Raw genomic sequence first — 144,179 nt, forward strand, 5'->3', positions numbered from 1 at the left:
GGCTAAATGCGTGTGAATAATTAATTGGCTGAATAACAGTCACAATCGAATGGGTGAAAGAGTACATGACGGACAATGTATGATTGGCTAAACTGTTGACCGACAGACTGAGTCAATGAATAGGTGAATGAAAGAGTGAGTGACGGAGTGAGTGAATTAAAGGATTGTCTGACTTCCTGATTGTATGTATGTGGATTAGTTGACTGACTGAATAATGGTGCTTCAAAACAACAAAACAATTGAAGGACTGCAATAAATGAGAACCTGACTGAATGAAGGAAGGACATTTGAAGGAGAGAGGCTCTCACTGGAACTGTTTACCTTGAGGTTGTCATGCCTTCATCCCAGCACAGCGGCTTCAGCCCAGTCCTGTGCAGCCCCCTCCCTCAGCATTCCTGGGTACCTGAGTCCCACTGGGCAATGACCAAGAGCCCTCCATGTTGCCTGGCCTAGGTCCCTTTTTTCTCATTTCATTTTGTGGGTGGAAACTGACCCAGGTTTGGGCATATTCTTGCCCTTAGGATTTTTTTTAACAAGTCTTGACTTCTTGGGATTGTCCCATGATATCTAAGAACACTGGGTCAGACTTGAATCTCAGGTCATTCCACTCCTGGGCACATTGGAAAGGATCTGGAATGCAAATCTTGGCTGGGGTCCTTCCCAGCCTCTGGTGGAAGACATTGAGACCTTCGATTCTAAGGACATTCTCTGTTGGGTGAGAGGTTCTACGGCACCAGGAGCTCTGTCTGGAGGCCCAGACCTCATCCATCTCAGTACCTGGGGTCTGATGATCTGTGCGTGTTTATTCTCAGGCCTTTGGGTGGTGGGATGATGAGGACCGGCATGCACTTGTATGACTTCCTGGCACACATCCACTGAGGAATGCCAATGTTTACCCGTTCGTTCTTTTACTGTCAACTCACTTGGTTTGGTCTTATTCCCCTAGCTTACCTGAAGCAGATTAATCCTTAAAAGAGTTTTTGTTTAAATAAACTCTTCCCTAGTGATCCATTCAGACTCAGCATCTGGGGACACAGCCTCCCACCCCTTCTCTCCTGCTGGCTTGAAGCTGCCTCCACAAAGAGAAAGATTTTGCTAAAGGAGGCTGTATGTATTATCAAGAGATTAGTTAATTGGGAGCTCACTGAATGCCTCTTGTTTATCAGTTTCAAGTCACACAGTGGATCTATTTATATTTGTTAAAGGAGCATTTTAGTAGGGTCTTTATTCTTGAAGGAAAGCTCGGAGGTAAGTTACCCCCGAATCTCAGAGTGAAAACCTGCCAAAATCTATGGCAAAGAGGCTGAAAATAGACGTAATGTTTATTCATTAGGAGCCTCTCTGAGCGTGTTATCAGCTGTTGGCATGGAATTGGAACATCACCTATGAATGCCAGGCTGGAGTGAGGGTGAGGCTGACATGACCATGGAGACAGGACTTGATGACTGTTGGAAAAATCATCCTACTTGATTTAAACCTAATAAACAAGAAATCCCAATTAGATGTCGACTTTCCCCTCAGGATTTGTAGAGCGGGTTTAACTTCTCCCAGGATCTTTGCAAGTGTGAATAGTCACTCTAATCCTGGGAATAGGACAGAGAATTAAACCAAGTTTATCCCTCTCTCTATCCAGCGTACCCTTCTGCTTCCCATTCTTGCAATTCCCACAAACTGCTGGATTGTAGCTTCACATCTATTTCACTTACCCTGTGCAGTGTCTGGCACATGACTAATTTTGATAAGTGATTGTTGATGATGTCAATAAATAAAAGAAAATGAAACCCAATTCAGCCTCCAAAGCTTGGATCAAATTCCCATCATCATTTAATTTTTCCTGACCCAACTTACAACATGGCACAAAAGAAGCATCAAGAGCCTTAGAGTCAGGTCAACTTAGTTTCATACTGCAGTTCCTTCACTAATTAGTTGTGTGTTTAACTTCTCTCAGCCTGTTTCTTCTTCCTTATTATCACTATAATCACCATCATCACAATAATGACTCCTGTTGAGAGTTTATCATGTCCCAGTTTTGCACATGGCATGGGTCATCTTTTCATCTTCACAAAAATATTACATAAGTTCTAGTATCTTCAATGTACAGACGAAGAAATTGAGGCACATGGAGAACGAGCAACGGTAGTAGCTATCTCTTTATAAAACTTACTGTTTGCCAGCCACTGCTCTTAGCATTTTTAAAGCCACTCAATCATAAAACGCCCAGTGTGGGCCAGTTTGTCTACAGATATCCTGAATTTAGCACTGAAATGTCTACATCCTGAGAAAACCCTCAGTCCTGGGCAAGTAGGACAGTTGGTTTGCTCTACTCAATTCTCATAACCAAATGTGAGAAAGGTATTATTCCTCCAACTTACAGATGAAGAAACTGAGGCACAAGAGGTTAAGTAACTTTCCCAAGTCCATACCTACAGCTAATAAATGGCACAACAAGGCCATCAGTCCCAGAGTTTAGCCACTGCACTCTGCTTTCTCCCAGGAAGAAAAAGGGAAATAATTTCTCTTTCATTAGATTGTTAGAGGCCATACATACTCTCTAACATGTAGTAAGGGTATAGTATATAGCTTACTTTTCTGCCCCTTCACTTCAAAACTCCTGCTTTATCTTCCTCTTTATTTTAAAGGGCCTCAAAGAATCACACTAGCTGGTCTTCACTTTCTAATTTTCCATTCACTTCCAACCTGTCCCAGTCTTACATCTGCCTCCATTACTTGTCTGAGAAAGAACTCCACGTGAAGGTCATCAAATGGCCCATGGATTCTTCTATCCATTGGTCTCTCCAAAGCCCCCATTCTACTTCCCTGAACTATAAGAGAAGGTCTGTGTGTTTGTTAAATTAAAGCAAAATAGAAATGAATTGAATTGGAATAAATCCCAAGGTGTTTTACAACCCTGACCTCTCCTTCTTTTTTTAAAAAAATTTTTTTCCTTGGTTCCCATGACTGAGTTTTCACATGTCTGAAAGCTCTCTGTCACACTTCATTGATCCCCTTTACCTTTCATCTTCTTAAATGTTGCTGTTCAGGGCCTTCCTCTGGCCTCCTTTGTTCTTGCTATGTAGTCTCTCACTAAGTTATTTCATTCATTTCCTGGACTTAACTGCCATATTTATAATGGTAAAGTTCCCATTCCTTTCTCCTGAATTTCAGACACATATGCAAATGCATTAGTAAGAATAGCATAGGTTATGTTGCAGTAATAAACCCCCAAATCTCAAAAATTTTATATGTCAAATACATATTTCTTGCTCATGATGCATGTCCAACACAAGTCAGTCAGAGACCCAGGCTGGTGGATGCTCTGCCACCTCCAAACACGTGTCCTCCTTAGTTCCTGTGGCAGCAAAATTGTGAGCTGGAGGGTTGTGCAATAACTCTCAAATACTTTGGCCTGGAAGGGGCACGGATCACTTCTGCCCCCAGTTCATTAGTAAAAACTGGTCACATGACCCTGCTTAGTTGCAAGGATGCTGGGAAATGTGAGAAAGCTCATGGACATACAGTGGGCAGTAAATGCCTCTGCCAGCTCAGCTGGCTCCTGGACATCCCACATAGCCTTTACCAAGGTAGTTCAGATTTAGCAGTTTTGCCCACAGAAGTCAATACCTTCTACCAAACTGTTCCATCTTCTGTATTTCTAATCTTTTCAAAGAAAAGGGTCAATCTCAGCACCGTATCTGGGGCTGTAACTTGCCTCTGCTCCCCTACTTTAGGCCACTTGTGAAACCTGACTTATTTTATCTCCTTGACTTTCCTCGTCCTTGACTTCTTTGAATCTAAGCCTACTTGCCTGTTCCTAACCCATTAGTCTAAATTTGCTTCTCAGCACCTCTTTTCTGGATCTCTGAAGTGTCTCTTATTACTCCAGCTGTTCACACTCCTTCTCTAATTCATCCTTCCTAAGGCTGCCAGAGTGGGCTTTGTTTGTTTTTCCTAGAGTGCTAATCCAAGCACACAATGTCCCTGCTTAAATACCTTTAATGTCTATAACCTTTTGAAACTCAACTGGTCCAAAACCTAACTTCTTCTCTTCTCCCTCAAATCTCCTCCCCAGAAAGTTCCCCCATCTCAGGTAAAGGAGCTCCATTCTTTTAGTTGCTCAGCCAAAATCCTTGACGTTATCTTTGGTTTTTCTCTTTTTCTCACATTGCACATCCTGTCAATTAGAAAATCCTATATGCTTTACTTATATAAGATATCCAGAATCCAATCAATTCTCACTAGCTCTCTCACTCTGGTCCAAGCCACCAACATATTTCACTTGGATCAATGCAAGAGACTTCTAATTAGTCCCTTGCTTCTATTTTTGCCCCTTTCCGTCTATCTCATACAGATCAGTAAGAGAGACCCTATCATAAATAAGTCTATCAATCACTTCAGTGCTCAAAACCCTCCCATGGCTCCAGATCTCATTCAGGGCAAAAGCCAAAGACATCAGGATCTCACAATCTGGATACCAAATGATCCCATCTTGGACAGAACTTCTCTTCCAGGACTCTCCCTTTGGATCACTCCATGTGGTCACACTGATCTCCTTTTTCTTCCTTGAATTCACCAAAGTCCTTTGCTTCCAGGCCTTTACTATTCTCTTGGCCTGGTGAATAACCCCATATCCTCAGGACTGCATCCCACCCTTCAGGTCTTTGGTCACATATCATCTTCTCTATAAAAGCCTTCCTTCAAGGCTGATGTAAAATTCATCCTCTCCCATTGGCCACTCCCTGCCTTGCACGTATCACCATCTATGCACATATCACCATCTATGCACATATCTATGCACGTATCACCATCTAATGCACATATCTATCTATGCACATATCACCATCTAACATACCACGTTGTTCTTCTTCTTTATCTTGTTTATCATCTCTCTCAGGAGAAGATAAACTACATAGAGACAGGACTTTGCGGTCTACCCCTTCACTGATAGATACTTAGTGCCTTGAAGACTGCCTGGGACATAATAGGTGTTCAATATATATATTTTAAATTGTCCTGAATGTAATGGCTAATATTCTTAGTACAGCCTTCACCTATTTGTGCAGTTTCTTTGCTGGCCATCCTACCTTCTTCTTCCTGGTTGTAACCCAACATTTCCAAATTACAATCTGGACAATGCCCATCCTGCCAGCATAGATACTTTTTAAAAATGTTTGGGAAATACTTCATATTCTTCACTCTCCCACCACCCCACCAAATTGGCTAAGATTCATAATACATAATGGCATAATGGAAAATTCAAGAAGTACTGCAAAATGTTTAATTTTGTTTCTAAGCTTACCTGTTAAATAAATCCTTTTAGATGATTTATAGTAGTATCCTGTGCAATTATAGTTCCAGTCTGTGGCTTTTCTGCTGTATTGGATCTTTTAGTTATCAGAATGTATCATATTATTTATTTTGTCTCATTGTGTTTTCTCATTCTTGAATTTTCAAACGCCTCTACGCTACACGCATTTGCACACACACCCATGCACACACTCACATGCATGCACATACACAAGCACACACACTCACTGTCCAGAGCAAACAACTACTTCCTTCTTCCTTTATCCAAGTGGTCACTTCCTCTGTGAAGCCCACTTTGATCCCCTACTCCTCTAAACGATATTTTTTCCTCTCGTGCCTGCACTGTGGCCTGGACAGTTGCTGATCAGAGCATCCCACTTAGTTAATTCCAGGTATGTAATCACTTGTCTGCCTTCCTGATTAGCTGTAGCTTCCCAAGGCATGTGCGGTATCATTTCACCCTTATAGGCATGGCATGCAACCTGCTACCTCCCACATAGAAGGCTGGCCTTCATCAATAGAAACAGCAACCTTATGGGTCTTCTGGAGTTAGGCCATAAGAATCCTTGAAAGCTTCTGCCTGGTTCTCTTGCATCTCTTGCTCTCAATACTTTCCCTTTCCAAATCCGTTCACATCCACCATCTGTGAGAAACCCAAGTCATGTAAGGAAGCCTTTTGTAGGTATTCTGATAAAGAATCCCAGCTGAACTCCCAGCTAACAGCCAGTAGTACCTGGCAGCCAGGAGATGAGCCATGTTGCGCGTCCAGACGTGTTGGGCCTTCAGATGGCTGCAGCCCCAGCCACTCTCTGCCTGTCACACATGGAGACCCCAAGTGAGAACCATTCAGTTGAGTCCAGTCAACCCGCAGAATCAAGAAAGATAAAATTGTTATATTAACCCATTAATTTTGGTAATAATTTATTAGACAGCAGTAGATAAATGGAATAGTTGTCCCATCCCACCTTGCCATGCAACATGTAAAAAGCTTGGTTTAAACATCCCCTTTGTGGGCAACCCTGCTTTTTCTAATGAAGTAACTTTGGAATGTGAAGCACATGCTTTCCTATTCAAAAAGTCTTGTAAGCTCTTAGATCTGCTAATTAGGAGTAATCCCCTTTAGTCCAATTACAATGTGGTCATGGTGTACCTCCTGCTAGAGTCTGCACTAAACCACCAGATCCCTCCTTTTTCTTTTTTTTCTTTTTCCCCCCCTTTTTTTTTTTTTTTTGAGATGCAATCTCACTCTGTTACCCAGTTTGAGTGCAGTGGTGTGATCATGACTCACTGCAACCTCCACCTCTGGGGCTCAAGCGATTCTCCTGCCTCTGCCTCCCAAGTAGCTGGGATTAGGGGCATGGGCCACCATGCCTGGCTAATTTTTGTATTTTTGGTAGAGACGGGGTTTTGCCATGTTGGCCAGGCTGGTCTCAGATTCCTGACCTCAAATGATCCACCCGCCTCAGCCTCCCAAAGTGCTGGGATTACAGGCCTGAGCCACCAAACCCAGGCGATCCCTCCTTTTTCTATCTGTGCAAATTTCATCCTATTTAAGAGCAGGATGTCTTTTTAGAAACCTTACTCTGTAAATACCATCTATTTCTGTTTGGTATTGAGAAGTGCTCCATGAGCCAGTACCTCAGTGTGGATAAGTTGTTGTGACATATTATCCTTTGGCTATCACCCACAAGATACAGTAATTGGCTTTTAACAACTCATTTTAAAACTTCTATATGGCACATTCTCACTTAGGTATCTCCCCAGTTGCTCCCACATTGTGCTCTCCTATTTGCAGAACTCTTTCATCCCATGATGGCAGCATTTCATTTTCATGGTGGCTTGGTTTGCCGTGGTTTCACAGTTCAATCCCCAGAGATCAGCCTTATTTTCTTAAATTATAAAGTATTGGTGAGACAGGGTGTGCTACTTACAGCCCTCCACTCAGGACCACCTACAGCAAAGCTGAGATTCGGGGTAGGAAGAGAATTTAGGACCTGGAGACCAGCTCTGGGGCTTCCTTGATGGATGACTCTGTTCAGCTGATGAGACCCTGCAGAACATTAACGCCCTCATCTGAAAATAGACATCCTGCCTCCTTATATCCTCAGGATTATCAAATGAGATAAAATGAATTAAGCTTCAGCAAGCTCACTAGATGACCTCTAAGTTACCGTTCGCTGAGGTTCTAGCACAGGGGTTCCTTCTTAATGAAAATTAGGAGGTAGAATTAGAAGTTAAACATCCTCAAATTCACCCTTGTGCTCTTTTGCCTACATCTTTCATCTTCACTAAGTTTGCAGCCCCTGGAGGGCAGGGACCTCTGATAAATGTCAAGCCTCCTCTCCTCCACAGTGCCCCAGGCCGTGCCATGCATTTAGAAAACCTGAAAGGGATAGAAACTTTTCAGGGAAATAGAGTAAGACACAGGACAACTGGTTACATTGGAAAGGAAATATTAGATATAAAAGAGTAACCTTAGTATAATTGGGTACTTTGGATTCACCATGTTCCGTGATTTGTCCCCTGTGTCCACCAGAGACAACCACCACTGGCTTGGGAATGCAATCATTAGGTTTAAAACACATTCTGAAAATGACCAATCATTAAAGAATGATTATTGATATGGCCATGAAAAATGCGTGACTCATATTTAATAGCAAAACTAACTCTGTTGCTTTTGCCCACTGGTCCTGTTGCTGCCCACTGGAGACATTCAGGTAAGCTCTCACTTTCCCAGATACCAGGCCTCAGGGCTTTCGAAGTCAGTGACCGTGTCTCCCCACCATTTCTCTCCAGTCCAAACACCCCCATTTCTTCATTTGATCCTCAGGTAGCTCTTTCTAGTCCTGTCACTATCCTGGACTCCCTTCCAGGTGGCAGTCATGTTTGTTTCTGTCAATCTAAGCACATCTTCTCTAGCAGCTTGTATCTAAGAAAAAAAATTGTGTTGCATAAATACATCCAGGGATTCTTGGTAGCCATGGCTTGCTCAGAACCATAGGACAGTTGTATCTGAGCCCGGTGAGATTTTCTTAGTGTTCCTAAACCCCAAGAGAGACACTGTGTTTCAGCTCTGATCTGACCCAAAGGTCCATATGAGACAGTCTACTTACAGCTAGACTGATCCCTGGCTTATACAGGGCTTGCACGAGCTCTGCAGAGACAAAGACCCAGATCTCTTGCTTACATTGTAGCACTGAATGAAAAATCAGAGGGAGGGAGGGCATGACTGGAGGGAAAAGAAAAGAAGGAAGGAAGAAAGAAGAAAGGAAGGAAGGAAAGAAAAAAGAAGGGAGGGAGGGAAAGATGGAGAAAGGGAGGAAAGAAATCCTGTTTTTTCTTGAGTGTCTTCCACATTTTAAAGGCTCACAGGATGATTCTGAAGATGAAAGATCATACGTCATGACAATATTCATTGCACAGGATTTTACTGAATTCCTACACTGTGCCAAGCACTGTGCTAGTCATCATGTACATCAACATTTTAGTCATCCATAGACATAAGCAAATGGAGCTCCCACCCTAGGATCCAATGTAGTACAGAAAATAGACAGGAAATAAAATTATGACAAAGGAAACTGCAACATACACTAGCAGCAATGAAGCAATTATATGATACCAAACTGTGCTGCTGTTGCTTTGCAGAGGACTTAATGGTCTTACCAGGAAATGAGTTTCCTCCATCCTCCCCACACTCAGTCAGCCATGGCCTCCCAGGTATTGACAGTGAAGCCAAGGACCAGTTTGTAGTTATTAGGAAATGTCGCAAAGCTCGTGGTACTTGCAGCCATATCAGGCATAGGTGATGAATACAAGATGACTATACATTCTGGTTTACCCAGGACAGACATGGTTTACACCTGCTTTCCCAGTGTAATTCTTAATAGTACACTCTGTCACTCTCAAATGTGTCCCAACATGGATGGTAAATTATATGATCACCCCAGTGATAAAACATAATCTCAATCCCAGCTTCCCTTCAGGGAGAAAACTTTCCCAAATTTTATACAGCCTAAATCACACTTTATATCCAACACTTTTCCTAATTTCCTGCTTGTTCTCACCCTTTCCATCATTATTGCAAACGACATCTCATCATCAACAATGGAGGTAGTTGCTGATAGTGATTAGAAGTCAGGAGTGTTTATTTTTTCATAGATTGTGTGCATAATTTCCCTTCTGTGGACACTTACCACCCTGTGATTTGGAGCCCCCAACACTTACCACCCTGTGATTTGGAACCCCAAAGTGTCGGGTGAGTGTGCACTATATTTTGAAGCACCAAGGTTCTGCTTAGATTCATTGTTGTCTTCTAGAGTGAGTTCTCGCCCAGATGAAAAAAAAATGCCACTATTAAAAATCCTCAGTGAGAAAATATGAGGAAACTCAGACTCTCTCAAGGACTCCAATCACAAAGGGAGTCAGCAAAACATCCTAAGACAAAGAAACATTCCAAATGAATAAGACAAAAAATCCTCAGACTATGTCAGAAAATGTCACCACGATAAAAAGGGGACAAAGGGGAATGCAAGGTAAATTGGTGAAGTGGGTTTGAGACACCCAATTTCCTAAAGAACAGCAGGATAGTATACAGGTTTTAATCATTATAAAGATATTATCCAAAGGGATAAAGAAGAAAAGGAATTGCAGCAGCAAAGCCAACTATTTCTTCCCCATGTATACCCATCTTGGATCATCCACTTCCCACAGTTCTGGGCCCCTGTTTGTGCGGGCAGTGGAAGCCACTCCTAACTGGTCATGCCTGGTTGGATCAAAGGTGGACAGATGACCCCAGACAAAGCAAGCCACCAACCACCGACTGGGTTGAGCTGATCATTCTCTTTTGTACATGCATTCTCTCTCACTCTCTCTCTCTTTCTCTCTCTTTTGCCATAATTTGAGCTATGTGATACATCCACAAAGTTAGGCAGTATTAGATGTTTGCATTGTAAGATCATGAGGAATCAGGGTGACAATTTCAACCTTCTGCTTCCTCAACCAAGAAAGTCAGAGACAAGACAATATGATGACCCCCAGTAATAGAAAGTTGCTTCTAGTTCCTTATGAAGCTTTCAGCCTGAGTGTGTGAGTTGAACATTTTTTAATTTGGGAGGGGGGGTTGTTATTTATTAGTTTCTGTTTCTTACAACCAAGAAATCTCTAACAAAAAGGGGAAGGCAGATCAAAGTAGGTTTGAAATGTCAAAAAGCTACAGTAAAGCTGCCCCATGCATTACTTTACCTCAATTCCATGGCATTTTTCCGTATTAAACTTCCCCAACAGACTCCAGAAAAGTACTGACTCCTCCTCCTAGGGAGAAGATAGGACATCAACCAGTGAAAGGGACCCTGTGTTGGCAAAATGGTCCTTCTTGCCAGTTCTTGAATCCAGGACCGCTTTTGAGGTCTGATCTCACTCAAGAAAGCATTCCGCTCCATGCAGTAGTGATGAAGGCGAGCAGGCGTGTGAAGATTGTAATTTTGGCCAGTGTGGGAGCAGACACAAAGACTGGGAACTGTAGGAAGCAGAAGACTTGTATGAAGCACACAGAAATGAGGAGCTAGATTCAAGCACTGTTTTGAAGACTTTTATGTTTGCTGGCCGAGAATCATTATCAGTTACTTATTGAGGAAGGCAGAGAGAGATCAGAACTCATTATCTGTCCCATATATAAAAAGAAGAAACTGTGTGTAGTTCTATTCCACAATGTAGGTTCAGTCTGTCTCCATACATTATTTATTTTCATAAATTCATGAGTTAAGAACCCCTCCAAGCTGTGACTGAGTGCAGGTATTGCTCTGTCTAGGTAGCTGGGTACAACCACTGTAGTCACTATTGTGGGACCTCCAGGGAGAAGGCTGAGCTCCTTACCATGGACAGCCTTGGTTGAGCTATTTATGTGGTTGACCATCCATAAGGGATGTAGAAACCAAACACGGAGTTCCTTTCCTTTTACTAAACCACAATGGCAAATGTGTAGATGGAAATTCAAAACTCAATCTGCCCTCCTTTTCCACAGAATACGTCAGACATACATGGCTATCTTGGTTTTTGTTGTCTTTTAAGCAAAATTACATTGAATGACTGATCAGGGTTTCTGGTTGGTTGTCTTGGTGTTGGCCTGCAAATCCCTTGTGGCAGGTGGCACACCACACGCATGAGAGCATGGGCTCTGGAGCCAGAACATCTGGGTTAAATCTAAGCTCTAGTGCTTACTAACCACCTTTCCTAGAGTTACTTGAGTTCTCTGGGCCTGTCCCCACATCTGTGAAATGGGACATTATAACTACTTCATGTAGGTTATCATGAGGGTTCAATAAGTTAAATATGCAAAGCTTTTAGAACAAGTCATAGCAAATCTGTCCAGATGTGGAATGCTGACCTCCATGATTTTCATAGAACGCAGAAGACCTCATATGCCCAAAGCATTTATGTGTCTGTGAGTTTTACCAAAGATCTAGGGACTTAGAGCAAATACAAGTGCAGTGTTACTGCAGAGCCCAGTGATCCTAGGAGTATTTTGTCCTGTTCACTGGCCTCCTGAGGGCCCCAGCTTCATTTCGTCTCAGGACTCTTTCTTTTTTCACCTTTTTATGTATAATACTGACACAAGGCTGAAGGGACCTGCCCCTGGCCAGGGGACATCTTTCTGTTTTCAGGGGGAAGCCATGGATATTTCTGTGATCCTGGGGAGACACAGGATGGACTCTCCTCTGTTCTTCCTCAGGATGATTGCCAGAAAAAATACAGGACTCCCAGTGTATTAGTCTGTTCTCACACTGCTAATAAAGGCATACTCAAGACTGGGTAATTTATAAAGGAAAGAGATTTAATGGACTCACAGTTCCACATGGTGGGGGAGGCCTCACAATCATGGTGGAAGGCTAATCAGGAGCAAAGTCACTTCTTACATGGCAGCAGGCAAGAGAGTGTGTGCAGGGGAATTGCCCTTTTATAAAACCATCAGATCTTGTGAGACTTATTCACTATCACCAGAACAGCACAGGAAAGACCCACCCCCATGATTCAATTACATCCCACTGGGTCTCTCCCACAATATGTGGGCATTATGGGAGCTACAATTCAAGATGAGATTTAGGTGAGGACACAGCCAAGCATATCACCCAGTTAATTTGAATTTCTTTACATTTTAGTATAAGCTTGTCCCAAATATTGCATGGGGCATACTTAAACTACATTTTTTTTTACTTCATTAAAATTAAAATTTAATGAATGCTCCTGTCTTTTTATTTGACAAATCTGGCAACCTTATCTCCCAGGTCCTTCTATTTTGCTCTTATCATGTCATTTGTTTATTGCCTCTTTATGTCTCTGTCTTCCCAGTCTCATGAGGGCAGTGATGGCATCTTTTCATTTTCACATTCTCAGCATCTATACAGTCTTTATCACTTAGTAGATTCTGAGTATGTGTTTGTCGGAGAAATTATACAAGAAGCATCATTTATTGTTCTCTGTTTCCCATTCCACCTCAGGTACACACACTCACAGACACATCAACAGCTTTCCAAGCACATGGGTTTTATTTCATTTGTTGAGCAACTGCACAGTGTTTCAATGTGAAGAACTCTCTGTACCTCCCCTCCGTGGTCTCATATCATCTCAGCATCTCAGCAAGGTCTTGAAATCGTGAAAGGTCAGAGCTCTCCAATCTGTAGTGATTTGGGTCACCATTTCCTTGAGACTTCCTTCGCCTCTTCTTTGATTAAAGCTGTGTTTGCCTCGTCTCCTGCTTTTTTAGCAATTACACTAATTAGGCTAATTTTTCTTTGTTCTTTCTTGCAATTTGCATAAATGGCAAATTTATATATAGTGTCCTTAATTCTTCTATAACTGCTCTGTAATTAACAGGATGCTCAGGCTAAATATAAATAATTGCAGAAGGAAAAACAGCCTTCTGCTAAAATACTGATAAATGCTGGGAGAAAAGAAAGGCAGAAGAAAGAAAACAATTTTAAGCCCTGTTCCAAACCCATTATGCCTGATTGGGACACAGTTGGAGGACACTAGCTAAAGGTCAGCCACTGCATAAGTATCTCCAAGTGCCCTGTCTCTGGAGCAATTTCAGGACAGAATTTGGGCCATTTGCTTGCAATTATAATAACATGCAATTTCTCATGGGTGTGGAGAAGTGTGGTATGGCAGTCAGTGGGGTTGGGTGTAATGCCTAGTTCTACTTCTTACCAGCTGGGTCACCTTGAGCTGAGGAATCACAAAGCCAAACACCTGAACTTCAGGTGCTTTCCTGTCACCACACAGTAGAACACTCAGTAGCCCTATTATCCCATTATTTCTCAGATGTGAAAATATACAGTGATGTAGATGTGCTTCAAAAACAGTACTAAATCAAGGCATTCTTCTACAAATGTGAATTAAAGTAACGACACATAGCTATAAATTAGTCCTTTGTTAATTCGTTTAGGGTAGTGATTACAAAGGTGGCCTTTGCCCCAAAGTATAAGAATCCTGGAAGAGAACTTAGGAAACACCATTCTGGACATGGGCTTTGGGAAATAATTTATGACTAAATTCTCAAAACGAATTGCAACAAAAACAAAAATTTGACAAGTGGGACCTCATTAAACTAATTAAACAAGAGTTTAATATTCTAATATTCAGAATCTACAAGGTACTTAAACAATTGAACAAGCAAAAACCAAATAATTCCATTTAAAAAAATGGGCAAAAGGCATGAACAGACAATTCTCAAAAGAAGACATACAAGCAGCCAACAAACATGAAAAAATGCTCATCACTAATCATCAGAGAAATGCAAATCAAAACCACAATAATGTTGTCAAGGCTGAAGAGAAAAGGGAATGCTTACACACTGTTGGTGGGAATGCAAATAAGTTCAGCCACTGTGGAAAGCAGTTTGGAGATTTCTCAAAGCAACTAAAATAGAACTACCATTCAACCCAGCAATCCCATCACTGGATATATATCCAAAAGAAAACAAATAATTCTACCAAAAAGACTTGCATATTCATTGCAGCACTATTCACAATAGCAAAGTCATGGAATCAGCCTAGGTGCTCATTAATAATGAATTGGATAAAGAACATGTGGTACATATACACCACAGAATACATACTATGCAGCCATAACAAAGGATGAAATCATGTCCTTTGCAGCAACATGATGCAGCTGGAGGTCATTATCCTAAATGAACTAATGCAGGAACAGAAAATCAAATACCACCTGTTCTTACTTACAAGTGGGAGCTAAACATCAGGTACTCATGGACATAAAAATGGCAACAATAGACACTAGGGACTACTGGAGTGGGGAGGGCAGGAGAGGAGCAAGAATGGAAAAACTAACTCTTGGGTATAATATGGTTTGGTTTTGAGTTCTCACTCAAATATCATGTCAAATTGGAGGAGGGGCCTGGCAGGAGGTGATTGGATCATGGGGGTGGATTTCCCCTTTGTCATTCTCATGGTAGTGAGTGAGTTCTCATGCCACGTGATGGTATAAAAGTGTGTGGAACTTCCTACTTTGCTCTCTCTCTCTTCTGCCACCATGTGAAAAAGGTCCTTGCTTCCTCTTTACCTTCCACCATTATTGTAAGTTTCCTGAGGCTTCCCAGTCATGTTTCCTGTTAAGCATGTGGAACTGTGAGTCAATTAAATCTCTTTTCTTCATAAATTACTCAGTATCAGGTAGTTTTTTCATAGCAGTGTGAAAATGGGCTAATACAGAAAATTGGTACTTCAAGTGGGGCACTGCTATAAAGACACCTGAAAACGTAGAAGTGAATTAGGAACTGGGTAGTGAGCAGAGGTTGGAATAGTTGGAAGGGCTCAGAAGAAGAGAGGAAGATGAGGGAAAGTTTGGAACTTCCTAGAGACTTTTTGGATGGTTTTGACCAAAATGCTGATGGTGACATGGACAATGAAGTTCAGGCTGAGGTGGTCTCATATGGAGATGAGGAACTTATTGGGAACTGGAGCAAAGGTCACTCTTGCTATGCTTTCACCAAGAGTCTGGCTGCATTGTGCCCCTGGTCAAGGGACCTGTGGAACTATGACATTGAGAGAGATAATTTAGGGTATCCAGCAGAAAAAAAAATTATAAGCAGCAAAGCATTCATGATGTGGCCTGGCTGCTCCCAACAGCATATAGTCATATGTGTTCACAAAGAGATGGTCTAAAATTGGAACTTATGTTTAAAAGGGAAGCAGAGCATAAAAGTGGAAAATTTGCAGCCTGACCACATAGCAGAAAAGAAAAATCCATTTTCAGGGAACAAATTCAAGCTGGCTGCAGAAGTTTACGTAAGTAAAGAGGAGCTGAATGTTAATAGCTGAGACAATGGGAAAAATGTCTCCAGGGTACGTGAGAGACCTTCGTGACAGCACTGGAGGTCTGTAAGGGAATAATGGTTTTGTTGGTGAGACCCAGGGCTCAGCTGCTCTGTGCAGCCACAGGACATGGAGATGCTCCACCTCCAGCTGTGGCTAAAGGGGGCCAAGGTACAGCTCAGGCCGTTGCTTCAGAGGGTGCAAGCCCCAAGCCTTACCAGTTTCCACATGATGTTGGGCCTGTGGGTGCACAGAAGGTAAGAGATAAAGTTTGGGAGCCTCTTCCTAAATTTCAGAGGATGTAGGAAAATGCCTGGATGTCCAGGCAGAAGTCTGCTGCAGAGGCAGAGCCCTTATGGAGAACCTCTACTAGGGCAGTGCAGAGGGGAAGTAGGGTTGGAGACCCCACAGAGTCCCCACTGGGACACTGCCTAGTGGAGCTGTGAAAAGAGGGCCACTGTCCTCCAGACCCAGAATGACAGATCCACTAACAGCTTGCACCATGCACCTGGAAAAGCTGCAGGCACTCAATACCAGCCTGTGAAAGCAGCCATGGGAGCTGTACCCTGCAGGAGGGCCACAGGGGTTGAGCTGCCCAAGGTCTTGGGAGCCCATCTCTTCTATTAGCATGCCCCGGATGTGAGACATGGAGTCAAAGGAGATTAGTTTGGAGCATTAAGGTTTAATGACTGCCCTGCTGAGTTTCAGACTTATATGGAGCCTGTAGACTCTTTGTTTTGGCTAATTTCTCCCATTTGGATTGGGAGCATTTACCCAAAGCTTATACCCTGTTTGTATCTTGGAACTAACTAACTTGCTTTTGATTTCACAGGCTCATAGGTAGAAGGAACTTACTTTGTCTCATATGAGACTTTGGATTGTGGACTTTTGAGTTAATGCTGAAATGAGTTCAGACTGGGGAACTGTTGAGAAGGAATAATTGTATTTTTCAGAGTGAAAAGGGCATGATATTTGGGAGTTGCCAGGGGTGGAATGATATAGTTTAGATTTGAGTGTCCCAAATATCATGTCAAATTGTAGGAGGGGCCTGGTGGAAGGTGGTTGAATATTGGGGGTGGATTTCCCCCTTGCTATTCTTGTGCTAATGAGTTCTCATGAGATATGATGGTTTAAAAGTATGTGGCACTTCCCCCTTCACTCTCTTCTTTCTGTCACCATGTGAGGAAGGTACTTGCTTCCCTTTTGCCTTCTGCCATGATTGTAAGTTTCCTGAGGCCTCCCAGTCATGCTTCCTGTTAAGCCTGTGGAACTGTGAGTCAATTAAACCTCTTTTCTTCAAAATTACACAGTCTTAGGTAGTTCTTTACAGTAGTGTGAAAACAGACTAATGTAAGTGCTATGCTCAGTACCTGGGTGAAGGAATCATTTATACCCCAAACCTCAGCATCATGCAATATATTCAGGTGACAAACCTGCATATATACTCCCTTAATCTAGAATAAAAGTTGAAAAAAAATGGTCTTCGGATCTTGGTCTTCATTCTACCTCCGGCTCTGTGACCTTGGGAAAATTGCTTAATATGTCAAAACTCAAGTTCCCTTTTCTGTAGAGTGGGACACAACAGCGTCATGAGGTTGTTTGTAAGACTAAAGAAATATCGTTAAAACACTTAGCCTGGTGCCTGACAACTAGGAAGTTCTCAACACAATTTAACTTTCATGCTTGTCAAGTCACATAGTTCAGTCATCACTGGTTTTAGGTGAACTGATCACATTGAGTTTCATATAAGTATATGGGATCCAGACCTAGAACCTTGGGTGGTTCAACCAACAAACTCCAGAAAGACCTGTCCAGGGAGAGACTCATATTTCCCCCAGTCTTGGAGTTGTGATCATAATCATTGTTAACAACAACATCTATGCTTCATTTGTTTTTATTCCCAGAAAAGTCTATGGAGAGTCAACTCTGTGCCAGGTACTGTCCCAAACACTGGGCACACAGAGATGAATGAGACCTGTAACCCTAGTACTTGGGGAGACCAAGGCAGGTGGATCACTTGAGGCCAGGATTTCAAAACCGGCCTGACTAACATGGCATTACCCAGGCTTGGTGATGCGTACCTGTAATCCTAGCTACTCAGGAGGCTGAGGCAGGGGAATCGCTTGAACCTGGGAGGTGGAGCTTGCAGTGAGCCGAGATCATGCCAATGCATTCCAGCCTGGGTGACAGAGCAAGACTCCATCTCAGGAAAAAAAAAAAAAAAAAAAAAAAAAAAAAAAAAAAAAAAGAAGGAGACCCTGTTCTCCAGGTGGGGAGACATACAGGTAAAGAGATAATTCCAAAGTGTGAGTCAGAGCAATGCTAGTTTCAGGTGCTCAGGGAAGGTGGGGCCTCTCCACATGGATCAGTGGCCTCCAAACAAGATTATGTTTGCATCATGCACAGGTGGTCCATTTCAGTGTGAGAAGATCGCTTACGGTTTCTGTTCTCCCATTTTTTTTTATATGTGCCATTTAAAACTTATGTTTTGGTGTATATTTTATATTATGCATTATATAGTGCATTACACAGGAGTGCATGTTCACAAAATTTTTACTAAGAAAGGAGTGATATCAAAGGATACAAAGAAGGATTGGCAAAGGGAAGATCAAAGAAAGGGGAGTTAAATGAGGAAGGTTTATCTGAAGAGAAACTTGGAAGCTGTAAGCTCCATGAAGGCAGGGACTATTTCTCTCTTGTTCTTTCAAGTCCCCAGGGTGTAGAAGGATGTCTGGTGCATAGGAAACACTCAGTATCTACTTAATGAGTGACCAAGATGTGATGAAAGTGCAGGAGGGGAGATGAGAAGCCTCCTGAAATGTTCATGTGTTACGGGCTGAATGTGTCCCCCCAAAATTCCTGTGTTAAAGCCTTAACCCCCAGTGTGATAGTATTTGGAGATGGGACCTTTGGGTGGTAATTAGGTTTACATAGGGTCATGAAGGTGGGCCCCCATGATAGGATTAGTGTCTTTATAAGAAGAGGAAGGGACATCTCTCTCTCTCCCCCAAGTCTTGAAACAAGGATAGGCCACGTGGGCATGTTACAGTAAGACAGCCATCTGTAAGCCAGGAAGAGAGGCCTCACTAGTGCCCAACCATGCTGGCACCCTGATCTTATACTTCCTTCCTCCAAAACTGGAGAAATAAATACCTACTGTTTAAGCCACCCAGTCTATGGTATTTTGCTGTGGCAGCATGGGCTAACTAAAACACCACAGTTACATGACCTTGAAGTGTCTGTGAACTGAGTGAATTCTTAGATGAGGGAAGGAGGAGGCATGTTTCAGAATCAGGGAAGGGCAGGGGCTAAAGTACATAGGCTAGAGATAGCTATGTGCTTGGGGGACCACAGCAGCTTGCCATTAAGTGGGAGTTGCCTGTAAGGCTGAAGGACAGACAAGAAGACAGAGTCATGTGCTGCAGGATGCCTAGGCAGGGTGAGGAGCTTGGGCTTCACACTGAGGAAAATGAAGTCACTACAAGGCACACACAGGGAAGAGCATGTGTGCCTTTTGGCTGGCCACTGTCTAGCAGAAGTGAAGAAGGGAACACATTCACACTAGCAAACGGCTTTTGGACCCAGAATCTCACTGAAACTAGTTTAATTTCCTCAAATTGTATCATTGGTGGTGGGCTGAGACATCTAATTTTTGTCCAACATGCAGGAAGGTAACTGTTGGGGGTCCCCAAGACCACACCCAGGTTTAATGATTCCGTAGGAGAACTCAATCACAGGACTTAGCATGTAGTCCGACTCAGAGCTATGGTTTATTACAATTAAAGGAGGTAGAGCAGAATAAGAAAAGTGAGAAGGTGGAGGGGTGAAGTCCAGAGGAATCCAGGAGCAAGCTTCCAAAGCTCCTCTTCCAGTGGAGTCACACAGAACATGCACAATACCTCCAGCAATGAATGTGACAACATGTGCCAAGTGTCTACTATAATATATTATATAACTATAGAATATAATAATATTATAATACCAGGGAAGCTTGTTAGAAGCTCAATGTCCAAGGTCTTTAATGAGGGCTGATCATGTAAGATACCTACATGTGCCAAATTCCAGTCTCCCAGAAAGTAAGCAGATGTTCAGCATAAACCACAATTCTTGGACTAATAGTTAAGGCACTGTGAGTCAACCTCATCAGTTAGGAAAGAGTGGGAACATTCCCAATTTCCAGCTTCCCAGATACAAGCCAAGAACCACTTTGACAGCAGGGCTTTTTACGGATGAGCAGTTTCAGGCCTGCTGTGTTAACTCTTCTCTGTAGAGTGGCCTTGAACGTTATTATAAAGATGTACCCACCCACATGAGAAGATACAAAATGGAATGTATAAAAATTGGGTGACTAGAACCACTCTGACTTGAATTAGAATCCCAAACTGGTTTTCATCAAGAAACTCAAACTTTCAAAAAGCCATATAATAATGTTCCGCTCCTTAGTGAAATAAGGTACCACTAATGTCACAGTGTATTTATGAGAGTTAAAAGGGATGATGTATTAAAATGTCGGGTGCCATCAGTGCTGGTTTGTTTTAGCTTCCTGCCCAGCATGGTGTTCAGCACAGGAAAGGCTTCCAATAAACTTATGGATTGACGAGGTCTCTTTAAGTAGATGGTCAGCAGGGTGTCTTTTAAAAGACCAGAATCAAAGCTGGCATTGGTCAGCAAAAATTGGTGTCCATGAATAGACATTTCCAAGGATTCTTGAGTGTCTCCGAGATACTTCCATATTTTTCTTGTCTGATAGAATTCAAAGACCCATTCTTTCAACATTACATCACTGGGGAAGTACTCAATTATTTTTATTTAAAAATTTGAAGAGTTTTAAAATTTTGGTCGGGAGAAATATTTTCAATAATTTTGGGGATAGGCGAACTCTTTTTTACTAAATTATTTTGTGAGAAATATTTAATGGTGTCAATGGAGATGTGCCTTTTGTACCAAATGTAGCTCATTGCTGGCCCCACAAAGGCAATCTTTGCTAGTTTCTCCAATCTTGGGTGATTGACACTTTAGCATGATGCAAGGGAAAGAACACAGATTTTGTCTGAATTCCAGAACTGCTTCAACTCCTTGTCATCCTTCAGACCAGCTAGTTAAACTTTGTCTGAGTCTGTTTCTTCTATAAATGAGAATAAAAATAATTCCAAAATAGTTTTGTTACGTAGGTAAGGTAGAATGATGCAAAGTTTCTACATAGTAAGTGGTCACTAAATATTATTTCTCTCACTGCAGGTAAACGTTTGATTGTTTAGGATCTAAACTTAAGTAGTAGTTTTACCACCAAACCAGCTACTCGGGAGGCTGAGGCAGGAGAATTACTTGAACCTGGGAGGCAGAGGTTGCGGTGAGCCGAGATAGCGCCATTGCACTCCAGCCTGGGAAACAAGAGTGAAATTCTGTCTCAAAAAAAAAAAAAATGAACTTTTATACATGGTTCAAAATAATAATCACTACTTTTTCATTGGAGAAGATGAGGTACTCACACTGTGTTAGAAAGATTTGCTGAGGGACAACACCCAGATCTCAGCTGCTTACAGCAAATATTGATTTCTGGATCGTATCACATGCTGGAAGTTGTGGTTGGACCGTGGCTGCTGAGGTTCTGATGGGCTCTGCTCCACAAGTCTTGTTCCTGGATCCCGGCTGAAGGAGAAGCCCCTATGTGGGACACACCCATCCCTGAGACTGAGCAGAAGAGCAAGACCAAGAAATTACATGAAAAGCTCCTGCTCAGAAGTGGCAAAGTCCCTTCTGCATATATCCTGTTGATCAAAGCCCAACAGTAACAGAGCAGGAAGCACACTTGTCCCATGTGAAAGGGGAAAGTATTTGTGAACATTAATATGACCTTCTACACATCCATATTCTCCCATGCCTCTGCTCTCTATAAACGATGTTTGTACACTTCTTTTAAATGAATGATGCTTGACCATTTTTCTTGTCTGAACTTGGAGTAGCATTTCTCAAAGTATTCAGTGGGCATCATTAGTGTTTTCCAAGCTCATTGGATCATAAGCTACTCTCTCTCTTTTTTCCTGTGCATGTGATCATTATTTGGAACATGCTTTAGGAAACACTAGTTTAGAGAACATACATTAGGTTTTAAAAGAATTTGTGAGGTTCTGCATCATTAGATAAGTACCAGAGACAAATGGCTGGGGTCAAGGGCGGATTCACAAGGCCAGAGATGAACATGAGGAATTCTTTCGGAGCACAACCTGATATGATGGGCCCTGGAGCAGCAACTGTAGAGAAGGGAGGTGGGAAAAGGTAAAACCTGAATAGTAGAGAGAGCAGGTCAGCTATCAACTCCATGCCTGGCTCAAAGTATGCAGTCAACACACACACTTGTTGAATGACTGAATAAATGAATAAAGCCCAGGGAGGCTCAACTGGATAGGGCAGGCTTGGCAGTGCCAAATGCCAGTTGGAGAACAGGATCGGGGGACTGAGTTAGTTACAAGGGTGCTGTGGACCCTTTATACATCTCCTCAGCCTCACTTTCTCCTCCAGCCGTGGTTTCAGCCAGCTTCACGCAGGTGTGAGCTGGCAATATCTCACCAGGGAATCTGTCACGTGTCTCCTGCTTCTTCTCCTGGACTTCTCTAACCACATGTTGGAACCTTGGGCACTTATGCATATACAACCCAGAACTGAGAGAGAGTTAACACCCATGGAGTAATTTTGACCAATGGGGAATGGGAGCTGATGAATAAATGTCTTACCCATTGACCTCCCCTAGCTACTTCTAAGATACTTTCTATAGGTTTCTTGGGTGCTTTATGATGGAGCAACCAGTTACTGTTTGTGTCCATATTGCTAATGCATCTGATTTTGACTTTACATAGTATATTACATAATATAATGATATTATAATACCAGTGAAGCTTGTTAGAGGCTCAGTGTCCAAGGTCTTTAACGGGGGCTGATCATGTAAGATACCTACATGTGCCAAATTCCAGTCTCCCAGAAAGTAAGCAGATGTTCAGCATAAACCACAATGCTTGCACAAATAGTTGAGGCACTGTGAGTCAACCTCATCAGTTAGGAAAGAGTGGGAACATTCCCAATTTCCAGCTTCCCAGATATCAGCCAAGGGCCACTTTGACAGCAGGGCTTTTTACGGATGAGCAGTTTTGGGCCTGCTGTGTTAACTCTTCTCTGTAGAGTGGCCTTGAGCATTATTATAAAGATGTACCCACCCACATGAGAAGATACAAAATGGAATGTACAAATGGGGTGACTAGAGCCACTCTGACTTGAATTAGAATCCCAAATTGGTTTTCATCAAGTAACTCAAACTCTCCAAAAGCCATATAATAGTGTTCAGCTCCTTAGTGAAATGGGGTAGCTCTATGCCACAGTGTATTTATGAGAGTTAAAAGGGATGATGTATTAAAGTGGCTGGTGGCTGGCTGAGACATTCAATTGTCTGAGATGCAGGAAGGTAACTTGAACACAGCATTGTAGGGACTCTGCCTTCTCCCTGTTCCTCTGTCTTTAGCACAGTGGGGCAAGAGCAGTGTGGAAACAAGCTTCAGGAATTATAAGGACACAGAAAAGCAGGCTGCCCAGCGTGGGCTGTGAGGGTGGGGTGAGGGAAGACTTCTTGCAGAATGTGATATCTAAGTCCAGTCTTCTTTCAGAGAGAAGCTGTCTTTCTCAATACTGAAAATCTTGTGGAGCCTGAAGGTGAGAATCCCTTTCCCCCATCTCCTCTCTGCGGGAGAGGAGCTGATTGGACCCCCAGTTGCAATTCCTCGCTTCTCCTGCTGTTTTGAAAGGTTCCGATAAGAGGGAAAATATCCTCTCTGGGGAGCCCTTGCCCTTTCATGATTTGCCAAACACCTCTTCAGCAAGGTAGCCAAGAGCCTGCCGCAGCCAACTGAGATTCAAAGAGAAAGCAGATCTAAATGAAGGGTTGGAGTGAAAAGACTGTGTTTATTGTTGCTCCCTGGCGTCCTAGGCGATCTTCACCAGAGGAATTTCAGCAACAGGCTCACTGCCTGCAGGCAGTCAGAGAATGAAGGGCTTCTCAGGAGCAGCAGATATATCTGTTTAAATGGGAGAAAGGCCCCAGTGGTGAATTGGGAGCTGTTTGGTGCGCTGCGGGGCTACTGCCCTGAGTATTTCTTTGGTGCTTATCTCTTAGTAATGTTAGTTATGACTAAGTATGAAGCCCGTGATTTTAAAAATAAGGGAGCTTAGGAAATGAGGAAAGACCAAAACTATAGTCTAAGCCCTTCATTTATAGTTGGAATCTGAGGTCAGAGCAGGGAAATGACCAGCCCCAGGTCACAGAGTGCATGAGCAACAAAACAGAGCCCAGTTACCCATTTCCAGCCTCCAAGGCAAAGGATGGTCACTAAGCTTTTAAGCTCTGGCCTGATTTATTTCCTCCAGATGTCTCCAGACATTCTTCCAGGCTCCAATATATGCAAGTGTAGACATCCCAATGACCAGTGTTGGACAAATTATTGCTGTAAATCAATTAAATTTCACATTCACTTACTGCATGCCAGTCATAAACTTGGGTTTGTGCTACGTCCTGGATAATGAAAGGTGTGAAGTCGAAAGCAGCATCGAAACAAAACACACTCCTCTCAAATTGGTCCTGCCCTCAAGATCTCACAACTTGGTAGGAGACATAGACTTGCAAATAATCAACTATCACACACTGTGAACAACCCAAAGGTTAATATTTCAGTACAGTTATGCAGCAGAACAGAAAGCCATGAGGGTCTCCATGGTCATCCATCATTGTGCCAGATTGAATAGTATTCCACAAAAATTCCTGTGCACCCAGAACCCCAGGAGATGGCCTTAGTTGGCAAATGGGTCTTGGCAGATGTAATTAGTTAAGATGAGGTGGTATTGGATTAGGACAGGCCCTAATGCAATGACTGGTGTCCTAATGAGAAGACCTTGTGAAGACATGAACACAGGGACATCATGTGAAGACAGGCAACAATCAGAGGGATGCATCTCCCAGGAACACCAAGAACTGCTGAAAGTCACCAGAAGTCAGGAGTGGGCCATGGACTGTATTTTTTCCCAGGGCCTTCAGAGGTGCCTGACCCCGCTAACACTTTGATTGTGGACTTCTGGCCTCCAGGACTGTAAGAGAACACACTTCTGTTGTTTTAAGACACCCAGTTTGTGGCGTTTTGTTGTGGCAACTCTAGGAACCTAAGACACTCATCAAGTTAAGGGGCTTGGTTTTATGCTGCAGGGGATGGCAGGTGCTGTTTTAAATATAAGTCTGCCTCATATTTCTATGCTTTTCTGCCCTTTTCTCTACCACTCGAGCTCTACGGCATCATGGTTACCCGCTCCCCAGCATACCTACACCAAGAACTTTCTGGGCACAGCTCCCACCTATGCAGAAAATTGGCCAGGCCCCATCCGCAATCTAGATGAGTGTGCTGCCTGGACACTCTTCCCAGCCCTCCTGCCATCCATAGCTCACTCAGCCATCCTCTGACAGGAGAACTCACATATTGAGCAACTGTATCTCACTGAACTCAGTCTATCTATCAACAAGTCTGTGAAATATGGTCACTTTAATCATCCCTTCCTATAGATGAGGATGTGCCAGTTTCCACATTCCCTCTACCACACCTCAGGAATCTCCTCTTAGTTTCTTTGGCTGATATCTGATAATCCCATCAATGAATTCATTCCAGATTTGAAAGGCTGGCTATGCCTTAATATTTATTTGTCCCAGATATTTACCTTTCAACAGGGAAACCTAGAAAAGTAACACCTTATTCCAGTGGTTCCCAGCCCTGATTCTCATCCTTGGCTATGTATTGGCATTGACTCTGTTACAAGATTAGGAAAAGAAAATAGGTTCCACTCCAGAGACTCTGGCTCAGTGGGTCTGTGTGGGCTCTATCAGCTGAACTTTTTAAAAGTGCCATCCGTAGAATTCAGCATAGACTTCACAGCCACTCATTGGCTCCTGCCCTCTCTCAAAGACAAAGCTGCTTAGAAATGTGCCAGAACTGGAGAACAGACAATTAAATCTGTGTAAATTCCTTGGCTCCTACCAAGAAGACTTATGTAAATGCCTCCTTTCTTGGCCTGTAAATCCTTCTGGTTTTTTTTTTTTTTTTTTTCAGTATGACCATCTTTCTTTCTACAAAATTACTCAAAATCCACCTCTTTAATTGGTTCTCTGCAGAATCCTTGAATCCTTGTTGTTAAGACTTCATCTCCATTCATCAGCCTATATTGAACATCAGCTAGGTGTAGTTTGATGATTTACAACACATTTACCAGGTGCAACAAGCTTGCACAGATTTTAGTTCCTAGAACCCTCATAACAACTCTCAAAGGTGGTATTACTACTCCCATCCTTGTGAGGTCCAGAAAACCTCATTCTGAGTTAGCAAAACTCTTTTTATTAGTCTGTTTTTACACTGCTATGGAAAACTGCCCAAGGCTGGGTAATTTATAAAGAAAAGAGATTTAATTGACTCATAGTTCTGCATGGCTGGGGAGGCCTCAGGAAACTTACAATCATGGTGGAAGGGCAAGCAGGCATGTCTTACACAGCAGCAGGTGAGAGAGAGAGTGAAGAAAGTGAAGGGGGAAGAGCCCCTGAGAAACCATCAGGTCTCATGAGAACTCACTCACTATCACAAGAACAGCATGGGGGAAACCGCCCCCATGATTCAGTTACCTCCCACCAGGTCCCTCCCTTGACATGTGGGGATTACAATTTGAGATGAGATTTGGGTAGGGACACAAAGCCAAACCATATTTCTCCTATAGTCAGTAATGGGGAGAAGGCAGGTTAGAATCCAGTCTCTCCACAAATCCAATACTCTGTCCATGAACCACAGGAAAGAATTGTCCAAATGCAAGTATAAAAGTAAGACCTCTGTCATGTACTTCAGGAAAAATGTACATCTTGGGGTATTTATTTACTGAATAAACTTTTCCTGGCTGTCCACATGTAGTAGGTCCACTCTTCAATTAAGGATACCTAATGGATGCCCATTGTATTCTGTTCTCATGCTGCTCATAAAGACATACTTGAGACTGGGTAATTTATAAAGAAAAGAGGTTTAATTGACTCAGTTTCACATGGCTGGGGAAACCTCACAATCATGGCAGAAGGTGAATGAGGAGCAAAGTCACATCTTCCATGGTGGAAGGCAAGAGAGAGCATGTGCAGGGGAACTCTCATTTATAAAACCATTAAATCTTGTGAAACTTATTCACTACCGTGAAAACAATATGGGGGAAAGAGCCCCCATGATTCAATTATCTCCAGCTGGCCCCACCCTTGACACGTGTGGATTTTTACAATTCAAGGTGAGATTTGGGTGGGGACACAGACAAATCATATCACTCATTAAGTGCCCAGCACTATTCCAGGTGCTGAAAACAATAAAAGTCAGATAAGACTTATCCACTGCACTTAAGGGGTTAGCAGTCTATTGGGTGACACAGACCGGCAACATAGTAGCAGGACAGTGCATTGGTGCAGCCATAGAGACAGGCACGCATTATTATGGGAGCAAAGAGGAACCTGCTCCAGGAGCCAAGAGAGGCTTCCAGACAAAGTGGCCACTGAGAGTGTTTCCAAAAAATGACTAGGAACTAACTGACAGATAGTGATGGAAGAATAATTTATACAGAAGAAACGACATGGACGAAGGCTTGGAGTCAAGAAGTAGGGCTGCATGTTTGAGTGGGTGTGTTTGTGTGTATATGTGTACAAGCATATGTGGGTATGAACATGTGTGTGTACATGTGAGACAGCAACAAGGAGCTCCCTGTGGCCTGAGGGTTAAGTGTGAGGCAAGGAGAAGGAGACAGGGTTCAGTAGATAGAGTCTTGTTGCCTTTTTCCAACCTCTCATTATGTTGTTTGGACTTCATCCAGGTTGTCATGGGGAGATATAGCAAATAGGAGAAATGGGCATTTTATTATATTATTTCTCTTTTAGGAAATTTCCAATATTCAGTACATTATAGAATGTATTTGTTACTGAGCAATGGGCACGCTGTCTGACGATATGCATAGAAGTGAATACTATGGCACCAGCTTTTGAGAAAAGAAAGGCTTGATTGCAAGCAGACTGGCAAAGAGGCAGGAGGCAGCACTCAAATCTGTCTTCTGGAGCTGGAGTCTGGGGGCAGATTTTATAGGCAGAGAGTAACAATGAGTGATAGGAAAATGCAATGAGGTGTGATCTGATTGGGTCATGCAGAGGTAGTGCTAGGTCCTTGGCTTTTAAGTTAGTACTGCAACAAAGCAGAGTACCCCTCACTTCTTGACTTGGTCTCTGATCCTTGATCCAAGTACTTAGGCTCTGCACGTGGTTGACTTTGTCATTGTGGCTGACTTGGTGGGGGTCGGGGAGCGCACTGGCTTCCTCTGGACATGCTCAGGTCACTGACTTGCAACCTGGGGATCCATTGCAACTGAAAAACAACTCACCATTTTGTTACCGACAAATTGAACTGGTTCTGCAGTTACATATTGATGTGGCAAACAGTCATATACTCACCACCCAGAATTAACATAGGTTAATATTTTGTCCTCTTTAGCTTAGAACTTTTTTAAAATGTGAAACATCAAAGATAGGGTTGAGGTTCCTTCTTAAGACTTCTAATTCCACTCCTGCTCCTTGGGGACAGATACTGCTATCAATGTGCAATTAAGGATGAAATTTCCTGGGCTCACTTTGAACATTGCACTCCATGTGCACATTTCCACCTAGATCGCCTTATGAGTTTTTGAGACTTACTTAAATGGTAATATTCTGTATGTTGCATTTTGTCACCAAGTATTTTTCAAATGACATCATGTTTTCCGTATCTGTCAATACTGATACCTGTAACCCTAGTTTCCTCTTTTTAACTAGTAAGTAGTATTTCATAAGCATAAATAGAACACAGCTTAAATATTCTTTTATTGGTAAAAATTTTGGTTGTAATTTTTGTTACAAAGTTTACAATAGGTATTTGAACATGTGTCCCTGTGGTTATGTGTAAGAGTTTCTTTGTGGTATACTTCTAGGTATAGAGGCTTGGCAACTAGTTACGTGGATTTTCAACTTTACTACATATTGCAAAATACTTATACCAGTTTACCACTTATTGCAAAGGATTATACCAATATATATTCTCACCTACTGTAAAATGAAATGGTATCTCATTGTGGGATTTATTTGTATTTTCTATAGAACTGGTGACTTTGAGCATCTTTTCAGGTTTTTCTTTTTAATATTTATTGGCCATTGTATCTATTTTTCAAAGACTTGCCTATCCTTTCTTTTTTTTTCTCTTAGTTATTTTTTTCTTTGTGATTTGTAAATTACTCATTTATTCTGTACATTAACCTTTTGTCCATTACATTTGTTAAATTTTCTCTTTTGGTATGTCTCTTAACTTTTTTTTTTTTCTTTTCCTGAGACGGAGCCTTTCTCTGTCACCCAGGCTGGAGTGCAGTGGTATGATCTCAGCTCACTGCAACTTCCGTCTCCTCAATTCAAGTGATTCTCCTTCCTCAGCCTCCCACGTAGCTGGGACTACAGGCACATGCCACCATGGCCGGGTAATTTTTGTATTTTTAGTAGAGGCAGGGTTTTCCCATGTTGGCCAGGCTGGTCTCGAGCTCCTGACCTCAGGTGATCAGCCCGTCTTGGCCTCCCAAAATGCTAGGATTACAGGCGTGAGCCACTGTGCCCGGCTTTAACTTCTGTTTATGGTGTTTTTGTTGATCAAAAATTTTTACCTGTGATACAAATATCTTCACTGGTATTTTCTATAAACTGTGCTTTTTTGGCTCATTAAAGAAATCCTACCCAGTCCAGATATCACAATATTTTTAAATTATTTTTGCAAGTTATAAGCTTTGCTTTAAACTTGCTTGTGTGTAAGAAGGGATGTAATAATGTGAGGTAGTGATCTAATTTTATTAATTTACATATAGTTACTCAATTGCTCAACACCATTAATTGCATAATCCTTTCTTGCCCACTGATTAGTAATTTCACTTTATTTTTCAAGTTGATATATATGGGTGGATTTCTTTTTAGGATCTCCTTTCTCTTTCATTGATGTATATGGCAAATTGTTTGGAAAAATGGTCAGAACTTAATGTGAAAACAGTGGTAATGGTGGGTTAACAGCATTTGTCACATGATTTTACTCTTTAATCCATCAGTGTGGTAATCTGATTAATGCATTTTTCTAATACTGAAGCATTCTTCCATTGTGTGTGTGTGTGTGTGTGTATATGTGTATGTGAATGTGTGTTTAAATACCTTGCTGGAATGCGTTGGTTAATATTAGGATATTTACGTCTTTGTTCAAATGATAGTGCCAATATATTTTCCTACTATTATCCTCATTTATTTGGTATTGTTTACACTAGCCTCATAACTTAGATCTTACAATACCCACAGCAATGGTCTGAGTTTCAACCAGGCGTTTAGATTCTAGATCTGAGTAGGTCACACCTGGCACCAGGATACACAGAAGGATGTAGGCACCCCTTTTTGGTGATAGTCCTTGTAGCAGCTCACACAGCAGTCTATTGTCTAATCTCAGATCACACAAATGACAGCTCAGGTGCAAGGGAAAAAGCCCACACAAGTGGATTTCAGAGCCATCAGGTCTTAAATCCCCCACCTAAAATAAGATCCAGTATAGCTGAAACAGCTCCATGAACACAGTCTCTAGATCCCCCCAAGGGATGTGCCCAATTACCAAGTGGCTGCACACACAGGAAGGTCAAAGTTCTAGCTTCCCACCAGGTATGTATGGTCTGTCCACAATCCTCCTAGGAATGATACAACTTACCTATCACAGAGCTTTCTAATTTTTTCCTAACCATACATTATGTTGCCTGGAACAGGGCTGACATTCCACCTTTATCAGTTACCCAGGATTAGTACTCAGCCAAATTTGTCCATAGGGAAAGAGAGTTTTTTCTGGCTTTTGACCCTTACCCACAGCTAGTGTACCTTTTTCTAGTTTCTAGAAAAGCTTGCATAAGATAGGAATTGTCTATTCCAAGAAGGTTTGGTAAAATTGGCCTGTGAAATTATCTTATGCTGTTGCTTTTCGGGGGTGAGCGGATTGTTGACTACCAACTTAATTTACTGAATGGTCAATTCAGCCTTTCTGTTTTTGTTGAGTCAATTTTATTAATTTTAATTTTTCTGAAAATATGAATTTCCTTCAAGTTATCAAAATGATTGTCATAATACTATTTGCAGCATTGTTTAATGATTGTTAAATTTTTTCCTGAAGCTTCAGTTATATTTTCTTTGTTGTTCTTAGTATTGTTTGACTCATCTCTTTTTTCTTGAGCAATGTTATCAGAGAGCTGTTTTATCAGTGAACTACCTTTTTAAAAATAAACATCTTTATGATGTCCTTATTTTCTATTTAACTGCTTTTTGATTTTATCTTTAAGTTTCATTCAGTTAATTCTATTTTTTCCTAGCTTTTGAGTTAAATATGTAACTTTTTATGGTTTAATTTTTTTCCAATATATACATTTAAGAAAATGTATTTCTCTCTGGGTATTTTTTAAGTTGTATTACTCAAGTTTTAATGCATAATGCCTTTATCATCATTCACTTCTAAATTACCATTATGCTTTCTACTTTAACTCATGAATTATTAATAGTGCTTTTTCAATTTCTAAACATATGTTTTATTTGTTTCTTTGCATGACTTCACTCGAGTAAGGTGTTACCAGCCTATTCTCTTTTATAGCAATAAAATAAAAGGTGTCCAGAAAAGAAATTATGGTGGAGGCCACAGATACGTTGGGTTTATCTTACAGAACAAAAAGAAATAACCTTATTTCATAGATCAAGCATACAACTGCATAGAACAATATTTACTAAGTTTATTCTACTTTTTTATGGGTATGTTATCATTCAGCCAAGGTTTAGTTACTACACAAAATATGTGAGGAATACAGTTGGTTCTGAGGATGCACTTTATTGGAGAAACAAAACAAATATGTGAACAACTCTGTGATGGGGCCAGCAGAGAGTCTTTGGAATAGAAAAGGAATGCCCAGCCCAGAGACGAGTGGGAAATGAGGAGGGTCCACAGAGGCTTCTGGGAGAGGATGGCTGGGCTGCACCTTGATGAGGAAGCAGGAGTCTACCCAGAGAGCGGAAAATGGTTCTCCAGGCATGAGGATTAGCTGGGACAAATGTGTGGAGGAGGACAGAGTAGGTGGACTTGGCCATGACACAATACTGGCTTGAGTTCTGAGTCATTTCTTAGTGTTCGGGAATCACACCAGGAAAACAAGAGGATTAGAGGATTTGAATTAGGGTAGGCTCTTCCAGTGGTGGTTTGTATGTTGTGTTTCACTTCTATCCGTAATCCTTCAGCCTCTCTGAGGAGGCACACTGCTCCCTTGCTGGTGGGCCCAGGTGGGCCTTCCTTACCATCCTCCAAGGAATAACAAGAGCTGGTCAGTCTCAAAGCAGCTAAAATTGTTCAGCTGCCTCACATCTCCACAGGTGGAGAACAGAAACCATAGTGTACAGTGATCGGGCTCTCACCATGTGCCAGGCACTGTGCTTGGTGCCCTACATGTGTTATCGCATTAATTTTGGAGCAAGCGGGGGGCAAGTCCTGCTATCATGCTTCATATTGCAGATGAGGAGATTGAGGGTTCAGGCTGTTAAATATTTGCCCAAGGCAACTGCCATGAGCTGAATCATCCATAGGAAATAATTTCCCAATTTGGGGTGAGAATTGTCCCCCCGGAATCATATGTTGAAGCCCTATTACTTCATATGTTGATGGTTTCTGGAGGTGAGGCCTCTGGGAGATTAATAGGCTTAGATGAAGTGGTAAGGGCGGGGCCCTCATGATTGGATTAGGGTCCTTATGAGAAGAGAAAGTAGAGGGCTTGCTTCCCCTCTCTCACTTTGTGAGGACATAGTAAGAAGGCAGCCGTCTGTCTGCATGCCAGAAAGAGAGCCCTCACTGGGGAAATGAATTGGCTGGCAGCTTGATCTTAACCTTCAGGACTGTGAGAAATACATCTCTGTTGTTTCAGTCACACAGTCTAGGTGTTTTGTTGTGGCAGCCCAAGCTGACTAATACATTTTTACAGCTATTAGGTTGGTGCAAAAGTAGTTGCAGTCGTTGCCATTGAAAGCAATGGTAAAATCCGTGATTATTTTTGCACTAACCTAATAGAAAGTAGCTGAGATAGGATTCAGTCTCTTCAGGCTCAATGCAAGAGCCCACGTCTCCCTCTTTGTCTCACTGGAAAATAAGAGCATGGGCTCAATCTGTGGGCCTCGCACAGGTAATAATGCAGACTCATGAACAATTCTGAACATTGCCCAAAGCTCTGCAGCAGGTGCATGTATACAGCATGGTCTCACAGGTGAGCAAAAGCAACAGCCAGCTCACTATGCAATTTGTCAGGTAGGACACTCTCAGTTAACAGTAACAGAACAGCCAAATAAACACGACTTAAACAATAGTGTTTTATGTGCTTTTTTTTCAACAATAAGCTTCCCAGAAGCAGGTGGTCCCAGTACTGACTCAGCCAGTACTGACTGAGCGTCTTGACAATGTCATCAAGGACTCAAGTATTCTCCTGTCTTGGAGCTGTCTTTCCTGGTGTATAAATCATATTGCCATACATGGTCCCAAGATAGCAATGGCAAAAGCAAAAGGGAGGCACAAGTGCTTTGGCTTTTTTTGTGTGTGTGTGTTTTTTTTAATCTATTTTTATCATGGAGTGAGGAGGAATATTTTCTAGAAGTCTCCTCCAAACACGGGAAACTTCTCTTTATGTCTCATTGGCTCAAACAGATTCACATAGGCAAGGTGGAGAGTAAGGGACCAGTATCTTCATTCTCGTCATTGGAAGAAGGGGGGTCTGCTAGGGACAAAGAAGAGGGAGGAGAATTGTTGTTGGCAACCCACAGCGTCTGCCACAGAAGCTCAATTTAATAGACTGTTTTATTGCTGTTTGCTGCTTTCCACTTATTGTCTGTTGATTTATACACATCTATGATTAATTTAGGAAGCGAAAAAATTGCTTATTACTCTTTAAGAAAGAAAATTTGTTCGACGGAAACACTCTCAAAGCTGAGAGTCAATCATTTATTCGAAATACAAAAAAACATTTACTGAGAACCTACTTTATGCCACGCTAGGTACTGTAGACAGAGAGGTTAAAATAATTTTTCATATAGATAATAATAATAATAATGGGTTCCTTTGTGGTAGAAGAATTACAACAACCTCTTACTTTATTAGCTCTCTTCACCTCTAGGGATGACAGATCAGTACTTATCCTAAACCATTGCACTCTCCCCGTTCTGCCTCAGACAAGACATGAGCTGGAAAGACTGAAATGTGGAGCAATGCATGCACGCAGGATTTATCTCCAGGGAATTTATGAGCCAAAGCAGACAAACACCATGAGGTTGTAATTCTAGGAAACATCACATTTGCTGGTTTATTTCACAGCAAGTCCCAAATTTCATAGGTCATAACATCCTAGGTTTTCCACTGGAGGATCTGCATAATTTTAAGACTTCTTATCGTCCCAGAGTTTACATTCCATGCAGGAAGCAGAATCCCACACCTGTGATTCCCTGACAACAGTCCAGGTCCCTGGTGTCATGAGTGATTCAAGCAGAGGGAGTGGTTACTGGAGGAGCAAGCTGGCCTTGCAAGGCCTAGGAAGGGTGTGGGCAGAGCAGGGGTTCAGGCCCTTTCACCTGAGAGCTGGCTGCAAACAAGGCTTAGAGAGGAGAATGAACAACAGCAACAACAGTAATAATAAAAACTGCTCTGTAAGAGCACTCAGTATGAGTTCCACGCTAAATTATTTAACCCTTACTTCAACCTTGTAAGGCAACTAAGGTACAGAAAGATTTAGAAACTTACTAGAAAGCAAGGGAAATGGGTTGTAAGCCAACATTTACCTGCCTCCAGAACTTTAACCAACACATTGGGATAACATGAGTGCACCTGTTGTCCCGGAATGGACTGTTCACATACATGTGGTGGAAGTTAGGCCAGGAAAAGAATTTGGGTCAGATTGTCATTTATTTGAGGGATGGCCATGAACTTCTTGAGAGTAGTGTTCAATTGAACTTCTTGAGAGTTGTGTTTCATTCTTGAGAGTAGTGTTCATGAACTTCTTGAGAGTTGTGTTTCATTCAATGTTTACTCCTAATGCCTGGTAAATAACATGTGACTGATGGGTGTTTATTAATGAATGAATGGATGGAAAGATGTATACGATTTAGATCAATGGAAAGTCGAAATATGGAGTTTGGACTTGAAACTTTGGTTAGTGGGGAGTCAGGAAAGTTTCCTGAGGAGGAGACAGGAGAATAGCACTGTTTCAGGATTGAGTTGGCAGTAATGTGTAAAATTTTCATTCCCAGGTCCTATAAGGCACAGCTGATTTGATTGCATTCCACATGGGGAGTCCTGGGTCATCCCAGCCAGCTCTGCCTAGGTTGGTGATCTCGGCCTGCAGGTCCAAAGAGGTAGAGGAGTCTGGAATAGGCAATAGGGAAAGCTGGGAGCCAAGAAGTATAGCCAAATTCATCCTCCTCTGATATCTTTCCTGCCTGCTATGCATGAGTCCACCCAGACCCCCCTGATGGCATTGACTTGGGGATGCTTTCCTGGTCCCAACTCCCATTTGCCACCTGGGTCTCCCATTTGCCACTTGGCTCCCCCATTTGCCACCACTCCTATGCATTTCCTGCCTGCCATGCATGGGTCTACCCAGGCCCCTCTGATGGCATTGCCTTGGGGACACTCTCTTGTCCCGACTCCCATTTGCCACCTGGGTCTAATGGCGTCACTGTAAATTCCCTTCAGATCTAGCTTTTGCTCCCCTGCCTGTTCATTGGGCTTAGCCCTTTAAACTCCTCACTATTCCTCACACAGTCTTAGTCTCTTCTTCGCAAAGGCTGTCTTTGTTTTGTTTGAAGCATTTCCAGAGTTCTGAAATGTGTGCCTGGCTGTCAGAAACAGTGGTAGGACTCTTAATGTCTTGGTGCTTTAAAATGGATATGGATGTCTCATTTGCTTGCTTTTTTATATTACCTTTGAAGTCTTGAAAGACAGGTACCCTCTTCTCACATTTTATTCAGATTGCCATTAGTATAAAATACAACTTAATTGACCCAAATTAGGACGCACTTGTGGAATGGAAACATACATACACACACACACACACACACACACACTGGCTTTAATTTATCATTTAGTCCTGATTCTGCAGTTGAGGGCAAAGGAGCATGACTTTTGAAAGTGCCAAGGTGTATGTAATTTTTGAAGGCAATGTGCAAATTAAAAATAAGTTGCCAGCCTTCATGAGTTTTTGCATGTTCAGACACTGTTGATTGTGGGCAGTCAGGTGTACTCGGTGTTTCAGTGAGGCATGGAAGATGGATGGAAGAGAAAACATGGGGTTGTTAGCAAGGCCACTGTTTGAGGAGCTAAGAGAATTCTCACTTTCTTAAATTGGTAAAGTTACTGACAACATTTTGCTTCCAGAAAAGGAAGATGAGGAAGCTAACATTTCTTGAGCAGGTACAATGACAAACTAATTTGCCTGCAAATTCCAAGTTCCAGGGAATCTGTCCTATTCACTCTTTTCCTCTCAGAGCCTCCACACATGTGAAGGCCCCCTTCACAGGGAGCTGGAAGTCATCCTTCTGTGTAGCATCAGCCCACTGGCCAGTACCAGAATAGGGTTGCAGGGGCAAAGACAAGCCAGTGTCCTAGAAAGAAGCAGACATCAAAAGCAACTAAGCCATGTTGATCCTCGTGATCACCCCACCTTATACCCCATCCACCATCCAGATGTACCTGGGCTTGCCTGAGAGATTTCAGTGGGCCAGGGCCTGCGCAGGGGCAGCTGCTCAGAATCTGACTAAAGGCTGGGCTTTGTTCGGCTAATCGAGGTACAGGGTATGTAAATGGTTGAGATATGGAGTAGGGGCAAGGGTTTCAGACAATAGGGTGAGGAGAGAGAGGATAGCTGCTTTAGGGAAGGGAAATTTGAGGGAAAAAATGCTTAAGGGAGAAATTCAGAAATTTGGGCATTGATGTATGTGATTTATTTCTATTCTTTGTAACCTTAAATAGCCTTCAGGAAGAATATTTTTGAAGAACTCTACCTCTCTTTTCCAGGTTTTAGGAGTTGATGTATGATGTGGCAGAGAGGGGGTAGTTTTGAGGATGTGTATGTGTGTGTTTGGGAGTGTGTCAGTTTGTGTTTTGATGCTTATGTATTGAGAACAGACTTAAGTATACACTGGGGCAACCCAAGAGGTTTTAGCTAATCCAGGTTACAGCATTTTACAGACCTCAGAGTCCTTTAAAATGGCACAGGATGAAGGTGGTCAATGGAAAGCCATAACTTCCTCATCCTACTGTACCCAATTCTGAGGACTCTCTTCCTAAACACCTTCTTCGAAGAGAATCCCAGGGCAACAATGAAAGTTCCTAACAGGAGGGTATGAGGGTGCTGATAACAAGGTGACCATGGTGAGCATTTTTTCATGTGTTTTTTGGCTGCATAAATGTCTTCTTTTGAGAAGTGTCTGTTCATGTCCTTTGCCCACTTTTTGATGGGGTTGTTTGTTTTTTTCTTGTAAATTTGTTGGAGTTCATTGTAGATTCTGGATATTAGCCCTTTGTCAGATGAGTAGGTTGCGAAAATTTTCTCCCATTTTGTAGGTTGCCTGTTCACTCTGATGGTAGTTTCTTTTGCTGTGCAGAAGCTCTTGAGTTTAATTAGATCCCATTTGTCAATTTTGGCTTTTGTTGCCATTGCTTTTGGTGTTTTAGACATGAAGTCCTTGCCCGTGCCTATGTCCTGAATGGTAATGCCTAGGTTTTCTTCTAGGGTTTTTATGGTTTTAGGTCTAACATTTAAGTCTTTAATCCATCTTGAATTGATTTTTGTATAAGGTGTAAGGAAGGGATCCAGTTTCAGCTTTCTACATATGGCTAGCCAGTTTTCCCAGCACCATTTATTAAATAGGGAATCCTTTCCCCATTTCTTGTTTTTGTCAGGTTTGTCAAAGATCAGATACTTGTAGATATGTGGCCATCAGAGAAATGCAAATCAAAACCACAATGAGATACCATCTCACACCAGTTAGAATGGCAATCATTAAAAAGTCAGGAAACAACAGGTGCTGGAGAGGATGTGGAGAAATAGGAACACTTTTACACTGTTGGTGGGACTGTAAACTAGTTCAACCCTTGTGGAAGTCAGTGTGGCGATTCCTCAGGGATCTAGAACTAGAAATTCCATTCGACCCAGCCATCCCATTACTGGGTATATACCCAAAGGACTATAAATCATGCTGCTATAAAGACACATGCACACGTATGTTTATTGCCGCATTATTCACAATAGCAAAGACTTGGAACCAACCCAAATGTCCAACAATGATAGACTGGATTAAGAAAATGTGGCACATATACACCATGGAATACTATGCAGCCATAAAAAATGATGAGTTCACGTCCTTTGTAGGGACATGGATGAAATTGGAAATCATCATTCTCAGTAAACTATCGCAAGAACAAAAAACCAAACACCGCATATTCTCACTCATAGGTGGGAATTGAACAATGAGAACACATGGACACAGGAAGGGGAACATCACACTCGGGACTGTTGTGGGGTAGGGGGAGGGGGGAGGGATAGCATTGGGAGATATACCTAATGCTAGATGACGAGTTGGTGGGTGCAGCGCACCAGCATGGCACATGTATACATATGTAACTTACCTGCACATTGCGCACATGTACCATAAAACCTAAAGTATAATAATAATAATAATAATAATAATAATAAAAGAAAAGAAAATAAAAAAAAAAAACAAAAAAAAAACAAGGTGACCATAAAGATTCTGACAAATATCTCTCACACAACTTTAAAAAATGGGGACCAGGACACTCACTAAATAGAGAAAATGCAAGGGATGTTTCGCACATTCTAAGTGAATGATAAGGGATATTGTACAACTAATATCCATTCACCATTTCTTATTCCTAAGTAATTTTTGTTCCCTGGAGCTTGAAAGAGATGCTTGACAAGGTTTTATAAAATGCAGGTTGAAAAAGCACAGCTTGCAGAGTGATTAAAATGCATCCTTATTGTGTTCTCCTGCCATCTATTTAATATGTATTCAACCTTCTCCTGTCCCTGGATGAAAATAAGGCAAGCCCATGACTTGTCTGGTGACTCAGGTAACTGGCGGTTCTACAGTCATTTTAAGTCTCCACCACTGCCTTGATTCAGTAATTGAGTGCTCAAAGATATTAGCCCTATATCTCAACCAGATTTGATAGTGAGTCTTCCTCCTTTCCCCACATCAGGTGTCTTTAGGCTAAAAGCCTGTGGAGGGAATGGTGGAGACCTGGGGATTGGCTTCTCCATTTCTCAGTTTTTCCTTGAGGATTGGAGGAGAGGGAGAAGAGGTAAGAGAACAGGACAAGTCCCTTGCACATACCACCATCATCTGCAACCCTAGCACCCGAGGACCTGGTGGAGGCCTGGGCATTCTTGAGCGCTTCATGAATCCTACCACTGGGACTCCCCTGACGTTCCCCCAACCCAGATGGAAGCAACCTGACTTGGGTGGATGCTTCACCTCCTCCCTCAGATTCTAGGAATCCAGGTTGTTCATGATAGATCCCACCCCTACTTGGGGCAGTCCTATTAATTGGAATGTCCCCATCCTGGCTTTCTCTCAACCCATCTCAGTCCCATACTGACTCATGGAAAACATTCCCATGTTCCTTGTTCCAAAAAACAATGGATCCCCATGCAGCAGGTGCCCTGGGTTTTACCCCCAAAATGGCACATCAGCCCTCCTCCACCCACTGCATTTCCTGGTTAGCAGTTAGATCTCAATTGCAGGGAACACATTCCAAAGGTCTTGGGGTGACCCCATGGAAGACTCACCACACTTGAGGTGACACCCGTAAATACAATTGCATCTCTGAGGAAATCTCCTCAGCAATTTTCCTTCTTTCATTCCCTTAACACTCTTTAAAACCACAAGAAGTGCTGGGTACGATGCCTCACACCTGTAATCCCAGCACTTTGGGAGGCCAAGGTGGGCAGATCACTTGAGGTCAAGAGTTTGAGACCAGCCTGGCCAACATGGTGAAATCCCGTCTCTACCAAAAATACAAAAATTAGCTGGGTGTGGTGGTGCATGCCTGTAATCCCAGCTACTTGGGATGCTGAGGCAGGAGAATCGCTTGAACCCGGGAGATGAAGGTTGCAGTGAGTCCAGGTCGCATCACTGCACTCCAGCCTGGGCGACAGAGCGAGACTATGTCTCAAAAAAAAAAAAAGGAAAAGAAAAGAAAAAACCACAATGAGGAAGAGGAGCCTACTGCTTGGGCAGGTCCTCTGACATTTCCTTCATAAATTCCATATGTGGAGACCTGGATTTGAATCTCTCATCTGTTACCTCCTGGTGCTTATCATGAGGCTTACCATGAGCCTTCAGTTTCAACATTCTGTTACAAATTTGATTCAAGATTATTCGTGTGCCAAGAGAAACTTTAATTTTTTCTCCCTTTGGTTTCCCATCCAAATGTTCTGTGCCTTTGTGGTTTTATGACTCAGACTGTAAGACACACTAAGTCACAAGATGGAATGACTCACACCTGGTCTGTACTCTCTCTAAAGCTCTAAAAACAGGATGGCTATATTGAACTAAGTCTGAGAATTCTAGAATTCTAGGTAAAGAAGATTTAGAATGGAGAGAGGTTTTTTATACTGAGAATTAAAGGAAGAGACCTCTGCATTATTCTGGGAATATGGTAGCTATAACCGGGTAAAAGTACCTGAAAAATGAAGGTGAGATATGCTAACATCTATTTGGGCATCTACTATATCCTAAGGTGAATTGCTGTGTGCCTTATATACTTAATTATCATTGAATTATTAATATTATCACTGAATCTTTAAAACAAACATGGCTGTCCCCTAGCTAACCTTCATTAAACACCCCCATCCCCAGCCTTATTGCTGAGGATATTTTAAAGAATTAAGGTTAAGCTGTCAATGTTTGACTTACTTCCTGTGCTTCCTCTTCATCAACCCTCTCCTGATGACGCAGATCTGGGCACCAGAAGAATGGAAGAGCTGTTGGGGTAATGTGGATGTAAGCAATCTAGGAAGAATCCCCTTTCAAATCACAGCATCAGCTCAGCCTGGATGATGGTAGAGACCATTAATTATGTCCCTCCTACCTTTTCCAAATAAAGCATATTTTAAGTTAGTCAAGTGAACAATCTGGAAGTCAAGTTTCTTTTAACATATTTAATTCTGGCAGCTCTATTGAGTGCCTGCAGTGCTGGACAGGAGCTGAGTGTCAGGAGGGATTACAGATAGGAGTCCTGTATCTGTAGTCCTGCCCTCCAGGCATTCATTTGAAGGGGAGCAGACAGTGTTCACGTGGGTCCCTCAGATCCAAGTATGACAAAGGCCCTTGTGAGGGTAGGTACTAGAGCAACATGAGCCCAGAGGAGGAAGCTGCTGAGGAGAGATTGGAAGGGAGATTCACCAAGGGGAGCTTGCAGTTGGAGAAGAGGTTGGGATTCAGAATCAAGGATTGTACATGAGGGTTTGTGTTTGAGGGTTCTGGGCTCACTTTCCAATTATTCCTGAACTAGCCAATGGCACAAAAGGGAAAGCCAGAGAGTTGCTACCCCTGAAACAAATTCCCTTGTGTCTTGGGGACTTGGGCATTAAATAGCCTGGCACAACGGAGAGGGTATGGAATGTTTAAACACCTTGATCTTAGCTTCTACTCTGTTGCCAATCTGTCTTGTGATGTCACACAAACACATTTTTTACTCTAAGCCTTCATTGTCCCTTGAGCTCTCAGCAACATGCAAGGCAGGCAAGTCAGGATTTATCCTCCTCATCTTGTGCAGAAAACAAAACTCAGTGTCAGGGAAGTGAGGAAGGAATGCTCTGATCTGAACTTTACAGTTGCCCTGCAAGGTGAGCTATCACCCTCAGCCTCATTTCACAGATAAAGCAACATACTAGAAAGACTAAGTTATTTTCCCCAAACTTGTGCAGCTGGCTTAGGCGAAAGCAGGTGTTTCCAGCCATGCTGGCCTGCCTCCAGACAGTGTGTTCTTCCACTTCTGCTCACACATTTGGGGCACAAAACCTGGGGTGTGATTTTCAGAAAACGTGAAACATCACCTGTTCTAGAATGAAGATGTTTCATGCTTTAAAAAATCTGTAAGGCATTCTGCCTCCTGTAGCTAATCTCCAGCTCTGAGGCTATGTCATGAGTGGAGTATCATGGAAAAGACCATCAAACTTTGTGTTGCCATGCCTTTGAGAAACCATTTTTTCCCTTTCTAAAGCAAATTAAATATGCCATCAGTGAAGCCTAATTTAATAACCCTTTGAAAATGAAGCTCTGGCCCTCATTAAAGTGAAAGCCACTCATTACCTTGTCTGTCATCATCTGGGGAAGTGTCCCATGACCTACCATACCCTGATTCACCCTAAAGCCTACAATCAAAGCCATCTTGTGCTATTATTCTTCCAAACTCTTTCTTCTTCAAATACTATTACATTTATAAAATCTTGAGTAAAATGACTTTGATCTAGTATCCCAATATAGAAAAACATCATTAATTTAGGTGTCATTAATTCATACAATGTGGAAATCTGGGCTTTGAGTGAACTGCATTTGCTTTTCTACTTTGTAGTTTTCTAAAAGCCTAATGCTTGCAGTTACATGAACTCATTTCATGTCTATCAAGTTCTCCTGGCACTTATTCCCAACTTTCCTTCAAATTGGTCCCTCTTATCTCCCTCTTTATTGTTTCCTCAATAGTCCTGGCCACAATTGTGGTCCAGTTGCCCCAGACTCTAATTTTTCCAGGCCCAAATCAAGTCTACACAGAACAGTTGGGTGATTTGCAGAAAGACCACATTTGCTCCTCACACATCTCTGGGAACCTCCACTCTCTGCTGTCTACAAGTTAAAGTCTAATCCATCTCCTTTTCCAGGTTTTCAAGACCCTTTATGTCTCATACATGCTCCTTTTCTCTAGACCCCTCCCTCTTCACTATTACCCTTACTTGAACTCCACTCAAAACATATTCACCATCATACTTTCCTAAGAAGATGACTTACTTTTTCTCATCCTGCATATCTGCTCATGTTGTTCCTTTTGACTAAAATTTTTCTCCTCTCCCACCTCTGGGAGACTGCTATGCGTGTTCTGGCTGGCCTGTGTTCATATTCAGGGCAAACTCAGAACTAAACCATAAAATCCTCTAGGAAGATTTGCCTGACCTCTTAGTCCTGAAGAGGAATGGTTCCTTTGTGTTCTCATAGTCTCTCATACTTCCCTGTTGTTGACCAATCACCCTGAACTATTTGCTGCTTATTAATTTGTCTATATCCCTTATGCGACCATAAACCTACAAGATTGGAATTACCCAGGTATCCTCAGAAAAATATCTGGTGCATGCAGATTCTCAGTCAACATTACATGAATAAACAAACAAACAATTGAAGATAGGCATATTGATGATGAACACTGCATGTAAGGAAACCACAGCTCAGTTTTAGTGATTTTAGTGATTTAACCCAACCGATTTATATTTTTCCTTCACACCATGCTTGATCCATCTCTGTGTCTCCAACTGCACCAGAATAGTGCCTTGGGCACACTAGGTGCTCAGTCAGTGTGTTTGGATGAATAATAGTGCGGGTCATGCTGGCTCTGGCTATGACCAGGTGGTTTTCTAGGGGCTGGAACCCAGTGTGGCCAGGAAGCCAGCAGAGGGAGAGCTCAGTAGTCCCAGTGATCTAAAAATGAGTCCCACTGCGTCTGTTTTTGTCCTCTCCTCTGTAGTCACCTCGAGAAGGATCGGGAGGAAGTAAAAACAGCTGGGTGATCCCATTAACAACCAATAATCTGGGAATGCTGCTGAATTCGTTTGAAACTGAACTAGCAGTAACTCCCTATGGGTCCATTAACCTGCAGCCGAAATTAGATTATGTAGAAATAACATTAAATAAAGAGCCACAGTGCTCAGTTAATTGAGAGGCAAACTTGTAAATTGTAAGATCATTTTCTTTGAAAGGCAGACTATTCTATCACCTCAAGACCCTTGGGGGCACTCAAGTGTCCAGTTTGGTGTTCATTTTAGAGAAAACGCATTTTCTGTAGAGGCACTTTAGAAATCTATTTGTTGTAGAAACAGTCTGAAATGAAAATAAATTACAAGCTTTGGAGTGAAACCGAGGTGAGGTAGATTTAAATCTTAGCTCTGTTACATACTAGCTCTGTGACCTTAGAGAAGTGACTTAATTTCTCTGAGCCCCAACGGTCTTGCCTCTTAAGTGGGGGCAATGGTGGTAATAATATGTATCTCCAAGTCTCGTGAGGGAGGCAGGCACATCTAAACATCATTGCAATACGAGGAAGGAACACATTGAGGGATGGTGTTACGGAAGCAACAAGGAGAACCTCACCTGACCAAGAGAACCAAGAATGGTGCCTCAAAGAGATGCCGCTGAACTGAATTCTAGAGCATGAGCAGGTGCAACTGGATTAAGGGTGGGCCACTAGTACTTGCCTTGGAGACCATCTAGGTTTTGATCACTAAGAATACAAGGAGATGGAGGTCAATTTACTAATCAGAACTCCTCAAGGGTGGGGAGTTTACCCCATGTGACTGAAGAAAGAGCTTTAATAATGTGCTCACAGTGAGGGACAAGCATGAATAACTATGGCTGGTTTCCAGACTGCCTTGACTTAGTTTTGCACACATTTGAGTCCAGAAGAGACTCACTAGGTCTCGGCATAATGAAACCAGGGCCTCTTGGTCATTGAATGCCCCTCAGAGCTCTCAGTCTCTCTAAACAAACACTGTACACATTTTTAAATAACACTTCGAAAAAGAGCAGCCGCAGTCCTTTGGCCGGGTGCGGTGGCTCACTCCTGTAATCCCAGCACTTTGGGAGGCCGAGGCTGGCGAATCACCTGAGGTCAGGAGTTCGATACCAGCTGGCCAACATGGTGAAACACTGTCTCTACTAAAAATACAAAACTTAGCCAGGTGTGGTGGTGGGTGCCTGTAATCCCAGCTACTTGGGAGGCTGAGGCTGGATAATTGCTTGAACCCAGGAGGCGGAGGCTGCAGTGAGCCAAGATCATGCCATCACACTCCAGCCTAGGAGACAAGATCAAAACTCCATCTCAAAAAAGAAAAAAAAAAAGAAGAGGAAATGAACCAAACTACTGGTCTGAAGGTTGCCCAGCTCCATGAGAAACAAAAGTTGCAGCTCTCTGAGCTCAGGCCTCTGGAACTGCGATCACTTCCATCCCCACTTCAGGACAGCAACTGGCTCAAGACAGCTGCCTGTCCTTACTGGTGGTCACTTCTACAGCCAAGTGCTCCCAGCCTCTTCAGTCATAGGACTTGATTTGGAAACCCATCACCACCCTGCCTGCCCTGCTCTGGCTGTCAGGTTGTCAGGGCTTCTCTCTCCTCTCCGGCATAGCCCAGAACAGAGTACAGCAGACCAACAGGGGAGACTGGCCCAGAAGAGCATGGGGTATCCCATGTTTCCAATGGGATGCTATGCCCCTCTTCATGGTGCCTAACTTTGTAGTTCCTCCAGGACTTCACTCACACTCTGAGTACATAGAGGATCAGAAGGGGAAGTGGCATGTTTTAGTGGAAAAGACAGGCTGTGGCTCAGAAAACTGATTTAACCTTGGGTAAGGCACTTGACCATTCTTGGCCTCAGCCTCATAATTTTACTTACCTGTAAAATAAGAGTTGTCGTGGGAATTAAATGACAGAGGGTGTGAAAAAGCTTGGCACCTTACCTAATGCATCAGATCAGCTCAAGAAATGGTAGGCTTCTTTCTGTCTTCTCCTTCCTTTCCTGTCTCCCTTCCTCCCACTCCTTCCTCTCCTCCTCCAGCCATGTCTCCCTCCCTCCCTCCCTTCCTTCTCTCCCCTCCAAGCCTCCATATTTATTTCCTTCCTACTAAAATTTTCTTCCACATTCCCTCTCATCCAGTCCTCAATGAAGCCTGAGGACAGCTATCAGTGGTCACTCTCTTGGGCTTGAAATGGAACAGATCTTCTTGTTCCATCTCTTTCTGATAGCGCCAGTTCCTGCTGAGGACAGAACATTGTCTTCTTTTCTCCCTGCCTCAGGCAGATGGCAGGGAGTGTTGTGTGTTCCCACAAAGGAGCGTGCTGTCCCCGCTCCCAAGTCTCTCAGCGAGCCCTGTCATGGAAGGCATCCAGGAGAATGTGGAACTCCACACCCGCTTTCTCAGAACACAGGAGCATCCATGACCCTCAGAATCACAGCATTGAGAGGTGCCACAGGAAGGGCCCTATGTTTGAATGGTCTGTGCACTAGGGACCGAGACCCTGAGGACAAGCCTGTGATTGGTGAGAAGTCCTGCACATTGCACACTGTGCTTCAGCTGATGGGGGCAGCAGGACTGATTGTCATTGTCCCTACTTTACAGACTAGAAAACTGAAGCTCAGATGGGCTTAGCAATTTTCCCCAAATTACACAGTAGTTAGGAGGTAGACAAAATTTGCATGGCTGGTCTTGGGAATCCAAGTTCAGTGTTCTTTCATTATGATGTTTTGTCTCTGTATATTTAAAAAAAAAACATGAATTTTCAACTGAATGTAGGTAAATAACCCAGGAATTTAATTATATTTTTTCCTTCTGGTTCTGGCTTTGGCTTAGCTTCTACCTGAGAATCAACCTCTCCCTACAACAACTGTTTCTTCTTTTCTGACATTCTACATTCTTTTTTGTTTTTGTTTTTGCGAGACTGGGTATCACCCTGTCACCCAGGCTGGAGTGCAATGGCTCACTGCAACCTCTGCCTCCTGGGCTCAAGTGATCCTCCCACCTCAGTCTCCCAAGTAGCTGGGACTACAGGCATGCACCACCATGTCTGCCTAATTTATTTTTGGTAGAGATGGGGTTTCACTATGTTGCCCAGGCTGATCTTAAACTCCTGGGATGAAGCAATCCTCCTGCCTCAGCCTTCCAAAGTGCTGAGTTTATAGGTACAAGCCATCATGCCTGGTCACATTCTACATCTCTGTTGGGGGCTGCACTACGGACCCATTATTCATGCAAAACCTGGCAATCATCCTGAACTCTTACTACCCCTAACCCGCACCCCACCCTCCGCCGGTCACAATGCTCTCCTTGCCATGTACAATCAATGCCAGGACCCGTACCTTTGACTTAACAAATACCTCTTGCATCTGCCCCTCCTCCCTGTACCAACTGTGCCCCCATCCACTGCTCTGCCCCAGGCTCTTCCTGACCGAGCAAAGTGCAATGACCTCGAACAGTTTGCCTTTTTTAAGGTGTTTTCTGTAAATCTATGCTCCATGCATTGGTGGGAAGATCTTTCCACACCACAATGGGTACGTTCAATGGCCTCTCAGTTCCTCAAAGAAGCAACTGTTTATGAAAAAATATTTCTGAGCCAGGCATGGTGCCACAGTTTTTGCACGCAATAGCTCTAAATCACAAAGTAACTCTAGAAAGGAAGCTTTGTTATCCCACTTTCACAGCTGGAAAGTAACAGAGCTAGACCTCCAACACAGATCTGTCTGACTGCACAACAGTGCTCTCTTCATACCCCACACAGCCTCCCAGATAAAATCTTGTTTCCTTGATATCAATTGCAGCCCCAGTCTCCTGCCTCCAGACACCCCTCATGCCCTGCTCTCCAGACACATCCCCCTTCCTGAAGTTCACTCATCTCCCGACATGGTTTTGTGTTCCATGGCTCCATTTGTGTTCTTCCCTCTGCCTAGGATGCCTTCCTCTGTCCAACTGTCCCCCCAAGCACCACTCAGTCGCAAGACTAAGGTTAGAACCCAGGATTATCTCACTCCGATCTTTTCTCCTTTCCACTGCAGAGCCCTGTCTCCCACATGGACAATTTTCACTTCATTCTAGGTTACGATGCTGTAATTGGCATGGACCAGGGTGGAGAAATGCCGCCAGGGAATGCTTCAGTTGGTAGTTAATATAAAGGGATAGGTCTCTGTTGGCTTCTTGTGGAAAATTATTTCAAGAGTTGATTTTTAAATGTAAGGGAAACAGGACTTTATTCCCTGGTCAGACTAATTACTGCACTCCTGAGTGATGCTGATGAGATGGCTTCAGAAAAACAACAGTTCTCCCACTGAGCCATAGGTCAAGGGGTTCTGGGTGTTTTCACAGAAGGTTATTGCTTTCAAGGGGGTTATCGATGGGCTGGAGTGTGAGGTTTCTTGAGGAATAAAACTGTCACAATTAATCTGTTTAGAACTTCTATGTGGGGAGGGGGTGTTATTCCTCAGCAGTGAATGACTCAATGAAAAACAGAATATTTGTGGTACATGTACTCCATGCTGTCAGGCTTGTCAATACCAAGTTTGAAGACATAAAATAAAATAAACAGAAAAAAATAAGGCTTTTTTTTTTTTTAAGTGATTAAGGATGAAAGTCCTGGCTGCTGACCTAGGCCTCTGTGAATTTAGAACCCAAGATGATCCCAGCTGTGTGATGGGGCAGGACCCTTAGTGTGGGAGCTGGGCTCTGTCCCTCACATGTGGGTAGATTATGAGACCCATATGGAGTCAGGGGACCTGAAGCTGGGTAGGGTCTGCAGCTGAGCTACTGGGGACTTTCTGGTGTCTGTTAGCCTCCCTAGGACCCACATTCAGTTTCTGTAAAATGAGGGGATTTGAGCCAATTCACTGTCTTCCTAATAACCACTGTTTTCCTGTAATCACACACCACTGTTCTCTTAAAGCTTTTCTTTCCAGTTAATTTAAATCAACCCTGTTTTAAGACTTTGCCATTTATGAAAGAATAATATCCATAAAATCATGGCTTTGATTTGCTAATTAACATGTTTTCTAATTAACACTGTATCAGTCAGAAGATCCTTGGTTGAAAGCAATTGAAAATCTTCCAGCCATCTTAAGCAGAGTGAGATCTTATTGGAGACATTCTTGGGGCTCAGGTAACTTTAGGAGGCTAGAAGATAAGGCTTGAAGACCAGTAGGGATTGAAGTTGGCCTGGTTAACCAGACAGCAGAACCACTGCATGAAACTGGGATGACTGGTCTCTGCGAAGCACCACTGCCACACCACTGTCACCACAATGAATGTGGCTATCAGACACCCATGTCACCATGTCATCTATCTGCGCAGAATTCAAAATCATGGGGACAGTGTCTGGTTGGCCAAGCTCAAGTCACACTTGCACCCTGCCTACTTTGGGACAGGTGTGAGGAGGATGAAAATCTGGTCCCTTTGACTTCCACAGGTGGCCAAGTTCCTCAGGAGGATACAAAATGGGAGATTCCCCAATAGAGAGAACAAGGTGCTAATGGAGGACAAATTGAACGGTGGCTAGTAAAAACTTGAAAATAAAGAAAAAACTCCCCAAAACAAAAAATAGGTATTTATTGCACTCATTAAAATAAATACATAATTATGAAAATAAAAAGTTTATTTGTGTACCATAACATCATAAACTCATGTATCAACCCCATGTACCACTCTGTAGGAAGCACTGGCCTCTCTAAGGATCTCTAAGGATCCTGCAGCTTTGGCCTTTATTGTACACTAGTGAATACTTCCATTTTGGAAAGTATAGACTCATTTGTCTCTTTCTGTAAAACACTGACCTTGGCTTTTTTTGTTTGATTTGCATGGTAGCTATTCTTTACCTGATGCTTCAGAACCTGTATAGAGCCATTTTTTTACTGTTTTAGGTTGACTGTCCACTTCCACTTTATTTTTGATGCGTTCAGAATATCATGCACCCACACATCTTCGCATTTTACTAGGATAAGTAGCAAGCAGTTGAAAAAAAGAAGAACCTGAACCTTTCAAATGACCTTGATATCCTGCCATCATTTGATCACAGTGTAGCTTTCTGGAATTCTGCAGGCCATGTGAGGGAGTGTATGTTCCCAATGTTCAAGATGTAATTTTACACAAGAATTCTAGAGACAACATGTTCTGCATAGGGCATCAGAAACATCCAAATAAGTCAGAGTTCATTCCACTCTTCCTAAACATGTATTTGGCACTTCCTATTAAACTACCCTAAAGCTCATCAAATAAATGTTTGTTAGTTTTGGGAGAAATCTTAGCAATAATCCTGTTCATTTGTATTGATAATGCAAGTGAGACTTCCAAGATAAGGGTACACTGGGCCTAGAATATTTTGGAATTTCTTCTGAAACCCATTATGGAACTTCAGTTGAAATAACAAGTTACTTTTTTCCTCTCTAACGGATCCCATTTCTCCTGTCAGGGAAGACCGTTCCACAGTTACCTGATACTTTATGCAGAAATCAGATTACTTTATGAAATAGGATTCTTTCTAGAGATGGAATTCTGGCTCCACAGAAATTAAATACATCTAAATGCATAGTTCCTTATCCATAAATGATAAGTAATCCCCATGCTTGTGTATAAGCGTAGCATGCACACATACACATGGTGAAGGGAGAAAATAAATGGCTCCAAATATTTGGATGTTTTGTTACAGAAGTTAATATTAAAGGCAAAAATCCAAAGTTTGGTTGGGAAGAAAAAGATTAGCAGCTGATCTGCTAACTATCCTTTTTAAGCTGGAAAATTTCAAGGAGAGATTATGAAGAAGAATGAGAAGGAGAGTAGGAAGCAGGAGGAGGAGGAAGAAGAAGAAAAAAGGAGAGAAAGAAAGAGAAAGAAAAAAGAAAGAGAAAGAAGAAAAGAAAGAAAGAGAAAGGGAAAAAAGAGAAAAAGAAAGGAAGAAAAGAAAAAGGAGGAAGCAAAGGAGGAGGAGGAATAAGAAAAGAAAGAAGAGAAGGAGGAAGAAGAGGAGAAGGAGAAATAAGGGGAAAAAAGGAGTTATCCTGGTCAAATGTGGAAAGATTCTATTCAAATTTCTGATGGTTTTTACTGATTGAATGATAATAAGAGAGTCCTTATCAATAGAATTATTTCACCAGGATATACTTGATCAATTGGCATGGTAAACAAACCTGAAAAGTATAGATTTCTGGGGCATGGCCTGCTAGAAAGTGTCAGTTTTGGGTATTTAATTATCAGAGTATAAAATGGATTTATTTAATGCTTAAAAGTTCCCTTTGGGTCAGTGATGAACGGTATGCATCACTTAGAAGCCCCATGTGTTATACATCAGGGCACATTCTGATGTGATGCAAAAGGGCCCAAGATGCAGCACTGGTGGTCTCAGACTTCTCATGCTTCATCTGCATGTTGCATAGAAGCAGAATAGCTTTTTTGTATTATTAGTAAAGTTTGATACTGAATAAGATCTCTAATTCTTATGAGTCTGATTTGGTAATTCAACCCTTTGTGCAATCCTTTTTTTTTTTTGAGACCGAATTTCACTCTTGTTGCCCAGGCTGGAGTGCAACGGTGTGATCTCGGCTCACTGCAACATCTGCCTCCCAGGTTCAAGCAATTCTCCTACCTCAGCCTCCCGAGTAGCTGGGATTACAGGTGCTCGCTACCATGCCCAGCTAATTTTGTATTTTTAGTAGAGGTGGAGTTTCACCATGTTGGTCAGGCTGGTCTCGAACTCCTGACCTCAGGTGATCCACCCACCTCGGCCTCCCAAAGTGCTGGGATTACAGGTGTGAGCCACTGCGCCCAGTCTCTGTGCAATCTTAATAGCAAATGTGGTAGAAGGCAAACATGGTCACAAACTCTTGCCCTTCCTTGATTTCTTTGTCCCTTTTCCCCCACCATATCTCCTCTTCTACCTCTGGGCTCAGCCATGTGACTTGCCTATGATGTTAGCCATTGTGACACAAGAGAGAACTGAAAAGCACTGGGCAATAGTGATTATTTTCTCTTGCTGCTGTTGGAACCCTGTGACATGTTAATGAAGCTGGACTAGCTGGTTGGAGGATGAGAGACCATATGGACAAGAGACAAGTACCTTAACTGAGGCCCCTCTAGACCACTAGCCCTGACAGCTGGTGGAGTCCCAAGAAAAAGGGGCTCACTGGTCAATGTGCTAGAAGCCAATGCTATGACACCAGATTCTGAGAAAAGAAAAGCTTTTGACTGCAAGTTGACTAACAAGGAGATAGGAATCCAGCTCAAATCTGTCTTCTTGTGTTGGCTTGAAGTCTGTAATTTGACTAGAAAAGGTTTAGGGGGTGGATTCTGAGATTAGCAGGTGATTGGTGGAAGGAAAGAGGAGGTATGGAAAGTCCTTGGGCATGAGCAGTTATCTCTTCAAGATATCTCATGGGTTATGTGCAGATTCAGGGGGAGTTAGTATGAAACGTGGTGGAGTTTCAGGCTGGGATGTCAGCAACCTTGTTCTGCACAGACTTCAGGGGGCTATATTGGTTCTAACTGATTTCAGCTAATTTTGTTCTCTTACAAGAGGAGGGAGTTTCAGCATTTCAGCAAGTTGTTTCTTTTTTCTTTTTTTCTTTTTTTTGTCTTCCATCCTGTAAACTTGAGAATTTTTGTTAGTTACTGGTTTAACTCTTTGGGGCATGGTTTAAGTGGGACATGACAGATGTATGAGTGAGTCAGCCCAGCCCAACTGCTGCCCTACAGAAATCATGAGCTAAATAAATGGTTGCTTTAAGCTATTACATTTTGGGAGTGTTTTGTTACAAAGAAAAAGCCAACTGACATAGTATATTTAAAATCCACTGCGGCCAGATTCTAGCCTTCTTCTCCCAATCCTCCCACTCCTCCTGCCTGTTCCTCCTCTTTCTATTTGGGATCAGGGCTCACAAACTGGTGGCCAAGGGTTGGCCAATGTGTCCCATGAAGAAATAGTGTTCAGCCAAGGTTCACTGCAAAGACCATACTTGTTGATTATGCTCAGTGTACATCTGATTTTTCAGGGCTCCTGCCATACTAACTAACTGCTAAATATTTTCAGTATCAGCCCTGGTCCTGTGAACAAGTTTTGTTCTATTCACAAAGTATAAATCAGAAGATTTTCCATGGAAATCTGGATTTATGGCTTCTCTATAAAAGGGGATAGGGAAGGTCTGGGAATGTTGGACTAGGATTGGGCAGGAATGACCTGGAGCTGACAATTGACTGCTCATCGTCCAGACAGGACTTGTGCTGCCAGTTCATCACTGTCCCATCATTCCTAGGTGTAGCATGCTTGTCTTGTTTCACCTATGCATGTTACCTGCCGGACCTTAGAGGAAGTTGGTTGTGTGCATGACACATTGGCTAGCATTGGTTTGAGGGTGTAACCATGTACTGTCATGTTTTTACGCATTTTGATCTTATTGCCTGGAATGTGCATCTCCTTCTTGGACACTTTACTTAACTTCTGCAAATTCTTCAAAATTTAACTTAAATGCCTCCTGTTCTATGACATATTTCTCTCAATAAGGCCGGTTCACCTTCCTCTGTGTTCCATATGACTTTGCGCATAATCTCTACTACAGCCTTAACATTTTATCCATCAGCATTGTTTAAAGACTGCCTACAACTATCATGTGACCTCCTTGAACACAGGACTACCCTCTTCCCCTACTTACCCCTTGGGTAGGGCATATGGCAGGACCCTTAATACCTGTGATGCCCCTTGGGTAGGGCATACGGCAGGGCCCTTAATACCTGTGATGGATTAAGGAATCAACTAACTGGACATTCTGGCTGAACGTCAGAGAATGAATTTAATGCAATTTGCATTTTGTGTAAAACCAAACTTATGATTCTCTATGAGACATTCTCTGAAGATTTCTTTATAATCAACAATGTTCTGCTTTGATTTTAAAGAGCTTCTTTTGGCTTCAGGACAAGCAGCGTATAAATGAAATAAAAATTATTTAAAGTATAAGAAAATCTGAGTCAAGTACCTTTGAAGAAGTGTGTTTAAAGGAACCAAGAGGCTGTTGACACCAGAATGATCCTTAAAGCTCCCCACGTTCCTAATAAAAGAGAATCTGCATTGACCAATGGAATTACCTAGTTTCTGTCAGGACAGGCGAGACTACACTTTGATAGGAATCCCCAGATCCAAGTGGTTTGACAGCAAACACACTGCTTTGCTACATGAACATCATGGTGGGCAGAGTGATCTATTCATCTTGTTCAGTCAGGAAACTGTGCCAATGGAGGCTCCATCTCAACTCATGCTTCCATGATCACTTGGGCAGAGCAAAGAGAATCTGTGGCCCATACACTGGCTTTTAAAAGTGTCACCTGGAAGGGACACATACCATTTTTGCTCCTATTTAGTTGGTTAAAAAGAGCATATTGCCAGGCCTAACTTCAACAGGGCAAGGAACAGCAATTCTTCCACATGCCAGGAAAGAGACAAGTTGGAATATTTGTGAGCAAACAAGTACCTACCGAAATTTGTGATTTTACAAAAGACCTTCAGTTTTCAAAATGTATCATCATCATCTACCTGCCAATGACCCCCTCAAGATGGATTTAAAGTAGAATTTGACCTCCATCAGCTGGGTTTGGGTGCTTCTCCACAGTTGTTTCAGAATGCAAGACTCCTTTGTTTCGAATTGCCACAAGTAAACAGAAAATGAGAAGAAGAGACCAGACCCCACCTCCAGATTATACCCACTCTGGCAGACACAGAAGCCGTCCATGGCAGTATAGGGTGGAAAAGGTGGTGTTTGGGGGGATGTTGGGTGCTGTGGAGGCACAGAAGAGGGACACAAAACTGGACTTGGGGCAGATGTGCTGCATGAGTGGAATCAAGGAAGAGGTAGGGCTTGGGCAAGACCTTGAAGGGTCCATTGCTGTTTGCCCATTGGACAGGGGTAGAGAAGATACGAGGTCCCAGAGAAGAGGGATATGGATGAGGTCCTTAGGGTCATGACTCTGGTCAAGACACGATGCCTGCCCTAGAAGGAAATTATTTACACACATGACCTTGAGCAAGCGCCTTCCTCTTTCTGATCTGTCTCCTGCTCTACAAAACAGAGGTTATAATCAAAATCCCATTTTTAAAAATAGAGCTCGACAATTTGATTCTAAATTTGCCAAGAGTATAAATTAGTAGAAATAGCTAAGAGTATTTCAAATACGAAATACAATAAGATCAACTTGTCTTATCACAAGTAAAATCATCATATTCTAGAGATATAGGAATTAATTTTGCTCAAAACCTGGCATTATCCAAAGACTGGCCAAATCAATTAAAAGAACAAAAAAGAGAGTCCAGAATTCAATGTGTGGTATTTGAGAATTTGTGATAAGAGTTTCACTTCAAATCAATTAGAAAAGAGGTAACAGTTTAAGAAATAGTTTCAACAATTTAATAACCATTGAAAAAGTTATCTTTTAAATTCACATTATATATAAGAATAATACACAGATTTATTAAATGTTTTAAAAACAAAATTTAGAAAGCGTTATAATAAATATAGAAAAATAGTTTTCTTACCTTAAGTTGGAAACATTGTCCTACAGAAGGTTTAAAATTCTTGACACCATAAACAAAAGACTTGCATACTTGATTATAAAATTTTTAATATCTTTTTTGTGGGAGAAAACATAACAAATTCAAAGAAAAGTGACAGAGTAAGAAAAATATAGCAATAGATATATAATAAATGATCAACAATCAGAATATACAAGAACTACTTATGATCAATTATTAAAAATATTCATGGAAAAAATAGGCATAGAATATAAGAGGACAATTAATCTGAGTTATGTAAAGGGCTAATAAACATTAAAAAATTCTCAATCCCACAAGATATCAAGGGCACATACATGGAAATCAAAAGATACAATTTGTATTAAGGTAATAAATTAAAAAAATTCTAGCTGTTTAAATCCATTTGTGCCTACATCACTTAAAAATGGATCTTCTCATTAAGTGACAAGAAATTCAAACTGGTAGAAACATGGGCTATGAAGCCACACCACCTGGGATTGCATCCTGCCCTGTGTGACTGTAGGCAAGTTCCTGAACCTCTGTTTGCTCTATTTTTCTCATCAATAACAGTGCCTATATTATAGAGTTATTTTGAAATTAAATATGATAATCCATGGAAAATGCTGAGAATAGCACCTGGCCCATCGTGAGTGCTCAGTGATAATTAGCTTTTATTTTTCCACTGTCAGTGAGAGTATCAAAATTAGAAATGCATATGCAACTTTATTTATAGGAATCTGTCCTACAGAAATAACCACCCATGAGCATAAATTTAGATCTTCAATAATAACCATTTCAATATTTGTAATGGTAAAATGTTGAAAACAACAGATATTAATTAAAAGGAGAGGAGTCACATAAATTTTGCCTACCTCCTTTTTATAGTAAGTTGCATTTATTTTATGTAACAGTTTACAAAGAATGAGACAGACTCCTATTTATTAAGATAGAATAAGCACTAAATATATATTATTATATAAAAAACAAAATACACTAGGCATGGTGGCTCGTGCTTATAATTACGGCACTTTGGGAGGCCGAGGTCTGAGGACTGCTCAAGTCCAAGAGTTAAAGACCTACCTGGGCAACATAGTGAGACTCTAGAGCTCTGTACAAAATAAGTAAATAAATAAGTAAATAATTAGTTGGGAATGGTAGCAAATGCCTGTTGTCCTACCTACTTGGGAGGCTGAGATGAGAGGATCATTTGATTCCAGGAGGATGAGGCTGCAGTGAGCCCTGATTGAATCACTGCACTACAGCCTGGGCAACAGAGCAAGACCCTGCCTCAAACAGTAAAATAAAATAAAAATAAATAAATAAATCAGAGATAAATTTGAATAATACAATCTTTGGAAATCATTTCAAATATAATATTTGTAAATACGTCGAATATTTTTAAAGAAAGAGTCACATCAGACTGTTAATAGTAGCTACTTTGGGGGAAGAGGATGTATTGGATGATGGTGAAGGCAGATTTAAATTTTACCTTCACTAGTATTTGTTTTTAAATTTTTTTTTTTATTTCAATAGGTTTTGGGGAACAGGTGGTGTTTGGTTACATGAATAAGTTCTTTATTGGTGATTTCTGAGATTTTGGTGCACCCATCACCTAAGCAATGTACATTGTACCCAATATGTAGTCTTTTATCCTTTGCCACTCCCCACCCTTTCCCCTGAGTCCCCAAAGCCCAATGTATCCTTCTTATGCCTTGGTGTCTCATAGCTTAACTCCCACATATAAGTGAGAACATTTGATGTTTGATTTTCCATTCCTGACTTACTTCACTTAGAATAGTAGTCTCCAATTCCATCCAGGTTGCTGTGATTGCCATTGTTTTGTTCCTTTTTATGGCTGAGTAGAATTTCATGGTAGATATATATATCAGTTGGGTTCAGATGCTTCTCCACAGTTTATATATATATATATATATATATATATATATACACATATATATATATCACATTTTGTTTATCCACTCATTGATTAATGGACATTTAGGCTGGTTCCATATTTTTACAATTGCAAACTGCTGTTATAAACTTGTGTGTGCCAGTATCTTTTTTGTATAATGACTTCTTTTCCTTTGGGTAGATAGCTAGTAGTGGTATTGCTGGATCAAATGGTAGATCTACTTTCAGTTCTTTAAGGAATCTCCACATTGTTTTCCTTAGTGGTTGTATTAGTTTACATTCCCATCAGCAGTGTAAAAGTGTTCTCTTTTCACTGCATCCATACTAACGTCTATTTTTTTTTTATTTTTTTGATGATGGCCATTTTTGCAGGAGTGAGGTGGTATTGCACTGTGGATTTGATTTCCATTTCCCTGAAAATTAGTTGGCCATTTATTTATCTCCTTTTGAGAATTGTCTATTGATGTTCTTTTTTTTTTTTTTTTTTTTGAGACGGAGTCTCGCTCTGTCGCCCAGGCTGGAGTGCAGTGGCGCGATCTCTGCTCACTACAAGCTCCGCCTCCCGGGTTCACGCCATTCTCCTGCCTCAGCCTCCCCAGTAGCTGGGACCACAGGCGCCTGCCACCACGCCCAGCTATTTTTTTTGTATTTTTAGTAGAGACAGGGTTTCACCATGTTAACCAGGATGGTCTCGATCTCCTGACCTTGTGATCCGCCCGCCTCGGCCTCCCAAAGTGCTGGGATTACAGGCGTGAGCCACAGCGCCCGGCTGTCTATTGATGTTCTTAGTCACTTTTTGATTTTTTTTTCTTGATGATTTGTTTGAGTTCTTTATAGATTCTGGATATTAGTCCTTTGTTGGATGTATAGATTGTGAAGATTTTCTCCCACTCTGTGGATTGTCTGTTAACTCTGCTGATTATTTCTTTTACTGTGCAGAAGCTTTTTAGTTTAATTAAACTATTTACATTTGTTTTTGTTGCATTTGCTTTTGGGTTCTTGGTCATGAAGTCTTTGCCTAAGCCAAAGTCTAGAAGAGTTTTTCAGATGTTATCTTCTATAATCTTTATGTCTTCAGGTCTTAGATCTAAGTCTCTCATCCATCTTGAGTTGATTTTTGTACAAGGTGAGAGATGAGAATTCAATTTCATTCTTCTACATGTGGCTTGCCAATTATCCCAGCACCATTTGTTAAAGAGAGTGTCCTTTCCCCACTTTATGCTTTTGTTTGCTTTGTTGAAAATCAGTTGGCTGTAAGTATTTGGCTTTATTTCTTGGTTCTCTGTTCTGTTCCTTTGGTCTATGTACCTATTTTTATACTAGTACCATGCGTTTCAGTGACTATGGCCTTAGAGTATGGTTTGAAGTCAGGTAATGTGATGCCTCCAGATTTCTTCTTTTTGCTTAGTCTTGCTTTGGCTATGCAGGATCTTTTTTCACTCCCTATGAATTTTAGGATTGTTTTTTCTAGTTCTGTGAAGAATGATGGTGGTATTTTGATGGGAATTTCACTGAATATATAGATTGCTTTTGGCAGTACGGTCATTTTCCCAATATTGATTCTACCTATCCATGAGCTTGGGATGTGTTTCCATTTGTTTGTGTCATCTATGATTTCTTTCAGCAGTGTTTTGCAGTTTTCCTTATAGAGGTCTATTAGGTTAGGTTTGGTTAGGTTTATTCCCAAGTATTTTCTTTCTTTTCTTTTTTTTTTTTTTTTTTGAAGCTATTGTGAAAGGGGTTGAGTTCTTGATTTGATTCTCAGCTTGGTTGCTGCTGGTGTATAGCAGAACTACTGATTTGTGTATATTAATTTTGTATCCTGAAACTGCTGAATTCATTTACCAGTTCTAGGAGCCTTTTGGATGAGACTTTAGGGGTTTCTAGGTATATGATCATATCATCAGCAAACAGTGACAGTTTGACTTCCTCTTTACTGATTTGGATGCCCTTTATTTCTTTCTTTTGTCTGATTGCTTTGACTAGGACTTCCCATACTTTGTTGAACAGAAGTGTTGAAAGTGGGTATCTTTGTTTTGTTCCAGTTTTCATGGGGAATGATTTCAACTTTTCCCCATTCAGTATACTGTTGGCTGTGTGTTTGTCATAGATGGCTTTCATTACCTTAAGGTATGTCCCTTCAATGCTGATTTTGCTGAGAGTTTTAATCATAAAGGGATGCTGGATTTTGTCAAACACTTTTTTATCATCTATTGAGATGGTCATGTGATTTCTGTTTATGTAGTTTATCACATTTATTGACTTATGTATGTTAAACTATCCCTTCATTCCTGGTATGAAACCCACTTGATCATGGTGGATTATCTTTTTGATATGCTGTTGGATTCAGTTCACTAGTATTTTTGTCTCTATGTTCATCAGGGATATTGGTCTATAGTTTTCTATTTTTGTTGTGTCCTTCCCTGGTTTTGGTATTAGGGTGATACTGGCTTCATAGAGTGATTAAAGGAGGATTCCCTCTTTCTCTATCTTTTGGAATAGTGTCAATAGGGTTGGTACCAATTCTTCTTTGAATGTCTGATAGAATTCAGGTGTGAATCCATCTGGTCCTGGACTTTTTTTGTTGGCAATTTTTAAATTGCTGTTTCAGTCCTGCTGCTTGTTATTGGTCTGTTCAGAGATTCTATATCCTCCTGGTTTAATCGAGGAAGGTTGTATATTTCCACGAATTTATCCATCTCTCCTAGGTTTTCTAGTTTATGCATGCAAAGGTGTTCATAGTAGCCTTGAATAATCTTTTGTATTTCTGTGGTATCAGTTGTCATATCTCCCTTTTCATTTCTAATTGAGCTTATTTGGATCTCCTCTCTTCTTTTCTTGGTTAATCTTACTAATGTTCTATCAATTTTATTTCTTTTCAAAGAACCACTTTTTTTGTTTATCTTTTGTATTGTTTTTATTGTTTCAATTTCATTTAGTTCTGCTCTGATCTTTGTTATTTATTTTCTTCTGCTGGGTTTGGGTTTGGATTGTTCTTGTTTCTCCAGTTTCATGAAGTGTGACCTTACATTGTCTATTTGTGCTCTTTCAGACTTTTTGATATAGGCATTTAATGCTATTAACTTTCCTCTTACACCACTTTTGCTGTATCCCAGAAGTTTTGATAGGTTGTGTCACTATTTCAGTTCAAATAATTTTTTAATTTTCATTTTGATTTCATTGTTGACCCAATGATCATTCAGGAGCAGGTTATTTAATTTCCAAGTGTGCATGGTTTTGAGGGTTCTTTTTGGAGTTGATTTCCAATTTTATTCTGCTGTGGTCTGAGAGAGTACTTGATATAATTTCAATTTTCTTAAGTTTACTGAGACTTGTTTTGTGGCCTATCATATGGTCCGTCTTGGAGAATGTTCCATGTGCTGATGAGTATGTATATTCTGCAGTTGTTGGGTAGAATGTTCTGTAAATATCTGTTAAGTCCATTTGTTGTAGGGTATGATTTAAGTCCATTCGTTTTGTTGTTGACTTTCTGTCTGGATGATCTGTCTAGTGCTGTCAGTGAAGTATCAAAGTCCCCTGCTGTTATTGTGTTGCCATCTATCTCATTTCTTAGGTCTAGTAGTAATTGTTTTATAAATTTTGGAGCTCTAGTGTTAGTTGCTTATATATTTAGAATTGTGGTATTTTCCTGTTGGACTAGTCTTTTTATCATTATATAATGTCTCTCTTTGTCTTTTTTAACTCCTGTTGCTTTAAAGTTTGTTTTGCCTGATATAAGAATAGCTACTTCTGCTCACTTTTGATGTCCATTTGCATTCAATATCTTTTTTTACCCCTTTATCTTAAGTTTATGTGAATCCTTTTGTGTCAGGTAAGTCTCCTGAAGACAGCAGAAATTTGGTTGGTGAATTCTTATGCATTCTGCCATATCCATTTAAGTGGAGCATTTAGGCCATGTACATTCAATGTTAATTTTGAAATGTGGGGTACTATTCTATTCATCATGTATTTGTTGTATATCTGAATACCTTGTTAATTTTCCATTGGGTTATTGTTATATAGGTCCTGTGAGATTTATGCTTTAAGAAGGTTCTAGGATTTCAAGGATTTGTTTTAAGATTTAGAGCTCCTTTTAGCAGTTCTTGTAGTGCTGGCTTGGTAGTGGCAAATTCTCTCAGCATTTGTTTGTCTGGGAAAGACTGTATCTTTCCTTCATTTATGAAGCTTAGTTTTGCTGGATACAGAATTCTTGGCTGATCATTGCTTTGTTTAAGGAGGTTAAAAATAGCACCCCAATTCCTTCTAGTTTGTAGGGTTCTTTTCTGAGAAATAGGCCGTTAATCTGATAGGTTTTCCTTTAGAGGTTACCTGATGCTTTTGCTTCATACCTCTTAAGATTCTTTCATTTCTCTTGACTTCAGATAACCTGATGACTATGTGCCTCGGTGATGATCTTTTTGTGATGAATTTCCCAGGTCAGGTGTTCTTTGAGCTTCTTGTATTTGTATGTCTAGATCTCTAGCATGGCTGGGGAAGTTTTCCTTGATTATTCCCTCAAGTATGTTTTCCAAACTTTTAGATTTCTCTTCTTCCTCAGGAACACGTTTAATATAGTCCCAAACTTCTTGGAGGTGTTGTTTATTTTTTAAATTTTTTTCTTTGTCTTTGATGGATTGGGCTAATTAGAAAGCCTTGTCTTCAAGCTCTGAGGCTTTTTTTCTACTTGTTTGATTTTATTGCTGAGACTTTCCAGTGCATTTGGCATTTCTCTAAGTGTGTCCTTGATTTCCAGAAGTTGCGATTGCTTTTTATTTATGCTATCTATTTCACTGAAGAATTTTCCTTTTATATCCTGTGTTATGTTTTTGATTTATTTAAGCTGGACTTCACCTTTCTCTGGTCTTTGATTAGCTTAATAGTTGATCTTCTACATGGATGAAGCTGGAAACCATTATCCTCAGCAAACTAACACAGGAACAGAAAACTAAACACTACATGTTCTCATTTATAAGTGGGAGCTGAACAATGAGAACACATGGACACAGGGAGGGAAAAATAACACACATTGGGGCCTGTTCAGGGGCTGGGGGGTGGGAGAGCATCAGGATAAATAGCTAATGCATTGAGGGACTTAATACCTAGGTGTTGGGTTGATAGGTACAGCAAACCACCATGGCACACATTTACCTATGTAACAAACCTGCACGTCCTGCACAGTATCCTGGAACTTAAAATAAAATAAAATATTTTAAAAATCGACCTTCTGAACTACCTTTCTGGCAATTCAGAGAATTCATCTTGGCTTGGATCCATTGCTGATGAGCTGGTATGATTTTTCTAGGGTGTTAAAGAACCTTGTTTTGTCATATTACCAGATTTTTTTTTTTTTTAGTTCCTTCTCATTTGGGTAGACTATGTCAGAGGGAAGACCTAGAATTCAAAGGCTGCTGTTCAGATTCTTTTGTCCTTGGAGTCCTCCCTTAGATGTGGTGTTCTCCCCCTTACCCTAGGAATGAGGCTTCCTGAGAGCCAAACCGTGGTGATAGTTTTTGCTCTTCTGGGTCTAGCCACCCAGTGGAGCTACTGGGCTCCAGGCTGGTATTGGGAAGTGTCTGCAAAGAGTCCTGTGCCCTCCGTCTTCAAGTCTTGCAGCCGTGGATACTAGCACCTGCTCCAGTGGTGGTAGGAGAGGAGTAAAGTGGACTCTGTGAGGGTCCTTGGTGGTATTTTTGTTGAGTGTGCTGCTTTTGTGTTGGTTGGCCTCCAGCCAGGAGGTGGCGCTTTCCAAGGCACATCAGTTGAGGTCCTATAGGGAGGATGCAAACTTGCCTCCGATACCTAGTTAAGTATTCAGGTTTCTCAGCCAGTGGGCAGGGCTGTAGAGCTCCCAGGAGATTATGACCTTTCTCTTTGGCTACCAGGGCAGGTAGAGAAAGACCACCAGATGCAGAGAAGGATAGGCATGTCTGAGCTTAGCCTCTCCTTGGACAGGGTTTGCTGCAGCTGCTTTGGGGGATGGGGATGTGGTTCCAAGTCCAGTGGAGTTATATTCCCAGGGGAATTATGGCTGTCTCTGCTGACTTATACAGGTTGCCAGGAGAGTGGGGGGAAAGCTGGCAATCACAGGTCTCACTCCTCTCCCATGCAGCCTGCAGTCCCAGAGGCTGGTCTCACTCCCACTGTGCCCCCATAACAGCACTGAGTCTATTTCCAGGCAGCCAGTGACCAGGGCTGAGTCCATGAGTTTCTCCACTGAGAAAGCAAGCAGACTCACAGTTTTTTGGCATCTCAGGGAGACTGCAGCAGTGATCCAGTTCCTTCAAAGGGTCTGTGGATTCTCTCAGCTTTCCTGGTTTGTCCCTGGGGTAGTTCTTGGAGCAAAAGTTCACGATGTGAATCTCCACATGCTGCTCTGTGCATCGGAGCGGGAGCTGCAAGCTAGTTCTGCCTCCTATTCACCATCTTTATCCTAGTATTTATATTTTTGTACAATATATATTTCTTTGGGCACTCAAAAAAATATTTTTGGCTGGGCATGGTGGCTCACACTTATAATCTCAGCTCTTTGGGAGGCCAAGGCTGGCAAATCACCTGAGGTTGGGAGTTCCAGACCAGACTGGCTAACATGGTGAAACCCTGTCTCCACTAAAAATATAAAATTAGCTGGGCATGGTGGTGTGCACCTGTAATCCCAGCTACTCTGGAGGCTGAGGCAGGAGAATCGCTTGAACCCAGGAGGCAGAGGTTGCAATGAGCTGAGATCACACCATTGCACTCCAGCCTGGGCAACAGAGTGAGACTCTGTCTCCCTGCCCCCACCAAAAATTAAAAAAAAACCAATATTTTAAAATTAAACAATGTGGATTGAGCCATATATGCACCAACTAGACATGCTTCTAACTCAAAGACTCCAAGTCTCTACTTCTATCCTCCGGGCGCTGGGGAGCTATGGATGGTTTTTGAGGAGTGATTGACCTGGTCACAGTCACAGGAATTCTTGAATAAACAGCTCTTTATTTTGTTGTTTTATTTTCCTCACCTACTCTTTCCAGTGTTTACATACCTTCTTCATTTTTCTTGCCAGAAATTGGCAGTTTTTCTTTAATTTTTTTCTTCACCAAGCCTGCAAGTTTATTTCTCTCTTAAGGTCTTTATTGTTTTCCTCTTTTCAGACAAAAATTAGTTGCTGAAGCTATTTCTTCTCTGCTGCTTGATAAGCCTCCAGAGACGTTGCTTACAGCCAAAGAGCTTTATCTGTGACTCCCCTAAGACAGTAACAGATGGTGGGAAACAAGCCACAGGGATCAGGGGACGAGGCTTCTGGCCCTGTCTCAGCGCTGGCCTGGGGGCTCTCCCTCCCCAAGTCTCAGATTCTGTGCTAATAACAGGGAGAGGACAGTGCAGAGATCCCTGAAGACCCCATCCTGTCATGACCATCTATGACCCCAAGGCAATGAGTGAACACTGAAGTTCAAAAACATTGGTCATAGAGAAAGCACAGAGCCCTGCAGAACAGCTTGCGTCTCTCATATCAAGAGCTCAAAACTTCCAGCCCCGTGCTGCCCACACAGAGAGTTTCTCAGTCACTGGGCAATGGCTGGGCAGTGATTTGTTCTGTGGCAGAGACCACGAGGGAACTAATGCTGCTGCACTCACCCCAGCATGCAGCCACATCAGCATCACAGAGTTCAAATCCTTTCCTTGATGGGAAAAAGGTTCTTACAGAGATGAAGGTCATATGCCTTGCCCAAGGTCATGTGGCTGGGTTGGGGGTGGGGTGCCAGTGATACAAACAGGAGACAGGGAAATACTGGGTAGAAGAGGGCATTTACCCAACAAAGGCCCCATCCTCAAGCCTGAAGACCCGCTGCCCTAAATGAGGACAGGCATTTCTGTTTTTGTGCCCAGAAGGTTGCTTTTGGCCTGCCATTCTCCCCCTGCTGCCCCCGTATAAACCTGAGACCTTAGTGGGCACACACACAAGCGGCTGAACTTTGAGACCAGCAGATCAGCAGACGAGTGGACCAGCAGACCGGCAATGGTGGAAAGATGCGGTAGGGAAAGAAAGAAGAGGAGGGATGACTGGACACTAAGGGTGTTTGGCTGGGGGCGGTCAGAGAACAGTCTGGTTGCTGGGTGACCCGACTCCAGGAAAAGACCACCTTCCCACTCCATCCCCCCTTCCAGCTCCCCATCCATCTTGCTGAGAGCCACCTCCACCACTCAATAATACTTTGCACTCATCCCTCAAGCCCATGTATGATCCAATTCTTTCGGGACACTGGGCAAGAGCTCGGGATACAGCAGGCTGTCACACTGGCTCTCTGCCCTTGGGATAAGGCAGAGGGTCCGTTGAACCGATTAACACACAAGCTGTCTGCAGATGGCAAATCTGAAAGAGCTTTGTAGCACACACCCACTTGGGCTTCAGGAGTCACAGGCACCCACCTCTTGACGTTGCAGTGGGGCAGAAGCCCAAAAGTACTCACCTCAGCCTCTGCACCTGCCTGTCTGCAGGCTTCTCCTAGGGGTTTGAGCTGCAGGGCAAACAAGCAGGTGAGCCACACCCCTGTTGCACATCCTGCGAGGGAAATCAGGGAACTCTCCCTTTTCACCAGTTCATTCAATAAGAAGCTCTAAGAAATACCACCCCAGTTCCCACTATCTCCCCACTTCTACCTCTCCAGGAAGAGTGGTCTCCATTGAATTGGCATTGGGGTTAAACAGATCTAAGTTTAAAGCTTTGGTATGTCACTGACTAGCTTTGTGATCTGATTTTTAAAAGGCTCATATCTTCACATGGGTTGTTCTCAATTTCAGATGTTCTACTCCTTCTTTGCCTACATCCATCTGATTCTTATCCTTTAAAATCTCTGTCAGGGATCTTCTCCCTGAAGCCCTCCTGCCTCCCCAAGTCAGGTTCACTCACCCCTCTTACCCTCTTGGTACTCCCTGGATTTAATTTGTCTCTCCCACTGGATGATGATGCTTTTTCCTTCAGTCTCTCCCATGTGAGACTGTGAGCTCCAGGTAGAAGAGGGCCACACCTATGTATCTCCCAGCAATGGGCACAGAGGACTGTAAAATATGAGACTTTCACAGCTCAATGAAAAGGGCTGTGAGAGCACAGAGAGGACTAAAATGTAACCATTGCAGGCTCCCTGTAGCTGTAAATTCCTTGTGGATGGCAGGTGCTCAGCACAATGCTCTGTACAGGTTGTGGCTCTCAAAATATGAAACAAAAAGCTTCAGAGATAAGTTGTTTCTATTAGTCATTTACACCGTAGTATGAAGTTGACCTTGCATTGCCTACCTCTTAGGGATGCTAACTTTTAAGTTTCTCTCCTTGAAGAATTAAAAACTTGTTCAGGATCGTGCATCCAGAAGCGGCAGAGAGGAGAAGGGAGGGGAAAAGAGAGGAGAAAATAAAGCTAAAAGATGTCAGCTTCTCTGAAAAGACATTTAGCCCTCGTGCCCATGCCTCAGGCTGGCTTCTCTTAGTAACTCAGAAGTTTTATTTCCATGAATCCTACCCCTCTGTGATCCTCCAGGAGAATAAGATCTCAGCAAGGCCCTCTTCTGATGCTGATATCTCCATCCTGGGCCTGCCAGAGGCAGTTTGTTTAGTTGTTTACCTGCTGAGAGACACAGCCTTTATTTGGCAGGAAGTGTGAACAAACAGACCCGAGGCGATTTCTTTTCATCACCACCTACCTCCTAGAACAACTGTCCCTTCCTCCTTCCTTCCTTCTTTCTCCCTCAGAGAGCTTTAATGCCAAGAATACCAAATGGAGATCACAGTTCTGGGTGTGAGTCATGGTTTCACTACAGGCTAGCTCTGTGACATTCTGCCTCGGTTTCTTCATCTGTGAAATGGGACAAAGTCCTTGTCATTTCTTCCACTATGCAGTCAGTTCAGGTAAATGTATCAACGTCATGAATTCAGTGAAATGCATCACATCTTCTTTGATGGTAGGTGCAGCAGCTGCAGAAATGCCTAAGACAAAGTTTGTGGGAAGGATTAAATGAGGCAGTGAGGAATAATGACCAAAGTGTGGAATTATTTTCCAGAGGATGCTTTGTCCATGTTCAGGACTTATGCTTTCCTGATCCATGGGGTCAGATTCACTTCCTGGAGAGCACTGTGGTGCAGGGACAGTTGTGGCATGCGTGCCTCTTTGTCCACCAACCCGTGGCAGAAATCACTGATCAACCCAATATCATCTCAGGATTCTCCTCAATACAGGGCACCCGTGAGCCACTGACCATCAGCCAGAAGCCGAAACCTACATGCTATTACAGGAAAAAACAGCACAGCTTTGGAGTAAAACTAACGTGGTTTGCATCTGGTTCCTCTGAAACATTGAGCAAGTTTGACAATCTCCTTAAATGAAAGTACTCATCCATATCTGTATAAAGAATGTATTTCTGCCTAACTCCCAGGTTTCCTGTGATAATTAAAGAAGACTAAATATCATGGAAATACATATACATAGTAGTACTCCTTTTCTTTCTTTCTTTCCTTCCCTTTCTTTCTTTCTTCCTTTTCTTTTTTTTTTTTTGCACTACAGAGTCTTGCTCTGTTGCCCAGGCTGGAGTGCAATGGCATTACCTCAGCTCACTGCAACCTCCTCCTCCCAAGTTCAAGCAATTCTCCTGCCTCAGTCTCCCAGGTAGCTGGGATTATAGGCATGCACCACCACACCTGGCTAATTTTTGTATTTTTAGTAGAGACGGGGTTTCACCATGTTGGCCAGGCTGGTCTCAAACTCCTGACCTCGTGATCCGCCCGCCTCAGCATCCCAAAGTGCTGGGTTACAGGCGTGAGCCACAGCTCCTGGCCAGTAGTACTCCTTTTCTACCCCTGCCCTTCCAATTCTAAACAGGTCTTTCCTCTGATTCTCAGTTTTTACCATCTGTAAAATATGAATAGTGCTGTTCTCACAAGGTTGTTTTGGAGTTTCAAAGTGCTGCCTCTTGCATATGACAACTCTCGGTCATATTGAGGTAAGAAATTATAAGTCTTGGCTGGGTGTGGTGGCTCACAACTGTAATCCCAGCATTTTGGGAGGTGGGCAGATCACTTGATGTCAGGAGTTTGAGGTATTTTGTACTCAAAATTCAAAAATTAGCCAGGCGTGGTGGCGTTCACCTGTAATTCCAGGTACTTGGGAGGCTGAGGCAGGAGACTCGCTTGAACCTGGGAGGCAGAGGTTACAGAGAGCTGAGATCACACCATTGCACTCCAAACTGGGCAACAGAGTGAGACTGTGTCTCAAAAAATGAATAAATGAATACAAGTCCTGACTCTCACCCTCATCACTGTCCTCCATGCACAACTAAACCAATGTGCCCCTAGCTGAAGTTCTATCTTGCCTCAGTTTCCCTTCCATCCTCTCCCCAGTTTTGAGACTCAGTCAGCATAAGTTGGGGAAGGACCATTATTTCCAAGCAAATAAAAGAGCTAGATCTTGGTCCAGCGTGTGTGTATGTGTGTGTGTGAGTGTGTGTGTTTGTGTGTTGGGGTTAGGGAGGGTGGAGACGGGAAAGATGAGTTAATTCATTCAGCAGCAGCCCTCACTACCTCCTCCTCCTAGTTTGCTCCATCCTGGGGGGTAGGGAAGTGGAGGCCAGAGCCCGAATGTTCCTTAGAACTCTTGGGAGTCTGGTTTTCCCTCAGCCCCTTTAGGACCTTTAGTACCTCAGGGAATAAATGTCCCCACTATGCATGCTCTTGGGAAGGAAGACAGCTGGTGTGTCTCAAAGGTTTCCCCAGCTGTTTCCTCTTCCCCAGTGGATCCCACCAGGGCCTGATCAGGGCTCCTAGGACACAAAATTTAAGGGCGACCTCACTCCCAGCATCCTGCAAGCGCCCATCCTGCAATTAAGAGTGAGGGCCTTCTTAAATGTAGTACTCAGTTCCTTGCCTGCCTCATTTAGCCTGGTCCTGAAAGCATAGAAAGAATTGAATAAAAGCATGAAATGTTAGATGGGAATGTTTGAAGGAGTGGGCTTTAGAGTTGGGCCTTCCAGGTTCAAATTCCAACACCACCACCACTTGAGTTATGGGACTTCCTGTAATTTAACTATATATTTTTTGCATCTGTAAATTGGAGATAATAATAGTACTACCTTCATACTCGTGCTGTGAGGATTACATTAGGGACTGCATTAGCATAACCAAGGAAGCATTAGTAAGAATAAAATAACAACTTTTATTAGACTGTATAATACTGAAAATAATAGGGATCCTGGGGAAGTGAAAGAGAACATATACCTACCAGGTGGCTGGTCCTATGCTAGGTGCCTTATATGTGTTTTTTCATGTTAAGCCCCAAAAATCTTCTCTATATCATGATGCTAAGAAATTAAGGCCACAAAAGTTCAGGAACTTGGCCCAAGATGTCCAATGGATATGAAGAGGTTGCAGTAGTTGAGCTTATGTCCCTGAAATTCCAAATTCTCTGCTCTTTCCTTTTGGCCTAAAGCCATCTTAGTGTGGAAATCCATGCACTGGGTGCATGGTTCCTTAGCTGGCTCTTCATTAGGATCATCTGTGTGGCTTTATAAACACACACTTGCCAGAGTTATGAATCTGTGTTTTGAACAGGAAGCCCTGGGATGGGCATGAACTGTCAGGCTCAGGCACCATTGCAGGCTGAGTGACCTCTAAACTCTCTCTACCTCCAAGTTTCTATGTACAGCCTCATGAGAAAATGAAAGTGATGATTAAACTGTAAGAATAAAGTGTCTTCCTAATGAAAGGCTGGCACTTTCTAAGGACATATAATTAAAGCCCAATAGATTAAGATTCCTTTAAGAAATGAGTAATACAAAGATTAAGGCATATCTGATGTAGCTTCTTGAATGGCTGCTCAAAGATTTACAGGCAAAGGATAAATCAGCTCTTCTGAGAGAGAAGAAGATACGTCTTATTGCTCACATCTGGCAGTGGAAGGTAAAGTGTGCAGAAAAGGAGATGTGGCTGGCAATCTTCAAGCAAGGCAGCGGAAGTGCTTTTGCAAATATATTCTGGATGAAGAAAAAGAAAATCCCCTTCAAGTGAATGGTTTGGTTGTCAGTCATGAGTCAAGTGACTTGGCATGTCACATTTCTTTCTTGGGCAGGTTTTTTATCACACACAGAAAATGAGCAAAGGAACTTAGAGTAATTAGAAGGTAATGAAGTTGTCAGAATAAGCTATTGACCAAAGAGTAGACAAGGGAATAGATGAAAAATTTCAACGTTTCTAATTTAGCTGATCTGGAAGCTGCACATCCTTTGGCCATAGGGGAATTATCCTCAGTGCCTAATGAATGAGTTTTTCTGGGCAAAGCAGGGAGCATCCCAGAAGACAAAGGAAGAAGGAATTGGAATTAAAGTCCAAAACGGTAATGGTGATAGTAATAGAAATTATAATTAATCCCTTACATTTTTATCTGTCTTTGCAAAGCACTTGAACATATATTACCTCATTCAATTTGCACAGAAACCTAAGAGGGAAGAAACATCCAAGGATATAAGTATGGAAACTTGAGGTCAGAGAGTGTAATCACTTGCTTAAGGGTCGCACATTACCCTCACTAGTGCAGGATTGAGACTTGAATTCTGGTCTTTCCAGCCCACAGCAAAGCCCTGTTCATTATACATTGACATGGGGAGCATTGAGGGTAATTAAAGAAATTGACAGACCGGTTAAATTAGATCTGTGCAATGAAAATTGCTAGACCCTGTTTCCTTTCTTCTTGCATCCTTCCCTTCCTGCTTCCCTGGTCCCTTCTGCCCTCTCTTCATTATTCATTATTCATTATTTTAATCTAATGAAGTGGGTTCCCTGAAAAGAATCTGGGCTTCCTCTGTTTATTCTGGCTGGTGCTGCCAGTGGGGAAAAAGACCAAAGGATAATTATTTACTTAGCACAGTTTCTGTGTTTTGCCCATGATATGATTAGGCTTTGTGTTCCCACCCAAATCTCATCTTGAATTGTAATCCCCATAATCCTCACATGTCAAGACCAGGTGGAGATAATTGAATCGTGGAGGCAGTTTCCCCCATGCTGTTCCCGTGATAGTGAGTTCTCACAAGATCTGATGGTTTTATATGGGACTCTTCCCCCTTCACTCGGCAGTTCTCCTTCCTGCCGCCTTGTGAAGAAGGTGCCTTGCTTCCCCTTCAACTTCTGCCATAATTGCAAGCTTCCTAAGGCCTCCCCAGCCATGCTGAACTGTAAGTCAATTAAACCTCTTTCCTTTATAAATTACCTAATCTTGGGCAGTTCTTTATAGCATTATAAAAATGGAGTAATACAACCCACAAGGTCTCTCTTATTCAGTGCTCAAAATCACTCTGCAAGGTAGGTGTAATTACCCCCTCTGTTGCACAAGCAAAAACTAGGACCCAGAAAGACCTGGCAACTCACCCTAAAACTCCACTAAATAAGTTGTGCAGCTCCACCCAGTGTCTCTGTAATCAGTATTTATATTCTTTTTACTGTTACTTCCGTCTGCCAGGTCATGTTAGCTGGAGAGCAGTAGGCCACAGAGATGACAATTTAGCCACGAAGGTAAAGGCTGAGAGTGAATATGGCTCAACCTGCAAGTCTGCAAAGATCCTTCCAGTCATTGGTACATTGTCTGCCCAGGCTCAGCCTGTCCCATAAATGTGCATCTCTGGAAATCTGTGCTCAACTCTGATCTGCTTGATCCACAGCCTTCCCCAATGATCTCTTCCATGTCATAGCTACAACTGCCCCCTTCTTTCTGATAACTTCTCAATGTGTTTCTTTCACCAGACTTCTTTCCTGACCTAGAAATTTCCATATGCATCTGTCTGAGCAGCCCACCTGTCTGCTTCACATCCATGTCCTACTCAGCATATGTGAAGGCGACAAGATTATACCCCCTCTTTTGGGCTAAGTCAAACCCTAAGCCTTGAACTCCTCCCTCTCCTTTGCACTCCACACTGAATTACTCATCAAGGTTGGGGTAATCCTATTTCCCTAAGTTCTCTTGAATCCATGCTTTTCCTTCTGGTCCTAATGCCAGCCTCATGTCAGCACCCCCCATTCTCTCTCACCTATACAGTTCCAATAGATTGATAGGTAGTCTTTTAGCATCTACTCTTTCTCATCTCCAGCCAACTTTTCAATGTAATGCTGGAATGATCTTTCTAAGAGGAATGAATATCTGGCTGTACCATGCTCCTTCTTGTGGTTCTCTTCAACATCATGTTAAAATCCAAGCTATGCAGTATGTGATTAAAGGATGTTTGTTACTTGTTTCTGATTTCCTTCCCTTTCTCATTGTCTATGTTTGCTATCTTCGAACTTCAGGCTCCAGAAAGCCCGAACTGCCTGCACCGCCCAAGAATTCTAGCCTCTCTCATCTCTCGATACCTGTGTGTGCTATTTCTTCTGCCTATAGCACCCATCTATTTCTTGTCCTTCAGAAAAATTTCTATTTATTCATCGAGTCTCATCTCAAGTTCTGGCTCTTCTATGAAATATTTTCTTACTCATCCAGGAAAGCTTAAGTGCTATTTCCCCTCTATTTACCCTGAACCTTGTTACGCACCTGTGTCCTGGCTGTTGGCATGCTGAGTAGCAACATCTGTAGGAATGACTGTCTTCTCCATGTGACTGGGAACTCTTCAGGGAAAACACCAAATATCTACTTATTTTGGTATCTCCATAAGGGTCAGGAAAAAAAATAAACATTTCTTAAATAAATTTAAGTAATCATCCAGTCTGTAAACCGCTGTCTGACCCAAGCACACTTCAAAATATATAGGCATAATAAGTCTTCATTAGGCAATTACTAAAGTGTTTTTCCATTTGATCAGAGAGAATAAGCTTTATTTCTGATTTTCCTCTAAATTATTGCCAAATGAAATTCTTTCTGCTTCTTTTCTCTGTTCTTAAAATTGCTGCCATTATAAATAAATTTTGCACAGATATTTTGTGTATGGAAATGAAATTGATACCATATGTACCTATTGGAATGGCTCAAAATGATAATATCAAGGACTAGCAAGGATACAAAGCAACTGAAAATTTTATGCATTGCTTGTGGAATGCAAAATAACAAGCATTTTGGAAAACAGTTTGGCAAATTTTTATAAATTAAACTTCACTTACAATATGACCCAGCATTCCTATTCCTATTTACCCAAGAAAAAGAAAGATGCATGTTTACAGAAAAGCTGTACACAAATATTTATGGCAGTTTTATCCATAATTACCAAAAACTAAAAATAAGTCAAAGGTACTTCAACTAGTGAATGAATAAACAAACTATGGTGCATAGTTTGTGTACCATATGCATAAGTGCATAAGCAATGCAGTCATTCTCAGCAATAAAAAGAAACAAACTGCCTAACACATTGTACACACATGCAGCTCAGGGTAGACCATACATGTGGACGTACTTAGTGAGCAGTGAAGCACGTGAAGGTACTTTATCATTTTCAGTCTGATGAATATTCTAACCTAGACAAAGAACTAAAACAGACTTATTTTTCTCCAATCACTGCCTAGACTTGTGCTTTGTTGAATTCCCCATCTTGTCCCTTGGCGGCATCCTAGGAAGACTCCATCACTCTCCTGCCACACCCTGGAATAAAGTCCAGGCTGGCTAGTCCAATTGAAGCTGCCAATCTCCTTCCAAATGCTACCCTCGCTTCTTCCCTGACCTGCAGCTCCAAGCTTATGTGTACCTTAGGGCCTTGGTGTGAGGAAGCTGGAGGGTGTGCACTTTTATTCCTCTTCTCTTTTCTCTTCTGTGTCCCCTCCTCTGATAGAAAAGGGATGGAGGAGAGGAAAACACCTCTGTAATGGGCCAATTTTTGGTGTACTCCTTGAAGCCCTAACCCCCACAGAGATGGTTTGTGGAGGTGGAGCCTTCAGAGAATGATGGGATTAGTGTTTTTATAAAAAAGGAAGACAGACCAAAGTGCTTTCTCTCTCTCTCTCTCTGTCCGTCTCTCTCGTCCGCCCCCCCCCTCCACACATACACATGCTAAGAAAAAGCTATGTGAGGACACAGCAAGAAAACAGCCATCTACGATCCAGGAAGAGAGCCCGCACTTGGAACTGAACGCTGCTGAACTCTGGTCTTGCGCATTGCAGCCTTCAGAGCTGTGAGAAAATAAGTGTCTGTTGTTGAAGCCACCTAGTCTATGGTATTTTGTTATGGCAGCCTGAGCTAAGACAGCTTCTAACCAGTGCTGCCAACCCTTGCTTGGCTGTCACTGGCCTCTGCTTCTTCCAAAAAGGAGTTTCAGATATGCATTTTCAACAACTCTCTTTGCTTCTCTGTCATGAGGAATTGCATGTAAGCAGTGGGGAGCTGCATCTGCAAGCTTCTGGCAGGAGGAGACATGTGAAGTAGAGCTAATTGTGTGAAGTAGAGTAATGCACATTGATGTGCATTAGATTAAAGCCACGGCCAACCAGCAGCCAATTGTAATGCGAGCTAGAAATTATCTATTGTTGTGAGCTGCTGAGAGGTAGGAGTCATTCGGCACCTCAGCAAACTAATCCCCTACTTGCCCAAGCAAATCAGCAGGTCACTACAAAAGCTGAGATCCAACCTTGGAATGTGATGCCTAGGATGCACTATTTTGATTGGCCAGTCACCTGTAACTTCTATGAGAGATTCTCATGGAGTTGCTTTCTTTTGGCTTTGGGACTCAGAGACTCATCTCTTGCCGTGTACACTGAATTCCAACTATGCTTCCCTGGGAAAATTCCCTTGATGTGCCTGTCTTCTACTTCTATTGGCTGGAGAGGGGATGGGAGGACAGGGGATGCAGCACAGCCAGCTCAGCTGTGTCTCAATAATTGTTGGAGGCATTGTCTCCTCATTGACCTTGCCATTATTTTTGGTTTTCTATAGATAGACTGTTCTCTCTCTCTCTCTCTCTCTTCACCCACCACGCGCCCCCTGCCCCCCGCCCCCCGCCTCAGCATTGGGTTCTAGTACCCAGTTCCAGGATAACAGAAAACTTCCACTCGATAGTGTGATATTACTTCTATTAACACACACCCCGAGTGATAGTTGGGCAAGACAATCAAGCCATCTCTTCTCAGGTATAGGACTGCTAAGGCAGTCCTACATTCTGAAAATATCACTCACTCACAAAATCATTTGCTCGTGCATTCATAACTTTAACAAATATACATAAAATGCCTACTGAACTTACACAGGAGATGCTTGAGAGACACCTGAGAATAAGCTCTGTAAGGGCTTTATTTGTGCAGGAAATGGGCATGACAAAGGCACGGATAAGCATGAAGCCCACAGGGGGTTACCAGAACTCAGTAGCACTGAAACATAAGAAGAGAGTTATGACTCATTCTGGTGCAAGTGAGAGAAACCCAGCTCCAACGGCACCGAGAGCAGAGGGAAGTAACGTTTTGGCCCATGCAGTTGACAAGCATGGGGTTAAGTTGGTCCAGGTTCACAAACAGAGCCGCAAGAATCTGCCTCTCTGTCTGTGGCTCTCCTTTCTTTCCCGCTGGCCTCGCTCTCAAGCACTGTCTCTCCGTGTTGTGGCCTCTAGCTGCACTCATATCCCATTTTCTTAGGTTCAAGATAAGGCTCAACTTCACTGCCAGGGTTTGTAGAATTATCTCTAATTGGCTCTGGTTTGTGCACTTTGACATTTCTGAACCAATCTCTGCAGCCAGAGGGATGCACTATTCAATTGGCCAGGACTGGGTCATGTGACTGCTCTGAAGGCACAGATGGAGTTGGTATCACCTAAATCACAGTGACTGAGAGTGGGGGAGGGTGGTCCTCTGAAAAGAATTTGGATATTTTTCAGAAGAAGGGAGAAAGACAGCTAGACAAACAGACCACAATATCTACTTTAGAGAGCACCAGGGACTGGGAAAAGAGAAAGTTGGAGGGGTGGACGGGGGCCCATCACGACAGAGGGTAAACTCTATCTTGACGGTAGGCAGGAGCCAGGAGCAGCCAATTTATGTTTTTGAAAAATCCCTTTGATGGCAAGAAAAGGATGACTTAGTTGGGTGATGATGGTGAGGGGTAAAGAGAAATTAGGAAATCAGGGGCTTTTGGGATGTTCCTTTTTAGTTATGAGGCAAAGTCCCAGAGCTGGGAAGGACAAAAGGGATGCAAAATCCTTTTACGTGTAGAATATAATTGATGTGGAGGCCGGTTGGTTGTGGTGGATGAGGGCATGGGCCCATGTTTGCAGGCTCGGGGTCCCTGGGCTCTGCAGGCTGGGGTGACTCTGAGATCCCAGGGAAGCACTGGTTTCTCCCATGCTGGGCCGGCTGAGCTGCTAACAAGCAATGCTGAAGTAACACACAATCTACCTGCTCAGAGTCATGGTCATGTCAAATTCTGGGCAGTACATTCTGGGTGGAAGTCCCAGGGGAGCTTGTCAGCTTGTCATTTCAAAGCTCTGGAGAGGTTTAGTCACCCAGCCCCAGGAAAATGCAAGCAATTTTGATGTTAGCAAAGATCTGCTAAACAGAGGCCAGTTTTCAGAGCAAGAAAAGGCAAAGCAAACCAAAGGCAATTAGTTTCACATACTGCAAATGTTACCCTGCTCCTTGGAGTTGCAAATCTCCTTCAAACTTTGTCCAAATTATGACGTTTGACTTAGCAAATTGGAGGAAACAGCAAACACGTAATCCATTTACATTTTTTATTATTGAAAAAAGGAAATGTCAGAATTAATAAACGTATACTATAATCACACACTAGTGATACCAAGGTTTGGATTCAGAGAATACTTCAATTTTAAGAGTTTTTGAGTCAACAAATATTTGTTGAGTTCCTACTGTATACCAGATACTATATAGATAATTTTGTAACTGGGCTATAATTCTCAAATTACAATTGACAGAATGGAAGCCCAGAGAAGGCCCATGACTTATTCAAGGTCAGAGAGGAATAAAATGCATGTTCACCCCACTCGGAGGGATCACATGAAGGTCAGGTGCAGGAATTAATGGTAAAACATTTTGCGAACTGCACAGGTTTGTAAAAATGGAGTTGGGTAGGCCGGGCGTGGTGGCTCATGCCTGTAATCCCAGTACTTTGGGAGGCCGAGGCGGGTGGATCACGAGTCAGGAGATCGAGACCATCCTGGCTAACACGGTGAAACCCCGTCTTTACTAAAAATACAAAAAATCAGCCAGGCGTGGTGGCAGGCACTTGTAGTCCCAGCTACTCAGGAGGCTGAGGCAGGAGAATGGTGTGAACCCAGGAGGTGGAGCTTGCGGTGAGCCAAGATCGCACCACTGCACTCCAGCCTAGGTGACAGAGCGAGACTCTGTCTCAAAAAAAAAATGGAGTTGGCTATTTTTTATTATTTTTATGGAAGTACTTGCCAACAGACCACTTTACCATGCACATCCACTGCGCAGGGAAATGCAGTAGAATGCTGGTTCGTCCCCATAGCCCCCTGAGCCCTGAGCTCACCTCTTTGAGATTCACAACTTGAAGTGCAATAATTACTTGGTGGAGAAGCTGATTCATTCTATCATGTTACTTAGCAAGACAGAAAGTAAAGAAATGAGGCTCAGAATCTGGAAGACCCAAGGAAATGAGCCTGAGTCCCCTCATGCCTCCTCCTACACCCCTGGTTAGCTCTAAACCCTGCTGCTGACCAAATGAAGCATAAACCCTCACTTTCTCTGACAACGTCTTGATGGCCTGGCCAACTTCCTCCAGAGCTCACCACTTGCTCACTCAGCAACAGTCACTTGCCTGGTTTTCTCTTCCTCGGACATGCCATGTTTATTGCCTTCTGGTGGTTTTTTGACTTTGTTGCTCCTTTTGCCTGCAATGCAGTTCCCCTGAGTCTTCACCTGGCTCTTTCTTCTCTTTAGGTCTCAGATGGGGTGTTTAGAGAGGCTTTCCCAGCCTGTATGGTGACACCAGGCCCAGACTTAGCCGTCTCTAATCTATTGCTGTCTAATTGTGTTCATAGCGCTTACTAAACTTTTCTTGTATATCTGTTTGCATACTTGCTTATTGTATTTCATTCTCATCCCCTCCTACCCACATCTGAATTTAAAAGCCCCGAGAGCAGGGCAGAAGTTGGCCTCGTTCAGGACCACAGTGCACAGAACAGTACCTGCTATGCAGAAGACACCTGATTTTTAGTTTTTACAAAACTGCTCCTTTATCACCAGAAAAAGATCCTGTAAAGTATTGCTGACTTTAAAAGCAAGGCGGGAGGAGACACTAGATGTGCTTGCATTGCAATAGAAACCCAATATCCAGTAACTACAGAATTCAAGAACCACGTCTTTGTGGAAACCTAAGGTCCAGAAATTTTCATGTCACCTTTTTTGTTCCTATTTCTTGACACCCATCAAGGAAAGCCCAGCTCTTGTTGATCTCACAGGCATCATCCAGCCTCAGCAGGGCCCCTTCAAGATGTCTACTCTCCCTTCACCATGCACAGGGCCAGAAGCTGCTTGTGGTCCCACCTGTGGATCTGCCTGTGGATGGCTACTTGCTCCCAGGAGAAGCTCCAATGGGGTGCTGCCTTCCTAGAGGATGGAGGTGCGAGAGGGCACCTTGTGAGAAGGGCTGAGTGCCTCGAAGGACCTGAGCAGGACTCAGCTTGAACATAAAAGGCCCTGAGGAAGCAGAGGGTTCAGAGAGACTGGGGGAAAGCCAGGCATGCAATGTGGTCCAAATCTCCTGTTCCCTGAGTCTGGAAGCAGCTCCACCTGACCCTTGTGCCCTGAGAGCACAGTCAGGCTCATTCCAACAAACAAAACCCAGGGTGTGGAGACTGAAACGGGGGATAGAAACAAAAGACATCTAACAAAGGTGGTTTTGGAAACTGCCTTTGAGCCCCAAAGCCTCTCCTCCAAATGCTGTTCCTCTGATCTTGTCCTATACCTGACCTCAGCCTCTGGCACCCATCGTCATACCATAGAACTTCACTCCCCCATATTCTTAATGTCATGCATTCCGGCATCTGACCACCATCCAGCTCATTCCCACCTGTGCCCCAACTGCAGCGGTGCTTTGGCAGTAGGAACTCTTGCGTTTAAAGCCATTCCGTACCCCATTAATGTCCTCTCCTCCCTCCTTTCCCCAGGGAAATTCCACAATCACTATAATCCCTTTTGCATGATTTTAGGTCTCCTTCTCTCTCTCTCTCTCTCCCTCTCTCTCTCTCTCTCTCTCTCCATTGTATTCACTTGGAAAAACTCTAACTCTAGTAAAATTCGCCTGCCCTTCTACTCCTCCCCAGCACCCAGTGTGGTCTGGTGGGAGACAAACTCACAGCCACATTGACCGGTCTCATTTAAATCTATGACCTCAAACCCTAGCACCTCAGGTGGCTTTTCACTGCTGCTGGGTAACTGCCCTAAACTTCTGGACTTTTCACTTCTCCTAGGCAACCAGCCTTGCCTTTTTGCCCGACAAGCCCCAGCACTTTTGCTCCACTCTTGGTTCCCAGTGGACAGCATTGCTCCCTACTTCACTCAGAATAGTGAGGTTAGAAAAAAAAAAAAAAGCTTCCATGCATCTCCATCTCCTGTCACAGCCCCGCACCCCAGCCCGCACCCCAGCCTGCACCCCAGCCCACATCCCAGCTGCCTCAACTGTCACTGCAACCTTACCCACCCACACATGGGCACCTGCACCACCAGTCTGCCTTCCCACCGGAGCTGCTCCTGGACCCGTCAGTCCTCACATTCTGTTTTTGCCATTCTGCTGTGATGTTCTGTACACAGAGGGGCCGTCCCTGGAGACTGCTTTTCAGGGTCCCACCTTGGCTGGCTTCCTGGTACATCTAGCCAAAGGGAGGCACAGGCAGGAGGTGGAAGGGCAGGGGAAGTGAGAAGCCAGGTGGATCCAGCTTTTCCCTGAACTTCCTGTGCTCCAGCCCACACTGCTCCATCTCCCAGTGGCTCTAACGGCTGCTGAGTCGCCCTAGTCCAGGGCATCCAGCATTTCTGCCCTCAGTCCCCAAGTCTGGGGGTAGCAATGGCTTCTTCTCGTCTCTGAGTTACCTCAGATCACTTGTCTGTCTTCTCACCTCACCCATCATCTGTGTAAATAATTCCCTGCATCAGCCATGCAAAATAAATAAGTTCTAGAGATCTACTGCACAACATCGGGCGTATGATTGACAACACTGTATTGTACAGTTAGAAATTTGCTAAGAGGGTAGATCTTATATTGTGTTCTTACCACAAAAGGAAAAACAAACAAAACAAAGGGTGTGGAGGAAACGTCTGGAGGTGATGGATAAGTTTTTGGTGTTGTTGTGGTGACAGCTTCATGGTTGCATACTCATCTCCAAGCACATCAAGTCACATACGTTAAATATCTATAGTTTTTGTGTGTCAACCATACCTTCCAAAAGTGGTTTAAAAATTCCTACTGTTACAAATATATAAACTCACCTCCTTTCTTGCTTAATCCCTGAATGATTCAATTCTTGGAAATAGAAGTGAGGTTTATCTTCCGAAAGTCTCACATAAGTGTCTTACTAAGGCATATGATTAAGTTTTTGATAACCTGAAGTTATTCTCAAGGAATATCCTGCTTCTTAAATCAGGTAAAAATATGAAGAGTTGTGATATAAATTACCCCCTCCTCCCTGTTTTTTCAAGTCATCATCGATGGCATTAATCTTTGTAATTCTCCTAGAGATGAGGTATTTGCTTCCATCCAGTGACAAATAATTGATCCTATTTTGACTACAATCAGAAAACATCAGTCTAAGAATCATGGGATGGAGTTGGGAATGGGCCCTCTCGCTAGTAATTATATGACCTACTTACCGGGTCTTTTTGTCTCGTCCGCTCAATCTTGGTCTCTGCTGGTCTAGAATTCTTTATTCCCAGGAGAGGACACTTCTCCCAGGGGACACAACACTGGTTAGTTTAACCTGGAAGTTCACAGTGCTCCAGGTTAGTTGGGTCTCCTCTTTCCACTAAACCAACAGGCCAAGAAGGGGCTCACTATACTGGATGGATATAGTGAGCCCATAGTGATCCTGATTACCAAGGGGACTTTGGGTGTTTGCTACAAAATTGGAGAGGGGAGGGTTATGCCTTTTACCAGGGGATTTATTGGGGCATCTCTTAGAACTTTCATATCTAACAGTAAAAGTCAATGCAAAACTATAGCAACTGAATAAAGGAAGGCTTGCTGAAGACTCAGACATCATCTCCTCCTCCCAGAAAGTAAAAGAACAAAACAAGTAAAAACCAAAATGCTGATTGAGGGCAAGAATGGTTGAGCTCATAAAAGAAATTACAGGTATTAACCATAACCTCAAACAGAAGCCTGAGTAGCTGGGCATAACTTTGTTTTATGTATAACAAGCAATGGATATGCTTTTCTTTTTAATTCCCCTACTATTTTGTTGAAGACAGTGGTTGTTGTCTAACTTTACAACTTATTTCCTAGGTCCCAGACCAGGAAGAGTCTGATCCAGAGCTGGGGGAGATCCTGGTCTTGAGAAGGATGTGGTGACGATGGAAATTTGTGTCTCCCCTTGCTAGGGAGAAGGGGAGAATATTCTCTTTTTAATAACAGATCATGCTTCCACCTAACATGAGAGAAAAAAGCTATCATCTGATGGCTGCAAACAGATAGAAATGAATGTTAAGGAGTGAAAGGAATAGATCATCCCGGCCCTAAAACTGTTTGACATCGAATCCCTTCCTTGCCCCTCCCTTGTGTGGTAAATTTTACTTTGGTGGCTTCCTAGTGAATCATACTCTCCCTCTGAATCTGGGCTGGCCCTTGACTCACTTTAGCCTATAGATCACAGTGGATGATATGCCATGCAAATTATAGAAATGAGCCTTAAGAAGACCTGGCATTTCTGTTTTCACTATGTTGGAATCCAACTGCCATGTGAGAAGTCTATCTACCGTGAGAACTCAATGCTGTGAGATAGTTCAAACTAGCCACTGGGAGGGGCCTCATGGAGGAAAATCCAGGAACCCAGTGACAAGGAGAACCAAGGTTCCCAGGCCAACAGTGCTAGCTGAGCTCCCAGCCAACATTCAGCAGCAATCCACCACACGAGTGAGTTGCCTCAGAGGCGGCTCCTCCAGGGGGCCCTGTGAGCCATCCTAGCTGAGGCCTTCTGAGGCACCAGCAAGCAGTGGTAATGAAGCCCTACCCTAGTAGTAGAATAATGAGCAGATACAGCAGGTTTTATGTTTTTATAGTTTTTATTTTTTTTAAATTTTAGTTTCAGGGGTACATGGGCAGGTTTGTTCTATAGATAAATTGCACACCACGGGGGTTTGTGGTACATATTATTTCATCACCCAGGTAATAAGGATAATACCCAGTAGGTAGGTTTTTGATCCTCACCTTCCTCCTTCCCTCCACCTTCAAATAGGCCCTGGTGTCTATTGTTTCCTTTTTTGTGTCATCTGTACTCAATGTTTAGCTCCCACTTGTAAGTGAGAACATGCAGTATTTAGTTTTCTGTTCCCGCATTAGTTCACTTAGGATAATGGCTTCCAGCTCCAACTACATTGCTCCAAAGACCATGATCTCATCTTTTTAATGGCTATATAGTATCCCATGGTGTATGTGGACCACATTTTCTTTATTCAGTCCACCACTGTTGGGCATCCATGTCGATTCCATATCTTTGCTATTGTGAACAGTGCTGAGATGAGCATGTGTGCTTATGTCTTTATTGTAGAATGATTTTTATTTTGGGGGTATATCCCCAATAATGGGATTGCTGTGTCAAATGGTAGTTCTCTTTTAAGTTCTTTGAGATATCACCACACTGCTTTCCACAGTGGCTGAACTAATTTACATTCCCATCAGCAGTGTGTGAGCATTCCCTTTTATCCACAGCCTCACTGGCAACAGGTTTTAAGCCACAGGATTGTGGGGTAGTTTGTTACACAGCCAAAGATAACTGGAATAACCATTATGCACCATCGGAGAAGGGCTTACACCTGCAGGCGTTGTTTCACCAGGCAGAGTTTGGCCGGTGGGAGCCTCTGGAAGGAGACTGAAAGGCTAGAGGGAGAGAGGAGCCTCAAGGGGTGTCTCTGGCAGAAGCTGCTGCCCTTCTGGTTCAAGCTGTTTCCAGAAAGACCCTCTGTGCTTCTGGTTTTGCAAGGCAATCCCAGCCCATTCCCCATTACACTGCCTGTCCCCTTCATCCCTCCAGCCTGGAGTTGGGAGTGGCTTTTGCTCTTGTTCATCACAGTCCTGTTTTCCTCAATTCTTCCATCAGTTGTGTAATTAAATGCCCACATTAAATTCCCTCTATGAAAAATAAATAATTTCTGTTTTGCTGGTTAGATTCTGACTGATACATCTCCTGTTGCAATAAATAAACCATCCCTGTTGTCTTCTACATCCTCATTCTTTTTCGATGCTCCCGATCTCCCATCAAAATATAAACGTGCTCTTATCCTGAAAGCTGGCCCCTCTGGCCTCTCTGATACATCTCTCCTCAATACTCTGCCTTGCCTTGTGGCCTTTGCACTGGCTGCTCTGTCCGCCAAGGAAGCTGTTCTCTCAGATGTGAGCAGGGCTAATTCTCTCACCTCCTCCAATCCTCTGTGCAGGCATCATCACCTTCTAATAAGATTTCCTCAATCCCTACTTAAATAGCAGCCACTCTGCCCTTCCTCTGGCCCTCATAGTCCCCCTTGTTCTGTTTCTTTTTCTCTCCTTTTTTGCAGCGCTTATCATCTGTGAACATACAATGCAATTTTCTTATTTATCCTATTTATTTTCTATTGTTTCTCTTCCCCATTCTACAGAAAGCTGATTTATCCCATGTGCCTCGAACAGGGCTGGCACATGGCGGATGTTCAGTAAACATTTGCTGAAGACATAGATGAATGTCAAAGCAGAGAAAAGCTGCACCTTTGTGGATGAAGCAGATGAAAGGGCTGACAGCCCAGGCTGCTCACTCTTCCCCTCTCCCTCAGTGATATTCTCTTTAGGACCTCATGAACATAGTTTAAAACTCACATCTGCAGAGTCCCTGAAAGCCCTGGATTATTTTGGCATATATATTTAGTGTGGGCTCACAACTTGTTGTCTATTATTTATTACAAAGTTTGTTTTACAAACACATTCACTGAGTTTTAACAAGTGATACATCCTAAGATGGTTTGGGAGGGGGTTATCTAAATAAAAATATAGAAAAAAATAGATTGTTTGCTGCAGAATTTCTCACAGCCTTTAATAAGTTCATGACTGTTGTGAATTCCCAAGGGGGACTTGGAATATTTCCCAAATGTATTCGACCACAGAACCCCTTTACTATGAAAGGTCTGGTGGGACACTTTGGGGAATGCAGTTCTGTCTGCTGATATCAGCCATCCACTCATTACTATAGTCATTTTTCATCACCATAAATATTTAACTCATATTCTTAATCACTAATACAGTTAGTAATTCTACATTAACATCAACCCTTCTGTCATATGATCTTAATGATTAAATGATCAACTGTGGTTCACCCCTCAGTGCACAGTAATGAAATTACGGTCCTAAGAAGAAGGTCAAGATGGTGGACAGGCAGAATGAGCTCTCTGTCAGAGAGTCAGACAAACTGGATCTAGTCCTGGCTTTATCACAGGTGTGTGACTTGCGGCAGGTAACAGAACACCCGTGCCTCAGTTTCTTGTTAGCAGAGCTGTCTTGAGTCAATCTAGATGTCGATGCTAAGATTCCTCCCATATGTAGCAACAAGAAAAGTAAGCACATGTGTCTCCATCCCTACCCAGAGGAGCTCTGCTGGCATTACTTGGTGTAGACCTGCTGCTGTGTATTATTCCCTCTGTGTAGGAGGCAATGTTTTAACAGTCTCTGTCACAATGCCTACAAAAACCAATGCTACAAACGCTTCAAATAAGAGTAATTAAGGAGAGAAGACTGAGGATACTTTACTCCATGAAGTTTATAGCTTCAATGCTCTGTGTAGAGCTACACCTCTACACACTCTTCTCTCTTTCTCTGTCTGTCTGTCTATCTATCTATCCATCTACCTATCTATCTATCTGTCTGTCTATCTCTAATGTGTGCATTAGAACTGAAAGACATTACGTTGCAAGAGATTAAATGAATGTAAGAGACCAGGCAAGCTGAAGGAGTTTAGAGAAAGGCGAGATTATCTTTTCCCAAGGAAGGTTGTAGGGTCAGAGCTTGAGGGTGTTCTCTACTCAGAAAGAGTATTTCCATCTGTAATGAGAAGCAGGTCCCCAAAGGTTGAGTATGAGTCAACAGCCCAGAGGTAGAATGTCAATTGGATCTGCTTGGTTGTTTAGAGGTTAGACTAGAAAAACGGTAAGAACATTTCCTTCTCCAAACGCTGCCTAGAGTCCCTGAGAAATCAGATACTAACAAATCAGACACTTACTTTTTCAGTCCGGTCCCTCCAGGTGGGACAATCAGTAGTTGAGCGCATCTTTCAAAGGAAAAGAAACAGAGCACTTGAAATAAAACAGTTCTACCTGCAATATTTCCAAGTCTTTGAGCCTCTTTGAATCCTGTAGGTGACATATTAAATTCATCTAGAGATGAGTCTGACCATATGCACTTATGCACTTGTACTCATCTGGAAATTATAAAGATTGACTCTGAAATCAATCAAGTCTGAAGGTGAAGGAAAAAAGTCTCAAATAGAGAATTCCCTTTTCAAAAACCTGAGAGAAGCTCTGACAAAGAAAGATGTTACCCAAGATTGGAGATAGAATAGGTTGTGTTCTCTGAGTTCCAGGACTTGAGCAATCTGAACCCAGGTCCTTAAAACATGCTGTCAATCAAAGCCAAGGAAATCAATCTCAGAGTAATGGGCATCTGTAAGTTCCCAAATCTGAGCCCCATGCCAAATATGAATGGGAAAATAGTGCAAAACAAATCAAGGAGGGTCCTTTAGGCAAGACCTGGCCCTCCCACTAGTTCTCCAAGTGATATTTGGCAAGTCTTTTCCTCACACTGGGCTTCAGTTTCCCCACTTGTAAAATTAAAGGATTGGTACAAGATAGATAGAATATGGTACATGCATAGAATAGATTCCAACATTTGTGCTCTTATAGCAAAGATGGGCATTGTCATTGGGTCAAAGCACTCTCATCCACTAAGCACAGATTCTGCCTTAGAACCCTTCTCAACATTGTGTTTGAAAACCTACCAGAGATCACCTGGGCGTTTTTGAATCAATATTTTCAAAAATTCTTTCTGTGGTAAACATGCTTTTTAATTCTGTGAAAAGCAGGCTTTTTTATGTCAAAGAATTTTGGCCATTCTAGCTTCTTCTCACTACATTAGTACCACCTCCACAGGTTGCCTTCAAATGTGTAAATAGTTTAAATAATGGCTTAAAATTTGTACCCAGAATGTGTATGAACCATCATTTCAAAGTATTTGCACCTGAAAGCCACTCATAACCTGAAGTCCTTGATGCTGTGGGCAATCTTCCTGATTAAAAAATCCATTAGAAAGACAAAGTCATAGGTGCTGGTGGGTATCTTAATGGCTAAATCCCAACTGCTTTTACAACCAAACATGTTTTCAATTGGACTTCCTTGGAGACCACCTCCTCTGTGGTGTCTTGAGGAATGTTCTTGCATGGTAACCTTGTGTGAAGGACACTTCACAACTTTGAGTGCTAATTATCCTCTGGAGGAAAGAGGAGGGGGACCCTAACTAGAAGCTGATTCCATAATCTAGGTCAACTCTCTGGAGTTGGTCTTTTGTTATTTCAATTTCCTCAAGCTCATTATTAGGAGGAACCTATGAACTCTTGATTAACTGGGCCCCAGTTGAACAGAATGCTCAATTTTCAGTAAGCTTTTCAGAGCTCTCCTATCAAAGAGCAAGAGGCAAATGATGGCACAACAAGTTCATGTGAAGGAATTCAGAACAGCAAAAGGTGCTTAGGGAAAAAAGCATGTGTATGGCCTTACAACATTTGTTGTATTATTATGTAATTTTGTTTGTTGATTTTAGTTGCTTAAAACAGCAACTTGTTTTTGCTCATGCTTCTTCCATGGATCAGGAGTTCAGGCTGGGCTCAGCAGGGAAGGTTCATTTGTGTTTCACATGGTATCAGCTCAGGCACCTCCACTGGGTTACAGGATCCAAGGTGGCCTTACTCACATGCAGTTGAAAGCCTTGCTTCATCTCTACCAAATATCATTCTCTCCAGATATTCTTTCATTGGCCAGGAATCTAGACTAAGCCTTTTACATGGCAACTGGATTCTAAAAATACATTTTATTTTCAAAGCTTAAATTTTTACATTCCCTGAAATATTAGTCTTTTGGGGAACATCAAGAAGTTGTGGGCACCCATAACTTTGGTAAGGAAAAGGAGTTCTTGGTTCTTACTCCTGCCATTGGGATCTGCTTACTCTCACATCCCCGGCTACTTCTGGTTTGGAGATACAAAGTAACTAGGATGCTTAGACTGGGAAAACATCCGGAAGCCTTCAATAATTGGGTTTCTTTGGTATAAGTTAGAGTAGAAGTCTCTGTGCCTCTCAGTGTGAGATTTCTCCAAACTTCTCCCTAGTACATAGCATTATGGAGTGTAAGCCATTTGTCATCCTTCAAATCCACTGCCCACATGTACTGTCTCTGAGTTTATCTCATTACCCACCTGGCTGCAGACTTCAACAGCTGTTCCATTACCCCTAAAGAATACACTTGTACCAAAGCATTAGTGAGCAATGTGGATTAATTGACAATTACAAAATGGAAAAAAATTTACATAGCACAACCCTCAGCAAAATTAAGAAGAAATATATACCCCCTGTTAGACATTTCTCTTTTCTAATTCCCATCTCCTTCACAGAATCTCTGGGAGTTTTTTCCCTCTCCAATTTCCTCCCACTACATCCAGTCTCCCTGGATCCTTTCTCACCTCTGACAGATGTTACTAGGTCCTTCAAATTCATCTTGCCTCTATCATGCAGAGTGACTCAGCTCCTTCCTCTTAAATCTTGACCTTTATATTAAAACTTTTTTCTGTTTTAAGAGCTGAGCCTATAAAACCTCCAAGGTAGAACAGAGAGGAGCATTCTGAGCCAATTCTACCAAATTGTTCCACCATCAGTATCATCTCCATCCTCACAACCAAGACAACAGCAACAAGACATGACTCTAGAAGCTTGTTCAGTGGCCTGGGTCTACTCATTTATTCATTTACTCAACAAATATTTACTGAGAGACCTAATCTATGTCAGACACTGTGCTAGTCAGTAGCACAAGGCTGAACACATGTCTGCATGGATCTCACATTCTGGTGCATAAAAACTGGCACACATAAATACAATGATATATAGATGGACTTCAGTGTAGGAAAGAAATAGTGTTTTGATAGGAAATAGGAGAACCTTTTTTAGACAGGGTGGTTAAGAAGGACTTCCATGAGGATGGGGCAGTTAGGTTGAAATCTGAAGGATGAAGTGACGCATTAAACTTTTTTCTTCATCCTGCCGTTTTCTTGCTCTCCAGGAACAATCCCAAAGAATGTTCAGAAAAAGAGAACATCAGCATGAATGACTAAATTGGCAAAGAACTTGGCATGTTCCAGGGAGAGTGTAATATTGTGAGCAAGGGGAAAATGGATCAGAGTGAGGCTGGAGAGGCAGGTTGAGTCCTACTTGTGTGGGACTTAGAGGGCCAGGTATTCCTCCCAGGGTTTGGTTGGGAAGTAGAGCCACTGCAAGTATTAGGAAATAAGGGATTTAGTATAGGTGTTTTTCCTTACACACATGTGGGAAGCACTGGGAAGTGGATGTATGGAAACAGGGAGTTGAAAATGACAGCAACAGTCACTGAAACTCCAGCAAGGTGGACAGGTTACAGCTGGCAGAAAAACCCAAATTCACAAGCATGTCAGGTGCCTAAAGTAAAACCATGAAGGGGCGCTCAGGATGGGTCTCTGGGAGCTGCTGTCTCTGGGTAGCAGTAGCATTTGTGGAACTGCTGCCTATGGAGTTGCAGCCAAGTGTCTGAGTTGTGATCAGGAGCTAGGAGGGTGAGATGGATGCAGTGGATTATGAACAAGCGGTGCCTAATGGCCTTCTCTGTGCCGTTCATGGCCTTTTATAACCACAGCTACCTTCTGAGAGTTGGAACTCTGCTTTCCTTCAAACCAGCAAGTCCCCTTCTTGGTTAACTCTGAACCAGAACCACACAGGAAATGGGATTTTGGGAAACAGAGTATCCAACCCCCGAGGTGAGGATTTAGCTTTTATGCTCATAGAAAGGAAAGCTCACTCACCTTTACCATGCCAGAGCCTATAATAGAAAACATCAGTCCCTTACCATCTACCTTAGCTTCCCCCTCCAGCCACCATATTTTTTCTATATTTGATTATGACTAACAGAGTTATTAAGCATCAAATTCTTCAAGTCTCCCCTTCTCTGATAGACAACTGAGAGTATCACATATTCTTTTCTTGGGCAGTTAAGTTCCTCCCTGAGTTTACAGATGTCAGTGCATGCCCCACCCCTTCACAGGCTTAAAGATCTTGGGGCTGGAGGGAGGACAGGTTTTATAGACTTGACTTAGGATGCCCACGTGGGTACTATCCACTAGATGGTAATCAGGGGCAAGTTACCTACATGTGCTCACAACTCACCCACCTATAAAAGGGTATGGCAAACCGTACCTCATAGAATTGTTAAGGAGATTAAATTAAATAATGCATTATAAGTGGACAGCTTGTATGCCACATGTTTTATTCACAAAAAGTGCTCAGGTAAGGTTAATTCACTTTTCCTCCACCATGCTGCCTGGAATAACACACAACTTTGGGGTTAATCCTTGCCCATTGACATTACTGATTCCTGTTTCTCTTCATTGCACACCACCAATATTGCAGCCATTATTAAGCTACAAAGGCTAAACCAATTCTTTCATTTATCACCCTTTCTAATACTTCAACACTATAATTAGCTTTCTTAACTGTAAACAGGCATGGTAATAATGGTCCCTAACTCAGATTCCTTATTAGGAGTGAATGAGATAATGTGTGGAAAGGGGTTAGAACACAGCTAGACACATAGGAAAGACTCAATGAATGTGAGCTATTCTTATTACCCCAATCATCATTACCATGTACATTCCTTTTCCAAAGAAGTTGATCAAGTCTTCTGTGGTGTGGGTGGGAGGAGCCAACAGGGCACTGGAGCCTACAGTTTCCCCATCCTCACAAAATGAGTGAGATCCTGGCTGGGCATGGTGGCTCACACCTGTAATCCCAGCACTTTGGGAGGCTGAGGTGGGCAGATCACCTGAGGTCAGGAGTTCGAGACCAGCCTGGTCAACATGGTGAAACCCCATCTCTACTAAAAGTACAAAATTATCCGGGCATGGTGGTGTGTGCCTGTAATTTCAGTTACTTGGGAGGCTGAGGCAGGAGAATCACTTGAACCCAGAAGGTGTAGGTTGCAGTGAGCCAAGATCATGCCACTGTACTCCAGCCTGGGCAAAAAAAGCAAAACTCCATCTCAAAGAAGAAAAAAAAAAAAGAGTGAGATCCCGGGACAAAGGTGAAGGAAATGCCTTGGTTGTCCACCTTAGGAGAGCTCTAAGCCCACGGGCATCCCTAAGAGGTCATGAAGTGAACTTTGTTCTATTTCCCTCTGATTTGAAACTCTGGAGCCTTGTTGCCCAGGACAAATGGGCAATTTTAAGCTCCTTGAATGACTTTTTCCAGGAGGTCACTGTCCTTATGTAAAAAGTCCAGAATTGTTAGCTGAAAGGACAGACCCATTTTATCCCTTTCTAGGATCTTTGACATATTTATAATTATTTTTCTAAGTGCTTATATATAATTTCAATAAAAACAATAATGTCCAACATTTATTGAGCACTTAATATATACTTGCCCTTATGTTGAATGCATAAGATCCACTATTTATCTCCACACTGACCAATGAAGTAGAAGTTATTATATCAATTTTATAGAGGATAAGACTGATATACATATATACATACACATATATATACATATATATGCACACACACATACATATATAAACACATATATGCATATATACATGTATATACACACATATATGCATATATACGTATATACACACATATATAGAGATGTACATATATATACATATATTTTATATATATATATATACACACACACAAATGTTTGTGTATATATATACAAACATTGTTCTAGTGGTGGCTACTTGGCAGTCTGAAATAATCCAGAACGCTTCCTGCTACTACAAATACAACATACAAATAGAAATGTTGGATAAAATGTTATAATTTAAAAGACAAAAAACACATACACGTAGCTTGGTTTTCAGGTAAAGAAAATCAGCAAGTACCGGAAACAAAGAAGGAATTGAAAGCTCAAGTGTTAAATATAAAATCTTATAGTGTGGCCACTGAAAGGTAGGGAATAGTATTGGACTCAGAAAAATGCCCAAATGTTTATGGGCCTAGATTTCAATCTCATGTTGACATAGGAGATATTGTCTGAAGTCTATGATAGGAGGAAAGTTGGAACCCAGACTGCAAAAAACTGGAACCATAAAAAACAAAACAAAACAAAACAAAAAAAACAAGCCTGAATTCTTGGTGAACATAGAATTAGAAGCTGGGTGTGGTGGCTCATGCCTATAATCCCAGCCCTTCGGGAGGGTGAGGTGGAAGGATCACTTGAGCCCAGGAGTTCGAGACCAGCTTGGGCAACATAGTGAGACCACTTTTCTACAAAAAAATTTAAAAAATTAACCAGGCATAGTGGTACACACCTGTAGTCTCAGCTACTCAGACAGCTGAGTCAGGAGGATCACTTGGGCCTAGGAGTTTGAGGCTGCAGTGAGCTATGATTGAGCCACTGCACTCCAGCCTGGGGAGCAGGGTGTGACTTTGCCTTAATAATAATAAGAAGAAGAATTAAATCAGTTTAAAAAAAGAAAAATAAACAACTTTAAAGAAAGTAGACTTAGGAAAACTCTAACCACCAACCTTGGAAATTTATTAAAAAAAAAAAACGCCTCTCTCCATCCAGGATTCTGTGGAAAACAAAAACCCTAACCCTTTGTTGCAATTGGGTTTGGAAACTGAACTACACAGTGTGAATAGTTCAGAAATCTCAACCTACCAAATTAATATAAAAAATAATTTCTGGTTTATGATACCTTTGGAGCCAAAACAAAGTGCTCAAAAACACAAATTTACTCTCCAAAATGCATGAATGTCCCACAAGGCAGAAAAATTAGCTCTTACTAAATATGTATTAACAATAAAAATGTACAAAACATATGAGGAAGTGACTCAGCACAGGGAGTTTTAATGATCACAATCATTAGGTATACCAATGCTCCCAAGAAGTTGAGACAATAGAACTGTCCAAAGGGATGATAAAATAATAACTTTTAAAAATTATTAAACAAGTAAACTGTAGGGGACAATTAGATATTTTTAAAGGGCCAGATTACTTTGAAAGATTGGGAAGTTAATTGACTAGATATTAAAAACTGTTCCTGAAATTCCATATCCAATGGATCAATTGGCTGTCAGACTAGACACAGCTGAAGAGATAATACACGAACTTGAAGGTCAGTCTGAAGAATGCCACACAGGGAATCAAGACATGAAACACATGAAGGAAGCATAAGGAAATCTAGTGGGTAGGGTAAGAAAATCCATTGTTTCACTAGGAGGATTTCTAGAAGTAGAAAATAAAGAGATCAAGTAAAGGTGATATTTACTAACACAACTATGAACTTTCCAGAGTGAATAAGATGTAAGTTCTTAGAACATAAGCCCTGAGTAAGAAGGGTTAGATGAATCTTTTCAAGGCAAAATAACCAATAAGCAGTGGAGTCTGATTCATATAGACTCAATCTGAATGCAAAGTTTTGCATTTTAACCAGCATTCCTATACTGCGAGCAAATCTTTGGTGTCTTCCTTGAGAGCTCAAATTGTGACTAACTCATGGTTTTGTAACAAGAGTCAATTTCTATCTGGCTCAAATCCAGTTACAACTATGAAGCTGCTGAAACAACATTTTCTAAATGTGTGGTTTTGTAGTTGTTGTTGTTAAATTTGTCCCATAAGATGTTCTTTTGAGGGTGGTGAAAAGTAGGAGTGGGGAGAGTTCTCTGATCAAATAAATTTGGAAAACAACTATATGTGGCGTATCTTTTTGTAGAGGCATAGGAAATATTAGTATATTAAACTTTCTGATATGTCTGGAACAAAGACATCTGTTTGACTCCAGAACCCATTTCTTCCCAAATACCAACAACTATTGACTTTCGGAAGACTGTGTGTCACAGCCCTGTACAATATCACCAATAATTATTCAACTTTGTTTGAATATTTTAATTTTTAGGTAATTCGCTACTGGCTAAGGTAGGCCTCTCTGTTTTTAGATGTCTTTTATTGAAAGTTTTTTTTTTTTTAATATTGAAGGAAAGCGTTTCATCTTCTACCCATTGGTACTAACCATACCTTGTAAGATTACAAAGAAAATGTCTTAACCAGGTTAATTAATGTTGCAGTGACAAATGACCACTAAATTTTAGTGATTTACAACAAACTGTTCTTTTTTTTTGCTCAGGTATGTATCAACTCCAGGTGAGTAGAAGCTCTGCTCTTTGATCGTCTTTATTTCAGGACACACACTGAAGAAACACCCTCTGTCTTGGTTTTGTGGCCAAGGAGAAAATGGATAGAGGAACCACACATGGTTATCAAAGCTTAATTGTGGCAATCACTATGTTCTCTCACATTTCTTTGGTCAAAGCAAGTCATATGGCCCAGGCGATTATCAGAGGATGGGAAGGTATGTGCCTTCCGAGGACAGGATGGCCGATATTTAAGAACTACCATACAGTCAATCACATAGTCAAATCTCTGTGTCAGAAACATTAGAAGACTGCTGCCATGTGCTCCACAGCCTTGTTTTCCCCAGCTTCTCCCATTTTCAGTTCTTTTTCTATTCTTTTATGACATGATATTGAGCCTCTTGGGATCTTTCTTCCTGGGAATATGCTCCAGTTAATGTGAATATTAATAACCATAATGACTGCTGGTGAATATGTCTGTGGCTATGCTTTGTCCTTTACTGGCATCATCTCTTATAACCCTCACAACAGTCCTGGGGATAGGTGTTATTATTCCCATTGTACAAATGTTCAGATGGGTACACAGAGACTCAGTGAACTATATTAATTTAACTAAAGTCACACAGCTGGCACACAGTGGAGGGTGTCTGAAAGCTCGGCTTTATAGGCTCTCTATAAAGCTCAGCTCCTAACCTCCAAAGCAGGCACTGTTTCCCTGTGTAGCTCTGTTCTCTGGATATGTAGGAGAAGCCTGAGATGAGTTGACGCCTTTCTCCTTTCAAGAGCATATACTGTGGGACATAAACGTTCAAATGTAAGAAGAAATTCTGTGATACAACAAGTGAATCAAGAATAAGAATATGTTGGCACATCTTTCAGAAATGCAGTGTCCTCCGAGCACCTGGAGGCCCTCTGCGCTTTTAATGTACATTAAAACTGTCTGTACATTCTGAGTGCAGTCATCAACAGAGCAATTTATGGACATGATCTGGATCACAGATTAAAAAACATTTTGTTTTATATATAAACTGATATTTTATAAGTGACCAACTTGAGCCCTGTGTTAAGGAGGATCTGGAAGCATAATCCAGTGGCATATCCCACAAGCAATGTCTGATAAAAAGAAGGAAGAAGGAAGCTATGCTTATATATACCAAGCATTTGTCAACCCCGTCCTAGGGAAAGCCACCCCTATGATCCAGAGAATAGATCTTCTTGGAGAAACACTGGACCGATATTTAATTTTATAAAAGGAAGGAGAAAGCTAATATTATTTTAGCACCTACCACTGAGCATACACTTCATTTCACTTACTTCTCACAATACAGTGCAAATGAGTACAGTGCTCCCATTTTCCAGTCAAGAAGACGAAGGCTCAGAGCTGCGAGCTAACTCTTTCTGAGACCCACAGTGAGTAAATGGCAGAAACAGGACTCAGTCTTAGATCTGACGGACTCTCGATGCTACACTACAGCACACCACCTTCTGAAATCCTCAGAGCTCAATAAAAAGTCCCACTGTTCTATGAATTTGTTTTGCCCAATTTCAAGATATTTAATACCGTTCTGTTCTTGCCTTTCCTCCTTCTCACTGGCTGAAGTCTCACTCTTCTCAAAACACAAATGGCTATGAGGCGAGGCACTTTGTTGGACCAGATCGTGCCTCCTAAAGGTGGCAAGTTTGCATCACGACTTTACATAAATGCTCTTGGCACTGACAGCGGGAGGCAGGCAGGAGTGCGGCTCTGCCATGTGACAAATATAGAGCTGCTGTCCTTAAAGCTCTAACAAGAGACTAACCCTCAAGGGAGACGCCATGCAATAAATAATTTTTGCCATAACACATTTCTTTCTTTGCATAAATTTAACACCCTGCTCTCTGTACAATATGTGATCTTCCTGCTAACTCCCCATAGACAGAAATAGCTCTGGTAAGATGTGATAAAAGACAAGTGGCAGAAAGGAAGGGAGACATGACACATTGGAGAACTTGACTTTAGTGTCGTCTTCTCTACAATGAATATTATCTTTTGCATTCTTCATGGTTAACAATAGACAAAGAATGACTGCAGTGGGGCAGATCATTAGTCCGATGGGATCCCCAATGCATCAAATGAACTGTTTTTGGACTGTAAGATGCTGATTCCCTGTTTTCTCTGCCAGGTGTTACCTGGCTTCCAGCCTGTCTTTCTTCTCTTCCCCATGCAACGGTCACCAGACCACTTCCTTCGCCCTAAACATGAAGGTAGCCCAGGCACCAGCCTGCAGAGTCAATCCTGCCTCCAATAAAAGGGTTCTGAGAAGTTCTAGCAAAACTCAGATATTTATCTAGCAGATCTCTGGTTTTGTGGCTCAGCTCAGATTGTTGTGGAACTTTGAATGGGGATATGCAAATATACTTGGGGTCCTTCTTTCTGGAAATCAGAGCACTAACACAAAAGTCTGCCTTAGATGTTTCCCATCTACCTAAATAATTTGTCTTATATTTTATATCCCCCAAAAAAGGCCTTTTGGCACCTGGAAAATCTTTAATTTGGGGGTAGTATCCTGTGTTCTCTTTGATCTAGAAAGCCTGCAGAATCATGGTGCTCCAATCTCAAGGGAGGAAGCACACTGTTTAGGAAGTCCTCATTCCTGCAGATAGAGGATGCCCTGACTAGGTAAGGGTGCCTGGTCAATACTCCTTTATTGCCAGAATTCTGAGAGCAGCACCTTTTCTCTTGCATTGTCTTTCTCCCATCTCATGTCATTCTGTTGGGAATGCAAATCACAGTCACACATCCTCTGCACCTCCAAGTGTCAATGTGACCATGTGAGCACAACCCCACCTCTGGAATCAGACAAGCATTTCACAGGACTAAAGTGAGGATAATCAAGTCACATGCTCAGAACTGGCCAGAGTTTTTCAGTTTCAAGTGACAAAATCTCCAACCCCCAAAATAGAACACATAGGCCTATGTAAACTGAAAACCAAGAGTAGATTTACTTCCGAAAGAAAGAGTCAAAACAAGGACTTTGAGGATGTGGTCAGGTATGGTTCTCTCTCCATGGACTTCTTGTCCTTTCCTTCACCCCCATATCCAGGTCTCTGCATTTGTCCACGTTCTTCACTGTCATGTGGCTCCTCCCGATGTGATAGCAAAGATGCCCGTGGACAGCACCAGGCTTGGGTCCATCATGTTGGCAATCTGGAGGAAGCCAAGCACTTTTTCTCCAACTGATTCAGTCCCAGGACTGGCTCTCATTTGCCCAGCTTGTGCAAGTGAGCCTATAACTAATCCCAGCTGTGATGGGTAACATTAGATGTCAGCTTCACAGAAGTGAGGGATGCCTCGTTGGCTGGTGGAGCATCGTTCTGGGTATGTCTGTGAGGGTGTTTCCAAAGGAGATTGACGTGTGAGTCAGTGGACTGAAAGAGGAAAACCTGCCCTTAGTGTAAGTGGGCACCATCTAATCAGCTGCCTGCATGGGGCATGGCTAGAACAAAGCAGCCAGAAGAAAGGGAACATTCAGCTTGCAGAGTCTCCTCTTTGTCCCCAGTTGGAGGCTTTTTCTCCTCCTGCCTGTGGACATCAGACTCCAGGTTCTTTGGTCTTTGGATTCTGGGACTTGCTCCAGAAGCCTTTTGGGAGCTCTTGTCTTCACCTTCAGATTGGTGGCTGCACTATTGGCCTTCCTTGTTTTGAGGCATTCAGACTTGAACTAAGCCACACTACTGGATTTTCTCATTCCCCGGCTTGCAGATGGCCTGTTGTGGGGCTTCACCTGTGTAATCATATGAGCCGGTTCTCCCCAATAAACTCCATTTTATATGTACATATATCCTACTGGTAATGCCTCTCTGGAGAATCCTCACACACCAACCAAATAGCTTAAGCCACCTTTAGATGGAATTCGGTCATATGCAACTGTGAGAGATGGACTAATAGGTTCCTTTCTGAGGGGTCATTGACTTAGGCCTTGGCATATCAAGAACCCACAGGAAGGAGATTAAGGCTAACAGAAGACATACCAGAGCATAAACACATGTGAATTTGGGGAGATGATAAAAAGACAGAACTCAACCCCAGCTCACCTCTCTCATCTCTTTAGAAAAAGTCACTAGCTGCCTAATATTGCATTAGTGGGAAGTTCTGTCAACCGCTGCACCTGGTATGGTACATTCCTCCCTGTGGTGGTCAAATGGGCTTGGGGTTTAAACATTTTGTAGAAGTTTACACATGAGCACTGAGATTGATACTACATTGCTTTCTACCACAGTGCTAGTTGGCATCAAAAGTCAAAAAAGCCTCCTGATGGCTGAGTATGGTGGCTCACACCTGTAATCCCAGAACTTTGGGAGGTCAAGGCAGGGTGATCACTTGAGCCCAGGAGTCTGAGACAAGCCTGGGCAAGATAGCAAGACCCCGTCTCTACAAAAAGGTAAAAAATAAAAATTAGCTGGGTGTGATGGCACATGCTTAGAGTACCCAGGCAGTGAGGCCCCATCTCTAAAAAAAAATCTCCTGGTTACTCTCAATGATTCAAGAAACACGAAAGATACGACATGAGAATAGTAATAACTAGGCTTCTGCTGCATCCCTATGACCTAGGCTTCCATTCTTATCACTCAGTCCCAGTCTAGGTCATTTGGTCCAATGTTTCAGTTATAGTTTTGGTTCCTGGCCTGATACATAAGTCCCCCTAGGACTTTGTTCCCCTAGAGATTGAAGCTGTATTCTTGAACCCCTAGCCAGTGCTGGAGAGCTACTGTGTGCTGGCATTCTTGCAGGATGACCATAGTCTGCCGTATCGGTGAAAGTCATCAAGTCCCAAGCTCAGTTACTAAACATATCCACCAATACCACCCCTGGATCAACATGCCCAGAATTAATTGCATGCCCCAAATCTCTTCTTCCTAATCTGCTCTTTCTCCAGTGCTCTCAGTTTTAGTAGATAGCATCACGATTTCTCCATTTTCCCAATCCAGAAATTCAGAGGCCATGCCTGAGTCTGTTTTTCCTTACCCCTACCCCTATATCTAATCACGCAGTCCTATTGATTCTACTTCTGATAATTATTGTGACCTGATTCTCTCTATATCCACTGCTAGCTCCTTGGCCCAAGCCACCAGCATCTTTCATCGCAACTGCAGAGTTACCAGTTTCCATTCTCGCCTTGCTCTCGCCAATTTTTCTCATAGCAGGCAGAGTGATCTTTTCAAAATACAAGGTCAATCCCACACATGCTGTCCTCCAATTGCTCCCTTTTGTCTCAGTCCCTATTCATCCTGTAGATCTTAGATTAAATACAACTGCAACAGGTCAATTTTCCATGACAACTTTTATAGCATCCTACATCTAGTCTTCATAATGTTTATCACAACTTGAATATACCAATTATTTGTGTTACCATTTTATGTCTGTTCTCCCAGGTAGATTAAATTCTATAAAAGGTAAATACTGTGTCTAGTTTTCTCCCCATTTCTCCAAAACCAAGTTCTCCATGTAGTTAATGCTCAGTAAATATTTAACGAGTAAGTTTATAAATGAATGTCACAGCACATTCAAGCAGTGTCTAAGCAGAGGCCGAATAGTCATCATTCTGAAATGTTGCAAAGAGAAATTTCTGCTGTGAAGTTTGGACTAGATAATTCTTAAAGCTCTAAGTATTACTTTGATTCCCTTTGAGAATCTCATTGTCCTAATGTTAAATACATGTCATCAGTGCTCAATGTTACAGCTTCAAACATAGAAGATACAAGAAGTAAATGCTGAGATTTCGCTATTTGTTAACCTATCATGGTAGGTACCATTTGTTGTTACAGTGTGTTCATTGTCTCATCTCATTTCCATTTTTAAGCCCTTTCTCCCAAATATGGGAGAGAGGGACAAAATTCTATTGACCTGATTTATCATCATCATAAAGATTTAAGCCAACCAATCCAATAAATTAGGGGATGGTTTTAGACCTTACGAAAGGATTCACCAAAGGGGTTCCTTGAAACAGTAAGCTCTCTGATGGCACTTAAAATTGGATTTGATTTACAAAAATTTGATTTGCACATAACTATTCAGGAACATATTGATTGCTTTAAGTGAGGTACACTGGGACATAACTACCTTTAATCTTTTATAACAAAGGCAGCAATTGAAATTGCTTTTGCTAAGCAATTTTTGAAATTGAGGGTTCGATCTCTCTGCTGGCTTTTTCTCACTCAGAAGATTCCCTGTCTCCCAACACACTTTCCTTCTAATTAAATGAGGTAACCATTTTGTATTATTTGTAGACTGCAGTGGCTGACAGAATCGTACTCGCATCTTAGGGCTACTGAAAAAGCGGCGCTAAGGGCTTAATTTCATTTGCCTCTCTCTTTGTTAATACAGACACTTCTTATTCTCATTTCTTGGAAGCATTTTAGAGAGAATCGATTTGTTGGTTATTAAAAAATGGTCAATTACCACGGTATTAGATGGACCCATATTCCCCAACGACAATGTCACTTTCATCCCATGAAAAAGTTTGCCCTTTGTGTGTATGTCTGTTTGCTTGCTTTATTTAGCTTGTGCTGTAGAGTGCCTAATAAGGAATCCTGACATGAGTTTGCACCATCTCCAGATTGAATTTCTTTATAGATCAGCCTTAGTAATTCATTTCCCAACTGGTTCTGATCAATACAGCTTGACTTGGCTTAAGGTTAGAGAAACTAGCACAACTGTGGCGCTCATAGGGTGCCTAAAAGCACCTCCTTCATAAAGAGTCTCTTTGATGGTGACCTGTTGAACTGATCCACGGCCTCTTAGTGCAGTCAAGGCCTGAGCTCTACTCAAGCCCCAAAGCTGTCATTGTCTTGTTCTCTTTGATTCTGTGAATCCAGAGGCCAGAGAGGCTTCTACGAAAACAGCATGGTGTGAGGGCAAAATCAGTAATGGCACATCAGGGTATGTGAGCCCCTGGCCCAGTTGTACTAAGAACTGACTATTGAGCTTCAGTGAGTGGCTCACGTCCTGAGATACTGTTTCAGCATCCATAGACTAAGGCAGCCAGACCTGTTGATATCTAAAGCTCCACTGAGCTCAGAAGTACTAAGGTTCTGTGTAGAGGCAGAAAGTCCTGCAGTACTTTTAAGTATTTTCCTCAATTTTCAACAGCGTACTCTGAAATGACCACCTTTTGGGTAACGGGAAGGAAAATCATTGTTTCTAGATCATAGAAAACTGCTTTCCCTCTGCCATAAGGATCCCAAACCAGGCTTTCATACTTCCCAGCTGTGTGGTCTTGGCCAAGTCACATGATCTCTTCTGGGTTCTGTTTCTTATTCGTAAAATGGTGACACATAGTTCTTCCTTTTACCCATTGAGGGGTGAGGATCAAATAAGGTCACAGATGATGTGAGAAGCACTTTGGAAGCAAAGCAGAATACATAAAAGAGACTGTTTAATCAGGTGGCCATTGCATTTCCAGAGAACAGAGGCATGAACACCCCCTGGAGCTTTATAAATCTGGCTTCCTCCTATTCTGTGTCCTCCCACCATCCCCACTGTGGCTGTAGTTCTTGCTGGGCCAGAACTCATGGCTTGTTTACAAGCTATTTGAATGCAGAGACTCATTAATGCAGGCAATGACACCCATCCTTGGGGACTACTGCAGAGATTCAGCCAAATCAACTCAGCCATCCTGTTCACCCCACCTGGACAAAAGCCCTAATATCCACTTGGTCAACCAACCAGCCAGCCAGCCAATGCTCTGTCTAACACGCTGCAAGCACAGGGCTCACAAATGCTCCAGGGCAGGATCAACCTTGAGGATGAGCTGACCTCATATACTTTTAAGTCAACAGTGACATTCATAGACTATTCAGTGATGTTCTAACAGGAGGCATGTCTATACATTTTTTTTCCCAAAATATTACTCATTTTTTTTCTTAAATGGCACATCTGTAGACCCTAGGATCTGGAAATATAACTATATTCAGCAATCATTTTTTAAAAATATCTGTAATGTCCTGCATCCTTACTACAAGTTTCATATTAGACATGTTACACACATGTTCTCACTTAATATATTCTTTGCAACATCTCTGTAAAACAGATATTCACTTAACAACATTACTTGAATGAACACATTAAAAAATTAATATAGTTAAATAATGAACACTTGTTGAATGCTTTCTACATGCTAGGCATTTTGTTAAGCAGTGGAGATACAGAAATGAGCAAAATAGGCAAGGCAGCCATTATCACTGAGCTTATGGTCTAAGTACTACAATCTCCATTTGTAAATAAACAAGTTGAGAACGCAGAAGATGAATCAACTTGCCCAAGGTACTCAGTAAGACAATGTTAGGTCAAGGGATCAAAAGTTAGCCTGGCTCTGGCCACAATGAAATGACTGATACAAATTTCCCCTCCTGACCCAAACAGTGATGAACCTATAAAAATTGTGTGAAGCAAATGTTTTCAGGCATTGGACGTCAAGCAGCACAAGACTATCACCCTGAAGGAAAGAGAATCACGCAAGATGAGCCTCATATTTATCCTGGCTTTCTGCTTGAGAGCAGTCTCTCAACTTCAATACAGAGAAGTGGGACACAAGTGAAAGAGTATTGCTAAACCAAGGAGGCAGAGATCATGTTTGTTCAAAAGAGTACACAAGAGGTAGGAGCTGTAAGAGGCACACAGGTGAGACATATGTTTGGGGATTCCCGTGGCATGCGCATCAGGGCAAGACTACAAAAAGCCTATCAGAGAGCAGCTGCTGAGAGCTGAAAACTGAAGGGAAGTTGTTGAGGTCATGGAGAGCTGAGACACATTGGAGGTTCAGCCCAGCCAGAGTAGAGACCTCACTAAGCACCTCAAGTATTCAGTTGAGACCTCAAGGACCAACTTCAGAAGGGCCAAACTATAGGAATAAGGACCCAGCCCTTGATTCAGGATCAGTCCTTAGGATAAGGGCAAAATGAAGACAACCCAAGCTTCAACAAATTAGAAAACCAATTTTACAAAGGAAAGATTTGAAAAATTCTAAAACTGAAAATTATAATAATTAAATGTGTGTAATGACTTAACAGCATATTAGAGATGACAAAAGAAAGGATTAATAAACTTGAGATAAAATCAATAGAAATTATCTAAACTGAAGAATAAATGGGAGGAAATCTTGAAAACAGGAAAAGCGCCTCATTGGCACATGGGATAATATCAAGTTCCTGGCTTATGCATAACTGAAGCCTCCAAAGGAGAGAATATGCAGGAAAAATATTTCAAGACAATTTCCAGACTGTCCCAAATTTTGTAAAAATATCAGCTTATAGATCTAAGAATCTCAGCAAACATAAAGCAAGGTAAATACAAAGAAACCCTGTAGTAGAAGGTGCTATAACAGTACTGATCTTAAAGACACCGAAGAGCTGACAAAAAATTTAATAAGCATATTTTTACTAATAAATTCAACAACTTAGATAAAATTGAGATACGGACAAATTCTTTGAAAAGCATAATGTAACAAAAGTCACACAAGTCCTTTAAAAATTGAAAATTTATTCTAAAATGTATATGGAAAAGCAAAGGACCTGAAAAAGAAAATAGTCTTGGAAAAGGAAAATTTGGAAAACTCATACTGTCTGATTTCTAGATTTACTGTAAAGCTACAGCAATAAATACAGTGTAGTATTGGCATAAGGACAGACAATTAAATCAATAGAACAGAATGAGGGAATCTACAAATAAATCTAGACATTTGGATCAATTGATTTTTTAAAAATCATGCTAGCAATTTAACAGGGTAAGAAAATTCCTTTCAAGAAATAGAGGGAAAAGAGACATTCTAACACTTTCCTAATCAAACATGAAAATCAATTTAAGATGGATCATGGACATATATACAAAAACCAGTCCTATTAATCTTTAAGAGAAGGAAGAATATTTTCAAGCTTTAGATAGAAATATTTCTTAGAAACTCTACAAAAATAACCCAAAAGAAAAAAACTGATAAATTGAACTTCATTAAAATTGAAGACTCTTAGTCACACACACACACACACACACACACACACACACACACATACACACTCCTGTTGATAAAATGAAAGGGCAAATCATAGACTTGGAGAAATTATTCACAGGACCTATATCTTACAAAAGACTCATATTAATAATATAAAATAGTATCTGCAAATTAATGATTTAAAAAATGATGTCAGCTGGGTGCGGTGGCTCATGCCTGCAATCCCAGCACTTTGGGAGGCCAAGGTGGGTGGATTACCTGAGGTCAGGAGTTTGAGACCAGCCTGGCCAACATGGAGAAACCCTGTCTTTACTAAAAATACAAAATTAGCCAGGTGTGGTGGTGCATGCCTGTAATCCCAGCTACTTGGGAGGCGGAGGCAGGAGAATCGTTTGAACCCGGGAGGTGGATGTTGCAGTGAGCCGAGATCGTGCCATTGCACTCCAGCCTGGGCGACAAGAGAGAGACTCCGTCTCAAAAAAAAATGATGTCATAAAAATAGGCCAATGACTTGAGTAGACACTTCACAAAAGATATATGAATGGGCAATGAGGTTGCAGAAAAAGCTCATTATTTTTAGTCATTAGGAAAATGTAAATTAAAGTCACAATAAAATACCACCACATACCTACTAGAATGGCTAAAATAAAAAAAAAAAAAGAAAGAAAATGTGGGTTAGAATGAGAAACAATGGAAACCCTCATACATGCAGTGGAGATGTAATGACAGACTTTGGAAAACTCTGGAATTTCTCACAAAATGAAATGTACGTCAGTCCTACAACTTAGCAATTCCACTCCTAGGTATTTACCCAAGATAAATGAAAAGACATTTCTATGAAAAGACTTGTCTTAGAATGTTTATAAAGCTAAATTTAATATCTCTAATCTAGAAACAGCCCAAATGTCTACCAATAGGAGACTGTATAAGCATGTAATATGTTAATTCAATGAAATGCTAATTAGCAATAAATGCTATGAAGTACTGATATCCACAGCAACATGAATGAATCTTAAGAACATTGTACTGTGAAGTAGCTAGACAGAGCACATACTCCATGATTCATTTATATGAAGTTCAAGGACAGGCAAAACGAATCTATGGTGACTGAAATCAGAACACTGGTTGCCTTTAGGGCAGTGAGGATTAAATGAGAAGAACCATGAGACAACTTTCCAGGATGATTAAAACATCCTTTATTTTTATTGGTATTTTTTAGAGGGGGGTATGTATTTGACACAACTCATTAAAAAATACCTTTTAAAATCTGTTTTCTTATGTATAAATTTGTCTCAGTTAAGATAACCCAGTCTGTTTGACTCCAAGGACCACATTTGTTCCACCATGCTATGCTGAATATGAGGCAAAAGTTAACACCTGGAAATTTTGCTATCCTGAAATGAGGCAGTGCATTGTGGAGAAAAAAAGAATGGACTCTTCTGTTAAATGAACATAAGTGAGCAAGCTGTTTATAAACTATAAAAGTGACAAATATGTATAATTATATTTAAATGTTATTATTACAAATTGTTAAGGCAGTATTGCACCCTACGGGCTTTGGAAACCGTGACCATTTGTATTCATTATCAATCGTTGCATAAAAATAATCACAAAACTAAGTGGCTTGAAACACCAGATTTTATTCTTTCATTTTCTGTGGTGAGGAGTTTGGGAGTGCAAACAGTCGAGCTGTCTGCCAGGGCTGCGGTCATCTGAAGGCTGGAAGGTCTTCTTCCAAGTTTGCCCCATGGTTGTTGACCTGCCTCAGTCCTTCACTGGATGTCTAAAGGAGGCCTTAGCCCTCTCCACAGACTGCCATGAGTCCATGAGACATGGCAGCTGGCTTCCCCCAAAGCAAGTAGCCCAAGAGAAAACACAAAACCAAAATGGAAGCTGCAGTGTCTTTTATACTTTTATACTCTAATCTTGGCAGTGACATGCCATCATTTCTGCAGTACTGTGCTGGCCACAGAGCCCTCCCCTGGTGCAAGTGGCAGGAGGGTGTTCCAGCATCACTATTTCAAGAGAAGCAGGGACCAGACTATCCTGGCCAGATAGTCTGCCTAAGCACTCTTACACTTTGCCTGTAAATCTGACTTTTGAAAATGGCACCTTCTAATTTAGGCACCTGAATCTAGTAAGTTCAATAATCAACCTACATTGCGTAACTTCTCCCGTCACTGTTATATGTTCCTCGTGTGTTTAGTACCTTTTTCCCTTTCCTTTCCCATTAGACTGTGAGTTCTGTTAAAGAAACTCTGTGCTTTAATCTTCTTTAAAATTTTCACAGGCACTGTTTGAAGTTCACATTGATTTTCACGTAGCCAGGGCTCAAGCTGTGCTTGCTGGTTACAAACATTTTACAAAGCAGAACACCCGGAAAGTAAAGGTAACTGTCATAAGGTATATGAATCAGTTATTTCCCCAATAATAGTGTATAAGAAACCACCTCCAAACTTAAATCCATGTAACAACCACTTATTCCCTTGCTCATGGGTCTGTAGGTCAATTGAGAACAGGTTGATCTTGGCTAGACAGCTCCACTTCAGGGTCAGGGTAAGCTGGGCTGGGTTTCTTGCTGCAAGTTAGACTCAGGTCTATGCCACCTGGGTTCATTCTGGAACTCAGGCTGAGGGGCAGTGTCCACTCTGAGGAAGCTCCTCTCAGGTAATAGCAAAAGCACAAGAGGGACAATATAACCACGCAATGCATGTCAAGTCTTCTTGCTTTGTGAATGCTACCGTCCCATTGGCCAAAGCAGATAACATGGGTGAGCCTAAAGTCAGGAGCAGGGAAATACACACTGTTTCCAGCGGGGGGATCTTTAAAGTCACATAAGAAAGGGCATGAGCAAGGGAATAAAAATGGTGGCCAACAAATCTACTATGTGCTGGCACAAAGTTATTAGAGCTATCTAAGAACTAAGTGTTGCTGAGAATATTTGACTTTGTGGAAATAGTTGAGTATTCTTTTCCTTTTAGAACTGAGAAACCCTTGAGAAGTGAGTTAAACCTGAAAATCAACATGAGAGTGCTATGATACAAAGCATAGATTTTAGCAATCCTACTTTCCCCCACTTACTGGTTGGGGACCCTGTCACAGGTCTTTTAACTTCTGTTTTTTTGTCCAAAGTAAAGGCAAGATAAAATCTATGCCGGTTGTGAAAATTAACATAAATTAACATATTACATATTGGTACTAGATGTTCTCAATGTCTGTTTCCGCATCTATCTTGCTGGAGTGGCGGGGAGGGTGGAGGAGCTTTAATTTTGCAGCAAACTTGGGAGCCTTGGACTCAGTCAGGGAAGGACTCAGCTTTCTTGAAATGAAAAAGAGGTAATGACAGAGACTCTATACCGCATTCACCCTCATGTTGCTTAAAGACAAAAGCATAATCAACTGTCATTTATCTCGTGTACTGAAACACTATGTTATTGCCATAGAGACATCATTATGAGTAATTAAATGGAAGTGTTTTCTAAAATCTTTTTGAATTAAAGTCTAAATATCTACCTTTTTGCTCAATTCATATAAGCATAAGTTAAACACTGCAGCACATATCTTGTTTTGCTCCAGATCAAATCAGTGAGTTATTTGTGGCAATCTTATCAGAAGCAAGTGAATGAAATCCTCTCCAGCCTTATTGTGAAGGTACAGCTTCCACTCTTCCTTAGGAGTAGCATCTGGCTTACCAAAGCAAACTGCAGTATAACGTTGTTTTGTTTCTACATCTCTATAAAGGTCTGTGAGCAATTCACTAGCTTTTGAGAAAGCTCTTCCAACAACATTGGAATAAATCAGGGCTCTCTTTGCTAGAGAATCCTATAGAGGAATGCTTCAAGATTTGAAAGAGACCTGTGAGCTCTCATCACTTCTGTCTCTCTTCCTCACATGCTAGAATCAGTCCCCACCAAGCCAAAGTACATTCTGTACCCAAAACACATTTCAAATCCATCCACACAACCCCATCCGTGGCAACCTGGGTTACAACTATAGCCTTTTTTTTTTTTTTTTTTTTTTTTTGGAGGTAAGAGTCCAGCTCTGTCACCAGGCTGGAGTGCAGTAGCATGATCTTGGCTCACTGCAACCTCCACCTCCCAGATTCACTAGGTTCAAGCGATTCTCATGGCTCAGCCTCTCAAGTAGCTGGGATTACAGACATGCACCACAATACCCAGCTAACTTTTTTGTATTTTTAGTAGAGACAGGATTTCACCATGTTGCCCAGGCTGGTCTTGAACTCCTGATCTCAAGTGATCTGCTTCAGCCTCCCAAGGTGCTGGGATTACAGGCATGAGCCACCATGCCCAGCCTATAGCCTCTTAAATGCTCTCCCTGCATCTACTCTCATCACCATCCCAATTCATTTTCACACTGCAACTACAGTGGTTTTTTAAAAACCCAGAACCACATCACACGTCTCTCTGAAAAGAAGGCTGAAAAGCCTTCCAATGATTTATCATTGTAGTTAAGACAAAAACTCAAAATTGTTAAGGGGTCATCAGGGGTCCACTTGGGCCTGTTTGCTCTCCTGCTGGTCTGTATATACCTCAACCTCATCTCTAGTTACTTAACTCCACTGTACTGAACTTTCTCCAAGCTCTTTAATATTCTAGTTCTTTCCTTCTCGGGATCTTTGCATAGTTGTTCCCTCAGTCTGAACCACCCTTTCCGCTACCCTTTACATGTCTGGTTCCCTCTTATCATTCATCTCAATTTAAATTTCACCTTCGCAAAGTGGTCTTCCTTGATTCCAATAGATCTCATCATTCACTGCTACTACTCCATTCATTTCCTTTAGTATTTACCCTAATTTGTTATTGTAAATAGATTTATGATTTGACTTGTTTGGCATCTGACTCATCCATTGGATGTGCGGTCCACAATCACAGGAGTAAAATCTGTTTGTTCACCATATCACAACAGTGCACAGCCCTGTGCTTGGCCCTGGAAGATGTCCAATAATTATTTCTTAAATACATGGATGGATGAATAAATGAATAAATAAATGCATGAGTAAATGAAGGAGGCTAAGTCATCAATATTTACACGAATATCCAAAATATCTTCAAACTCCCATCAGATGGCTCTCCCTGGGGCATTGCTTGTAGAACCAGGAGTCTGCTCTGAAGTCAGGCATTGTCTCCGGGAGGACAAAGCAAAGCTTGGAAGTAAGACAGCCTGGGTTCTCCTGGTCTTTGATCTGTTTCCAATTTCCCACATTACCCTCAGCAAATTTCAGAGTCCTTCTGAACCTTAGCTCCCTTGTAGTTAAAATGAGGGTTTGCAACCAACTCAGGGATGCTTAACTACGAGGGCCATGACACCTGTGGATGTCCATCTTATCTTATCATGGGGTAGTTAGCTTTCAAATTTTAAAATGTTTTTTTACTCCAAAAAAGGTTAAGAAACATTGGATTAGGTTAACTTTAAAGTCTCATATGCCTCTGATAATTTGTGTTTGTATAAAAGGAAGGCCCATGTACTGGTCAAGGTTAGATATGGTTGCATGTAACAGAGACCCCAAACGACAGTATCTTAAACAAGATTGAGGACCATTTCTGTTCCTGTTCCCTATAGGTCTGGAGGTGAGCATTCCAAGGCTGGTAGGGATTCCAAGCTGCCAGAGACTCCAGCTGCTTCTGTCTCATTGCTCCACTGTTCCTTGGGCAGGGCCCTTATCTGAGTGGATATTTCACCCGATGGATCAATGGATATTCTAGCCAGCAGAACAGGGATAGGGGAGGGTAAATAAGGGGAGTGGACTCCATCTATAAAGACAGAAATGAAAATGTCACATAGCACTGCTGCTAACTTCCTATTGACTACACCTGGCTGAAAGAGTGGAAAATGCAGACACTCTTTTGAGTGGCTGTGAGCTCAGCTAAAAATCAGAGATTCTAACATTTTGGAAGACCAGGGCAACAGAGAGTCTTAGCCAAAATCAGGGATTCTATGTAAGTCTCGAGAGATGTGTCAGAGCTGCCCACTGTCACAGGAGATGTGCTAAGTAAAAAGGAATTTGGCTTATAGGCTGCCTTGTGTAACTACAGAATTTACAAAACTTAGAACATCTAATAGAATGTATGGCTGCAAAAGAACTCAAGAGTTGTATAATTGAGTCCTTTTGGTTTCCATCAGTCTTTCTACAGCATCCATTGTGGTTTCTTCCTGAATTTGTTTATATGTAGAATTAATTATTTATTGAGCACCTACATCTACTATGTACACAGACAGTGTTTTAAACTCTATATAAAGAGGCTCTGCTTTCTGGGAGTTTACTGTCTATTGGGGAGGCAGACAACAGATCTTCCTGTGGAAGATAATCTATTCTCATAGAAGACAGTGGGAGCAGAAAGAAGGGGACCCTATTCCACCTTTTTGGCCTTCTTATAGTTCAAGAAGGGCCCTTTGTAGGAGGATCTCAAGCTGAATTTTGAAAGATGAGTAACGGGCATAGTGCCCAGCAAGGAAGGTGGGAAGAAAAAAAGGGAGGAAGAAGAAATGGGAAAACAGAATTTATTGCATTTTTAAAAAGTCACTAGAGGCTTTCAGATTGCTGACCTGGTAATGATTATAACTGATCTTAGACTTTATAATATTTATATACACAGTATTTTTATTATTGAATAAAATGGTGGTGATGTTTTCTGGAACAAACAGGCTATGCTTTTCTTTCTGTACGCCCTTTTCATACACTCATCCCATTATTCCAGGTGTCTGTGCTGTTTGCATGTCCATCTCCTTTCCAGATGGTGAGCCTCAGAGGGCACAGGTTGTGTCTGTTTATCTCCATAGACTCAGACTCCAGCAGGGCCTGGCACAATAGCAGTTTCAATAATTGCTTGGCAAATGAGTGAATGAGCAGGTGTTAGTCGGATGAAGGGGAGCAGGCCTCCTAAGCAGAGGAAACAGCATCAGGAAAGATATGGGAGGTGGGGTAAATTCATCCCTGTTGGAGGCCAGTGTGCATACTGGGGCAGAGGAAATGAAGGCGGCTGGTCAAGAAGACCACCACTCAAATGTACTTCCTCAAATGCCACAGTCCCTTCTAAGCCCACCATCAGGTATAATGCTAATAGCTCAAGTCTTTCTTATATGGTGCCTATTACCATTTCTAACCATACAATTGAGAATTAGTGCATGGAGATTAAGAGTGCAGGCCCACTTCCTGGGCACAGATCCTGGCCCTGACACTTCCTAGCTGTGTGACCTCTGGCAAATCACTTAAACTCTCTATAAGGCAGTTTTCTCATCTGGAACATGAAAATAAAAGTGTCTATTTCATAGACTTCTTGGAAGGCCAAAATGAAAAAGATCACTTAAAGTGATTAGAATAGTGTTTTGATCATTAGTGCTTAGTAAATGTTAGCTATTATTAGGTAGATCGATAGACAGAAAATATACAGATAGATTATATTTAGAGAGAAAGAGACAGATGATAGATAGATGAATAATCTGTGAAATTAGTTGATTAAGGTATACCTACTACTACAATATAAGAAAGGGCAAGAACACATGTTACTGTTATGGAGGCAGCCTAGAAAAGTGTCTGGAATGGAGAAGATGCTTAATAAATGTAGACTGAAAGCTACATTTACTGAATGCGAAGATGTGGCTGGAAAGGTAGGAGGATGACATGGGATCTTGTAAGCTGTCCTAAGAAGCCTGGACTTTTCCCTGAGAGCTGGTCCAGGTTCCTGAAGGAACATGAAATGATCTAATTTGCAGTAACAAAGAGACTGGACTGGAGGGTCACAGGTGGGGAGGCCTGGAGACCAGCCACTCCAGCCGAGTGAACAATCCAGGCCCTGATCGATGAGAGTCTGGATTGAGGAAGAGGCAGCACAGAATGAAAGAAAAGAGTTTTACGTTCTCTGACTTCATGCAAGTTGTCTTACTCAATCTTAGTTTCCTTATTGGGAGAGCAGAGCTGAGAACACTATACTCACAGGGTTTTTGTGGGGAATATATAAAATACAGGAAGAGTGATTCACATATACTTGGTGCAGTAGACAATCAGCATGTTACTCCACTTCCCTTACCGTTCTCCATCATTAAACACATTCCTCCCCCCAAACACACATGGTTAACTTTCTTTTCATTGGTCAATAATCAGGAAAATAGAACCTAGTCTTCTAATCAGATACTCTTAAGAATGAAACAAACCTTTAAGGTCAATTTGTCCTACTTACAGATGTTTAGAAATGGAAGAGATCCTAGATCATAATTTCTCCATACACAGATAACACAAAGGATCAGAAAGCAAAGGTGATTTTCCCAACATTGCACAGCTTATAGGCATTAGAGCTGGTCGGATTTATACCCAACTGTTGATTCCACAACCACCATTTCCTCCACCTTGTCTGAAAGGTTGACCAATGTGTGGTGTGATGTGAGTGTTAACATCCAGGAGTACTTATTAACTATGTTCACAAACACCAATGTCAGTTAGCTTAAGGTGAAAAAGAAACCCTGGAACAATAATATCTATGATGTATAACACAAAAAGTGTGTTCCAGGGACCGAGACACTTTCTTTGTTTACATTCCTTCATTTCATCTTCATTACTATTCCTATTTTACAGATTTAAAAAAGCAAGTCTCCGAGAAGTAAATAATTGCTCCTAAGTGATATAATTAGGACTCAAACATGTTAATCCATTAAACAAGCTGCACTAAGTAGCTTGTATTGGAGCATTTATTGTTTGCTAGATACTCTGCTAGATACTAGATCAGTCCAACTGCAAACTGAGCTGTGTCTTTATTCCAAATCAGCGCTCAGTCATGCAAAGCCCCAGTTGAAAACACCATGTATTGCACTCCTGGGCTAATTTTTCTCTAGCATTCTGATTTTTCTGTATTAAGTATTATTTCCAACTATATTTTCATTGTTTTCAACTATATTTTAAATATCTTTATTTCCTTCCTCTAGCATGTCAAATTCAGTATGTTTAACCCAATGGATGTTTAATTGAGTCATAACTATGTAAACACAATATAATAGAATGGATTATATGTAAATGTCAAGTAAAACAGAATCCTTGCCCAGAAGGAGCTGACAGTTTCACAGTTTTATACTAGGTGGTATAAGGATTCAGTAGATGTACCAGACTGTGGGGTGGAGGGAGGAGAACAAGACATTTAATGAAGGCCTATTTTGTACCAGATACTGTTGATTGGTGCTTCCCATATATTATCATGTAAACCCTCATAAGAGTCACTTCTGGTGGAAAACAGAAGAACATTGAGGACTCAGAGAGGCTGACTAACCTACCCAAGCTCACACTGCAAGTACTAGTGAGTGGCAGAGGAGGGATTCTGTCCCCAGCCTGACCCCCAAACCTACACCCTATTTATTAGGTCACACTATCCCCAGGAAGCAACCAAATAGTGGAAGAGGAGGAAGCCATAATTCTGAGTGGGAAGCTGTATCCCCTTTAACTGTTTTTTCACTCTCATGTTTAAAATCTAGGCATACGATGTTAAAATGGGAAGGGGATTTAGAGATTATCTGGTTCTAAGAAGGCAAGTGGGTATGTGTGCATGGCCAGTGGGAAGCGTAATTCCAACCCAGCAGCTAACTAATCTTACCTTCCAATTTATGAGATGAGAAGTCCAGAGCCCAGAGAGGTAATGTCTTTGTGTATGTTGAAGACCATGAATTAATCCCAGGCACATTGATTTCTGTCCCATCCCTGCAGCTGTTGATGCAGTGTGAGTTGCTGGCATAAGGATGGCCTTGTTTAAGCTCAGGTGGCTGGAAACGGGGAAGGATAGGAATGGCTGAAGTATAAAAAAAGCCTTGGAGAAAACAGTTGAGATGGATCTGCACTTCCAGAACCAGATGAAGAATTCAGAATGGAGACATATCCAGAGGTTAGAAGAGGATGGTCAAAAAAATAGATAAAAAGACCCTGGTACTGGCAACAAAGAGGGCAGTCCTAAGACCTCGGAAACAGCCAAGAGTAGTGAGACAAAACCATGAGAAGTGGGGCTTGAAATCAATAATGAGGCCATGTCACAGGAGGCAGATCAGTCCCAGAGCTAAGAGGAAAACAAATATTAACCGGACACCATGCTGGTTATTTTTGGATGCGCTAATTTATTTAATTTTCACAAATGCATTGTGGGCTAGGTATTCTAACCACTGATATGTATATGGAGAAACTGAGGCTCAGAAAGGTAAATAACTTGTCACACAAGTGAAACTGAAATCCTGATCTTTTATTTCTAGCAAATTGATCTTTTCACTAGCCTAAGGATTCTCAATTCTGGGTGATGTTTTCTCTCCCAGGTGTGTTTAGCAATCTTTGGAGATATTTTGCAACTGGTGTTTCTACTGGCATATTGTGGGTAGAAGCCAGGGATGCTGCTAAACATCCTACAAAGCACAGAGCAGCCCCTACTAACAGAGTTATCAGCCAGCCCCAAATGACAACCATGTTGTGCTTGAGAAGCCTGGGTCTACACTGCTGGTGTCAAAAACAATATATTTTGAAGCAAGTGCTTTGTATTTGAAAGTATGCATTCACTCACTAGTCACACATGTATTGAGTGCTACTACTTCTAGGCACTGTTTTAGACTCCGGTAATACAGAATTGAACCATTAAAATTTTGTCGCCTTGGAATTGATATTCTAATGAATATACCATCAATAAATACATCAGCCAATAATAACGCCAGCAGGTAGGTAGGCAGTATACAAGCCATAGAACTGAAGGAGCTTATCTAATGACAGTGGCAAAAGCATTCTAATGGAGGAAGAGAAATAACAGAGTTCTGAGCCCTTAACATTCAGAGATTAGAAAGAGGAACAACATCCAGCAATGGGGCTGGAGAGGAGCAGCCGTGGGATAAGAGGAGAACCAAGAGGTGAGTTTCCAAGAAACCCAATGAAATGAGTGTTTCAAAATGAAGAGAGTAATCCTCTGAGTCAGAAGATGTGGATGCAAATTCTGGCCTCACCACTCGCCTCCAGGGAAATGGATCACTAGCTTCCAGGAACTCGGTTTATCTCCCAGTGGCTTAATTTGTTCTTATAAAAATAGGACTCCTGAAGTTTGCTGTGAGAATAAAATCAGTGAATGAATATGGAATATCTTTGTAAATTACCTTATGAATGAAAGAGATCATCATTATGCCCTCCAGAAAGCCTGTGTGTCCAGACTTTGGTTTCATGGTTTGTTTTACTGAAACCATAATACTGAAACCATAACGAAGTGAAGCTACTGATGGGAACAAAGGGAGACGTTTTCTGATACGGCGTAGCTTATAACAACCTGATAAAGGAGTGCAGGGACAATTTTTTTCCAAATTTGTTAAGAATGCTTTGGCTAAATATTTTCGTGTAATTTATTTTTAATAAGTTTACTTAATAAGCCATTTGCTTGGCATTAGAGTAGCGCCAGTGCAATCTATAATCACACTCCATCGTCATATAGGGAGAGTATTTGAAGGTATTTCCCCAAAGAATATTTTGGGCTTTGGAAAAGGGAAAATAAAGAAGGAAGTGCTGGGTGAGCAGCCAAAAATACTTACTAAGGTAATCACTTGTCCTTTAAATCTGGAGCAACTTTAAATAGAGATCCTCAGTTTTTAAAAATAACAAATGTTTACATTGCATTTACTATGCACCAGACACTGTTGTAAGCACTTTACACAAAAAAATGCATTTAATCTTCACAACAACCTTATAAGGTAGATACCACTATGATCATTTTACAGATTAGAAAACTGAAATTGAGAAACTAACAGAGGTCACTTCGCTACTAAAGGTCAGAGCTGGGCATGCACCCAAAGCATCCAGAGTCTGTGCTTATAAACACACTTTCACATCCCTTCTACTGTAGAGATGAGCTAACAAACACAGAGAGGCATAGGGACTTAGCCAGGCTTGCTCGCTAGTTAGTGATGGAGCGAGGGCAAGTTTGCAGTTTCTTTGTCGCATTAGTCAAGATGATCAGATAGCCATTTTTTGGCAAATAAAGATTCTAGTATTTTTAAGGAGCTGTATGAAGACAAGTGTGAATAGTGAGAAAGAGGAGGATGGCAACTGAACAGCCACTACTCATAACTACCGGAAGCTGAAAAATAATGTCCCAACAAGGCCTGACTGATGCTCTTCTGTTTGTGCCATCCCTAGGCCACCAGCTCTAGTGGGCAAGACAGCCTGGATGGCCTATCACTTGGGGATATCGTCAGTATGATTTCGATGTTTTCAAAGGCTAAGCACCCATGAGAAGCAAAAGTCTCTGCCTCTGGCAATTCTGCAGCATTAGAATTCCTCAAGTACAGCTTCTCTGGCCATCCTGGGGAAATCGGTGACCAAATCAGCCAGATAAGTGTGACTCCCTCTGGAATCCATACAGGCTACAAAAGAATTAACAAGGCCGAATTAAGGGTTGTCAGAACTTGGGAAAGTCAAGCTATTTCCTACCCAGGAGCAATCAGTTAAGACCATAGAAATCTGGACAAATAACTAGAAAGCACATCTCAGGGAACAATTTCAGACCAGTGAGCAATACAGAATGATTGTCCAGCTAAGCCTTGTCCATCCCGATTACCTCCAATCCTATTATTGGCAGGTCTCTGTGGAACCATCTACTCAATATCATCTCACCACAAGGTGCTACCCTGGATCTGCCTGAGGAGTTAATCCTCTTTCTTTTCTCTGCTTCCTCACTCCTCCCACTCTGTCCAGGAGAACTTCAAAACAAATTCTTCAAAGAGCCACATACTTTATTTCTGATAAATTCTGCTTTATTATAAACAAAGAGGGATATATATATATATATTATATTATATATTATTATATGTATTATATATTATAAACAAAGAGGAAGATATACATATATTATTAGCACATATATATATATTTATTTATCCTTAGCATACATGTATGCTAAGGCTGATGGGAAAATACAGGAAAGGGTAGAACTGTTTCTGTATCTTTGACATTGAAAACCTGTTTTTCCTGATTGATCTTGGAGCTTACATTTTTCACTAATCAAGGAGAGAGGGCTTTTTAATACATTTGTTGTTTGTGTTTAACAATAGAACAAAGAACATCAGCGGATTCCCTTGCTTAATAAAACAAAACAAAATTTTTCCCTATCATTGAACATTTATCAAAATATACAGATGGATGGATGGTGAGTGTAGGGATATACATAATGGAGCTTGAGGTTTACCGAGTCATTGAAGTCTGATACTGAGTCAGAGAAAAAAACTATTAGAATATCACTAAACTACAGTTATTTTTAGTTACCTTGAGTGTCTACTATGTGCCAGGGATGGTGTCTGAGGCTTTACAGGACTCTTAATAACCCCCAGAAATTGGTACTATTATTGTACTCTCTTATCAATAAGAAAATATAAACTCAAAGATTGGGTAAAACCAAAATTACAAAGCAAGTAATTGACAGAGCCAGAATTTAATCTTAGTTTATATCCACCCCACCTCTCCAAGCACAGGCTCTTATCCATAAAGTCTTACTGTCTTCTACCAAATGATAATAGGTATTTATTTTGCTGAAATACAATAGATCTCATCCATCATGTAATCAGAGCCCTTGGTTTAATGGGGAAAAAAACCATGAAACTCACACTCACGAAACCTTATATTCACATCCCAGTTGTGACATTGATAAGGTTCAGGACCTTGGACAAGCCATACCTTTTTGAGATTTGATTCTTCACGAAGTAAAGAAATGGAACTGCAATCTCTCTAAGATTTATAAACATTTGTACTGAATCAGATCTCATGTACCACTTCCACTGTCCTTGGCTACATGTCTCTTGGGCCATACTGTAGTTCCGAGGGTCATCTGGTCACTGAGAGCACAGACCCCAACCCCTGCTTTGGCCATTCCCACACAGCCAATCTGATCAGTTGTACTCATGGGGTTTTGGTTCCTTCCATCATTTCTACACTGGATGAAATGACACCATCCCTTAAGATGAGGGATCTGTCATTTTGAACAGCCACTAAAGAAGCCAGGTGCTACAACTCAGAAGGGCAGGTTAGTTAGCTTCTAGGGCTTTCATCCAGTAATGGGGTTGGGAGGCATATTTGTGAGTTATACAGTCATCCAAAGAATGAGAAATCCTCACTCCTTTGCCTCTAGGAGCTTTCAGTCTAGTAAGAAATTATAAAAGCAGAACTTACCAAAAGCCATGACAAATACAGCCTTATATTAAACTTAAATAGTTTGTGCTAACCTGTTTTATATTTTCTGGGACAGTTTTTTAAATTATCCATTCACTGGTACTGTGGGAATTCTAACCCAGTAGGAAGTTGTTGCATTGGACCCTATTAACTCCAATAGGGATGGCACCAGGTTCAGGAGGGTGAAGAAGAGACCTAGAGTCAGCATATAGACAGGGTTTTACTAGTAGGAAACAGACATGCGAAGAAGTCCAGTGGTGGTGAGCTGAGCAGGAGAACCACACCTGCCTGCAAAAAACATGCAGTTTATATAGCATTTTCACTTAGCACCTTTCCCCTAACGACCTCCACCTGACAACCTTCATTTAACCCAAAACAAAGGGCCTCAATCCCGTGTACTGCCCAGGTTCCATGGGAGGGTCCAGGGGCTCAGATGTTCCTCATAGATAAACATTGGATATATGAGTTGGCTACTCCTGGATCGCCTAGCTCCAAACTCCAAAGACACATTCAGGTGCATCTGCCATACAGGGTCATTCTCAGGGTATGCTCAAGTCAAGTTATTGCTGTCAAGTCCATCTACCGTACAGAGGTAAAACACAGGGGAAGCCTAGCTAATAAATTATCCCTGTATCCTCCTTGCAATAAGCTGCTCCACAGTGGGACTTCTCCTACAAAGCCCATTGTATTAGTTCATTTTGCTTTGCTATAAAGAAATACCTGAGACTGGATATTTTATAAGAGAAAGAGGTTTAATTGACTCACAGTTATGCATGGCTGAGTAGGCCTCATGAAACTTACAATCATGGCAGAAAGCAAAGGAGAAGCGAGCATGTCTTATATGGTGGCAGGCGAGAGAGAAGAATGAAGGAAGAACTTCCAAACTCTTATAAAAACCTCCAGTCTCATGAGAACTCACTGACTATCATGAGAACAGCCTGAGTGAAGCCACCCCCATGATCCAATTACCTATCTCCCTTGACACACGGGGATTACAACTCAAGATGAGATTTGGGTGGAAAAACAGAGCCAAACCATATCATTTCAAAACTAATCATGCCTTCTCAACAGTCCCCCAAAGTCTTAACTCATTTCAGCATTAACTCAAAAGTCCACAGTCCAAAGTCTCATCTGAGACAAGGCAAGTCCCTTTCACCTAGGAGCCTGTAAAATTAAAAGCAAGTTGGTTACTTCCAAGATACAATGGGGGTACAGGCATTGGATAAATGCTCCTATTCAAAATGGGATAAATTAGTTCAAAACAAAGGATCCCATGCAAGTCTAAAATCCAGCAAGGTGGTCATTAAATATTAAAGCTCTGAAATATCTTCTTTGACTCCATGTCTCACATCCAGGGCATGCTGATGCAAGCAGTGGACTCCTACAACCCTGGGCAGCTGCTTCTCAGGCTGGCATTGAGTGCCTGTGGCTTTCTTAGGCACACAGTGTAAACTGTCAGTGGATCTACCATTCTGGGATATGGAGGACAGTGGCCCTCTTCTCACAGCTCCACTAGGCAGTGTCCCAGTGGGGACTCTATGTGGGAGTTACAACCCCACATTTCCTGTCTGCATTGCCCTAGTAGAGATTCTTCATGAGGGCTCTGCCCCTGCAGCAGACTTCCGCCTGGACATCTAGGCATTTCCATACATCTTCTGAAATCTAGGCAGAGGCTCCCAAAGCTCACCTCTTGTCTTCTGTGCATCCACAGGCCCAACATCACTTGCAAGCTGCTAAGGCTTGGGGCTTACACCCTCTGAAGCAATGGCCTGAGCTGTACCATGGCCCCTTTTAGCCATGGCTAGAGGTGGAGCATATGGGATGCAGGGTATCAAGTTCTGAGACTGCACAAAGCAGGGGGGCCCTAGGCCTGGTCCACAAAATCATTTTTCTCTCCTAGGCCTCCAGACCTGTGATGAGAGGGGCTGACATGAAGATCTCTGATGTGCCCTGGGGATATTTTCCCCATTGTCTTGGTGGTTAACATTAGGCTCCTCATTACTTATGCAAATTTCTGCAGCCAGCCTGAATTTCTTTTTGGAAAATGGTTTTTTCTTTTTTACCGCATGGTCAGGCTGTAATTTTTCCAAACTTTTATGCTCTGCTTCAACTTTAAACGTAAGTTCCAATTTCAGATAAACTCTATCATGTTCAAAGTTCCACAGATCTCTAAGGCAGGGGCAAAATGCCACTAGTCTCTTTACTAAATCATAGCAAAAGTTACCTTTAATCCAGTTCCCAAAAGGTTCTTTATCTCCATCTGAGGCCACCTCAGCCTGGACTTCATTGTCCTTGTTACCATCAGCATTTTGGTCAAAACCATTCAACAAGTCTCTAGGAAGTTCCAAACTTTCCCACATCTTCCTTTCTTCTTCCGAGCCCTCCAAACTGTTCCAACCTCTGCCACTACCCAGTTCCAAACTCACCTCCGCATTTTCAGATTATTTTTATAGCAGTATCCCACTCTCAGTACCAATGTAATGTATTAGTTTGTTTTCATGCTGCAGTAAAGAAATACCTGAGACTAAGTAATTTATAAAGAAAAAAGGTTTAATTGACTCACAGTTCTGCATGACTAAGGAGGCCTCAGGAAACTTACAATTACGGTGGAAGGTGAAGGAGAAACAAGCGCATCTTACATGGCAGCAGGTGAGAGAGAAGAATGAAGGAGGAACTTCCAAACAGTTATAAAACCATTAGATCTCATGAGAACTCACTCATCATCATGAGAACGCATGGGGAAAAATGTGCCCATGATCCAATCACCCCGTCCTTCAATGCATGGGGATTACAATTCGAGATGAGATTTGGGTGGGAACACAGAGCCAAACCATACCACCCATCATTTCAAGATAACCAACAAGTGGAGCAGATCCCCTGCTAAGCAACCTGCTGCATCTCCATGCAGATCATTAAGTGCAATGGTCATTATGCTACTGCATGCTTTGCATTGCTTCCATCCTTCTTTCTACCTTTCTGTCCTTGTCCTCAGCATTACTGCCCTGAGTGTGCAACTTCCAAATATAAAGCATTAATACTTAATCCTCGTCTGTGGCACATTTTTTCTAGGGAACTCAAGAGTAGATAACAGTCATTGATACTATGTTTATATTTGAATTCAGTGTCCATCTGGTTATAACAACCCTACTTCTCACTCCCAGTCTGACAGAAATCTTCAGTAAACTCATCCTTCCTTCCACAGTGTGGCTCCATGGGAAGAATAAAGCTCAGTAGTTGGAACATTTTGGTGATACCCCTTATATCTGTCAGAGCTCCTTTGAAATATTCTAGTACCAGTGAATTGGAAAATGGCCCTAGAATACACAAAACAGGTCAGTGCAAATTGTATAAGTTTAATATAAGGTTATACACATCATGTTTTGTTTTGCTTTATTTGAGACAAGGTATCTCTCTGTTGTCCAGGCTGGAGTGCAGTGGTACAATTATGGCTCACTGCAGCCTCAACCTCCTGGGCTCAAGTGATCCTCCCACCTCAGCCTCCTGAGTAGCTGGGACCTCAGGCATGCACTACCATGCCCAGCTAATTTTTGTATTTTTTTGTAGAGATGGGGTTTCTCCATGTTGCTCAGGCTGGCATATCATGGTTTATTGTAAGTTCTACCTTATTAATTTCCCACCAGGCTCAAAGCTGCTTGAGAGAATGAACTGAGAATTTCCCATGCTGTGGAAGACTATGTAGCTCACAAATATTCTCCTCCACTGCTGCATACTAGATGAAAGCCCAGTGGCCATGTCTATATCATATAACCCTAAGTCCCAGACACAGCTTTTTGATCCCAGAGAGAAGATCCAACCCTCTCTCTTGTGAATTTTAAGGTTGGAACGGAAAGAACAAAACTAAAAGGACATTCAAAAATTCTCTCTTTACCAACAACTAATGCAAAATGTGATTATATAAAACCACTACAAGAGCCATGTGGCAAGACAAGGTCAATGATGTAGAACAGTCAGGTGTTCTCCTAGCAGCTGAATGTCTGCAGACAAGACACAGTCATGGTCCCCAGTGAGATCAACAAATATTAATTGAAAGGACAAAGAAGTGAATGAATGAATTGGTGATGGCTTCTATGACATTCTGTTAGAGGCAACTTGCCACCTCCCCTCTGGTTCTCACTCAAAGTCTACTTGAGGAATCTAAACTGTTCCTCAGACCCTGAGGATGAAGGTCTCCTTCTAGCCAGTCCTTGACCTGGGTGTTAGACCTTAACTGGCCCTAAAACATGTGGACAGCTCTCAAAATGCACAAGTGAGCTTAGACTCCTTGGTCTTGTGTGGCAGTTTCCTATAGATTTGTCTCCCCTGTCTCTTGCACCCGCCTCCCACCTAATTTCCCACTCCCGTTACACTTGTCATCTTCCCCAACCCAATGAATGACAAGTGCCTGATCATCTGTGGTTAGATATTACTTTAAATTGGATTCAGTGCCTGTCTAATGCTCATTCATTCATTCACTCATTCAATAAATACTTATTGAAAATCTACTATGTTCCAGGCCACTGCAGCTAGAACAGGGAACAAAAAAATAAAAATTATTTTCCTTTTGGGACTTGCATTCTAGTGTGGGAAGACAGGCAATAAACAAATAACCATAACAGTTATGAAGAGAAATGAGGCCAAGTAGGTAGAGCTGGTGAGTCATACCCATTCATTCAATAGAGTTGTGAGCACTGACTGCACAGGGACTCAGAAGGAAACAGGAACACATCTGGACTTCAAGAGGCTCAGAGGCTGGGAGGAGCAGAGACCAAGGGCTGCAGGAGATGTTTGTGCCAGTTCAAGTAAAGGCGAAAGAAGGGAGTGGTCACTTCTACTGAGGGGAAGGGGATGGCAAAAGAAGCTAAGGAGGTCTTTGAGAAGCAAAGGGTACTTAACCTGAGCCTTGAATTAATTCTCTGAGCAAACAAGGAGGAGGCCTATCTTCCACTTTGAAGGATATTCTACTTCATAGCCTTGCCACCCAAAGTGTGGTCTGCAGACCAGCTACATCAGCATCACCTGGGAGCTTATTAGAAATTAAGACTCTCAGGCTGACCCCAGGCCCACTGAGTCAGAATCTTTATTTAAATCAGATTCCCAGGTGATGCCTATGCAAACTAAACTTTGAGAAGCCCTTTCTCAACTAGTGGCTTTCAAATTTTGTGATACATTAGAATTGCCTGGGTTGGGGAAGGGGCAGAATTTTAAAAATCCTGATGCCTAGGCTACAGCCCCTACCAATTACACCAGAATACCTGAGAGTGGAACCAGACACAATTAAATTTAAAGCTCCTCCTGGGGTGAAAGCCCTGCCTGATAAAATTTCTTTCTCACCTCAACCTATGTGCATTGTCCTCAGTAAATACTCAAGGGTCACACAAAGGGACTACTTTGTGAAACAAGAGATTTTAACTCTCACTTGACAAATAGGGCTACATTGGTCATAAACCCCCAGAATGCTTAATCAGAGAAAGAAGAACTTCCAACTGGTAAGTGGGGGAGGATGCGAAAATTTTCACCGAGTGTGAAATGGATTTCCCTGCCTGGTGACAAGCTGGCAGATCCGGCCTCCTGCAGATGGCTGGGCTGCTGCACACACAGTGCCGCATATCTGACACATACGTGTTGGGCTTAGTGTTCCTTCCTGCGCCAGAGCAGACGGATTTGGGAAGAGAGGACAGCGGTCTTTGGCGGGAAGGAGAGCACGCTGTCCCAAGTCCTCATCAACAACAGGCTCTGTTCTTGAGGAGCAGCCAAAACACGCATTTCTCACCAAAACTGAGTCATACTGAAAAAGCAAGAAGTGGAGCCAAGATGTAAACTTTTCTCAAGAACTTTCTTCCCAGATCTGCATTGGGTACCACTTGCCTATGTATATATTTTGAGCCATTCCTCCTAAAACTCTCCTCTCCCAACCTTAAATCTATAGGAATTGACCAGAGCTAAAAGCATGGTAGAGTGGAATGCTCTGGACTGGAGCATCTGAGACTTTGATGTGAATCTTGGATCTGGCAGTACTTGCCATTACACCTTTAAAAACTGATGCAAATCTCTGAATCTCTTTCCTTGGAATGCTGTAAAATATAATTGTCCTCATCATTTATACTTTCTGTTCTTTCTCCTGTCCCTTTTACCTCACTGTTATCAAGGTTGGGGGCCAGAGATCTACTGGCTCTTCCAAGAATGTGACAATTTAAAGGCAAAGTCAGAGGCCATGAATTTCAGAATGCTGGATGGTTTCAGCCATGAGTCAGTCTACCTCCAACTCTCTAGTTGCTGGTTTCTGTATTCTTGTTCTATGCTAGTTAGCTCATCCACTCTCATGGGTCCATCTATGTCTTTATCCCAGTGGCTCACACGTCTGTGTCTCTGGTCCCAGGCGTAAGCTCCTGATTCAGGCTATCCAATTGCCTCAAATTCGAATGTCCCAAACTAAACACTAAACACTGTGGTGTCTCTGTTACACACGCACACACACACAGACATCCATGCAAGCAGAGTCACACTCGGCAGAACTTGGGCTTCCTCCAGCATGCCCTTTCAGAGGAAGTCATCACTATTCACCCAGTTACTTGTCAAAACTTGGCTCTCACCCTTGATTCCCTTCCCTTTCTCCCTATAACAAATGGATTACCAGCCCTTATGGATGCCGCAGCAGAAATATCCCTCCATTCCTGTGCATTCTCCTGTCATGATCCTAACCCAGACCACTGTCCTCTGCCACCCAGAGCACTACCTCAGTCTCCCAGGACTGTCCCAGGCTTGAGTCCCTTCCATCCACTGTTCTCAGGGGAGTAGAGTGATAGATCTGGAATGCAAATCTGATTACGACCTTCCTTTCCTAGAGACATTCCTATGGCTTTCCACTGTTCCTAGGATCAAGCCCAAGCTTGTCAGCCTGCCTTCAAGGAAGACCCTTCGGGAACAATAGCAGGTACCTTTGAAGCCTCAGCTCTCACTACCCCTCCTCACACAGGCTGCTCTCAGCATAGTAAACGTCTTTCTGTTTCTCAAATGCTCTGCATACCCTTTCTCATCTCTAAATGTGGGTTCATTTTCCTTTCTTTCAGTGCTTTTTCTCCCAGCTAATTTTTCCTGTCTTTCAGGCCTTGGATTTAGTTCTGCTTTGTACAGGAAGTCTATCCATACAGAAACTGGACTGGGTGCCCTGTTAATTGTTCTCATATGCTTCTGTGTCTTCCCTGTCACAGAGCTTAACAGACTGCTACTGTTTACTGACCAGAGCCTGGACATGATAGTAATCTCCACGAGAAGAGGAGGCTTGTCTGTAGGGTAATAGCTCTGTTCTCAGCACCAGAACAGACACTTATCAAATATTTATTAAATGACTGAAAGTCCCCTCCTGATCTCTCAATACCACATGAGGACAAAGTCTCATCAACCCTTAGTAGTCTGCAAATTCCACTGCAGCTCAGCTAAGACTCTCATCTTTTAATCAAGCTCCTATCACAAGACCCTCCCCAAATATTTTTCTCTCTTGAATTTGGCCTGTTTTCTACCCAAGAAGCATCTTTCTGCTTCCATATCTCTTTGATCTTTTCTCTTTCTCAGTTAAAATCTTTCTGTAGATAGCCATTGTCTTCAGGATAAAATATAACCACTTCAACATAGCAAACAGACCCCTCTGAGACCGGACCCACAGAGTCCATCACCTCACCTTCATTGTTCATCATTTTCTACCTTCTTCACATCTCATTTTTAGGTTCCCAAATACTTCAGGGCTGCAGGGCTTTCTTAGGCTTTTAAAAATATGGCTCTTTCTGCCTGCAGTGGCCTCTGCCTTTCCTTGTTTTCTCTGTCCTGGCTTGTAAACACCACATTGTCTTCAAAGATTTATCTCACCTATTTATAAAAGTATTTACTGGCCATCTACTAAATGCCAGGGCCTGTACCCAGCACCAAGAGCACGTTGTTGAGCATTACCCCCGATAATTTGGAATCTCCTGGGGGAAAACCAGAGGCCTGTGGTTGCATTCCTAAATGTTACCTTTTCTGCTACCTCTTCCCCTACTTTATGCCCTGCTGTGCTTGTTCACACTTCTATTCTTGTCTCTGTTTACTTGGCTTATGTAAACAAAACCACGCAGGTCATGCAGGAAAGGGACCATGCCTGATTCATCTTACAGCCCCCACGCTGAGCTCAACGTGGTCGATATTGAATAAATGTTTGTGAGATAAATAAGTAAGAAGTTAATAATTTCTTAGTTTTTATCAGTAATTGAGGCTCTGATGAGACACAAAATTGGTAAATGTGATGAATGAGATGGCATAAAGATGTTCCTCAGAAGAGGGATGATTCAAGTTGGGCATTCCAGTGGTAATAGCTCTATAGACAAGGGATAGCAGAAAGGCATTACTCCGTGAAAATGAAGGTTGTGACTATGACAGAATGGAGGCCCCTCCATCGAAATCTGTATTTTCCTACTGGACTGTCAATCTGCATTCTTTCCCCATCTCTTGCATATATTAAGATGGGCTTGGTTGTTGTGAGTTCAGAGCAACACTTTCAGTTTTTATAACCTAATCATGATTTAGCAACCTTGAAATACTAAGATTCGATATGCCTTTGCCACATGACCTATCAATATTTTGGCAGTGTTGTGCTAATGGGAAGCTGAATGTAACTTAAGTGTGTATTACTAAGGAAATGGATTAATATAATATAGTGGATACGTGATTCAAAATTATAATCAGTAGTAAGCAATGAACTTGATGGGCTTGCAATAACATGGATGGTCTTAAGAACACAGTAGAGAAGTAGTCAGTTTAATAAAAGGAAAAACAAGATTTACAACACAATAACATTTATATACTTAAAATATATACACTCAAAATGCTATACATTTTTAAAAAGGATACAAGCATAATTAAGGAACATGTATCACACATTAAGGTGGGTAACTGTAACTGTTCAAGGGGAATGAAGAGATTGAGGAACCAGAGGAAAAATAAACTGGAATGGAATCTTAAACTGAATGATGATGTCAATGTAATATCAACTAATATGTTACCTGTCCCTAAGGCTTAATTTTAAACATTATTGCAAATGTATGGGATTTTGACCCACTATCAATGTGATATAAAGTAGCCTCATACTCTAGATGTTTGTTGAGCTGATCCCTCTGCCCTTCCCTCTACGCCAGCCACAGTCTCAGATTGTTGAAGGGTACAATTATTCTTGGCTCAGACCCAACCTGGCAAAGAAGGTGAATTAAATGTAAAATCTTGCAAGGCTCTATGAGAAGATATAGCATAGATTTTAAAAAGGAGTAAAATCCCCCAGTCCTAGAGGACCAAAGCTTTTAAGCCTGAAATGAGTTACTGTCTCCTCAGGAGCATCTAACCAGATCCCTCACAACAAAACCTTCTGAGGCACTGTGGAGCTCTCCTCGATGCTGAAAAAGAAGTCCCTCTGGCGTCTTTCCTGCCATAGATCCTGGTTTTGCTGGCAGAGACCTTCCTGTCTGACCCTACTCTGTGACGGCTCTTAACCACAAGGGTTTACTAAAGGCAGAGGTTGAATCTAAAGTCCCTTTAATTTCCTTTATAATGATAAAATGATTCCTAGGTATTAAGCACTGGCAAGGTTGGCCATGATACTAAACATTTATATGTATGACCTCATTCATTTCTGCCAAAAGCACTAGAAGGTAGACACTGTTACTATTTACATGACGCTAACAAATTTAAGGAAGAGGCCAATCAAGCTCTTGTCTAAGGTTACACAGTTGATGAGTGGTAGAGATTGGATTCAAATAAGTTCTAGTTTTATCCAAAACCTCTGCTCTTACCATTCCTCAGTAGTTCTTTAACCAATCTCAAAATAGGTAACTCTAAAGTTCTCTCTTTCATCTTGAAATTGTCCTGATTTTTTTTCACTGTAAGCATGATCCTAGGACTGAATGCCTATCTTTATAGACTCTGCTCCAGAAATTCATTCGTGTTTTGTCATTAGTGGATCAATGCCTTCTTTAATAACATTTACCTAGGTGTCTTGGAATTGAATCAAGGACACTATTGGAGTTTTTCATCTTAAACTCCTTTCCCATAAGTAGGCCTGCAGGTGACCACAGAACAGACCAGGAGGAAAAAGTGGAAGCTGTGATTTCCACTGGTATTGGTGGGGGATGGAGAGAGAGTGACAGGTACATCATTTGATTGATGCAACCTGTAAGCTGCAAATAATAATATCTGGCAAACTACTAGCTTTTAAAATAATTTCCATACTGTGGAAAATTGAGGAATAAATATTAAAGATGATGTCTCTGATCATCTTTCCCCCTGGAGGTCACTGACCATGGAAATGATATGGTTGGCTGAATATTTAGATGAGACAGCGTACCCTACTCAAGTGGCAAAGGCTTGATCCAAGACTCCATTTATTCCCACATGCTTTTCCTTGTCCTAACTTCCTTCAGGGACATGAGGATAGTTTAGGGAATGATCTCATACAGAGGCAAAGAAAGTAATTTCCTGACTGATGTGATTTACCCCCTAACTTTCCCCACAGTTGCTCCATGAAGACTAAAATGTTGTCATTAGAGGCACAACTTTAGATGGAAAGACAGCATTGTAAAGTGAAAAGATCATGTTATGTCATTAAGTGTTCTTTGCAAATATGACATTTAATAAATGCATAATATTCCATTGAATATTTGTATTATTGAAAATTAAGATTATTTCCATTTTCTACTACTTTAATGCTGCACTAATTTAATACTTTTATATATACATCTCTATAAAAATCTATTATTTACTTAGAAGCGTATTCTAAGAGTGGATTACTCAGTCAAAAGTTCTAAAGCTGGTGGAGATGTGCATTGGTAAATTTTTGAATAACTTTTTTCCAACCTCTACAATTTTGAAACTTTTCAAATACTTTGCATATGGGTTGCTGTTAAACCAAATCCTCCCTACCCCCTACTTGTGCCATTGGTTTTTTGTGCCTGTGTTCATTTAGCACATCAGGTTACCCTTATTACCCTTGTTAAATGCACTCTTACCAGTGTGAGCCCATCACCATAATTGCCCTTTAGAGTTTTGCTATGGCCTCAAACATATGATCTCCCCCTCCCAACATTGGGTCAAGACTAAGTATGTCTTCCAAGCCTCTGGCTGGATCATAGTTGAGGCACAGCACATGAAGCCTTTTTCTAGGTGGAAATGAATCCATTAATAGAGCACAAATGTTCATCCAGCTCCACGTCTATATCAGTACATTGTGAGTAACAGACTGTCTATAAGGGTGCCCTTGAAAATCATTTCTGACAGCCCCTTGCACACCATTTCAGTGACGGCATCAGTAATGGAAAATTACCTGACACAGGGGGTTGCATTAGCTCCTGGGAATTACTATTTCTTTTATGTACATTACCACTACCCCCTCTTCCATGTACACATAGAAATCTGCAGAATACTATGTCATAGCATGTTTCTGGGCAGGAAGTGATGTCCACTCAGAGGGTATGATAGTTAAACTTAAGACATGAATAAAAAGGAGGGCCAGTCACAGGAACATCGTGGGGAGAGCAACATCGACGTTGAAAACTCGCAGTCTCCCAGGACCAGGGCAGAGGACACTGCAGGACACTGACTGGTGGGTTTGACAGAGAATGGAAAACAAGGCCTGAAAGCTGTGGCAAGAGGAGCCAAGAGAGATACCATCTGGCCAGAGCTGACAAAGAAGGAGAGTGGAAGGAGCAAGCAGTGGGTGGATACTGTTTTTATGACATTTTCTTCAAGCGGTTTTGAGTTCTAAGATTTTGTTCTCCTTCAATCCAGAAACAAATCAGAATTTGTTTTTCTATTACTGATGATGTTACATGTCATATATTTGTTTATTCCTTTTTAGTTTATGCCAGAAGGATTCTTTCCAACTCCAAACATGGGGGAGTATTTGTGTGTACGTGCATGTGTTCTTTAAGAACATGTGTATGCCACCCAAGGTCTGGCAGAAGAAGATTTGCAAGTCAATGTTGAAGCATTACAGGAGACCAGGGCTGTCCCTGGCACCTCTCTGTGAAATGGAAGGGTCAAGTGGGGCTTTGCCAAATTTGGCCAAAGGTGCCTCCTATTACTAATGAACAAGAGTTTTGGAGTCAGGAGACAAGGGTTCAAATCCTAGCTCAGCCACTGTGACCTTGACCAGCTTACTCCACCTCTGCCTCAACTATCAAACAAAAATTCTCTGGAAGAGTCTAATAAACCCACTTCTATGCCGTCCTAGTCAATAGAAGTATACTGTCTGCTATAGCAGAAATTTGAGTCATTGTTCTAAAACTCTCCTCCTGCTCATATCCCATCCCTATTTTCATCCTGATGAGACCTACTTGAGTCCTTCCCCCTAGTTCTGAGCTCTGGATTTCTTACCCTGTACTGGATGATGCTCTGTCCACCCCCAGGCTCCACTATCTTCTTGGTTCTTCCAGGCAGATGCACCAATTCTTAGGAGCTAGGGTGTAGGCACCCCTCTGGCAGAATGCAGCAGGACAAAGGAGCCATGGCAGTGTGCTAGCTATCACTTGAGCAGAAGTCCAGACTGTGTATGCCAGAAAGTTTTTATATGCTTCCTGGACTCTTTCTGTGTCTTTATCTCTTGCTCAACTTACTATTTATTGGAGGTTTGGAAGATTCCACTGTGGCTCAGCTGTGCTCTGAGCACAGAAGTGGAGTTCTAGCTAGGCATAAACTAGAGCATTGAAGACAGGACAGCAGTGCCTTGGGACTGGTGGTGGAGGAACATTTACTCCCATTCTTTGAGTTCTACTTTAGGCATTTCTCTGACCCACCCTAAGCCTCAACCTCTACCTCCACTTGAGGAAAATCAGGAGAGAAAGCCAAGGATCCAATGAGTGAGATGGGGCGAGGCCACTGAGTTTCTTGGCAGCCTCAGGACACCCACATTTTCTGCAAATCTATGTGATTAATTCAGAAGAGTACCTGACTCTCTGCCCCTGCGGTGGGAAGGCCTGAAGGTTGGGCTGGCCAAGTTAAATTTGGTGGGAGTGGAAGGAGTAGGAGACTCAGTGTGTCACAGCCACAGATTCCAAACCCACCTGTTCACTTATAGACCTGATATTTTTATCTTCATTTCTCTGACTCTTGCATGTCAACTCCTAATCTATTCCAAATTCGAAGGATATACAGGTGTTATCTGTCATCCTTCTTAAAGTTCCACATGTTAAAGATTTGTGTGGAAGCTTCAGAGATAGTCATTGGAATTGTCATTTGGAGCCCCAAATAGTGCAGAGAGACACCGTTTCTAGCACAACCAAGGTGGAGGCTTTGGTGCTTCAGAAAACCTTGGTCTTACAGGATTTTCACCTGTGGTTTGCAGCATTTTCTACTATGGCTTTGTGTGTGACTGTTAAATGACACCAGCCAAAGACTATTGGTGAAACTTGATCCTGGAGTCTTGCTGGCTGATTCTGACTAGAGGAGTACCACTGAGGCAAACATCAACTTATAGGAAAAGGAGTCTTTTAGGCTCAGGGAAGGCCTAGCTCAGTGCAGGCAGAGCTTCAGTTTATGGGCTTTTTAGTCTGCCGTGGGAGGAAATATATATATGGTTCTTTTACCATATTTCTTAGCAAGAACTCTAAGCCAGGACTTAAAATTGGAAAAGCTACAAAATTCCACGTGGATGACAGAGGCACTAATAGACGAGGATTAGACCTTAAAATGGAAATGCTGAGGCTAAATGAATCAGCTGCCCCACGCATGTTCTGCGAATCAGTTGCACCCTCACACGGATATGTTAGTCCAGGCTGTGATTTGGATTTCAGAGTCCCAGATTGTTGCTCCACCCACTAACCAGTGATGGATTCATCCGTGACAGAAGGAGGAGCAGAGCCCCATAAGGCATAGGGTTAATATCAATGTCTCAGGTTGAATCAGAAGACAATGTAATAACAGTTTCACAAATCTGATAGACAATAAAGATACTAAAAAGTTCTGTGTATAGGACCCTTTCCTTCTAAAATCATAGAAGAATTCAACTGTTTGAAAATAAACACCAGATTTATTGTCAAGCAGGGAATAAAAATGAGGATGATCATTTTTCTTTATTATCAAGCAGGAAAGAAAAATGAAGGTGATGAAAACCCAGGAAAAATGCAGGTGATTTTTGTAGTGTTTGAGATCTGGGTCAAGTCTAGATAGCCAAGAAGGTTAAGTCCCAGAGGACAAGCTGGACAGGTGTGAAAGAAGGCAAAGATGTACCTGGGCCCCACATTCTTAAAGATGGAGCCAATGGGAAGTAAATGGTTTTGTTGTTACTAGGTCATAGAAAGCAGTAAGGACCAAATAAATCTAATAAAAAGAGAAAGAGTCAAGAACTGAGAGAGAAAACCAGAGTGACTCTTAGAAAAGGACTCTAGGTCCAATAAAGTGTTTAGAATATAATTCCCGAAGCTCCAGGTACAGACCACAATTGGGGAAATTTCTTGGACTCCAGGATAGCCATGCCAAGTGGTTACACAGGTCCGAGAGGGGTAAACTGAGGCAGCTGGCACTATTAAGTAAGCTCAGGCGGAAATGGTGTAGAGAAATGTGCCCTGAGGATGAAAATCAAAATAATTTATGGAATTCGGACCCAGGGAAGAGGTAATCCTTATAAGAATACTGGAAAGTGATCAAAAATTATGTCAAGGCGTAGACCACCTGTTGGCCTGATGGAGGAACCTTTTTTAGAAGGGATGCAAAATTCAGAAGGGGACATCTGGTCAAGAGTTGTTCAAACTATGGATGATTCTGGAAGGCTCAGCTCTCCTTGACTTCATTGTTTTTGCTGTGTTGTACTCACAGGAGAAAATCTAGATGATGCTTGAAACCAAATTCCCTTGTCAGTAAGACAGCCAATGAAAAGAAAAAGGAAAGAAAGAATTTCAGCCAAGAAAGCATAAAAGGAAAGGAATCCATTTAAGATTAAATATGTTAAAAGTTCAGCAATCAATTTTGAAGCGAGTTTAGAAACAAGGAGAAAGTGGACCGTCAGAGGCACATGCCATGACTGCAGGGAATGCATGAGAGAGGGCATGTTTAGCTGCTACTGAAGTCGTACCGATTACCTAGACCTGAACAATTGCAGAGCTAGGGAAAATTAAAGCTCTGGGCATGAGGCCATGGCAGAGGCACCAAAACTCCCCAGGCCTGTAGGTTCAGAACTTCAGAAGCCTGACCTGCATCTCCAGCTGAGGAATCCGCTAAGGATGCTTCTGCAGCTGCAACCAAGGGATGTCACATTGGAGGCAGGGGCGCAGCCACTGCAGCTCAAGCCTGGACAGAGCTCACACTCCTTGTGGCAGAGTGGGCCAAGGTTACCCCAGAACTAACAAGAGGGATGAGCATGAAGAGTGAAAGCAAAGCAGCATGAGAAAGTAGAGCGTCTTAGGAGGTGGCCTGCAAAAGAAAAAGTATAACACACCAAGGGAATATCTCAACTTTACAAGCAGACAGAAATATCTCAGGTGCTACCTTCCAAGAGCAGAGGCAGTGTGTATAGGGGGATATGGTTAACACAGCCCCTAAATTAACCTCCTAATGGGAGAGTTCTTTGCTCACAGCTAAGGAATCTGGATAACTGTCTTAGACTTGTCAATATCAAGAAACCAAGTGTTTCTTCACTTTCCCTAAGATATCCCTGAGATTTTCCTCTGGTCTTTGACAACAGAGATAATATAGTCTAGATTAGGAACGAGGCCCTGGGAATATCATTTTTCTAGGGATAACTAGTACAGGAGTTAAGATTTTCTAAATTGATTGTGGGGTGGGGATGGGGAACAGTTGGGGGAGATTGGCACTGTGATGTTGTTTTATTAATTATTTAGACTTCTTAAATGGTAAGACACATTTAAAAAGATAGTTAGGTTTCAATGAACGTTGTGGCCTATATGGGCATATACCCATTCTAGTGAAAAGTTGCCGAGGAACAAGCCCAGGTAGGCTGGTGCCAGAGGGTTCGTGTGTCCAAGTCACCTCCCTTGCAGGGTCTTTATGTCACCATTTAATCTCAGTGCAGAACATCTGGGGGTTTCCATTGGACAAGATGCTGGAGTGAATAACAGAGAGTAAATTTTTTTTTTGCCTAGAGTTCAGGGAACCTCACTTTGGGTCTTCTGTGGAAAAGGTTAAACTTCTACCAGCAGTCACAGGAGGAAGAAGAAAGAAGAATTTGGGGGAACCTATAAAGATGGGGGCAGTGCTTTCAGATCTCTTCCAAATGTGAGAGCTGCCACCCTGTCTGATCATCTCACTGGATCTGGAGGACAAGGAGTCTTCAGTAACTATTTGAGGGAAAAGCATTCCCCTTTTGGATCAAACATGCACTTCCAGCTGCTCTCCAGGTACTCAGTTTTCTGCCCAAGACAGGAGAGAGATTTATCTAACTGGGGAGACTGGGTGGAGGCAACGGGCATCTTGTTCCTCTGTTAGGGAACCCTGCCAGGTCGAATGCTGCTCTTGCAATTTGGGATTTTCAGGTTCAGTTTAAAGGGAGATAGATTAAGAAGCCCAAGTATCTTCACACAGCTAATGTCCATTCTTCAGTCCTGCTTTTCCATAATAAAACTTTATTTTTAAATCTCCCAATTTGCCAACTGTTGTGAACTGAAGTGATGTTATGGATTCTGCTGTCTCAGACCTCAACAGTAACTTAGTGAGTATCAGGGATAATATCAGAGATTGTGGAGGGACCTCCGGAAAAGTGGAACTCTGGGGATGAGCCAGTGCTGCTTGCCTCATGTGCTTCCCACACCCCAAGACTACTTTCCTCCTTCCAGCACTCCAGACCCTCTGTGATCTGATATGCTGAGAGGCATTCCCCTTACACAGCATGATATCCCATGATAATTTATCAATATGTCAGGTACAAGGCTACATGCTTTGTTTGTGCCATCCTACATGAATCCTATGAGGAGGTTCTATTTTTATCCCCATTTTATAGACAAAGAAACTGGCTCAGAAAAGTCACATGACCTGTCCATGTTTACAATAATAGCAGGCAGCAGAGTTGAAGATTCAGCCCTGGCACTGTCTGACACAGGGCTTATGCCACTCCATTCTAGGGTCTTTCCTGACACTTCATAGAGGCAAGGATGAGGTCTATAACCTCCAAAGTAACTTCCACGGGACTTTCAACCAACATTGAAAAGGTGGCAGTGAAATTAAAAACAATGAAGAAACTCCCATGTTGTCCAGAGCATGGGCAAACAGGAGCTCATATATACTACTGTAGGCATTTAAGCACAATCTTTTCAGAACTCAATTTATTGATGTGTAGGAATTTGTTCTAGGAAAATAATTATAGCAGTACACAAAGATATATGTGCAAAGCAGTTCTCTAAAACATTATTTGTAACAGTTAAAAAATGCTTTAAACAACCTAAATATCCATCTCCAGGAGGACTGGTTAAATGCATTAGAGTAAATCCATCTGATGTACTGCTCTGTGACCATTTACAATGATAATATAGATCTATATGTATTGACTTGGAAATATGTTAACTGAAAATGGCAAGTTACACAACAGTATGCATAATAGCATCTCATTTCTCCGAAAAAATAAAAAAGTGTAAGTGAGTCCACATAAAAAAGACTAAGAGGACCCAGAAATCAAACCTCAGCAATGAGGTAGTCTGCTCAGTGGTAATGAAGGAGGGCTGTAGCCAGGGGACCTAGATCCCACTCAGTTCTTGCTCGTGACCATGGACAAGTTCCTGAATCCTCTCAGCCTCAGTCTCCTTACCTGAAAAGTAGAGATTGCTGTTGCTGTTCTTATCTTTTGCTGTTGACTTAAGGATTAGATGAGATGGTGCATGTCAAGTCTCAGCATAGACTATGGCACATGCTAGATACTTAGCACATGGCAGCACTCTTGATATTTATGGGGGTACCTCTTCCAGTTATCTAGTGTGGTATAAGTAACTTCCCCAAAACTAAGTGGCTTCAAGCAATAACCACTTCGTTATGTCTCACTAAGTCAGTGGGTCCCAAATTTGGGCGGGGCTTGGCTGATTCTTTTCTCTCTGTAGCATTGCTTGGGTTATTTAGAAGTGCTTGGCTGGTGGATGTGCTGGTTGGAGCATCCAGTGTCATTTCACTCCCAAGTCTGACACCTTGGTGTGGATGGCTGGAAGCCTGGGCTCAGCTGAAACTCTTGATTGGAGTACCGATCTTTGGCCTCTCTAGTATGATGGCCTCAGGGTAAATGGACCTTTTACATGGGGGCTGGCTTCCCTTAAAAATACTGTTGTTGACATCTTTGGAAAATATAATCTGCCACAGAACCTATATCTTACATCTCAGTGTTTTGCAGATATAAAATATACACATCAATAATATAAAGTGTATCTCTATAGACAGAGCTTTAGGAACAACTTTATATAACTGAGCACAAATAGAGACACATATAAAGATAAGTATACATTCTGTAGCAGAATTGCCTTGGCTGAGGAGGCTGGCCTGTTGCATGTGAAGTCTGAAATGTTTGTGCAGAAAAGCGATGGAAAGAAGAAGGAGACGCTCGCTTGTATATATAGCGTAGGTTTTGCCCTTTACAATAAAATGATGTATTTCATTTTGCTTCCCCTGTTGCTATGGTATCTGTCACTTTATTTATAACTGTGTCTGTGTGGTTGCATCCATATACTTCAGAAGCTTCTCTGCTCTAAGAAAGAACCACAGCAAGCATGGGGGGTGCACTGGGGTGGGGCGGGGGGTGTGGTCAGCTTACGCTGTTTCTCTGCTCTCCCTGAGTTGCCTTTCCAGTTCCCCACAGCCCTTAGGCAGAGGGGTCTTGCATGCATCCTGCACTCCCCACAACTGGTCATGCATGTCAGAATTGAGGTCTGCCCTGAGCTCTCTGTTACATCGCTAGCTGTGTGACATTGGGCAAGTTACTCAGTCTCTCTGAGCCTCCCTCTTCTCTCCTATCTTCCCTTGGTAAAACAAGAAGGCTTGAGCAAAACTTACTAAGGCCTCTTTCCAATCTACCACCCTACATGGTTCTCTCAGTTTCTGGAGAAACCTGATCCCTTTCCACTTGATGGCCTTCGCCTACCTGCCTTCCTCTGCCTGTTAGACTCTTCTTCTGCTCCTCATCATCCTTAATGTCACTTCTTCTGAGGAGCCTTCCCTGATCTGCCCATCTGTCGCAGATGCACTCAGTGCTTCACCCTTAGGCTCCCATTTCCTTAGATCAGATTCTTGGCAGTCTTTGGCACACTGGCTTCCTAGGTGTATTCACTTTCATCAGCCAGCGCCGGAGCCTCTTCAGCCTCAGTCTGCTCTCTGGTTCCCAGAAGCCCACTTGTCTGAATGCAAGGCCTTGGGGATGTTTGTTCCCAGGGCTGAAGGGTGCAGAAGTGTACCTGCTTCAGCACCCTCATTCAATCGGGAAAACTCTGACCTATGCTATGTCCAGAGCTCCCCTGTTGATTGACAAGGATTTGGCTTGAATTCACTCACTTGCTCATTTCCTTCCCTTCTCCATTATACCTACTGTCCCACTTCCCCACTCACCAGGTTGCCCTGAGAAGACTTCATAACACAGGGCTCTCACTCACAAGCTCTTCTCAGGGTCAACTTCTGGGAAACCCATCGTGGATCACTCTCTGAACTAGCTGAACTAGGTCCCTCTGCAGTGCTGCCTAACTCTGCATCCTTTTTGTTTCCAGGACGTCAGGCACATAGCCCAATCCATATGCACTTTTTTAACTTTATAAATCTCTCTCAGCCCCTCTAGGCTGTGTGTTTTGTGAAGGTAGAGGCTATTTTTATCATGTGTACTATTTTGTGACATGATGTAGTTTTTGGAACAGGAAACGTATGCAACAAATGTGTTAAATGAAAAAAATAAAGAATAATAATTATCTTTTTATGATGCCCACCTGGGCACCTTCATCTTTGTTCTCGTTGCTGCCTAAGATATCCTCCCTACCATGCTTCCATCTAAATTCTTTTACTAATTACAACCAGTAAATAGATGCTTGGAAAATGTCCAATGTCACTATTAATTTACAAAAGCAAATTAACATTAAACCAAACATATAAAGAGCTCTTACAGCTCAATACGGAAAGGACAACCCAATTAAAAATGGGTAAAGGACAGAGGTCGACATTTCTCCAAAGACATACAAATGGCCCATAACTCTATGAGAAGATGCTCAGCATGACAATCATCAGGAACATGCAAACAAGACCAGGCCTGTAAAGAAGACTGCTGGGATGTGGGCGCATAGGATGTTCTACTCTGTGCTTCCAAATTTTCTGTAATGTTGATATATTCATTTTATACTTTTAAAAATATCCTATAACTTCTCAAAGCTCAATGCCAGTCCCAACTTCCATTTGACACCCGTCCAGAATAATCCCCCATGCTACATCATTCTCTCACTTTTCCAAATTTTTAGGTGATTTATGGCTTATATGACACAATCTGGCTTGTGATTAAGAATAATGATATTGATACCAATCATTTATTGAGTACCTTCCAGAAGTCAGACACTTGATATAGAATATCTTACTCAATCTTCTCAATAACCTAAGTATGTAGGTACTTTTATACTCCATTTTTGGATGAAGCAATTAAAGATGAGAGAAGTAAAGTAACTCATCCGAGGCCATACATCTGTTAACAGTGGAGCTCTGACACGATCCTGGGCTCCCTGGACCTTTCCTCTTTAGCAGCCCACCATGGCATCTCCAGAGTTTCTACAGGACAGACAGTAACAGGCACCTTTGAGGCCTGTCCACATGCTATTAGTGCTTGTCTTCCCCACTGGAAACTTTTTGTTCCAAGGGGGTGGGACTCTCTGGCTGAGGGATTCCTCTGGACTCAGAGCATGGCCCCCCATGCAGAGGGCAGGCCAGAAGTATGGAGGGTGAAGAATTCCAGGAGAGGCCCTCGACCCGTGTGAATTGGAGTTGGTGGATAAGTACCCCAGCTTCCTCACCCCTTAGGTAGAATACACCAGAGACATGTTCCGCCTGGTCTCCCAGAAGTCCCCATGGGATTGGGCTTCAGTTGCCCACAGCAGTGCCCTGCTCACAGATGCACCATGTGTTGGCTTCCTTCTCTTTCTTTGGGCCCGTCCCCATGACTGCTTCCTTGTATTCACTTCCAAAAAGAAAAAAAAACACCTACTTGCATCATATCCTTGTGTCAAGGTCTGTCTAGTGGAACTCAACTTAGACAAGGGTCATGAGGAGGGACTTACATCTGGAAGGAAAGTGGGTCTAGGAGCCTTGACCTGATAAATTTTTTTTTTTTTTTTTGAGATGGAGTCTCACTCTGTTGCCCAGGCTAGAATGCAGTGGCACGATCTCAGCTCACTACAACCTCCACCTCCCAGGTTCAAGTGATTCTCCTGCCTCAGCCTCCCGAGTAGCTGGGATTACAGGCACGTGCCACCACACCCAGCTAATTTTTGTATTTTTAGAAGAGACAGGGTTTCACCATGTTGGCCAGGATGGTCTCTATCTCTTGACCTTATGATCTGCCCGTCCTGGCCTCCCAAACTGTTGGGATTACAGGCAGGAGCCACCAGGTCCAGCCGCAACTTTTACTTAGTTGTAAATGTTATTATTGGGGGTGGCCTCAGGGGAAGGCTAGTAAAGATTGTGGGTGGGGGGCAAGGCAGCCATAAATCTCTCCTGATTATCTGCTGCAAACCAGCCTCAGATACTCAGCCTATGAGCACCTAGATAAGTCTCTGTTGTCGCCTGCCCCTCAGCACCTGGCACAGTTCTGACCACCTAGGAGTTATTAAGCACATGGTTACAGGTTTCACATGCCGACCTTATTTTGCTGAACTGCTGGCTACTTTTAGGATAAGAAAGAAGACCACAAGTTGAGAAATCACATCTCCAAGCCTCAAAGAGTCCTGCCATGTGGAAATGCAGATCTGCTCTCCCAGCAAGCCTGGGTGGGCATCCTCAATCTTCTGCTTCCAAGCTGTGTGACCTCAGGTAAGTCACTTGGCATCTCTAAGCCTCAGTCCCTAATTGTGTGATGGGAACATAACAGTGCCTAAGTGAGGGGGTGAGTCTGGCGAATGAAGGGGAAATTGGCATGACGGGAGTGCTCAGGATTGGTGTTCACAAGTAAATATTAAGTAAAGTCTGCTGCTGTGGGTTGCTGGAGTATTCTGCAGCTCTGCCTGCTCTGCCCTGGAGCAGACTCTTGACCCTGAACCCCAGACTTGTGACGGGGGCCTGTACTTCAAGTAACCTCTCACATCCACTTCAGCCCAGCTGAGCTCCCCTGGAGCCCACTGGTGTCCGATGCCTCCTTGGGGCCTTTCTCTCTAGGGATGCTCCTGTCTCCTCTCAGCAGCTGTCCTCCTAGGGTGTGTGCTAGACCTTGGCTGATAATTGGGCTGCTCCAAGATGAAATAATAGTAATAGTAATAATAATTACTATTATTATTTATAAGCTACTCTGTATTGGGTATTGTACATCTATTCTCTCCAGTTCCCTAATTATTATCACTGTTTTACAGATGCATCCAAAGGCAACGAGTGAGCAAGGGGCTGAGCCTACACTGGAGCCCAAGGTCTTCCCAGACCCAGAACTTCATGGCCTCGTGGACTCATGGAGCACATCATCAAGTCAGAAGTAGCTCCAAGAAGCCCTTTGTCAGAAAATGTCAGAAATTGTCAGTTCATCCCGGGTCCACCCTGCATGCTTTCTGTGTTGTGACCCCAGGTATGCACACAGGCTTAGGAGAGGTAGGTGAGGCCCTTTGTGCTTTGGAGAAGCCCAGGACCAGAACGGGTGTGCAGCTCCACAAACATAATGCTTCCCAGTACCAATTGCTCACATTGGGCAAATGAGGTCTGAAAACAAATACAAACCAGCCTACCCATGTCCTGAATTGCAGCCTTGTCTAGGCACTGCCTCCTGGCTAATTGCCTTTCTTAATAGTAGACAATAAAGCTGTAAAATCCATTAACAGCTCAGGGTCCTGCTGGGCTCCCCATGCCCTGCAGCCTCTTAGGCAAGCCCCAGCACCTTGTGCAGATAATAGAAGGCATGGGATGCTGTGGGCCAGCATCCTACCCTTCAGAGGAGGGGGTCCCTTATTGGAAGGCTCTAGATATGGGATAAGAGGGGATTGGATGGATACTTGGAAAGAGGCTGAGTCCCAGGCAGACTGACACTGGAACACTGGTCATCGTCATTCACGAGCTGTGACACCTGGTTTGACTCACCTCTTCTTCTGTCCTCATCATAGAATGGGGATAGTACAAGTGCTACTGTGCATCTTCCTGAGGATCCTGTCTGAAAATCTGAGAATCTCAGGTACAGGACCCAGCACAGTGCCTGGTATGTCGACAAGTTTGGGGCTTCCTGTCCTTCCCTAGCAATAAGCCCGAATTTTGCCTTCAGGCCTAGAATGAGGACTTTTGAAAGGATGAAGAGAGGGAACTAGAGTTGGTAGGGGAGAGCATCACAAAGCAGAACCATGGGCTGGACCTTCTGGAGCACTCCTCCTTCCCCCTCATCAGTTTCTCCATCAGGAAGCAAGACCCCTGGGACCAGGAGGGCCCATAGCCCTGCCACTGAATGTGGCAGGGATAGGACAGTGATGGAGGCCAACGCTCTGTGCCACCTTGAGAGAGAGCAGGACTGAGGAGGGGAGGGGCTGGGAGGGGAAGGAGGAAGTAGAACAGGGCTGAGCTGTGGTGCCACAGAAGGAAGCCAGGAACCTAGAGGCCAGGAATCTTGGGGAACCTAGGTGTTCGACAGTGCCAGGTTCCCCAAAACAGAGACCCTTCCAAACAGGACCACCAGACCCTGGTGCCTCCCACCCAAGGGGGTTGGGACTCCCTCTCCTGCAGCTAGGAAGCATTTTTTCACAGATATGAACAAGGGAAGGACAAACAGCCTCACTGGCTCAGAATTCCTTGGGGGCTGTCAGGGAGGGATGCACCCAGGAACCCCCTGCTCTCAGGACTGTCTCCACTCACTCTCTCCTTCTTTGCCTGTGAATTTCCCTGCCTTTCCCGGTCTGTTTGTGACTGACTGATGCCAACTTCATCATCTATCGATACGCTCAGTTCCTGGAGCCCTTGGGAGGCAAAGTACTCTAGAGCCTTGTCAGATCAATACACAAGGGTGAGAAATTGTTGGAGGATTATAAGTAGTGGTTTACGCTGAACTCTGCCTACTGCAAAAAGAAAGGCCTAAAGGGAAATAGTTTACTTTCACTCCTGTGTGGCTTTGCCATTTCAAAAGACAACATGAGTTGCTTCTAGCCCATGAGTGGCCCTTGCCTTTCCAACTGTAGATACCTCTTCTAATGGAAAAATTGCACAGATACGGGGTTCCCACCCCTGCTAACTAAAGGGTAGCTGTTGATCCTGGAAGAGTCACTTATCCTCTCCAAATATCAGGTGCTGCTTCCATAAGATTTTGATTGTATTAATAACTAAATTACATGGAGGATAGCATTTTATTTTTATTTATTTATTCATTTTTATTTTACTTTAAGTTCTGAGATACATGTGCAGAACATGCAGGTTTGTTACATAGGCATACATGTGCCTTGGTGGTTTGCTGTACGTATCAACCCATCATCTAGGTTTTAAGCCCCCCATGCATTAGGTATTTGTCCTAATACTCTCCCTCCCCTTTGCTCCCCACCCCCTGACAAGCCCCGGTGTGCATTGTTTCCCTCTCTGTGTCCAAGTGTTCTCAGTGTTCAGCTCCCACTCTCAGTGTTCAACCTGCATGAGTGAGAACATGCGGTGTTTAGTTGTCTGTTCCTGTGTCAGTTTGCTGAGAATGATAGCTTCCAGTTTCGTCCATATCCCTGCAAAGGACATGATCTCATTCTTTTTTAGTATTTCATAGTATTCCATGATGTGTATGTGCCACATTTTCTTTATCCAGTCGATGATAGCATTTTAGAACTATTTAGATGTTAATTCCTCCTCTGATTTTTCTCTTATGCTCACTGTGAACTTTCTGCTTGTCCAGAGACTTTAATCCCCTAATTATTAGTAATGCCTTTGTTTTCTAAGCTTCCATCTGAAGAAGAATTAACAATATCATTGAGAAATATTTGATGAATAAATAAATAAATGAATGCCTTCACCAGTTAATCATAACCTATAAAATTGATGATGGGAATCCAGAAGTGGACTAGAAAGCTTCCTTAAAGTTTCAGGACTGCTATGTGCCTGGAGAGACCTTGGCCTTAAATGGAGAGGAGGATGAACATGAAGACCAGAAGGAAAATTTTTAATCTCAAGGTAAGCTAAACAGAGACAGACCTTTCAGAACACAGACAGAGATGGTGGTTGAGAAATGGGGTGGGAATAGAGAAAAGGAGTTGGGGGGAAAAGTGGAAGGGAGGTGTAAAAGGAAACCAAAGAGCCCAAAGCTAAGGTCCCACACTCAGAGGGGCTGAAGGTGGGTACCAGGGATGGGTTAGGCCATGAGAGTGAATTGAAGGGAGGATAATATAGCATCAACTATCTGCATCTGTAGTGGTGGTCCAAGCTTTGATCCCATCATCTGACCTGCTGTGGTGGGACCCTAGGGGGAAAGCATTGATGTCTCAAGTCCTTTTTGGAATAAACTGCGATGGAAAATATTAAAATAAAAGTAGTAAACAACAAAGGAGATAGAAGCTCTGATTCTGTAAGGTTGAAATCCACCATCTGAGCCATGGTAGGCTGTCCTCGGCAGTCCCTGCCTACCCCGTCTACTAGATGACAGTAAAGCTCTTAGGCAGAGCTAGGGCCTTCTGTCTGTCAGCAGGTGTCAGGCACCAACAGTGTGAGCACTAGTCCATCCCAGTGAGGGAAACAGGAATGGAAAGCCTGGCCCAGCCCTCACAGGACTTCTGGCCTAACACGGCATCAAACACAGCATGACAGAACAATCCAGAGAGTGTGGGCACAAGGAAATGCTGTAGCAGTCTCACTCAACAAACATACCAACTGTTTTAGGATTCCATGCCTGTGCAGGGAATCTCTGCTGCTGTGCTCTCCCTCCTCTACCAGTGGACAGAGGCTACTCACCCTTCATGTTCAGATGGCAGAGCCTCCCTCCAGGAACATACTATACCCACTCCCTGTGATGGAGTAATGTAGTTGTGGTTTTAACCCTCTAGCATGGGGGCTTCCTGAGGACAGAAACTGGAGCACACATGGCTAAATAGTTGTTGGATGAGGCCGGGTGTGGTGGCACACACCTGTAATCCCAGCACTTTGGGAGGCCAAGGCGGGTGAATCATGAGGTCAGGAGATCGAGACCATCCTGGCTAACACGGTGAAACCCTGTCTCTACTAAAAATACTAAAATTAGCCGGACGTGTTGGCGGGCGCCTGTAGTCCCAGCTACTCAGGAGGCTGAGGCAGGAGAATGGCATGAACCCGGGAGGCGGAGCTTGCAGTGAGCCGAGATTGC

The 144,179-nt window shown here is 42.3% G+C and overlaps 1 long non-coding RNA gene across 3 annotated transcripts; it reads left to right on the top strand.

Moving 5' to 3' along the window:
* The first annotated feature begins 45,670 nt into the window (after positions 1 to 45,670).
* LOC129042829 (uncharacterized) lies at positions 45,671 to 105,191 on the top strand. 3 transcript variants are annotated; one of them, XR_008504221.1, is made up of 6 exons: positions 45,671 to 46,055; positions 93,583 to 93,599; positions 96,673 to 96,850; positions 99,259 to 99,371; positions 101,991 to 102,248; positions 104,899 to 105,191. It is a non-coding gene; the product is annotated as an uncharacterized LOC129042829 (long non-coding RNA). The 3 variants fall into 3 exon arrangements; XR_008504223.1 differs by having other exon boundaries at positions 99,295 to 99,371; XR_008504222.1 differs by lacking the exon at positions 93,583 to 93,599.
* The last annotated feature ends 38,988 nt before the right edge of the window (positions 105,192 to 144,179 follow it).

The sequence above is a fragment of the Pongo pygmaeus genome, chromosome 7 (genome assembly GCF_028885625.2).
Source record: "Pongo pygmaeus isolate AG05252 chromosome 7, NHGRI_mPonPyg2-v2.0_pri, whole genome shotgun sequence".
Taxonomy (NCBI): Eukaryota; Metazoa; Chordata; class Mammalia; order Primates; family Hominidae; genus Pongo; species Pongo pygmaeus.